The 103,837-nt window shown below is 43.0% G+C and overlaps 5 protein-coding genes, 1 non-coding gene and 1 pseudogene across 10 annotated transcripts; 6 read left to right on the forward strand and 1 right to left on the reverse strand.

The window, feature by feature from the left end:
- The first annotated feature begins 8,168 nt into the window (after positions 1 to 8,168).
- On the forward strand, positions 8,169 to 11,745 carry LOC112231557 (zinc finger protein 69 homolog). Of its 4 annotated transcripts, none has more exons than XM_042311914.1 (4): positions 8,169 to 8,698; positions 9,063 to 9,199; positions 9,406 to 10,401; positions 10,570 to 11,745. In XM_042311914.1, exons 1-4 carry the CDS (start codon positions 8,416 to 8,418, stop codon positions 10,714 to 10,716), a joined length of 1,563 nt encoding a protein of 520 aa, XP_042167848.1. In that variant the 5' UTR covers positions 8,169 to 8,415; the 3' UTR covers positions 10,717 to 11,745. The 4 variants fall into 4 exon arrangements, with proteins under 4 accessions (XP_042167848.1, XP_024254024.2, XP_042167846.1 ...); XM_024398256.2 differs by having other exon boundaries at positions 9,406 to 10,369; positions 10,538 to 11,745; XM_042311912.1 differs by having other exon boundaries at positions 9,406 to 11,744.
- Positions 11,746 to 34,459: 22,714 nt separating this feature from the next.
- LOC112231945 lies at positions 34,460 to 38,212 on the forward strand. Its single transcript, XM_024398743.2, has 3 exons — positions 34,460 to 34,969; positions 35,399 to 35,529; positions 35,723 to 38,212. The coding sequence occupies exons 1-3, from the start codon at positions 34,729 to 34,731 to the stop codon at positions 36,929 to 36,931; spliced, it is 1,581 nt and encodes a 526-aa protein (XP_024254511.2). The 5' UTR covers positions 34,460 to 34,728; the 3' UTR covers positions 36,932 to 38,212.
- Positions 38,213 to 47,329: 9,117 nt separating this feature from the next.
- LOC121841795 (zinc finger protein 233-like) lies at positions 47,330 to 53,883 on the forward strand. Its single transcript, XM_042311954.1, has 6 exons — positions 47,330 to 47,384; positions 47,584 to 47,730; positions 49,624 to 49,785; positions 50,110 to 50,221; positions 50,445 to 50,566; positions 51,787 to 53,883. Exons 3-6 carry the CDS (start codon positions 49,696 to 49,698, stop codon positions 52,717 to 52,719), a joined length of 1,257 nt encoding a protein of 418 aa, XP_042167888.1. The 5' UTR covers positions 47,330 to 47,384; positions 47,584 to 47,730; positions 49,624 to 49,695; the 3' UTR covers positions 52,720 to 53,883.
- A 1,300-nt stretch (positions 53,884 to 55,183) lies between these two features.
- LOC112231603 lies at positions 55,184 to 61,946 on the forward strand. The gene is made up of 6 exons (XM_042311790.1): positions 55,184 to 56,937; positions 57,396 to 57,526; positions 57,723 to 57,896; positions 60,715 to 60,876; positions 61,244 to 61,290; positions 61,916 to 61,946. The coding sequence occupies exons 1-6, from the start codon at positions 56,655 to 56,657 to the stop codon at positions 61,944 to 61,946; spliced, it is 828 nt and encodes a 275-aa protein (XP_042167724.1). The 5' UTR covers positions 55,184 to 56,654.
- Positions 60,559 to 60,632, reverse strand: trnaa-ugc. The gene has a single exon. It is a non-coding gene; the product is annotated as a tRNA-Ala (tRNA).
- On the forward strand, positions 61,601 to 97,856 carry LOC121841780 (annotated as a pseudogene).
- Positions 74,248 to 82,068, forward strand: LOC121841801 (zinc finger protein 775-like). 2 transcript variants are annotated; one of them, XM_042311961.1, is made up of 4 exons: positions 74,248 to 74,416; positions 74,534 to 74,823; positions 79,239 to 79,350; positions 79,574 to 82,068. In XM_042311961.1, the coding sequence occupies exons 3-4, from the start codon at positions 79,248 to 79,250 to the stop codon at positions 80,530 to 80,532; spliced, it is 1,062 nt and encodes a 353-aa protein (XP_042167895.1). In that variant the 5' UTR covers positions 74,248 to 74,416; positions 74,534 to 74,823; positions 79,239 to 79,247; the 3' UTR covers positions 80,533 to 82,068. The 2 variants fall into 2 exon arrangements, with proteins under 2 accessions (XP_042167895.1, XP_042167896.1); XM_042311962.1 differs by having other exon boundaries at positions 74,248 to 74,823.
- Positions 97,857 to 103,837: the final 5,981 nt, after the last annotated feature.

Below are 103,837 nucleotides of genomic sequence, written 5' to 3' on the forward strand. Positions count from 1 at the left end.
AGACCTCAAAAGTGGTCTCATGTGGTTTAAGCATTGTTATGGACTTAGAACATCCAATGTTGTTTTTCTATTAAAGTGTGATGTCCACTTTCCCTGTCCTCTCCTCACTGCCTCTCCTCGATTACCTTTGACCTTTTTCAAAAGGAGGCCAGAGAGGACTGAGGAAAGAGGATGCAGGAGTTGATCAAATCTAATAGAGAAAAGACAAAGCTCAAGCCTCCGTCTTCTGTGTATATACAAAGTAATGGTGAGTGTGAGAGCCCATCTCCTCTTACAACAAGTAATGGATAACTGTATGGTTTTTAACACTCAAATAGCCTCCATTATGGAATTGCTAGCGAATGCAGCCATGACAGATCTGTAAACTCGTAGACGATGACAATGGAGTGTTTCGTTTGGAAATAATCAATGCCAGAAAGAAAACGGGGCATCGCGGAGGAAACTATAGCTACAAGAACTAAAGGTCGCAAGGGGAGCGTGCAGAGAGGACAATGCGAGAGTGTCCTAGCCAGTCGTCCCAGGCCCAGATCCTCGACTGATACAGAGGAACGGCAAGAAGTACATTTTGCAGAAGGCCGAGGCTGTGCGGCCTGACGCCGTTATTATATTGCGCAATCCCTGTCGCACATTCCTATAAGAGAATGAGATAATACTTACAGAACCCTGTGATTTTCTATTTTAAATGTCGTTGTCGCAGGAAATTCATAATTGCAAGTACATTCAGAAATATGTCATTTAATTTCTAAAGCTTGTATCATAATGCATGAAATGTCAATGTAACTTGAATACATTCAATAAGATTTGCAAGCATAATTTATTTTCAGAATTATTACAAGTCCATTTACTACGACTATGAATATTCTGTGTGAATCAAAAATACACTTGCAGATTGTTTATCTGCACGCATGCAGAGTTCTGTCACTGTTGTCACATTACCAAGAGAGTCTTAAGCTTGTAGAAAGTTTAGTAAATTTGTAGAGAGAGATTCATAATAAAAATAAAACTGGTTTGAGCAGCTTTGGGGGCAGGACCTTTTACTCCTGACCAATCAACCAAAACCATAGCTGCCTATTGCTGCAACCATTGGCTGAATTGTTCTATCAATCAAATCTCAGGAAGTAGTTAAAATAATTTATTTCTGCAAAGTAACTTTACTCTGCCTGAAGTACTACAATAAAACTACTTGAAGGAGGTCATGTATTTTATTCGTGTAGATAGATTTTGTTTTGTGAAAAGGCATGACCGTTTAACAATGGTACATTTCAGACGAATTTGACAGCAGCAAGCTGGCCTCTGTCATTCATACCAATTTATCAACTGGCTAGCTTCATAAGACAGCTTTAGATGCGAGGGGAAAACAAATATATTCGATAGTTAACCATCTGATGAAGTTAATATAAATGCCATTAGCTAGCTGTCAACATGTAGCTAGCTAACGTTAGCTGAATTGAAACTACTGGGAGAAAATATCCCACCATCATCACTGTAGCAAGTAATGTTACGATTCTAGAAAATAAAACGATATATACAGTACCAGTCAAAAGTTTGGACACACCTACTCATTCCAGGGTTTTTCTTTACTTGTACTATTTTCTACATTGAAGAAAAATAGTTTAGACAAACTATTAAATAACACACATGGAATCATGGAGTAACCAAATGTGTTAAACAAATCAAAATATATTTAAGATTCTTCAAAGTAGCCACCCTTTGCCTTTGACAGCTTTGGACACTATTGGCATTCGCTCAACCAGCTTCACCTGGAATGCTGTTCCAACAGTCTTGAAGGAGTTCCCACATACGCTGAGCACTTGTTGGCTGCTTTTCCTTCACTCTGCGGTCCAACTCATCCCAAACCATCTCAATTGGGTTGAGGTCAGGTGATTGTGGAGGCCAGATTGAGGAGGTGTGTCCACACTTTTGACTGGTACTGCATATATTTTTTTTTACCTTTATTTATCCAGGTTAGTCTCATTGAGGTAAAAATCTATGTTTTAAGAGAGACTTGGTCCAACCAAGACAGCAGCAGGGGGGAACAGTGTTTGAAACAAATATCAGATAAGAATTTAGACATTGTTTAAAAAAATCATTTAAAATCACAAACATACATTTCAATTTCAGAAACATACAAGCGTCATATTTAAAAAAAAAAAAAAATCAATCATATGTACCACCGTATCAAGTCCTAACGACAATCGCATTCCTCAGTAACATGTGAGTCAACCAAACGTTTAAACTCCAAGGAAACAAGATTGTGTAGTTTCAAGCTGGTCTGGAGAGAATTCCAAGACCACGGAGTCGAGAAGCTAAAACATTTTTTGCCATGATCTGTTCTGATTTTAGGAATCATTTAAAGTAAATTGGAGTGAGACCGCAACTGGTATTTATTTTCTGACATCAAAGAAGAACAGAGAAAGGCCGTTTTGAGAAAATATTCAGACCCCTTGACTTGTTCCACATTTTGTTACATTACAGCTTTATCCTAAAATGTATTAAATTGTTTTTTCCCTCAATCTACACACAATACCTCATAATCACAAAGCAAAACCAGGTTTAGACATTTTTGCTACTTTAAATAAAATAAAAAACTGAAATATCACATTTACAAAAGTATTCAGACCCTTTACTCAGTACTTTGTTGAAGCACCTTTTGGCAGCGATTACAGCATCAAGTATGACACTACAAACTTGGCACACCTGTATTTGGGGAGTTTCTTCTTCTCTGCAGATCCTCTCAAGCTCTGTCCGGTTGGATGGGGCGCGTTGCTCCACAGCTATTTTCAGGTCTCTCCAGAGATGTTCGATTTGATTCAAGTCTGGGCTCTGGCTGTTCCACTCAAGGACATTCAGAGACTTGTCCCGAACCCACTCCAGAGTTGTCTTGGCTGTGTGCTTAGGTTCGTTGTCCTGTTGGAAGGTGAACCTTCGACCCAGTCTGAGGTCCTGAGCGCTCTGGAGCAGGTTATCATCAAGGATCTTTCTGTGCTTTGCTCTGTTCATCTTTTCCTCGATCCTGACTAGTCTCCCAGTCCCTGCCGCTGAAAAGCATCCCCACAGCATGATGCTGCCGCAACCATGCTTCACCGTAGGGATGGTGCCAGGTTTCCCCCAGACGTGACGCTTGGCATTCAGGCCAAAGAGTTCAATCTTAGTTTCATCAGACCAGAGAATCTTGTTTCTCATCGTCTGAGTCTTTAGGTGCCTTTTGGCAAATTCCAAGCGGGGTGTCATGTGTCTTTTACTGAGGAGTGGCTTCCGTCTGGCTACTCTACCATAAAGGCCTGAGTGGTGGAGTGCTGCAGAGATGGTTGTCCTTCTGGAATGTTTTCCCATCTTCACAGGAGGAACTCTAGAGCTGTCAGAGTGACCATCGGGTTCTTGGTCACCTCCCTGACCAAGGCCCTTCTCCCCCGTTTGCTTAGATTGTCTGTGCAGCCAGCTCTAGTTAGTGTCTTGGTGGTTCCAAACTTGCTTTCCAAACTTTTTTTTGGTACCCTTTCCTAGATCTGTGTTTTGACACAATCCTGACTCAAAGCTTTACAGACAATTCCTACGACCTCATGTCTTGGTTTTTGCTCTGACATGCCCTGTCAACTGTGGGACCTTATATAGACAGGTGTGTGCTATTCCAAATCATGTCCAATCAGTTGAATTCGCCACAGGTAAACTCCAATCAAGTTGTAGAAACATCTCTAGGATGATCAATGGGAAACAGGATGCACCAGAGCTCAATTTCAAGTCTCATAGCAAAGGGTCTGAATACTTATGGAAATAAGGAGTCTGGTTTTTGCTAACATTAATAAAAACCTGTTCTCGCTTTGTCATTATGGGTTATTGTGTGTAGATTGCTGAGGATTTTTTTAAATTTAATGCAGTTTAGAATACAGCTGTAACGTAACAAAATGTGGAAAAAGTCAAGGGGTCTGAGTACTTTCCAAAGGCACTGTATGTAAGTCTTCCCCTGCCAGTACATAGCCTCTCCACCACCAAGAGTCCTGTAGTGCCTCCACCGTGGCAACACATGCCAACTGTAAAATGTAAAACCTGTTTCCGCTTTCTCATTGTGGGGTATTGTGTGTCGATTGATAAGGGGAAACAACTATTTAAATCAATTTTAGAAAAAGGCTGTAACGTATCAAAATGTGGAAAAGTCAAGGGGTCTGAATACTTTCCGAATGCACTGTATACAGTGCCTTGCAAATGTATTCAGACCCCTTGGATTTCTTCACATTTTATTGTGTTACAAAGTGGGATTAAAATGTATACAATTATAATTTGTGTCAACAATCTACTCAAAATACTCTGTCAAAGACTTTTACAAGATCAATAAAAATATCAAAAATATAGTCGTTGCATAAGTATTCAGACCCTTTTTTCAGGCAAGCCTAAATTAGTTCAGGAGTAAAAATTTGGCTTAACAAATCACATAATAAGACGCATTGACTCACTCTGTGTGAAATATTAGGGGTTGACATGATTTATGAATGACAAACCTTTCCTCTGTCTCCCAGGCAAATATTGAATTTCAAGCACAGATTTGACTACAAAGACCACAGAGCTTTTCGAAAGGCTCGTAAGGAAGGGCAGTGATTGGTAGATAATATCAAATCAGACATTGAATATCATGGTTAAATTAGTCATGATGCTGTGGATTATGTATTAAACCACCCAGACACAGCCGTCCTGTTGAAGATACAGCCGTCCTGCTGAACTGAGGACTGGGGGACAGAGGTAACTGTAGGACATGAAACTGCTCAGGGATTTCACCATTAGGCCATTGGTCATTTTAAAACAGAGTTCAATGAATGTGATGGGAGAAAACTGAGGATGGTTCAACAACATTGTAATGACTCCACAATCAATTAAATGATAGTGTGAAAAGAGGAACACAAATATACAGAATATGATTATTCCAAAACATGCATCTTGTATGCAACAAGGCTGCAAAAAAGGAATATACTTTTTGGCATGAACGCAAAGCCTTATGTTTGGGGCAAATCCACACAACCCATCACTGAGTAACTGCCTCCTTATTTTCAAAAAGGTGGTGGCTGCATCATGGTATGGGAATGCTTGACATTGGCAAAAAGTTTTTCAGGATAAAAAGAAATGGATACAGTTAAGCACTGGTAAAATACTGCTTCAGTCTTTACACCAGAGACTGGGGAAGGATTTTATTGCTGATTGTTGACAAAAAATGACAATTAAATCCATTTTAATCACACTTTGTAACACAAAACAATGTGAAGAAATCCTTGTGGTATGAATACTTTTGCAAGGCATTGTATAAGCCTAAAAAAGCCTGTTACATATTGTGTTTGTACCGTGTAGGCCACAGGTTTTGCCAAATCCAAATCGAACCAGTTTGTGTCAGTCGTGACCAAATATTCACATTGTGAAAAATAATTGCCAAAATACAATCTGGAAAATGATATTTAATGCTATATTGATAGTAAATGTAGCAATTATATGACAAAGGAACAACATTCCTACCTCTTTCATTGTCAATAATTGCAATGGGCCTATATTTGTCCATAATGTTAATAAGCTGACTGGTTTGAGACCACTAAATCAACCAACATAGCGCTGCTATTAATACATACCCCAGTCCTTATTCCCAGTCCCTTCATCACTAACTGCAATGACTGCCTTTCCTCCTCCCTGGATTCCCTCGCTCCCCTCAAAACCTGCTCAGTCTCCTTCACCCACTGCTCCCTGGTACGCCGCCAAGCTACGCCAGTTAAAAGCCAGTGGACGGCTGCAAGAGGACTGGTCTGGTACGTCCTTCTCAAGCATACACAGATCACCTGTTAAAATATAAAAGAACGCCCTCTCAGCTGCAAGAACATCTTACTACTCTGACATCATCAACTCTGGTAAAAACAAAAAATGTATCTTCTCCACAGTGAACCGCCTACTTCAGCCTCCTGAAAACTTCCCTGCAGACCCCTCCCCCGAACAGCGGCATAAGTTCAGTACTTCCCTCCCGTCCTCACTGGCATAATAAACTCCTCCTTCACCACTGGCATCATACCCTCCATCCTCAAAAAGCTGACCGCTGACCCCGATGTCCTGAACAACTTCGTTCCCATCTCAAACCTTACCTTCCTCTCCAAAATACTGGAGCAGGTTGTGGCCACTCCACTTCAATAACCTTCACAAACCATTCCATTACGGTTTCCGCTCCAAACACAGCACTGAAACAGCCCTGGTCAAAAATCACCAATGACCTCCTTCGTGCAGCTGACTCAGGACTGCTATCCATCCTGATTCTCATCCACCAGAGTACAGCCTTCGATACCCTCTCCCGTCCACTCCTCATGGAATGTCTGGCTGGTCTTGGTGTCATGGGTGTTGCATTCTCCTGGTTATTCTCCTACCTCACTGACCGCCAACAGTTTGTGCAACTGAAATATCACAGATCAAGTTCACTTCTGCTATGCTGATGACACCCAACTCTACCTCTCCACCAAACCCCCCACTCCCTTCCCTCCTACATCAGCTGCCTTCAAGACATTGGGAGCTGGATGATCATGAACCTAAAACTTACTAGTAACAAGACAGAGGTCAAGCTCATCCGCTACAAATCCACTCTCTCCAAAACAGCACAACTTCCGCAATAGATGGTTTCCCGGGGCTCTGCCAACACAAGTCAAACGCCTCCTGGACAGTTCCCTCTCATTCAACCCCAAATAAAAACCATCGCCAGGACAGCATTCTTTCACCTCCGCAATATCTCCAGGCTCCTCTCCTCACTGTCACACTCTAGCACCAAAACCCTCATCACTATTGCAACACCCTCCCACCCAAACTCACCAACAGACTTCCACTGGTCCAGAACTCTACTGCACCAGATCAACAGAACACATCACACCAATCCACACTGACTCCCTGTGTAATTCCATATGAACTTTAAACACTCCTCCCCACCCACAACCTGGCACCCACCTACCTCTCTGACCTTCTCCTAGCCTATGCCCCCGCTCACCCCCCCAATTTACCTCTCCACTATGGGTGCCCGGGCTGCTGTGCACCCAGCCTCTAGAATGCACTCCCCCCACATATAGAACATCCAGACATATACAACATTCTCATTCAAAATCCTCTTCAAGGATGCCTATAACCTATAGCCTGTAATTCTATAGTTGACTCTGACGCCCCCCAAATACTTGTGAAACGCTAACTTTCCCTGTCTACTAGCTCTCGAAAACTCAAGGCCGCATTCAATCTTCTCCCTACAGTTTTCAGCCATGGACTGCCTCATGTGAACTACAATCCTGCTGACGCTGTTTCAACATCATCACTTGTGATATGGCTTTCGAAAAACATGGTCCTTACCTTTCACAAGCAAGAAAGGTTCACTTACTCTAGCACAGATCCATACAGCTATGGGGGCCTCCATCAGACCAAACTACACTTCCCGAGTTAGATTACACACAGGTGTTCAGAGCATGCTAGATAGCTAATTAGCACAGGTGGTCTCCGCTTGTCTTCTGGCTGTTTTCCATAAAACAAGCGCTGTAACATGGGAGATATGGCCGTGTGGGAACACTATCAATGTGTGTATCAATTGAACTTTTAGTTTTAATACAATTATTCTCGCTGATATGAAAGATAAGGTCCTTATGCTTCCAAAAGCAGTGGCGCATGTTAATGTTCAAATTGGGCATCAGGGCTCTTAATTAACAAAACTTCCCCATACAGAAGATGCCTTAGTACAATGACTTGTGTAATGTCATGGAACTGAGAGTTGTGATAAATGGCTAACTGCCTGCCAGACAAGTCAAAACGACTATGCTGGCTTGCATAGCAATTAAAACTGATTTTTAAATATATATTTTGCATCCATTTGGGTGCGATACCATTTGGGTCCGATACAGACCAGACCCACTCTGATTCACCCTCATCTCTGACATAGTTTGGGTCGACCCACCTCGGATTCGAATTGGAATTGATTTTCAAAAAATGACTGGGTCCTGTAGGTGTTGGATGGGAATTTCACAGATCCAATTCGGTTCAGATCTCAATTTCGGGATATGAGAAGATCTCTAATGTGTAAGGTTAGATGGTGGTGAAATCTATTTTTCCATTTCCCTTTTCACATTTTTATTTGTTTTTATAACAAAATGTGCAATTCACACTCCGACCTGTGGAATGCAGCAAACCCCAATACAGTGTCTAGTCTGTGGGAAACACACACGAAGAAGTTAATGGACACGAACAGTGACCAAGAATAATTAACACGTTAGCCTTTTTATTGTTGTTATTTAAACATTTATTAACACCCTGGAACTCAAAGTCTGACTAATTTAACTACAAAGTATCACATGCTTACCGCATGTTGTGTTTAATTTGCGTTGGTTACAGGACTTGGTTGATAGATGTTATCTAGGTAACGCTAGTTAACTGCTAACAATGGCTAACTCTAACTGTATGGTTTTTCACACTCAAATAGCCTCCATTATGGAGGTTCTAGCGAATTCAGCCGTGGCAGAGATCTGTAAAATCGTAGACGACGACTATGCAGTGTTTCGTTTAGAAATAACTCAAGGCCAGAAAGAAAACAGGGCATTGCGGAGGAAACTACTGGAAGTTAAGGTGGCACGGGAGCGCGCAGAGAAGACATTACGAGAGCGCGTCCTCACCAGTCGTCCCAGTAGTGTCAAGATCCTCGACCGATACAGAGGAATGGCAAGAGGTACATTTTGCAGAAGGCCGAGGCTGCCCTTCATTTGTAGCGCATTGCCTTTCGCCCCGTTCCGCTATGCACCTGTGTAGATGTACTACCCAGAATTGGGTCTTGGTCAGTTTTTAGATAGATAAGAGGAATTGTTGCATACTATCATGTTCTAACAAGATTCTTGATTTACTATTATTTACTCAATGAAAACAATGTGATGCATCGAACATAATACAGCGATCAATAAATAGTATATCAACAAGTTACGAGTGTTACCTTACATCCTTGCCAATGGTAGACAGTATTAATAGTGTTACAATATAGTGTTGAGCATTGACAGTAGCTAACCTAACCACCTCTTTTCCTCCAATCACTCTCTCAGGTGAAGGGCATCTCACTGGAGGCCACAGGAGCTTTGTGAAGCCAGCACAAGACAACACATGGAGAGATGACCAACCAATCACTGTTGATGATGGGAGCGGAACCTCAACCCAGCACGCTATCTTGATAGAGGTTAATGTAATTGTGCTGCATTACAAATAATTACAGTTACTTTGTAAATCAAATGTGGCCAGTTTATTTCAGGAAGGCTCCCCTCAGCTATTCACTGTCTTACATGTACATCCTCATTTATCTGCCATAGGGGAGCTTGTGAGACTTCTCTTCAACATTGTTATCCAATTCAACTCATGTGCCGGTAATAACCTCATCTCTTCGTGTGTCAGTCTGCAGATGTAGAGGCTGCAGCTCCTGGAGGATCATCTCTGGTCAAGCAGGAGAGGATTGAAGGAGAGGAGGACCCACAACACAGCAGAGACATCCAGACTGGCACAGCGGCTGTACTAGTGCCCCCTGTAGCCACGGATCACTTATCCACCACCGTGCCCCAGCCCAGGATGCGATGCAGCATCACGGAGGTCAGTGGAACGCCGAACGCCACCCTCAAGTCAGAGACAGACACCAAGACTTTAACTGTAACACAAAGGCTTTTACACACAAGATCTGACCACAGGCTAGACCCAGAGAGACAGGAGCTGGGGAGACTGGGCTGTTCACTTGCTCCTGGATCAGAGTATTTACTTTACGGTAACCCGAGACCGAGGACGGTTCATTCCCATCGGGACTCTGGTAACACGTTAGAGACTGGCAATGATCCGTCTTGTTCTTACTCTACAGACATGGACCCTGGCAACATGCCCTTGGGTTTAGAGACACAGACTGATCTGTCTAGAGGAGACTGGAACCAGTACAGTAGTAGTGTATACTCTAAAGGGTGCCAAGATGAGAAAGGGGAGGGTCTGGTCGTAGATGAGGTGACTGTGAAAGTGGAGGGGGATGCTCCTCTGGCATGGAATGTAGACGAGACTCACTTAGGAGAAGGAAACTCACAGGGCAGAGATTTCTTAGATTACAGTGGAAGCTTAAAGACAAATCTAAATGTCGCCACCCACTCCCCTTTACACACGTTCAGGGATCGCGACCCAGTGTCCACTTCGATGGGGCCTTCCGATTCACACGGCCGCGTCTTTTTCGATCAGGTTTTGAACTCAAACGACACGGCTAGAGCCCAGGCTCAGGGAGGGGGAACAACATCAAGCAATAGTAAAGAGAAACGGTTCCGTTGCATGTTCTGTAACAAAGGCTTCAGCTGCCCTCAGAAGGTGGAAATTCACCAGAGGGTCCACACTGGGGAGAAACCCTTCAGCTGTACCCAGTGTCACATGCGCTTCGCCCTGGCTGGCAACCTGAAGAGACATCAGAGGGTCCACACAGGGGAGAAACCCTTCAGCTGCCCCCAGTGTGAGAAGAGGTTCTCCCAGGCTGGTGACCTGAAGAGGCACCAGAGGGTCCACACAGGGGAGAAACCCTTCAGCTGTACCCAGTGTGACATGCGCTTCGCCCTGGCTGGCAACCTGAAGATGCACCTGAAGGTCCACACGGGAGAAAAGCAGTTTGCCTGTACACACTGCGGGAAGAGCTTCTCAGAGAGGAGCTACCTCAGTATACACCAGCAGAAAAACCATTCCACTCTATAACATAGAAAGTAACTATTCCACTCGATATCCTCTGAAGTTTAGATGAAACCCTGCGCAAAGAGAAATTGGTATTGTTGTCAGTGGAAAAGATCCACAGATTCTTTTGGAATGACGAGTGTAACAGATTTCAGTGTTGAATATTGCATCCAGGCATTGTGTGATATACACTGAGTGTATGAAACTTTAAGAACACCTTCCTAATAATGAGTTGTACCACCCCCTTTTGCCCTCAGCACAGACGCAATTCGTCGGGACATGGACTTTACAAGATGTCGAAAGCATTTCACAGGGACGCTGGCCCACATTTGTGTCAAGTTCCTTTGTAGTGGACCATTTTGATACATATAGACAAACCCATCAGCGTTGCCGTTCTTGACACAAACCAGTGCACCTACATACCCCATTTAAAGGCACTTAAATCTTTTGTCTTGCCCATTCACCCTCTGAATGGCACACATACACAATCCCTGTCTCAATTGCCTCGAGGCTTAAAATTCCTTCTTTAACTGTTCTCCTCCCCTTCATCTACACTGATTGAAGTAGATTTAACAAGTTACATCAATAAGGGATCATAGCTTTCAGCTGGATTCACCTGGTCAGTCGATCAGAGCTTAATGTTCATAATGTTTTTTACATTCAGTGTATAAGCCTAATGAGTCTCTTACATATTGTTTTTGTACTGTGTAGGATATATAATGTTCACAAATGCCTATTTCATTACTTCCATTCAACTACTTTATTTTCCACCCAAAAAACTCCCTAGTCCTTGCCAATGACAAGCATACCCATAACATGATGCAGCCACCACTATGCATGAAAATAGTGGTACTCAGTAATATGTTGTGTTTGATTTGCCCCAAACAAAACGCTTTGTATTCAGGACAAAGTTTATTACTGAAGTGCCATGTTGCAAACAGGGTGCATGTTTTGGAATATATATATTTTTCTGTACAAGCTTTCTTTTCATTCTGTCATTTAGGTTAATATTATGGAGTAACTACAATGTTGTTGATCCATCCTCTGTTTTCTCCTATCACAACCATTAAACTCTTAACTGTTTTAAAATCACCATTGGCCTCATGGTTAAATCCCAGAGCAGTTTCCTTCCTCTCCGGCACCTGAGTTAGGAAGGACGCCTGTTTCTTTGTCGTGACTGGGTGTATTGATGCACCATCCAAAGTGTAGTTAATAACTTCATCATGCTCAAAGAGATATTCAGCGTCTGCTTTTTTATTTTACAATTCTACCAATAGGTGCCCTTCTTTGCAAGGCATTGAAAAAACCTCCCTGGTCTTCATGGTTGAATCTGTGCTTGAAATTCACTACTCGATTGAGGGACCTTACAGATCAATCAATCAAATGTATTTATAAAGCACTTTTAACATCAGCCGATGTCACAAAGTGCTATACAGAAACCCAGCCTAAAACCCCAAACAGCAAGCAATGCAGATGTAGAAGCACGGTGGCTAGGAAAAACTCTAGAAAGGCAGGAACCTAGGAAGAAACCAGGCTTTGAGAGGTCCAAGATGTTCAAATATTCATAGATGACCAGCAGGGTCAAATAATAATAATAATCACAGTGGTTGTAGAGGGTGCAACAGGTCAGCACCTCAGGAGTAAATGTTAGTTGGCTTTTCATAGCCGATTAGTCAGCGCTAGAGACAGCAGGTACGGTAGAGAGAGAGTCGAAAACAGCAGGTGTGGGACAGGTAGCACGTCCAGTGAACGAACGGGTCAAGGTTCCATAGCCGCAGGCAGAACAGTTGAAACTGGAGCAGCAGCACGACCAGGTGGACTCGGGACAGCAAAGAGTCATCGGGCCAGGTAGTCCTAAGGCATGGTACTGGGGCTCAGGTCCTCAGGGAGAAAAGAGAAAGAGAGAGAGAATTCGAATTAGAGGGAGCATACTTAAATTCACACAGGACACCAGATAAGACAGGAGAAATACTCCAGATATAACAGACTGACCCTAGACCCCCGACACAAACTACTGCAGCATAAATACTGGAGGCTGAGACTGGAGGGGTCGGGAGACACTGTGGCCCCGCACCGTCCGACGATACCCCTGGACGGGGCCAAACAGGCAGGATACAACCCCACCCACTTTGCCAAAGAACAGCCCCCACACCACTAGAGGGATATCTTCAAACCACCAACTTACAACCCTGAGACAAGGCCGGGTATAGCCCACGAAGATCTCACCAACGGCACGAACCCGAGGGGGGCGCCAACCCAGACAGGAAGATCACGTCAATGACTCAACCCACTCAAGTGACGCACCCCTCCTAGGGACAACATGGAAGAGCACCAGTAAGCCAGTGACTCAGCCCTTGTAATAGGGTTAGAGGCAGAGAATCCCAGTGGAGAGAGGGGAACCAGCCAGGCAGAGACAGCAAGGGCGGTTCGATGCTCCAGAGCCTTTCCGTTCACCTTCACACTCCTGGGCCAGACTACACTCAATCATATGACCCACTGAAGAGATGAGTCTTCAGTAAAGACTTAAAGGTTGAGACCGAGTCTGCGTCCCTCACAAGGGTAGGCAGACCATTCCATAAAAATGGAGCTCTCGGAGAAAGCCCTGCCTCCAGCTGTTTGCTTAGAAATTCTAGGGTCAATTGGGAGGCCTGCGTCTTGTGACCGTAGCGTACGTGTAGGTATGTACGGCAGGACCAAATCAGAAAGATAGGAGCAAGCCCATGTAATGCTTTGTAGGTTAGCAGTAAAACCTTGAAATCCACCCTTGCCTTAACAGGAAGCCCGTGTTGGGAAGCTAGCACTGGAGTAATATGATCAAATTCTTTGGTTCTAGTCAGGATTCTAGCAGCCGTATTTAGCACTAACTGAAGTTTATTTATTGCTTTATCCGGGCAGCCAGAAAGTAGAGCATTGCAGTAGTCTAACCTAGAAGTAACAAAAGCATGGATTCATTTTTCTGCATAATTTTTGGACAGAAAGTTTCTGATTTTTGCAATGTTACATAGATGGAAAAAAGCTGTCCTTGAAACAGTCTTGATATGTTCGTCAAAAGAGAGATCAGGGTCCAGAGTAACGCCAAGGTCCTTCACAGTTTTATTTGAGACGACTGTACAACCATCAAGATTAATTGTCAGATTCAACAGATCTCTTTGTTTCTTGGGACCTAGAACAAGCATTTCTGTTTTGTCCGAGTTTAAAAGTAGAAAGTTTGCAGCCATCCACTTCCTTATGTCTGAAACACAGGTCCTCCGAGAGAGAGAAAGAATGAGAGAATTAGAGAGAGCATACTTAAATTCACACAGGACACTGGATAAGACTGGAGAAGTACTCCAGATATAACAAACTGACCCTAGCCCCCCGACACATAAACTACTGCAGCATAAATACTGGAGGCTGAGACAGGAGGGGTCAGGAGACACTGTGGCCCCATCCGATGATACCGCCGGAAAGGGCCAAACAGGAAGGATATAACCCCACCCACTTTGCCAAAGCACAGCCCCCACACCACTAGAGGGATATCTTCAACATAATATCAGAGCCCTTTCAATGCAACAAAACAAATATAACTTTGCAAGATTGAGTCTGTGATTGTATTGTTGGCAGAGCACATAGGAGTAGAATTCTATTGATTGGTAGCCCACAAGCATAGGACCAGACTATGCATTTGGGGCCCAGGGACACAAACCTTGGGGAGAATCAGTTAACTTACTCCATTTTAACACATTTTGTCATGGTGCAGAGAGAAAAATGTGCAGTTTTATAATGCTATTCTACACATTTTGTCATGAGGCATAGATACAAAAAAATGTTGTTGCTGTTTTATAGCTCATCTCATGCTTTTGTTCACATTTTGCCATGAGGCTGAGATAAATAAGTCTAATGTGTGGTTAGGCCACAGAGTAGACGAATACCGGACTGCACTCTGGTCAAAGAGTGATGAGACACAGAAGCCTAGTCAAGGTGTTTTAATGATGAAACCGTGTATACATGTGGTCTGTGGGGGGGAAACAGGATAAAAGATAAAATTACTACAATGTAAATTCAATAAACAATATTACAATGCAATATGTAGAAATCGCACTGCCATTTACTGGTTGCTAAAATTCTAATAGTTCTCCTAATTTCAGTTTCGGTGACAAAACAAGCAATGTATAGTGTAGAGAATCATTGTACCATCTAAACCGCTTTGAAATACCTTTTCAATAACCAAACATATTGTGTATTCAGTAGTGTCAGCAATCTCTAGACACAATTTACAATAAGAGAAAAATAACACACCATAATCCCTCACAGGAGAATTAACATTAGCTAAACCAACTGGAATAGGCTAATCACATAATAGTACAAAATGGCAAGAGAACTGGTGAAGAAAGTTCCCCCTCTACACACAAATGACTTGTTTTTACATATAACAACAGGAATATTATAAAAGTGAAATAAGTATTTGTTCTGACTTACATTTGGTCAAAAACGTACAAATATCCCTGCAAAGGAAAAACAGTCTGGTCTCCACGAAAGCTGACTGAAAACCGAGAAATAACTGCTAATTCTGTTTTTATACTATCTGGTTACCATGGTGAATAATCCAATAATAATTGGTAGGAAACAAAGATTTTTTACCGGAATCTCTACATTAAAAATACTGTCGGATCAATAAAATGTCCTTGTAGGTCTAGTAAAAAAAAAAAACACCACATAGGCTAATGTAGGCTATATTTGCTCAGAACAGGGCAGCAGGGCGGGCCCTTGCATATACACAGAGAGCTAACATTAATAATATGCATGTCAATCTCTCCTGGCTCAAAGTGGAGGAGAGATTGACTTCATCACTACTTGTATTTGTGAGAGGTATTGACATGTTGTCACACCCTGACCATAGTTTGCTTTGTATGTTTCTATGTTTTGTTTGGTCAGGGTGTGATCTGAGTGGGCATTCTATGTTACATGTCTAGTTTGTCTATTTCTATGTTTGGCCTGATATGGTTCTCAATCAGATGCAGGTGTTAGTCATTGTCTCTGATTGGGAACCATATTTAGGTAGCCTGTTTGGTGTTGGGTTTTTTGGGGTGATTGTTCCTGTCTCTGTGTTTGTACCAGATAGGGCTGTTTTGGTTTTTCACATTTCTTGGTTTTGTTAGTCTATTCATGTATAGTTTCTTTATTAAAGAACCATGAATAATAACCACGCTGCGTTTTGGTCTGCCTCTCCTTCGACACAAGAAAACCGTTACACATGTTGAATGCATCGAGCTGTCTGTTTGAACTACTGGCACACAGCTCGGACACCCATGCCTACCTCACAAGACATGCCACCAGAGATTTCTTCACAATCCCCAAGTCCAGAACAGACTATGGGGGGCACACAGTACTACATAGAGCCATGACTACGTGGAACTCTGTCAACATCAAGGAACTGATGCGAAAAGTAAAATTTGATTTAAAAAAACAGATAGGAATACACCTTATGGGACAGCGAAGAGACATGGGCACACATTTTTTGGGGGGGGGGACTAGGAACAGTGTGTTAATAACTGCCTTGTTCAAAGGCAGAACAACAGATCCTTGTCAGCTCTGGGACTTGATCTTGCAACCTTTCGGTTACAAGTCCAACGCGCTAACCACTAGGCTACCTGCCACCATAAACACATACACACATGATAACATACGCACTACACACACACGTACACATTGATTTTGTGTTGTAGATCTGTGGTAGTGGAGTAGAAGCCTGAGGGCACACACTTAGTGTGTTGTGAAATCTGTTATGAATGTATTATAAAGTTTTTTGAATTGTATAACTGCCTTAATTTTGCTGGACCCTAGGAAGAGGCAGCAGCTAATTGGGATCCATAATAAATTCAAATATCATAAAAATCAAAAGCTATTTCCGTGTGAAAATGTTATTGCAACATTGGTTTTGTTGGAAGGCCACTGATAGGAGCACATTATGTTCAAATAGCCACAACAGCCGATTGAATAGTCTAAAACTGCAACTTAAAGCGGGTACGGCATTGATGTTCACTGTAAATGCACTAAATTCTCACAACATTCAAGTTTCCATCCCCACGAACTGAAATTTCTTCAGTGCCCCCCAGAAATTAAGGGAACAGTGGTCCCAGCTCATGTTGGGGTTGGGGGAAATGAGGCAGCAGATAAGGTAGCGAAGGCAGCTCTGAAGAGGGAGGAGGTAGAAGTGGTGGTCCCATTAGGGGGGGAATGTAGGAGCATCACAGCAGAGGGATTGACCCAGGAGTGGCAAGGTGAGTGGGAGAGAGAGGAAGGCAGTTTTTCTCTATCCAGAATTCTGTGAGGAAGGTCAATAGGTATCTGGGGAGTGAAAGGAGGGATGCGGTTTTGTTGACAAGGCTGAGGTTGGGTCATTGTGGATTGGGAAATGGGTTATTGTTAGTGAGGAAACACCCAGATGGGAATATGGCAAGGTAGAGATTGAAGTATGTCCTGTTATATTGTTGGTGGTATGCTGAGGATAGGAGGACATTTTTCTGTGAGCTGACTGAGTTGGGTAACCGCATTTTCGCTTATAACAATTTTGAGCTCAAATGATAGGCACAGCGAAATAACGGAGGAAGCTGTTGTCATTTCTCTATTCCACCGGCCTGCACCTACTGGTGTGAGGCTATTATTAATTCGCATTACGACCTGAGAAACAGCAATTCGCAGTAGAGCGTCTAGTCTGCTGGAAACTCACATGAAGAAAAATAAGTAAACGGAAGTGAAGTGACCAAGAACAATTTCTATTTGTTATATAAATAATCAAATATCAAGTATTACTAGCTGGCCAACGCTCTGGTTAAACCGGATGTCCTCAGATAACTCTGGGCCCAGTGTCCTCAGTCAAGTTTAGAGCCTACGTGCAATAACATGATTATCCTTGCACAAAACAGCTCAAGGGAAGGACACATGGCTGCCATCACTCAAAATATACTCCCCTGCAAACCACAAAGAACATCCTGCAACACTAACGAGCTTAGAGTGCCAAACTATTTCACTGACATTGGTCTTTGCATGCACTCCTGCAAAAACAGGAAACACCTGAGCCTAAAGCAGACACTGCCAGTTCCCCTTATCTCACGCTTCCTTGACATACAGACATTTCATAAGCACATACACTCACACTCCACCCCCCTCTACTGGTCGGGTGCCAAGAGCAGAGGACTCTGCTGTGCACCAATGGGGCTCCTGCTCTGGGTAGAGCAAGCCCGCCTCCAACTCTTCAGGACCAGTCAGAAGACGACACGACGAGACTCCACCTACATTATTCTGTGTATACATTCTGCTGCAAACTCTGTCTAAGCAGCCTAATTAGCTGACTCCTCACAGAGTCATATGCTTAGGTCCGTGCACGCTTAACTGCAGGACAAGATATCTCTGACTTTAAATAAACTGCCTTTTTGCTACACTTGATTCCACTCTGTCCAGCGTCGTTGTTTTGCGCTCCCTCTCCAGTATGTGAACACCAACATACGTTAGCGTTTTTATTGTTATTTAGACGTTTATTTAAACCCTGAAACTTAAAATGACTAATTTAACTGCACAGCGTCACATACTTAACACATATAGTGTCTAATTCGGGTTAAGGACTTGGTTGATGATGTTTTCTATGTAACTCTAGCTAACTGCTAACGTTAGCTAACAATGGCTGACTGTATGGTTTTTCCACACTCAAATAGCCTCCATCATGAAGGTGCTAGCAAATGCTGCAGTGGAAGAGATCTGTAAACTCGTAGACGACGACTATGCAGTGTTTCGTTTCGAAATAACTCAAAGCCAGAAAGAAAACAGGGTATTGCGGAGGAAACACCTGGAACTGAAGGTGGCACGAGAGCGCGTCCTCGCCAGTAGTGTCAAGATCCTCGACCGATACAGAGGAATGGCAAGAGGTACATTTTTTTTTTTGCAGAAGGCCGAGGCTGCACGGCCTGTCGCCCCGTTCAACTTAGCATGTGATCAGATGTGTTAACCAGAATTGAGTCTTGGTCAGTTTTAGGAATATATGCAATAATTCGCCTGATTAATATCTTGCACAAAGACACTAGCATATTTGAATCAGATTCTTGATTTATGGAATTTCCTATTATTTACTGAATGAAAACAAAGTGATGCAATGGAACATAATACATCAATCAATAAATAGTATATCAATAAGTTATAAGAAGTGTTACCTTACATCCTTGCAATTTCTTGACAGTGTCAAAACTGTAAACAGTGTAAAATGTACCATTGAGCATTGACGGTAGCTGACCTAACCACCTCTTTTCCCCCAATAATTTTCTCAGGTGAAGGGCATCTCACTGGAGGCCACAGGAGCTTTGTGAAGCCAGTGGAACACAATACATGATGAGGGGAGTGGAACCTCAACCCAGCACATTATCGTGATAGAGGTTAGTGGAATAGTGTTACATTAAAATGTGTTTCTTTGTAAATCAAATGTGGCCAGTTTATTTCAGGAAGGCTCCCCTCAGCTATTCACTGTCTTACATGTACATCCTCTTATCTGCCATAGGGGAGCTTGTGAGACTTCCCTACGACATTGTTATCCAATTCAACTCATGTACTGGTAATAACCTCCTCTCTTCTTATGTCAGTATGCATATGCAGAGGCTGCAGGTCCTGGGGTCAAGCAGAAGAGGTCTGAAGGAGAAGAGGACCCACGGCACAGCAGAGACATCCAGACTGGAGAGGATGGACTACCCCCTCTAGAGACAGACACAAAAACTTTAACTGTAACACGAAGGTATTTACTCACCGACTGGGGCTGTCCTGCTCCCAGCTCAGAGTATTTACTTTACAATAGCACAAGCCTGAGGAAAGTTCATTCCCATCGAGATTTCGGTGACGAGACTGGCAATGATCCGTCTTGTTCTTATACCACAGAGATGGACCCTGGCATGCCCTTGGGTTTAGAGACACAAACTGATCCATCTAGAGGTGACTTGAACCGGTACAGTAGTAGTGTATACTCTGAAGGGTACCTAGATAAGAAAGGGGAGGGTCTGATCGTAGATGATGTGACTGTGAAAGTGGAGGGTGACGTTCCTTCCACATGGAATGCGCATAGACAAATCTAAATATCTTTTACACACGTCCAGGGATCGCGACCCAGTGTCTACGTCAATGGAGCCTTCTGATTCACATGGCCACGTCCTTTTCGATCAGGTATTGAACTCAAATTACAGGGCTAGAGCACAGGCTCAGGGAGGGGGAGCAACATCAGGCAATATTAAAGAGAAATCGATGCTCTGCATGTTCTGTAACAAAGGCTTCAGTTGCTCGCAGAAGGTGGAGATCCACCAAGGAGTTCACACAGGGGAGAAATCCTTCAGCTGTACCCAGTGTCACATGGACTTTGCCATGGCTGGCAACCTGAAGAGGCACCAGAGGGTCCACACAGGGGTGAAAGCCTTTAGCTGTATCCAGTGTCACATGCACTTTGCCCAGGCTGGCAGCCTGAAGAGGCACCAGAGGGTCCACACAGGGGAGAAATAATTTAGCTGTGCAAAGAGGTTCTCACGCCAGCACCAGCTTAAGATGGACCTGAAGGTCTACACAGGAGAGAGACCCTTTACCTGTACGCACTGCGGGAAGAGGTTCTCAGAGAGGAGCTGCCTCACGATACACCAGCAGGAAAACCATTCCACTGTATAACAAAGAAAGTAACCATTCCACTCGATAGTTTAGATCAAACCCTGATTTAAAGACACACTTGAATTTTCATTGCTGTCAACAAAAAAGACCCACAGATGCATTGAGAATCACGAGAGTAACAGATTTCAGCGTTTAATATTCCTGGGTAGAAATATATATATATATATATAAGCATACCCATATATATATATATATACAGTGCCATAAATACAGTATACACAACCCTTGGCTTTTTACACATTTTGTTGTTACAAAGTGGGATTAAAATTAATTTAATTGTGATTTTTTTTTGTCAATGATCTACACAAAAAAAAACATGTTAATTTTTTTTAAACTAAAATTTGTTTAAAAAAAATAAAAATAACACTATCTTTATTAGATTAGTATTCAACCTCCTGAGTCAATACATGTTAGAATCACCTTTGGCAGCAATTATAGTTATGGGTAAGTCTCTAAGCGTATGCCACACCTGGATTGTGCAACATTTGCCCATTTATTCTTCTCAAAATTCTTCAAGCTCTGTCAAGTTGGTTGTTGATCATAGCTAGGCAACATTCTGTTATTTTTTCTCCTGATAAACTCCCCAGTCCTTGACAATTACAAGCATACCCATAAGCCTAGGAAGAGAGTTCTGTGAATATTGTACGTATTTTTTTTCTTCATTTTTATATTTATTTTTATTTTGGCTGTTCTAGGGTTTGATCACTATATCATATGGTCTTGACTCTCAGAGTTGCAGGATCGCGATGAAAAGTATTTTGGCTTGATAGCTAGCTAGCTGGCTGTTTGGATTCAAATAATGTGACTTTTTGTTTAATCTGTTAGGAAATATTACAACAAGGACTGCATGCTGTGTCCAGAAGTAACAGAGGAAGTTCAGGGAATGCTCCTAACCACTGCCAAGATGCGGTGGCTTTTTGTGTGCTTTTCAGCAGCCGTGGCATCAACCAGGTGGGTGCTACATTCCTGGCAATGGAGTACCAGAGAAGCCGCTCCAATGGAATGATTGACCAGAGGTGAGGTGAGGTGCGGTGTGGTAGACTGTTGAAGAGCTCTGGGCCTGTTTCTTCAGATTGTCTTTGTTTCACCGTGTCTGTCCCATCGATGCCCCCTCCACTGCCTTTCCACTGACACTAAAGCCCAAACTGCCTCAACTTCATCCCATGCTGCCTGAGGCTTTTAATCTCCATCATTTACATTTTTTGTTTGTTTTACTTTTTATACGCTTTGAGAGTCTTTGAAAAGCACTGCAAAAGTTTAAAAAATGTATTCATTATTAAATCTGTAACCCAAGTATTCCTAGTAGGCTAGGTCTACTGTGTATGCCATGTTATGTTAGTAAAATGGTTTGAGCCATTTATTTAAGAGGACGACAATGGAAATACGTTTTCAAACTTTTTTGTGTCATCCTCAATGATTTTAAATGCATTATCCACATGTGGTTGTATTGTGTTTTAAATGATCAAATAAATATATCTAGAACATGATGCAGCCTGTACTTAACTCTTAACTTCCGTTTCTCTTTTATCCTGAAAAACCCCACAGTCCTTATCGATTACAAGCATACCCATAACATGATGCAGCCACCACTATGCTTGAAAATATGGACAGTGGTACCCAGTAATGTATTGTATTGGATTTTCCCCAAACATATCTGTTTTAAGGAAAAAAGTTAATTGGTTTGCCATATCTTTTGCAGTATTACTTTAGTGCCTTGTTGCAAACAGGATGCATGTTTTTTTTATTCTGTACAGGCATCCTTCTTTTCACTGTGCCAATTAGGTTAGTAAAAAATAAATAGAAAATAACATTTGAGCGCACTCAATTATCTCAGTTCAGTTCCTACCACGATGTACCAGTCAATTCTCCCTCTATAGAAATGTGGCAACGATGATGATTGTGGAGGCTGTAGATCAGGGGTATTCAACTCTTACCTTACGAGGTCAGGAGTCTGCTGGTTTTGTTCTACCGGATACTTAATTGGACCCACTTGGTGTGCTAAATCAGTCTCTGATTAGAGGGGAACAATAAAAACAAGCATATGGTAGGAGACTATAACACAGTGTTAAGTACCTCAATGGACCGTAAAGGTGATCACTCTACAAAACTATCACCGCCATGCCCTTAAGGAAATCCCACATACCATGGACACATTAGAAATAGTGGATATTTGGAGACTAAAAAACCCAGATGGAGGAGACTTAATCAAGCCAGTCATCTTGACTACATTCTTGTATCTTTCTCTCTTGCATCAAAAGTTTAAAAAGTGTTAATAGGAGATAGCTGATGATCCGATCGCATTCTAATTGGCATTCACATAACTCTAATATATTTTCCACTTGGACGGGGATATTGGAAATTTAATCAAAGTTTACTGGAGGACAACTTATTTTTTAACTAAGACAAAATAATTTATAACTGTAACGGTTTTCTAGTGGTGATGAAGGAGAGTCGGACCAAACTGCAGCGTGTCGATTGCGATCCATGTTTAATACAACAAAGAAACACGAACTTACAAAAAACAATAAACGAAACCGAAACAGCCTATCTGGTGCAAACTAACGGAGAGTACACATAGGACACTAAGGACAATCACCCACGACAAACTCAAAGAATATGGCTGCCTAAATATGGTTCCCAATCAGAGACAACGATAAGCACCTGCCTCTGATTGAGAACCACTCCAGACAGCCATAGACCTTGCTAGACAACCCACTAAGCTACAATCCCAATACCACCACCAAAACCCCAAGACAAACACACCACAATTACAAAAACCCCATGCCACACCCTGGCCTGACCAAATACATAAAGATAAACACAAAATACTTTGACCAGGGCGTGACAGAACCCCCCCTAAGGTGCGGACTCCCGAACGCACCTCAAAACAATAGGGAGGGTCCGGGTGGGCGTCTGTCCATGGTGGCGGCTCCGGCGCGGGGACGTGGACCCCACTCCTTTAATGTCTTAGTCCCCTCTCCCTTCGTCCCTGGATAGTCCACCCTCGCCGCCGACCATGGCCTAGTAGTCCTCACCCAGAACCCCACTGGACTGAGGAGCAGATCGGGACTGAAGGACAGCTCGGGACCGAGGCAGCTCGGGACTGAGGGGAAGCTCGGGAGTGAGAGAAAGCTCGGGAGTGAGAGGAAGCTCAGGAGTGAGAGGAAGCTCAGGAGTGAGAGGAAGCTCAGGAGTGAGAGGAAGCTCAGGCAGGTAGATAGATCTACCAGCTCCTGGCTGGCTGGTGGTTTCAGCAGATCCTGGCTGACTGGCAGATCCTGGCTGACTGGCAGATCTGGACAAGTCTGGTTGACTGGCAGATCTGGAAGAGTCTGGTTGACTGGCAGATCTGGAAGAGTCTGGTTGACTGGCAGATCTGGAAGAGTCTGGTTGACTGGCAGATCTGGAAGAGTCTGGTTGACTGGCAGATCTGGAAGAGTCTGGCAGATCTGGAAGAGTCTGGCTGACTGGCAGATCTGGAAGAGTCTGGCTGACTGGCAGATCTGGCGGCGCTGGGCAGACTGGCGGCGCTGGGCAGACTGGCGGCGCTGGGCAGACTGGCGGCGCTGGGCAGACTGGCGACGCTGGGCAGACTGGCGACGCTGGGCAGACTGGCGACGCTGGGCAGACTGGCGGTGCTGGGCAGACTGGCGGTGCTGGGCCGACTGGCGATGCTGGGCAGACTGACGGCGCTGGGCAGACTGGCGACGCTGGGCAGACTGGGGGCACTGGCGGCGCTGGGCAGACTGGCGGCACTAGCTGCTCCATATAGGCTGACAGCTCTGGCGGCTCCGTGCTGACTGGCAGCTCCTTGCAGACTGGCAGCTCCTTACAGACTGACAGCTCCGTGCAGACTGACAGCTCCGTGCAGACTGACAGCTCCGTTCAGACTGGCAGCTCCGTGCAGACTGGCAGCTCCATGCAGACTGGCAGCTCCATGCAGACTGGCAGCTCCATGCAGACTGGCTGCTCTATGCAGACTGACAGCTCTGGCTGCTTCATGCAGACTGACAGCTCTGGCTGCTCCATGTAGACTGGCTGCTTCATGCAGACTGGCAGCTCGGGCTGCTTCATGTAGACTGACAGCTCTGGCTGCTCCATGCGGACTGACAGCTCTGGCTGCTCCATGTAGACTGGCTGCTTCATGCAGACTGGCAGCTCGGGCTGCTTCATGTAGACTGACAGCTCTGGCTGCTCCATGCAGACTGACAGCTCTGACTGCTCCATGCAGACTGACAGCTCTGGCTGCTTCATGCAGACTGGCAGCTCTGGCTGCGCTGAACAGGCGGGAGACTCCTGCAGCGCTGTGTCGGAGGAAGGCTCTGGCTGCGCTGAACAGGCGGGAGACTCCGGCAGCGCTGGAGATGAGGAAAGCTCTAACAGCGCTAGATAGGCGGGAGACTCCGGCAGCGCAGGAGAGGAGAAAGGCTCCGACAGCGCTGGAGAAGCGAGGCGCACTGTAGGCCTGATGCGTGGTGCTGGTACTGGTGGTACTGGACCGAGGACACGCACAGGAAGCCTGGTGCGGGGAGCTGCTACCGGAGGGCTGGGGTGTGGAGGTGGTACTGGATAGACCGGACCGTGCAGGCGCACTGGAGCTCTTGAGCACCGAGCCTGCCCAACCTTACCTGGCTCGATGCCCACTCTAGCCCGGCTGATACGAGGAGCTGGAATATATCGAACCGGGCTGTGCACCCGCACTGGAGACACCGTGCGCTCCACAGCATAACACGGTGCCTGCCCGGTCTCTTCAGCCCCCCGGTAAGCACAGGGAGTTTGCGCAGGTCTCCTACCTGGCATAGCCATACTCCCTGTAAGCCCCCCCCCCAATAAATTTTTGGGGCTGACTCCCGGGCTTTCTTGCCAACCGTGTTCCCTCGTATCGCCGGCTCCTCTCTCCGGCTGCCTCAGCCATAGACCTTGCTAGACAACCCACTAAACTACAATCCCAATACCACCACCAAAACCCCAAGACAAACACACCACAATTACAAAAACCCCATGCCACACCCTGGCCTGACCAAATACATAAAGATAAACACAAAATACTTTGACCAGGGCGTGACAATAACAGAATTTTTCCAGTATAATATAGGTTCAGCAAATCCCCTTATTGTTTGGGATACCTTTAAATGTACCTTCAGGAGTCATTCAAATCAATATTCATAAATAATAAAAAAATAAGTTTCTGGACTAACAAGACAAGACTAACAAGGGAAATACATGAACTAATAGTTCAGGTTGATAGCAATAAAAACAATACTACAGAGATACAAACTAAGTTGGAGGAAAAACAAAAAGAACTCGAGGAACTTATTCAAGAATGATCTAATGTGATCTATTACAAAAATAAAGCAAACTGGATGGAATATGGAGAAAAATGCACACATTTCTTCTTGAATCTCCAATACAGGAATGCTAACAAAAATAATTTGCAGAAACTCGTTACTGAAGACGGAGTCATTTTGATTCTCCAAATGATATTTTAAAAGAGGAAGCTAATTATTTTAGGCAGATGTTCTCTTTTCCGTCCCACCCTATCCCACTGAATGAAGATTATGGTAAGGAAATCTTTCCAAATAATATAAAAAATGGAAAATTAACAAATGTACAGAAAGATCAGTGCGAAGGCCAAATTACAGAGGGAGAACTTTTTGAGGCTATTAAATCCTTTCAGTCTGGAAATACCCCATGGCTTGATGGCATACCGGTAGAGGTATAATCAAGCCTTTTTTGATATACTAAAAAGCCCCATTGTTAGATTGTTTTAACTACTCCTATAGAAATGGTAGTCTGTCAGGTACTCAGCAGGAAGGTCTGATTTCTCTATTTCTCTATTACTTAAACAAGACCCAGATGGCAAATATAAAACTGGAGGCCCCTTACACTTCAATGTTGTGATGCAAAAATACTAGTGAAATGCATAGCACTCGGAATTAAAGGGGTTTTTACCAGGTATTGTTCATCCTGATCAGACAGGTTTTTTACATTGAGGATACATTGGAGATAATATACGACAACTACTAGAAATAATAGAGCATCATGAAACATCTAAGAAACCAGGCCTGGTATTTATAGCAGATTTTGAAAAGGCATTTGATAAAGACTGGATTTTATTTATAAATGCCTGGATATTTTTCAATTTGGTGATTCTCTTATAAAATGTGTAAAAATTATGTATAGCACCCCAGGTGTAAAATAGTAAATATCTGCTACTTCTCAGAGTTTTGAATTGTCAAGAGGAGTTAAACAATAGTGTCTGCTTGTCACCATATCTACTCGTCATGGCCATCGAAATGCTAGCTAGTAAAATCAGATCCAATAACAACATTAGAGGATTAGAAATCCAAGGTTTAAAAAAAAAGATGACTCAAGTTTTATATTAAGTCTGCAAGCTAGATCCCTGCAATGTCTCATTGAAGAGCTAGATAACTTTTCTGTACTCTCTGGACTAAAACCTAATTATGATAAGTGTACAATATTACGTATTGGATCTTTAAAAAATACAACTTTTACATTACCCTGCAGTTTACCTATAAAATGGGCTGATGGTGAAGTAGACATACTTGGTAGTCATATCACAAAATATATAAATAAGCTCTCCACAATGAAAAAAATATTCAAACAAGCATTGCAGAGCTGGCTACAATGTAATTTTCATCCCCCTGAAAAGATAGAACAAATATTACAACAAATATTATGGCTGAACTCAAATATGCTGGTTGATAAAATACCTGCATTTATGGGAAAGATGTTTTAAACGGGTATTTTGTTCTTAAGTGATATTGTAAATTGGAATGGTAGAGTTATGTTATAAAGCGTGTCCAGAGTAAACTGCCTGCTACTCAGGCCCAGAAGCTAATATATGCATATTATTAGTAGATTTGGATAGAAAACACTCTTAAGTTTCTAAAACTGTTTGAATGATGTCTGTGAGTATAACAGAACCCATATGGCAGGTGAAAACCTGAGAAAAATCCAACCAGGAAGAGGGAAATCTGAGGTTTGTCGTTTTTCAACTCATTGCCTATCGGATATACAGTGTCTATGGGGTCATAATCCACTTCCTAAGGCTTCCACTAGATGTCAACAGTCTTTAAAACGTTGTTTGAGGCTTCCACTGTGAAGTGGGGGAGAATGAGAGCTGTTTCAACCAGAGGTCTGGCAGAAGGCCATGAGCTGATCACGTGTGAGAGCGACCTGCGTTCCATTGCATTTCTAAAGACAAAGGAATTCTCCAGTTGGAACATTATTGAAGATTTATGTTAAAAACATCCCAAAGATTGATTCTGTACATCGTTTGACATGTTTCTACGAACTGTAAAATAACTTTTTGAACTTTTCGCCTGAACTTTTGCCTGGACTTGCCCGCGCCTCGTGAGTTTGGATTTGTTTACTAAACGCGCTAACAAATTATGGACTTTATCGAACAAAACAAACATTTATTGTGGAACTGGGATTCCTGGGAGTGCATTCTTATGAAGCTCATTAAAGGTAAGTGAATATTTATAACGCTATTTCTGACTTTTACTGACTCCACAACATGGCGGGTATCTGTATGGGCTTGTTTTTGTGTCTGAGCGCCGTTCTCAGATTATTGCATGGTTTTCTTTTTCCGTAAAGCTTTTTTGAAATCTGACACAGCGGTTGCGTTAAGGAGAAGTATATCTATAATTCTGCTCATAATACTTGTATCTTTTATCAAAGTTTAGGATGAGTATGTCTGTAAATTGATGTGGCTCTCTGCAAATTCGCTGGATGTTTTCGAGGCACAACATTACTAAACATAACGCGCCAATGTAAACTGAGATTTTTGGATATAAATATGAACTTTATCGAACAAAACATACATGTATTGTGTAACATGAAGTCCTATGAGTATCATCTGATGAAGATCATCAAAGGTTAGTGATTAATTTTATCTATATTTCTGCTTTTTGTGACTCCTCTCTTTGGCTGGAAAATGGCTGTACAGTGCCTTGCGAAAGTTTTCGGCCCCCTTGACCTTTGCGACCTTTTGCCACATTTCAGGCTTCAAACATAAAGATATAAAACTGTATTTTTTTGTGAAGAATCAACAACAAGTGGGACACAATCATGAAGTGGAACGACATTTATTGGATATTTCAAACTTTTTTAACAAATCAAAAACTGAAAAATTGGGCGTGCAAAATTATTCAGCCCCTTTACTTTCAGAGCAGCAAACTCTCTCCAGAAGTTCAATGAGGATCTCTGAATGATCCAATGTTGACCTAAATGACTAATGATGATAAATACAATCCACCTGTGTGTAATCAAGTCTCCGTATAAATGCACCTGCACTGTGATAGTCTCAGAGGTCTGTTAAAAGTGCAGAGAGCATCATGAAGAACAAGGAACACACCAGGCAGGTCCGAGATACTGCTGTGAAGAAGTTTAAAGCCGGATTTGGATACAAAAAGATTTACCAAGCTTTAAACATCCCAAGGAGCACTGTGCAAGCGATAATATTGAAATGGAAGGAGTATCAGACCACTGCAAATCTACCAAGACCTGGCCGTCCCTCTAAACTTTCAGCTCATACAAGGAGAAGACTGATCAGAGATGCAGCCAAGAGGCCCATGATCACTCTGGATGAACTGCAGAGATCTACAGCTGAGGTGGGAGACTCTGTCCATAGGACAACAATCAGTCGTATATTGCACAAATCTGGCCTTTATGGAAGAGTGGCAAGAAGAAAGCCATTTCTTAAAGATATCCATAAAAAGTGTTGTTTAAAGTTTGCCACAAGCCACCTGGGAGACACACCAAACATGTGGAAGAAGGTGCTCTGGTCAGATGAAACCAAAATTGAATTTTTTGGCAACAATGCAAAAAGTTATGTTTGGCGTAAAAGCAATTCAGCCATCACCCTGAAAACACCATCCCCACTGTCAAACATGGTGGTGGCAGCATCATGGTTTGGGCCTGCTTTTCTTCAGCAGGGACAGGGAAGATGGTTAAAATTGATGGGAAGATGGATGGAGCCAAATACAGGACCATTCTGGAAGAAAACCTGATGGAGTCTGCAAAAGACCTGAGACTGGGACGGAGATTTGTATTCCAACAAGACAATGATCCAAAACATAAAGCAAAATCTACAATGGAATGGTTCAAAAATAAACATATCCAAGTGTTAGAATGGCCAAGTCAAAGTCCAGACCTGAATCCAATCGAGAATCTGTGGAAAGAACTGAAAATTGCTGTTCACAAATGCTCTCCATCCAACCTCACTGAGCTCAAGCTGTTTTGCAACGAGGAATGGGAAAAAATGTCAGTCTCTCTATGTGCAAAACTGATAGAGACATACCCCAAGCGACTTACAGCTGTAATCGCAGCAAATGGTGGCGCTACGTATTAACTTAAGGGGGCTGAATCATTTTGCACGCCCAATTTTTCAGTTTTTGATTTGTTAAAAAAGTTTGAAATATCCAATAAATGTCGTTCCACTTCATGATTGTGTCCCACTTATTGTTGATTCTTCACAAAAAAATACAGTTTTATATCTTTATGTTTGAAGCCTGAAATGTGGCAAAAGGTTGCGAAGTTCAAGGGGGCCGAATACTTTCGCAAGGCACTGTATGTGTTTTTGTGACTAGGCTCTGACCTAACATAATCATATGGTGTGCTTTCGCTGTAAAGCCTTTTTGAAATCGGACACGATGGGTAGATTAACAGGAAGTTAAGATTTAATTTGGTGTATTGCACTTGTGAATGTATGAAAGTTAAATATTTCTAAAAAATATCTAGCAGAACCCCTAGCCCTAACAAGTTTTAACAAGAAATTTGTGGTGGTTGAAAAACGAGTTTTAATCACTCCAACCTGTCACGAATCCCGCTTCCTGAGTCTGTGTTTGCCTGTGTTTCTGTCCTGGAGTGTGTTTCCGGTGTCCTGGAACGCACCCTGTCTGGTTGCCGGGCGAATTAGCTTGTTGGGAGATCATGTTCACTCGCACCTGTATCCCATCAGTAATCTGCACACCTGTCCTGATCAAAAGCTCCCCTTCAAAAGCTCTGACCTGACATCCATTCCCTGCCGGATCGTTAGCCATGAACAGTATGTTGTGCCCACGAACCAGCCTCCAGTTTATAGAGTTTGTTTTGTTTTATTGTTTTGTACGTCTTGCTTGCCTTTAACTTACCGCCGTTTGTTTTGTCTACAGCCATTCACCCGGAACCCATACCCCATCCATGTCTGCTCGTCGCCAGTGTGTTGTTATCCATTGGATCTGCCTATCCACTCCCATCAACCCACCTCCGCTGCCCGCTCCTCCACCCGGAACTATCTACCTCCACGTTCTCATTAATTAATAAATACTCACCATCTTTATACTCACCTTGTCCTGGTCTGCTTCTGGGTCCAATTCTGGTAAACCCTGACACAACCTAAGTGTATGTAAACTTCCAACCTCAACTGTATGTAGATAATCCATTAAAAATCAGCCATTTCCAGCTACAATAGTGATTTACAACATTAGCAATGCCTACACAGTATTTCTGATCAATTTGATGTTCTTTTAATAGACCAAAAATGTGCTTTTCTTAAAAAACAAGGACATTTTTAAGTGACTCCAAACTTTTGAACGGCAGTGTAAGTCCAGTAAAACATGATGCTGCCAATTGTACATGACTCATCGAGTGGCAGAAAGGTTTGGAAGCCCATTCCCGCCACCCCAAAAAAATAACAAATGTATACTGTCTCAAAATGTCAAGATATTAACTCTACATCTCGAGATAGTATAGAACATATATATAGAATATGTTTCTTAATTTGTAGCATTTATCCGTGTTGCAGAAATAGGCATAGTCGGCAAACGTGTGGTGAGCTGGCATATGCCCCAACACTTTTGATTCAGTGTGATAAAAAATATTGATAGAAAAGCATTGAAAATAGGGACAAAGTACTGTTGTTTACACTGATTTGCTTCATGATTTGACAACTTGTGCACAATTAATCTGTGTTTCAGTCTGATCAACTGTAGCCTACTGATAACAACCACAGCTTCAGGTAGCCTAGAGAAGCCTATAGGCGCTGATCCCCTCCTGCCAGGGGAAACGAAGCGATAACGTGTATTTATATCTTTAGCTATGAATTTATAGCCTAAAATAGGCCTATTTATTTGTGTTAAGAAACATGTGAATGTGATCAAATGTAGTTTATATTCAAAATTCGGGTGGATCGTCTAGACCTTATCAATCAAAAGTTATTGCCTGGAATCAATCAATCAATCAACACAATAGTGATGACATACTGTGTGAGTAACTTTTTAACTACAGATGCAAATGCCGACACAATGCCACACTGCTTAAAGCAAACTCAGCCCTGTTACTTCTATTGTTCAATCGCAGATGCCTATTTTTTTAAAACCATATGACCTGATTAGAAACAATCGGGTCCCATCCATAGCTCATATAAAACCATTTTACAGCTGATTTATTACTACCCTCCAACTAGGGTCTGAAGTTTTACCTGGTTAGGTTAGCCCAGTGGTTCTCAAACCTCTTCTCAGGGACCCCCAGATTAGAGGTTGACCGATTATGATTTTTCAACGCAGATACCGATTATTGGAGGACAAAAAAGAGCCGATACCGATTAATCGGCCGTTTACATTTTTATTTATATATATATACACACACACACATTTTTGTAACAATGACAATTGCAACAATACTGAATGAACAATAAACACTTATTTTAACTTAATATAATACATATTATGGGCTTTTGGATGGGTGTTCTTAAGGTGATTCCACAGGTTGGTGTTATTTTTTGATTTAGCCGTTGCTGACCCCATGCTTACATCTTTATCACAAATAAGACACCTTGCTTTCCCAGGTGCCAATTCCATGTAATAGTCCCACACTGGTGCTCTGCTTTTCTCTGCCATCTGTAAAACACACACAGCTCTGAAGTGACAATGATACTGAAGAGTCTGCTTAGGAGACAAATACTCTCAACTGTTTGAATAAAAATAGAGTTTAAGTTACCTGTGATGAATGTTGAAAACAAAAACTGTAATTTCTATATGCAGGAAATCCTATTTTAATAATGGGCATGGTAAGAATTGACTACCAAAGTGCAAGTCATAATTCCCATGACACCTTCTAGCAAAATCTGAAAAGCGGTTCCTTCATTCATTTATTCCATAGGATATTTTTAATTCCCTTAAAATAAGGTCTGTGTTTCGTGTAGGTTTACACCACCTTGCCAATTTTATAACTGTGTAGATATCCATAGGACAAGGTAACTCTGATCAATATTGGCTAAATATAAGCGAAGATCATTTTTTGTAGAGTGGATTAAAATGAAAATATGTTGACAAAATGTACCTTATCCTAGTGAGATTTACACGGGTATCAAAACGCCGAGGCGGTTTAAGCCTGCACTAAACACAGACCTTATTTGAAGTAGATCAAGACATTCTCTATGGAAGACATGAACGGTAAAATAACGAAGGAACCCCTTTCAAGTTCAGCCGCAAGTTATTACAGGAATTATAACGCGTCTACTATTTCTCTCTAAACCATATAAGATAAGTTTAATGCTAGCTAGCAACTTACCTTGGCTTACTGCATTCGCGTAACAGGCAGGCTCCTCGTGGAGTGCAATGTAATCAGGTGGTTAGAGCGTTGGACTAGTTAACTGTAAGGTTGCAAGATTGGATCCCCGAGCTGACGAGGTAAAAATCTGTCGTTCTGCCCCGTTCCTAGGCCGTTATTGAAAATAAGAATGTGTTCTTAACTGACTTGCCTAGTTAAATAAAGGTGTAAAATAAAAAACATTAAAAAAAAAAAAATTGCCGCCCAAAAATACAGATTTCCAATTGTTATGAAAACTTGAAATCGGCCCTAATTAATCGGACCATTCCGATTAATCGGTCGACCTCTACCCCAGATGTTTCAATGTTTTAGCCATGAACTAGTTCAAATGATTCACCTAGTCAAGGGCTTGATGATTAGTTGACAAGTTGAATTAGATGCGCTAGCTCTGGGATGGAAACTGACTATCCTACCCATCCTCGACTTCAGCGATGTCATTTACAAAATAGCCTTCAACACTCTACTCAGCAAACTGGATGCAGTCTATCACAGTGCCATCCGTTGTCACCAAAGCCCTATATACCACCCACCACTGTGACCTGTATGCGCTAATCGGCTGGCCCTCGCTACATATTAGTCGCCAGACCCATTGGCAGGTCATCTATAAGTCTTTGTTAGGTGCTTTATCTTATTTATTTTGCAACGCGTGCGTGAGCGATGTAGTCAGGGTATTACATGCTGACCAGACCGGACACGTTGCGTTGCAAAATACATTTAGAAATCCATGTTATTCAATTATTGCACCCCCACTGCTTGCGCGTGCCAACGAGCCACTGCATTGCTAAGGGCTAAAATTACATTTCTGACACAGATCGCACTGCAAGTCCTGCCTCTCCCATCTCCTCATTGGTTCATAGAAGCAGGTACCCACATGCCATCTCCTCATTGGTTATACCCACGTGGGTGATTGAAAGACTAACTGTTTTGCCGGTCATCGTGGTAATACTATGAAAGTTTAGATGCCAATCACCATATAAGTTCAAAGATGAAAAAGCCTGGAAGGAGGAGAGATGACTAGAAACGATTTGGATGACCGTTTTATGTGTGGATTAATTGTCAGAGTAGAGGACCTTGTGCATTTCAGGTAAAATAACAACTCAATGTTTATATCCCAGGACAAATGAGCTAGCAACAGCAAGCTAGCTAAATAGGACAAATTAGCTAGCATGTGCAAGCTAGCTAGCTAAATGCCATACATGTTTAAAGCTTTGATACCTGTCCCCAAATTAATGTAATTGGTTCCGAGTTCGTTTTGATATTTGAACCTGCATGTCGTGATTGCGTTTGGTGTGGGGGGACAAAATACATTTATGCACGATGGTGCACGCGCGCAGCCGGTTTGAGTTCCGTGTTAGGCTGGTGCTTGACCGTCTGCCGTTCAGCTCTGTGGACAACGAATCCCACTGTTAGGACGGGGATACAAGCATCTCGACATTATATCCAGTATCTCTGGTACCGTATTGCAAAGAACATAGCGCATACCTTTTTATTTAGCCACACCATTTGCACTATGACCCTAACCAATAACATCCTTTCTCTACAGGAAACAATGACCAAGAACAATTTCCACGTTAGCGTTTTTATTGATGCTATTTTTAAGTTTATTAACACCAAGTTAATTAAAAGTACTACTAATTTAACTGCACAGCATCACATATTTACCCCATGTAGTCTTTAATTCGCGTTGGAGACAGGACTTGGTTGGTTGACGTTATCTAGGCAACGCTAGTTAGCTGCTAACGGTAACTAACAATGGCTGACTGTATGGTTTTTCACACTCAAATAGCCTCCATCATGGAGGTTCTAGCGAATTCAGCCGTGGCAGAGATCAGTAAACTCGTAGACGACGACTATGCAGTGTTTCGTTTGGAAATAACGCAAAGCCAGAAAGAAAACAGGACATTGAGGAGGAAACTACAGCTACTGGAACTGAAGGTAGCACGGGAGCGCGCAGAGAGGACAATGCGAGAGCGATACAGAGGAATTGCAAGAGGTACATTTTGCAGAAGGCCAAGGCTGCGGGGGCTCTCGAACCCGGTTCGCATGCGTTTATAAGTGTTACCCGGAATTGTGTCTTGCTCAGTTTTTGATAGTATGCAATACTTCCCCTGATTACTTGGCTATCTTGCGCATTTGTTGTATTTTACTTTTATTTCACGAGGCAGGCAAATTAAGAACAAATTCTTATTGCACAAAGACACTCATATTATAACCAGATTCTTGATTTACTGAATGTACTATTATCATACTTTTAAAAATAATGTGACGGATGGAACATAATCAATAAATAGTATGTCAACAAGTTATGAGAAGTGTTCCTTACATTCCTGCCAATTGTAGACTGTGTAAATAGTGTATAATATAGCTTTGAGCATTCACATGATCTAATTTAACCACCCCTTTCCCCCAATCACTCTCTTAGGTGAAGGACATCTCACTGGAGGCCACAGGAATGTTGTAAAGCCAGCGGGACACAATGGGTGGAGAAATGACCAACCCATATCTATAGATGAGGGGAGTGGAACCTCAACCCAGCATGTTATCGTGATAGAGGTTAGTGTCGTAGTGTAACAAAAAATTACAGTACATCAAATGTGACTTGTTCATTTCAGAAATGCTCCCCTCAGCTATTCACTGGCTCACAACAATATGTATCTGCCCTAGGGAAGTTTGTGAGACTTCCCTACGACATTGTTATCCAATTCAACCATTGTACCGATTATAACCTCCTCTGTTCTTGTGTCAGTCTGTAGATGCAGAGGCTGCAGGTCCTGGGGTCAAGCAGGAGAGGTCTGAAGGAGAGGACCCACGGCACAGCAGAGACATCCAGATTGAAGCAGCGGCTGGAGTGGCACCCCCTGTATCCACAGAGGACCTGACTGCCGCGCCCCAGGCTAGGACCCGTTGCAGCATCCCGGAGGTCAGTGGAATGCTGAACGCCGCCCTCAAGTCAGAGAAGGACGCCGAGACTTTAACTGTAACACACCGGCTCTTACACACAGGATCTGACCACAGATCAGACCCAGAGAGACTGGTGCTGGGGCCTCTTGTCTGTCCTCCTGCTCCTGGCTCAGATTACTTACCAGTATTTCATCAGAGCCAGAGGACGGTTCATTCCCGTGGAGATGGTGACGTGTTAGACACTGGGGTTGATGATCTGTCTTGTTCTTATGATACAGAGATGGTCCCTGGCAACATATCCTTAGGTTTAGAGACCCAGACTGATCTCTCTAGAGGGGACTGGAACCGGTACAGTAGTAGTATATACCCCGAAGGGTGCCTAGATAAGAAAGGGGAGGTTATAGTGGTAGATGAGGTGACTGTGAAAGTAGAGGGCGATGCTCCTCCCACATGGAATGCAGATAGTCACCTTGGAGACGGACACTCACAGGGCAGAGATTTCTTAGATTACAGGGGAAGCTTAGAGACGAATCTAAATGTCACAACCAATTCTCCTTTACACGCGTTCAGGGATCGCAATCCAGTGTCCACGTCGATGGGGCCTTCAGATTCACACGGCCGTGTCCATTTCGATCAGGTATTGAACTCAAACAACAGGGCTAGAGCCCAGGCTCAGGGAGGAGGAGTCACATCAGGCAGTAGTAAAGAGAAACGATTCTTCTGCATGTTCTGTAACAAAGGCTTCAGGTGCCTGCAGAAGGTGGAGATCCACCAGAGGGTCCACACAGGGGAGAACCCCTTCAGTTGTACCCAGTGTGAGAAGAGGTTCTCCCGCCAGGACCACCTGAAAAGGCACCAGATGGTCCATACAGGGGAGAAGCCGTTCAGCTGCCCCCAGTGCGAGAAGAGGTTCTCCCGCCAGGACCAGCTGAAGATGCACCTGAAGGTCCACACGGGAGAAAGGCCGTTTGTCTGTACACACTGCGGTAAGAGGTTCTCAGAGAGGAGCTACCTCAGGATACACCAGCAGAAAATGCACGCTGCCCTTGTATAGTGACTTGTAATCAGGATTGAAAGTAAGGCAGTCCTGACAGCGTCCCAGCAAAATAAATAGTGCGGTTACGCCGTACCGGTAAAACATGGGCCTATCACAATAATTAAAACAAAATGTAAAAAAAACTTTAGACTATTATACCTTTATTTTTCATTAGGCTACCACATATTAGAGGCATGAAAAATTTGCGAAAGGACTTGAAAACAAGTGGTATAACAAAATGCAATGTGGTTCGACGAGAGCACTGACATTTTTCCAAGGCAGAGATAAATGGCTGACACAGAGACTTGTGTGGACAGTAGTATAAATTCTTGCCTAATGAAAATTGTCAAAATGTTATTACACTGTGTGACAGATGTCTCTTTCCATTTCCATGTTTGGAGGCTGGAAATAGTGTCTTCAGAAATGATTCATACCCCTTGACTTGTTCCACATTTTGTTGTGTTACAGCCTGAATTCAAACTTGATTTAAAAAAAATGTCTCTCACCCATCGCAACATGTTTTTAGAAATTTAATTTACGAACAATTCACAATCCTGAGTCAATACATGTTATAATCACTTTTGGCAGTGTTTACATCTGTGAGTCTTTCTGGGTAATTCTCTAAGAGCTTTGTATACATGGATTGTACAATATTTGCACATTATTATTTTAAAAATTCTTCAAGCTCTGTCAAGTTGGTTGTTGATTATTGCTAGACAGCCATTTTCATCTCTTGCCATAGATTTTCAAGCTGATTTATGTCAAGACATTTGTTGTCTTGGTAAGTGTATATTTTGCCTTATGATTTAGGTTATTGTCCTGCTGAAAGGTTAATTAATTTCCCGGTGTCTGGAGGAAAGCATACTGTACCAGGTTTTCCTCTAGGATTTTGACTGTACTTAACTCTTAACTTCCATTTCTCTTTTATCCTGAAAAACACCACAGTCCTTAACCATTACAAGCATACCCATAACATGATGCAGCCACCACTATGCTTGAAAATATGGTGAGTGGTACTCAGTAATGTGTTGTATTGGATTTGCCCCAAACATAACACTTTGTATTCAGGGCAAAAAGTTAATTTCTTTACCACATTTTTACAGTGTTACTTTAGTGCCTTGTTGCAAACAGGATGCATGTATTGGAATTGTGTTATTCTGTGGAGGCTTCCTTATTTTCACTCTGTCAATTAGGTTAGTATTGTGGAGTATCTACAACTTTCTTGAGCCATCCTCAATTTTCTCCTGTCACAGCCTTTAAACTCTAACTATTAAAGCCACGACTGGCCTCATTATTGAATCCCTGAGCGGTTTCCTTCCTCTCTGGCAACTGAGTTAGGAAGGACGCCTGTATCTTTGTAGTGACTGTGTATTGATACACCATCCAAAATGTAATGAATAACTTAATACTCAAAGGGATATTCAGTGTCTGCTTTAAAAAACAACAACAATTGAAACGGCTATAGGTGACTTTCTTTGCGAGGCATTGGAAAACCTCCCTGGTCTTTGTGGTTGAATCTGTGTTTGAAATTCACTGATGGACCTTTATAGATAATTGCATGTGTGTGGTACAGAGTCATTAAAAAATCATGTTAAACTCTATTGCTGAACTTATTTAGACTTGCCATAACAAAGGGGTAGAATACTTAATAACTAATTAATTAGTAAAAATGTCAAACATAATTCCACTGATCCAACTTTGATGTAATGATCCAACTTTGATGTAATGTCCTTAAAACAAGTCAAAATGAGGCTCAGTAGTGTGTGTGGCCTCCACGTGCCTGTATGACCTCCCTACAACGCCTGGGCATGCTCCTGATGAGGTGGCGGATGGTCTCCTGAGGGATCTCCTCCCAGACCTGGACTAAAGCATCCGCCAACTCCTGGACAGCCTGTGGTGCAACGTGGCATTGGTGGATGGAGCAAGACATGATGTCCCAGATGTGCTCAATTGGATTCAGGTCTGAGGAACGGGCGGGCCAGTCCATAGCATCAATGCCTTCCTCTTGCAGGAACTGCTGACACACTCCAGCCACATGAGGTCTAGCATTGTCTTGCATTTGGAGGAACCCAGGGCCAACCGCACCAGCATATGGTCTCACAAGGGGTCTGAGGATCTCATCTCGGTACCTAATGGCAGTCAGGCTACCTCTGGCAAGCACATGGAGGGCTGTGCGGCCCCCCAAAGAAATGCCACCCCACACCATGACTGACCCACCGCCAAACCGGTCATGCTGGAGGATGTTGCAGGCAGCAGAACGTTCTCCACGGCGTCTCCAGACTTTGTCACGTCTGTTACATGTGCTCAGTGTGAACCTGCTTTCATCTGTGAAGAGCACAGGGCGCCAGTGGCGAATTTGAGAACAATGGTGTTCTCTGGCAAATGCCAAACGTCCTGCACGGTGTTGTGCTGTAAGCACAACCCCCACCTGTGGACGTCGGGCCCTCATACCACCCTCATGGAGGCTGTTTCTGACCATTTGAGCAGACACATGCACATTTGTGGCCTGCTGGAGGTAATTTTGCAGGGCTCTGGCAGTGCTCCTCCTTGCACAAAGGCGGAGGTAGCGGTCCTGCTGCTGGGTTGTTGCCCTCCTACGGCCTCCTCCACGTCTCCTGATGTACTGGCCTGTCTCCTGGTAGCACCTCCATGCTCTGGACAGTACACTGACAGACACAGCAAACCTTCTTGCCACATCTCGCATTGATGTGCCATCCTGGATGAGCTGCACTACCTGAGCCACTTGTGTGGGTTGTAGACTCCGTCTCATGCTACCACTAGAGTGAAAGCACCGCCAGCATTCAAAAGTGACCAAAACATCAGCCAGGAAGCATAGGAACTGAGAAGTGGTCTGTGGTCACCACCTGCAGAACCACTCCTTTATTGGGGGTGTCTTGCTAATTGCCTATAATTTCCACCTGTTGTCTATTCCATTTGCACAACAGCATGTGAAATTTATTGTCAATCAGTGTTGCTTCCTAAGTGGACAGTTTGATTTCACAGAAGTGTGATTGACTTGGAGTCACATTGTGTTGTTTAAGTGTCCCTTTGATTTTTTTGAGCAGTGTATATTTTTTAAAGCAGACATTTAATATCCCTTTGACCATGGTGAAGTTATTCATTACACTTTGGTGTATCAGGAGCAGATAGCGTCAAAGTATTGGAATGTGGTAGTGGGTTTTTAATGAATGTAGGGTTAGTTGGGTGTTTCATTTTATGTATATTTATTGTTTGTCTTTTTTCCCCAATTTATTTTATATCACAAAGTATAATGGATTTATATTATAGTCCAGTTGGGGGAGGTAATGCAACATACTGGATGCCAACCGACGTTAAACTCCAAAGAAGAAGAAGTAAACAGGAATCAAGAACACGTTAGCGTTTTTATTTATACAACAATGGAACTCGAAATATGACTCTTAACTGTACAGCATAACATACTTATCCCATGTAGTCATTAATTCGATTTGGAGATAGCATCTATCTGTCAAGTCCTATCTAGGTAACGTTCATGTTAGCCTGCTGCTAACAATGGCTAACTCGAACTGTGTGGTTTTTCACACTCAAATAGCCTCCATCATGGAGGTTCTAGCGAATGCAGCAGTGGCGGAGATCTGTAAAGTCGTAGACGACGATTATGAAGTGTTTCGTTTGGAAATAACTCAAAGCCAGAAAGAAAACAGGGCATTGAGGAGGAAACTACAGCTACTGGAAATGAAGGTGTCACGGGAACGCGTCCTCGCCAGCCCGAGAAGTGTCAAGATACTCGAACGATACAGAGTAACGGCAAGAGGTACATTTGTGCAGAATAGCCCTGGCAATATGTGGAAATTGTTACTTTTTCATGAGAACGTTACACTTACAAGGGTGCGTTCGTAAATTCACTCTGCCTATCTACTCCGATTTCAGAGCACTTTCGTCTGTGCCAGAGAGCGCAGAATAACTGTTTAATTTACGAACGCGCAACACCCGTTAAATATGACCGGTGTCAGTAAACGTCGGCAAAAAAAAACGTAATTAAATTGTTGCGAGCGCAGTTTGTCACCAACGCTATACATAACATGAAAACAGCCTAACCAGCTCTGATAAGGGCGAGTAAAATGGGCAGAGTGAGGTGTTCTCTCGTGTCTGGAAGTAACTAGCCAACTTTAGACAGTTAGATTAGGTGCTTGGCTGCAGTTGTGAGGTCAGAACGCTCGGATGAACCCAGCTCCTCGGTCAGAGCTTTACAAACACACCGTTAGCACACCAGTACAATTTGTGGCCCTGAACACATATGGAACCATCGTAAAAAAAAAAAAACTCAACATGGAGGCTTTTTTTTCCATTCCGCCATAAGCAAATAATGTGTTTTGTGTCATCTACAAAATCAAACATGATACTACAGAAAAGTTTATGTATACCCACCCTTATGTTTTGATGGTCAATGACTACAAGGATGCCATGCACAACCTCAAACCTCATTTTGCTATTCCATCTGTAAACTGTCAGTGTCTTAACGACCGTTCCGCAGGTGCATGGTCATTAATTGTTTATGGTTCATTGAACAAGCATGGGAAAAAGTGTTAAAACCCTTTACAGTGAAGATCTGTGAAGTTTTTTAGATTTTTACGAATTATCTTTGAAAGACAGGGTCCTGAAAAAGGGATGTGTATTTTTTTGCCGAGTTTATACACACACACACACACAGTACCAGCCAAAAGTTTGAACACCTGTTCATTCAAGGGTTTTTATTTTGACTATTTTCTAGAATAATAGTGAAGACATCAAAACTATGAAACAACACATATGGAATCATGTAGTAACCAAAAAAGTGTTAAACAAATTATATTTTATATTTTTCAAAGTAGCCACCCTTTGATGAGTACTTTTGCACATTCTTGGCTTTCTCTCAACCAGCTTCATGAGAAATACTTTTCCAATGGTCTTGAAGGCATTCCCACATATGCTGAGCACTTGTTGGATGCTTTTCCTTCACTCAACTGTCCAACTCATCCCAAACCATCTTAATTGGGTTGAGGTTGGGTGATTGTGGAGGCCAGATCATCTGATGCAGCACTCCATCACTCTCCTCCTTGGGCAAATAGCTCTTACACAGCCTGGAGGTGTGTTTTGGGTCATTGTCCTGTTGAAAAACAAATGATAGTCCCACTAAGCGTATCGCTGCAGAATGCTGTGGTAGCCATGCTGGTTAAGTGTGCATTGAATTCTAAATAAATCAGACAGTGTCACCAGCAAAGCACCATCACATCTCCATGCTTCACAGTGGGGACCACACATGCAGATATCATCCGTTCACGTACTTTGCGTCTCACAAAGACAGGACGGTTGGAACCAATAATCTAATTTGGACTCATCAGAAAAAAGGACTAATTTCCACTGGTTTAATGTCCATTGCTGTTTCTTGGCCCAAGCAAGTATCTTCTTCTTATTGGTGTCATTTTAGTAGTGGTTTCTTTGCAGCAATTTGACCATGAAGGTCTGATTCACTCAGTCTCCTCTGAACAGTTGATGTTGAGATGTCTGTTCCTTGAACTCTGAAGCATTTATTTGGGCTGCAATTTCTGAGGCTGGTAACTCTAATGAACTTATCCTCTGCAGCAGAGGTAACTCTGCATCTTCCTTTCCTGTGGCTGTCCTCATGAGAGCCAGTTTCATCATAGTGCTTGATGGTTTTTTCAACTGTACTTGAAGAAATTTAAAAGTTCTTGAAAATGTCCGGTTTGACTGACCTTCATGTCTTAAAGTAATAATGGACTGTCCTTTCTCTTTGTTTATTTGAGCTGTTCTTGGCATAATATGGACCTATTTGGTAAAAGACCATCTTCTGTATACCACCCCTACCTTATCACAGAAAAACTAATTGGCTCAAACTTAAGGTGTAAAGAAACTCCACAAATTAACAAGGCACACCTGTTAATTGAAATGCATTCCAGGTGACTACCTGATGCTGGTTGAGAGAATGCCAAGAGTGTGCAAAGCTGTGAAAGGCAAAGTCGGGCAACTTCGAAGAATATAAAATATATTTTGATTTGTTTAACACCTTTTTGGTTACTACACGATTCCATGTGTTATTTCATAGTTTTGATGTCTTCACTGTTATTCTACAATGTAGAAAATAGTACAAATAAACATACAACATATGTAAGGTCCCTCAGTCAAGCATTGACTTTCAAGCACAGATTCAACTACAAAGACCAGGTAGCTTTTCGAAAGCCTCGTAAAGGAGGGCAGGGATTGGTAGATGGGTAACAATGACAAATCAGACATTGAATATGTCCTTAATTAAGCATGGTCAAGTTAATAATGTAGGCTGTGGATTATATGTTAAATCCTCCAGACAAAGGTGCAGTCATCCTTCTGACCTGAGCTGCAGGACAGAAAGAAAACTGCTTAGAGATGTCACCATGAAGCCATTGGTGATTTTAAAAAACAGCTACAGAGTTAAATGGCTATGATTGGAGAACAGGATGGATCAACATTGTAGTGACCACAATAATGAGTGAAAAGAATAGAAATATACAGAATAAAAATATTCATAAACATGCAACAAGGCACTAAAGTAATACGGCAAAGGAATGCACTTTTAGGCCTAATTGCATAGCGTTATGTTTGGGGCAAATCCAACAACACATCACTGAGTAATTGCCTCCTTATTTTCAAGCATTGTGGTGGCTGCATCATAGTATGGGTATGCTTGACATTGGCAAAGACCAGACACTGGGAGAGGAATTCACCTTTCTGCAGGACAATGACCAAAAACAGAATTCCAAATCTACACGGGAGTTGCTTACCGAGAATACAGTGAATGACTTAAATCTGCTTGAAAATCTATGGCAAGACTGAGCTTGATTAAAAAAGATATATGAAAGTAAGAAGAATGAACAAATATTATACAATACTGGTGTGCAAACCAAAGAAGACCCACAGCTGACTCGGGAGGAATAATGATCTAATCAAGGTATATTAGTGTTTATTTTTCATTCATTTAAAAAAAAGTATTGTGTAGATTGTTGACCCCAAAAAAAGACAAATCAATTTGAATCCCACTTTGTAACACAAAATGTGAAGAAATCCATGAGGTGTAAACTTTCTACAGCCATTTCCTGTGCAGTTTGGAGTGAGACAGAGCTCACTCTAATCTCCTATTCTATTCCTTATTACCCTTGACTGGATCATGACCAAAACCACATCATACAAATCCAGAAATATGGAGTGGACCCTCTTCTCCCAGCTGGAAAATCTCTAGCAGTGTTTTCCACAAGCACACAAGCACATCCACAAGTAGCCAGCCAAAATAGAAAAAGTAGTCAGCCAATGAAGTAAATAGCCCAAATTATCTTAAATTAAAGGTTACATTTAAAATCAAACAAATTGTGTGATGGGCACTTTTTTTCAAATTACAAAATGGGTCCCTAAAATAAACAGAACAGATGCTCAATTAAATTCTGGCTTGTCAGTAGTTTACCGAATCGTATCGGTCAGAGCCGTTCATATGGCTCCCTAATTTGCATACTGGTTGCATACCGATTATTTGCAGATAAATTATGAAAACATTCAATGAAGAATCCTCCTCACTACAGGAACAATCGGAGAGAGAGCCTCACTCTGGTCAAAAATATTATAAATGTAAACATTTAAATTGTTTAACGTCACTGTCTGGCATGTCCTGATGGACTTCATATCGACAATACGAACACGATCTTTAGTTTATTTGTCCAGATGCGATATCATGGACAAAAAGACGTTGTGTGAGTTATAAAAAAAAACAAAATAAATGTGCCAGAAAACAATAGGTTAAGAGGATCTCGACTCATCGTTACCACGTATGGGACGTGCAAATTCACTCACAGCGACGAGGAAGGAGCATCACGCTCTCTCCCTCCGTGTAAAGAAATTGGACTACGTCAAAGATTATCTATTATATTGACAAGATATTTGAGTGGCCGCTCTAATAATGGAAATACATGTCCTCAATGATGGAAGGTAGGCGAGGTCAGGTGGGACCATTCTAGCCAATGAGAGGGAAGATACGTGTGACCAACAGGCATAATTAAGTTGTTTTTCGTCAAAGTTGCCGGAATGCCATGAGTAATCCACTTATCAGTACATTTTGTAACAGCCTAAACATTACGAAACTTCTAATCGATCAAATAAGCCTCATATAATTCTACACTCATCGATCGCCATACAAAAAAAGGGCTCATCTCAAGCGGAAAGATTTTGGAAGGAGTAAATCCTCTCACTTCGGCTCTGACTGCAACAACAGCGCACGCAACCCACACACTCAGGAACCGGAAGGAGGGACAGACAGCAGACTGTCAAACCAGCAGTGTTTTCTTGTCATTGCTTACTTTGACTGACAGGTGCCTGTCCAATCAATAGAAAGCTAGAAGTTGCATATCGTTCATTTTAGCGGGAGAGGGCTCGGCAACTTTTTTTCTGACTAGCAAAGTGAAAAGTAGCCAGTTAATTTAAGTGAAAAAAGAAGCCATTTGAAAATTAGTACTATAATCTGTTTAACTTTTAGTTGTAGTTGCCCTGGACAAACACACATTCAGCTCATTTTAGGGCTTGATGATTAGTTGACAACTTGAATCAGGTGGCTTGTCCAGGGTTACAAAACAAATGTGTACTGTTGGGGTACTCAAGGAATAGGGTTGGGAAACACTGGTCTAGACAATAACCTCTCATTGTGCATTTGTCCAACTCATCACATTTGGAGGTCTGAGCAGAACTGCCTCAAAACAAATGTCCACCTATAATACAACAGCAATGTCAAATCTGTTCTGTTGTATGGTTTGGAATGTTCCCATGTTGTCAAGAACCACTTGAAAACGGATGTAGTCTTTCAGCAGTGGTTGTCTCGAGAATCTGCTGCATCTTCTGGCCCCGAATAAAATACAATAAAGTACGTTATACAAGAAGACCAGTTGCCAAAATGTCACACAACACTTCAAGAGACATTCTCAGAATGCCCAGTTTTGACTCATTATGGGCTTATGTCCCAGTGAGGAGGAAGTGGATTGAGTAAGTGCGTCATCCATGCCATGAATCTTGCCTAAATTAACAACTGTATAAATGGACATATACTGTATACTCATCTAAATTGACAACTGGTTTGACCTAGATGGACACTTGCACTCCAACCTTCAACCCGGTACATCTAAAGGAAGTTCCTTCCATCTTAACTTTTTTCTCCTCTTGCCACATTGTGCCAGGCTGTTGTGAAGCACTCTGACAGTAGTTGTTGTGAAAAGGGCTATATAAATGAGTCTGGGGCTGGACGTCAATCAACAAATACAAAGCAGAATTTGTTGGGAGATTTTCACATTTTCTGTTTCGTTCTTCTTGAACATCTCAATATGAACTTGATTGATATCTTTAATGTTAATGCGATCTTTAAGGAGAATTGTGAAGTGCTCCTAAATGGAAATGTTATTTGAAATAATAATTTGAGTGGTGGGTGGCATTTGGAACCGCCAAGCAATTGAGATGCATACGTGCCCATGAAATCCCTGGGCCCAGACAAATCAAAGGATCTTCTTGTGTTCCGTGAATTCACAGGGGTCACACAGTATCCACATTCACAACCAGGGGCAAGAACACTGCAGCAGACAACTATGGCTCTGTATGCCACGGAAATATTATATTGTGTATGTTGTCAGAATCTGCGATTTTCAGTGGATTTCTTCCCATGGCTTACCATGGCAATCCTCCATTAGATAATAAACTGAACTATTTATGATGTTGTACTGGGCGTCATTGTAATCGTTGACCATCAAAACATAGGTGCAGACGTCACCTTTTCTGTGTTTATCATGTTTGATTCAGAAGATATGACGCAAAATACATTTAGTTACGGCTGAATGAAAAATTGTAGTTTTTGCGATGGCTCCATATCTGAACATATTCAGGGCCCCAAAGTGTACCAAGTTACATGCTTTTATGAAAAAGTGAACATATCACCTAAAGTTTGGCACATATCGATTGGACTATATGACAGAGGCTGTGGGGCCTATAGCCCTGTTCTCCTCAGCATGTGTAACTTTAGATGTGTTAACCAGAATTGGGTCTTGGTCAGTTTCTGGATAGTATGAAATAATTCCCCTGATTATTTAGCTGTCAAAGACGCACTATCATATTCTAACCAGATTATTGATTTACTCAAGGAAAACAATGTGATGCATGAAACATATCAATCTATAAATAGTATATCATGAAGTTATGAGAAGTGTTACTTTACATCCTTACCAATTGTAGACAATGTCAAAAGTGTACAATATAGGGTTGACCGTACCTAACCAGTACGTACCTCTTTCCCTCAATCACTCTCTCAGGTGAAGGACATCTCACTGGAGGCCACAGGAGCTTTGTGAAGCCAGCGGGACGCAATACATGGAGAGATGACCAAATAATCACTGTTGATGAGGGGAGTGGAACCTCAACCGAGCACATTATTGTGATAGAGGTTAGTGTAATAGTATTACATCAAAATTACAGTACCTCAAATGTGGCCAGTTTATTTCAAAAAGGCTCCCCTCAGCTATTCACTTGCTTACATGTACATCCGTATTTATCTGCCATAAGGGAGCTTGTGAGACTTCCCTATGACATTGTTATACAATTCAACTGGACACCGGTAATAATAACCTCACTTCTTGTGTCAGGCTGCAGATATAGAGGCTGCAGGTCCTGGGGTCAAGCAGGAGAGGTCTGTAGGAGAGGAGGACCTCCAGACTGCAGCACCGCCTGAAGCCACGGAGGACCTCACTGCCGCCGCACCGCAGCCCAGGACCCGACGCAGCATCACGGAGGTCAGTGGAACGCCGAACGCCGTCCTCAAGTCCGAGACAGACACTGAGACTTTAACTGTAACACACAGCCTCTTACACACAGGATCTGACAACAGATCAGACCCAGAGAGACTTTGTCTGAGGAGACTGGGCTGTCCTCCTGCTCCTGGCTCAGAGTATTTACCGGTATTTAACCAGAGGACTGTTCATTCCGTTGGTGATGATGACTCGTTAGACACTGGAGGCAATGATCCGTCTTGTTCTTACGCTACAGAGATAGACCCTGGCAACATGCCCTTGAGTTTAGAGAGACAGACTGATCTGTCTAGAGGGGACTGGAACCGGTACAGTAGTAATCTATACTCTGAAGGGTGCCTAGATAAGAAAGGAGAGTGTCTGGTTGTAAATGAGGTCACTGTGAAAGTGGAGGGCGACGCTCCTCTGACATGGAATGTAGATAAGACTCACTTAGAAGGACACTCTCAGGGCAGCACCAGTGACTTCTTAGACTACAGGGAAAGCTTAGAGACAAATCTAAATGTCCCAACCCACTCCTCTTTACCCGCGTTCAGGGATCGTGACCCAGTGTCCACGTCAATGGGGCCTTCCGAGTCACACGGCCGCGTCCTTTTCGATCAGGTATTGAACTCAAACGACAGGGCTACAGCCCAGACTCAGGGAGGGGGAGCCACATCAGGATATAGTAAAGAGAAACGGTTCCTCTGCATGTTTTGTAACAAAGGATTCAGCTGCTCCCAGAATGTGGAGATCCACCAGAGGGTCCACACAGGGGTGAAACCCTTCAGCTGTACCCAGTGTCACATGTGCTTCACCCAGGCTGGCACCCTGAAGAGGCATCAGAGAGTCCACACAGGGGAGAAACCTTTCAGCTGTACCCAGTGTCACATGCGCTTCACCCAGGCTGGTCACCTGAAGAGGCACCAGAGGGTCCACACGGGAGAGAAACCGTTCGCCTGTACGCACTGCAGGAAGAGGTTCTCAGAGAGGAGATGCCTCAGGATACACCAGCAGAAAAACCATTCCACTCTATAACAAAGTAACCATTTCACTCGATAGCTTCTGAGGCTTAGATAGACTCAGCGAGATCATGTAGATGCAAAAAGTAAACAGCGGGTCAATTTCCATAACAACTAAGAGCGTTGAAGTGCAAGGCCCAGACATTGTAGGATATATAAGCCTAAAGTCAATTACATATAGTGTTTGTACTGTATAGGCCAGTGTTTACCAACTCCAGTCCTCAAGTCTCCCAAAAGTACACATTTTCGTTGTAGCCGCGGACGAACACACCTCATTGTCCAGTGCTACAATAAAAATGGGTTCTGTTGGGGGACTTGAGTTGGGAAACACCGTTGTAGGATATGATGTTCATAAATGCCTATTTTATTACTTCCATTCAACTACTATATTCTTTCCCCCAAGATATTTTTAATGAGAAAATGCAGTTTTTCCAGTTGAGACGTGTGGTTTTCATATGGTGTGTTTAAAACTTGTTTATGTTCAATAAACACCTAAATGGGACTTTTCATTCTAAGACTTTCATTGAGACTCTCTTTAGTATACATCACATCTAATATCACGCTATTCTGCATATTCTGATAGCGCTTTATAACCATTATACACTTACTAAATATACCTACCTACACACAAACACCTACTGTACATGTCAAAATAGTCAGGTTTGTCTTGACTTATCATAGGGGACTTATTTTTACCCACAACATATTTCTATGTATGTCCACCATGATGGGTTTAACAACAGTGAAATCATTCTGTAACTACAGTATACGACTCAAATGTAGTGGGGATGGGTAAACACTCCATGTTGAAAGTGTTTTCATTACCTGTGTTTACGTACCTGAGGGAGTGTATGTCTGTATCACCCGTCTCTTCCAGGAGGAGGGTCCAGAGGTGCTGCTGGTGAAGGAGGAGGGGTGTGAGGAGGGTCTGGGAAACCCTGAGGGGACCATGGTCATGGAGGACAACCAGACGACACCTCCTCCTGAACCCACAGAGGAACCAGCTGAACAGCACAGGACCACACACAGTCTCACTGAGGTGAGCCCACTGTGAACTACTGTCTGAATGGTATTAGGTCAGGGCCCGTATCCACAAAGCCTCTCAGAGTAGGAGTGCTGAACTAGGATCAGTTTAGCCTTTTAGATCAATGACTCTTTGTGGCTACGGGCTCAGGTCTTGATTAAATTTGTCGTAAGTGTGGGACCATGCCTTTTGAATGATCAAACCATTAGAGTGTCAAGTAATCAAATCAACTATCATGTTTGCATAGTGCTCATATCAATACATCAGAAGATGCTCCATAGCAGGGTCCTCATATCAGATTTCTTGATCCAACATCCTCTCACTCTGTATCTCTTACAGTCAGTAGACATGGAGGATGGGAAGCCTGATCTGCTGTTGGTCAAAGAGGAGACAATAGAAGATGTACCAGAGAGCATTGATCTGCTGAGTGGACTAAAGATGGGGGAGCAAGGTAAGAGAGAAATACATATAGCCTACATACAGTAATAGATCTTCAATGGGAATAGTGATGCACCTGGCTATTATTTCTTAATTCATAAAATCAATACAACTTATGTTTACATACAAAACCACACGTTATAATGTATGAACTTGACCTGGTAATTGACAAAAACATCATATGTAGATTTTTCTCTGCCATGTTAAAAATTATATTTTGTAACCTCTTCCTGTAGGTGATTGGCTGGAGGCTAACAGAGGAGACTGGGGAGCCGTCTTGGATTCCCAGACTGGTGCAGCCAAGGGCCCAGGGGACGACATCACTGAGCAGGACAGGACCAGAGGCGACATAGTGGAGGTCAGTGGATGGTACAGCGTCCTCAACTATGGGTTGGGGAACAACACTGTTAACCAGAAACAGACAGTCGAACACAAAACAACCAAACTTAGTCTCCATGACAACAGACTGGCTGAGACCAGGGCGAGGCGTAGATTTGGTCTGCGGGGATGGGGAGGTGTCCGTATGAGAACAGGAGAGAACAGACACAGACTGCTAGCGATGCTCCGTCCTGCTCCTATAGTTGTGATTCAGAGAGACTGATGGCGCCTCAGGTTAACCACCTAACAGGTTCTACCTTCAGCCTGCCTTCTATAGGATCTATCAACTGGAACATGGACCCTGTGACAACTCAGACACTACCTGGCCTTCATCCTACTCACACTCTCCTAATGTTAAACCAGACCTCAGACAATGCCAGAGCCTCAACACTAAAAGGCTACACAAGCCTATTGACAAATGACAGTAGTAGTAATGCTATCAGTAGATCTGGTGGCAAAGAGAAGCTCTTCCAGTGTTCGTTCTGGGGAAAGCCTGCAGATCCACCAGAGGATGCACACAAGGGAGAATACCCTTCAACTGCCCCCAGTGTGAGAAGAGGTTCTCCCGTCAGGACCAGCTGAAGATGCACCTGAAGGTCCTCATGGGAGAAATGCTGTTCACCTGTACTCACTGGAGGTAGAGGTTCTCAGAGAGGAGCTACCTCATGATACACCAGAAGAAAATGCACACAGCCCATGTATAGAGTATAGTGAGATGTAATGTAGTACTAGCTAGTTTGCAGTTAATTATGTTGGTTATGGATGCATAGGGAACTGGATGAGATGAATTGAGTTAAGAATGATGAGAGAGAGTAGATGATATGTTGATGGCTGGTGTCCTAAAAAGTGTCATGTTTACATAATGTAATTTTGAACCTTTTCCAGAGTTTTCTAAAATACATTTTATCAAAGGGAGGATACCAAATTTAAAGAAAATGTAAAGTGTTACCATAGTGAGAAAAGTTATTCTACTTGTCATGTGTCCTTTTGTGGAATAGATGTGACTAATGCCATTTTGTTGAATTTGGTTATTTTTTGTATCATTCCAATGGCTCCATATTGTTAGGTACTTGAATCACAGTGTTTTAGAGAGGCTTGACTGTGTTTAACATTTTATAATATTGTATCATGTTTCTGTGTGTACAGTAAAGTTTCTTATATAAACCTTCACATGCTCTTCTGTACAATTTATATTTGCAGTCTGCAGTCCATGAAGACCTGCTGATATCCAGTGTTACTGGTGGGAGAGACTGGACCTCCGAAGCGGCTGGTCACAAACCCTGGCCCCGGATGAGAACCATGGATCAGGAGCCGTCACTATTCCTTCCTGAATCGGAACCAGGACCCAACTGCAAGAGACAGAGACTCCACCACCACACAGAACACAACCAGTGGACAGATGGACTGAACAACCTCAGTCCTGGTGGTCATCAGAGAGACAGAGGCTCCAGTCAGGGATCCAGTCTGCAGCCCAGACCCTTCTCTTCACAGTCTCAGTGCAGGGATGAAGCAGGGCCTGGGGCTGATAGAGATAGACCCTCCTGTTCCTATGATACAAACGCCACAGTATCCATGATGAACAGAGCAGGTCACCCTGGGCTTCAGCCTTCACAGAGAGTGGTGGGAGACCCCCCTGGTGGTAGTCTATCAGCAAGTCTGTCTTCTCCTTCAGGATCTCATTTAATGTCTGGTGACTGGGTTCATAGAAAGCCTGGGTCTAGCTTTCCTCAGTTACCTCAAGGTTACCCCACCAATGCAGACAGGTTCAGGATGGGCGTTTACCACAAGAAGCACCTAGCCTATAGCACAGCACACAATCCCAGCAACACCCAAACAATGACTAGAGGTCAAGGAGGGAGCTCAAAGACTAACCACCTGACGGCGGTGGCGCCTACTTCTACCTCCTCTGTCATTGGGTCACAATGTGGAAGGCCGGGCATTAGGACGGATGCCGACAAGCCGTACGCCTGCCCCACGTGTGGGAAGCGCTTTGCTAAGACTAAATATATGAAACAGCACCAGAACATTCACACCAAAGAGAGGCCTTTCAAGTGCAAACTATGTTCCAAGAGCTTCTCCTTCCTGAGTTACCTAATCAGACATAGCTGTGCCCACAATGGGGAGAAATTGTAGCTATTCTTTAGCTGAAATATTTTATTTATCATGTGAAGTGTACTGGGGGTAAGACTTTTGGGGATTACTAGGTCCCTTAGTTGAGCATCTGGGTACACTCACATGATACAGACTTGTTGTTTTGGTGTGCTAGCCGAAACACTGACATTGAAGTGTATCACTATTTCACCTCTGAACTTGGTTTTGCCTATGTTCTATTCATAACAATATGTTTTATAACCCCTTTTTAAAACACATTATTTGGCATAGTCAGGTGGGATCTGTTCATTTATGTACAACAACAGAAAAATAGGTGATCAAATATTTGAATAAATTAGATATCATGTTGTACTTTTGATTAAAAAAAGCAAGTAAAATTAACTTATCATTAAGAATTAAACATGACCTTAGTTTCGTTGGCTTCCTACGAACCTATAGGGCAAGGACCGAGCTTTAAAGGGTTTCCACTAGGTTCCACAGTTAAAGTAAAAAGAAAGTGCTGTATTGTAAAAATTCCTGAAAATAAATTTATTTTCTAATTTAACTTTAGGGTTAGGCAGAAAGTTAGCATTGGGGTTAAGATAAATTGTAGAAATAGGGGTTTAGCCATAATTATGACTGTGGAAACTGGTGACGACCGCTTGAAAGATAGTGATCATGAATAGGAGGTTTGATGTGTGGGGATTGTGATGGGAGGAAGAAATGGGGCCTAAATGGGTAATTGTGTGTTCAGACTCTACTACTAGCCTGGTTGCCGCTGAGAGAAGGGAAGGAAGTAAGTCAAAGGAACACCCAGACCTGATAATCGAGCTGTTGCCACTTTATAGGGTGGGGCAGAAAGGGATTAAGGTTGGTTTTCTGTGGTTCCAGGTCATGTTGGAGTAGGGAGAAATGAGGCAGCGGATAAGGTAACGAAAGCAGCTCTGAAGAGGGAGGAGGTAGATATGGTGGTACCATTCATCTAGAATTCTGTGAGGAAGGTCAGTGGGTATCTGGGGAGTGAAATGAGGGGTGGGGTGCTGTTGACAAGGCTGAGGTTGGGTCATTGTGGATAGGAAAATGGGTTATTGTTAGTGAGGAAACACCCAGATGGGAAGTGTGAGGTAGAGACTGAAGTACACTATCAGTCAAAAGTTTGGACACCTACTCATTCATGGATTCTTTTTCTTAGTAATAGTGAAGACATCAAAATAACACCTATGGAATCATGTAGTAACCAAAAAAAGTTTAACAAATCAAAATATATTTTAGATTCTTCAAAGTAGCCACCCTTTGCCTTGACAGCTTTGCACACTCTTGGCATTCTCTCAACCAGATTAATCTGGAATGCTTTTCCAACAGTCTGGATGGAGTTCCCACATATGCTGAGCACTTGTTGGCTGCTTCTCCTTCACTCTGCGGTCCAACTCATCCCAGACCATCTCAATTGGGTTGAGGTCGGGTGATTGTGGAGGCCAAATCATCAGATGCAGCACTCCATCACTCTCCTTCTTGGTCAAATAGCTCTTACACAGCCCGGAGGTGTGTTTTGGGTCATTGTCCTGTTGAAAAACAAATGATAGCCCCACTAAGCCCAAACCAGATGGGATGGTGTATTTATGCAGAATGCTATGGTAGCCATGCTGGTTAAGTGTGCCTTGAATTCTAAATAAATCACTGACAGTGTCACCAGCAAAGCACCCCCATGCCATTACACCACCTCCTCAATGCTTTACGGTGGGAAATACACATGCAGAGATCATCCGTTCACCCACACCGCTTCTCAGAAAGACATGGCGGTTGGGTCCAAAAATCTCAAATTTGGACTCCAGACCAAAGGAAATATTTCCACTTGTCTAATGTCCATTGCTCGTGTTTCTTGGCCCAAGCAAGTCTCTTCTTCTTATTGGTGTCCTTTAGCAGTGGTTACTTTGCAGCAATTTGACCATGAAGGCCTGATTCACACAGTCTCCTCTGAACAGTTGATATTGAGATGTGTCTGTTACTTGAACTCTGTGAAGCATTTATTTGGACTACAATTTCTGAGGCTGGTAACTAATGAACTTATCCTCTGCAGCAGAGGTAACTCTGGGTCTTCCATTCCTGTGGTGGTCCTCATGAGAGCCAGTTTCATCTTAGTGCTTGGTTTTTGCGACTGTACTTGAAGAAACCTTTGAAGTTCTTACATTTTCTGTATTGACTGACCTTCGTGTCTTAGAGTAATGATGATTCTCTTTGCTTATTTGAGCTGTTCTTGCCATAATATGGACTTACCCCTATTTGGTAAAAGACCATCTTCTGTATACCACCCATACCTTGTCACAACACAACTGATTGGCTCAAAAGCATTAGAAAGGAAAGAACATCCAAAAATTCACTTTTAAGAAGGCAAACCTGTTAATTGAAATGCATTCCAGGTGACTACCTCATGAAGCTTATTGAGAGAATGCCAAGAGTGTGCAAAGCTGTCAAAGGCAAAAGGTGGCTAGTTGAAGAATCTCAAATATATTTTGATTTGGTTAACCCTTTTGGTAACTATATGATTCCATAACTGTTGTTTCATAGTTGTAATGTCTTCACTATTATTCTACAATGTGGAAAATAGTACAAATAAATAAAAACCCTTGAAGGAGTAGGTGTTCTAAAACGTTTGCCCTGTAGTGTAGGTAGACGGGATGAGCATCATATAAAAAAAGTTAAAATTTATTTTTATTTTTTAAAATATGCCAGATGGTTAAATGCTGCTATAGTGGTGGTGAACATGCGACCGAATTCCCGAATTGCCCCATTGGGGTGAAGGAGACAGAGGTGGCAAAGATAAGGTAGTAACGTTGAAGAAACAATTGTAGTTCGATTAGAGACACCAGTGAATGTTCCTCGCCAACAGAGAGATCCTTACATGATGCATGTTAAAAACGGTGACTTGCAATGGTTATAAACTGCACAGCGCAGCAAACAAAGAAAATCTGAGAAAATAGGGATCATTGAGTGCTGCTTAACGTTTTTTGGGACTCCGGTATTTTACAGCAGAGACATTACAAATAATCCTGTCGGTGAATGTTCTGCTTTCAAACCCCGGAGCCTGTGTAAAGATGTGATTTGGACTAGGATTGAAGGAGTCGGATGGGTTTTTGATTTATTTATCTTGTTGTATGATGTCGCCCCCTCCCTCCCTCCCATTTGGTGGATGCCAGATGCAGCGAGAGGCTAGAGAGGCTCAGAATCAGTCATGATGGTTCGTATGCAGAGGATGTAAAACAGATTGGTGGGACTTCAGTGCGGAATGATGGAGCTTCCAAGGCTGCTCCTGTACTACAGTAAGTGGACTTGATGTCGGGGCTGGTCCTGGCATGATTTCGAGACCTGTTCAGAAATCTTGCGCTCATGAATGTTCTCTGTCAACGGACGTTTTGGCATTGGAAAAAAAACAATTAACCAATTAAAGCTATGAATTTAAAACACGACTCCGGTTGTGGAAAGCAGAAATGACAGGCTGAATATTATTGTGGATACGGCAAAATAGTTGTGGTTAACAGATGTTACTGTTGAAATGGTTGTAGACATGCTGAATTATTCTACGGGTGGATTGTTTCAGCATGATATAGATATAGTTTAATGGCTTGGGAGGGTTAGTAGGCCATTTTCCCCCCGTTATTTTTTCTTAGTAGGGCAGAATTAGGTTGACCATGATTGATCGCACACTCCAGCACAGTAGGTGGCGGCATGTACCTTAAACGTTTGTTTGCGGACCGCCATGATATCATAGACTAAGACGGACGGAAGTGAACAATGACCAAGAACAATTTCCACGTTAGCGTTTTTATTGTTAATATTTAGATGTGTATTACCACCCTGGAACTCAAAATATGACTTAACTGCACAGCCTCACATACTTAACCCATGTAGTTTTTAATTCGCGTTAGAACCCGGACTTGGTTGATAGATGTTGTCTAGATAACGCTAGCTAGCTGCTAACAATGGCTAACTCTAACGGTATGGTTTTTCACACTCAAATTGCCTCCATCATGGAGGTGCTAGCGAATGCAGCCGTGGCAGAGATCTGTAAACTCGTAGACGACGACTATGCAGTGTTTCGTTTGGAAATAACTCAAAGCCAGAAAGAAAACAGGTCATTACGGAAGAAACTACTGGAACTGAAGGTGGCACGGGAGCGCGCAGAGAGGACAGCACGAGAGCGCGTCCTCGCCAGTCGTCCCAGTAGTGTCAAGATCCTCGACCGATACAGAGGAATGGCAAGAGGTACATTTTGCAGAAGGCTGCGGAGCTCCGTTGCCCTATGCAAATTTATTCAGATGTGTTACCCAGAATTGGGTCTTGGTCAGTTTTTGGATTGTATGCAATAATTCCCCTGATTACTTAGCTATCTTGTGCAAACACACTATCATATTCTACCAATTATTGACTTACTGAATTGCCTATTATTTAGTCAATGAAAACATGGATGCATCCTTACATCCTTACCAATTGTAGACTGTCAATGGTGTATAATATACCATTGCGCATTAACTGTAGCTAACCCAGGGTTTCCCAAACTCAGTCCTCGGGGTGTACGTTTTGGGTTTTGCCCTAATACTACACAATGATCAAAGCTTGATGATTAGTTGATTATTTGAATTTACTGTGTAGTGTTAGGGCAAAACCCAAAACGTGCACCCCTTGGGGTCTTGAGGACTGAGTTAACCTGCAATCACTCTCAGGTGAAGGACATCTCACTGGAGGCCACAGGAGCTTTGTGAAGCCAGCAGGACACAATACATGGAGAGATGACCAACCAATCACTATTGATGACGGGAGTGGAACCTCAACCCAGCAAGTTATTGTGATAGAGGTTAGTGTAATAGTGTTGCATAAAAATGTGTTACTTTGTAGATAAAATATGTCAATTTATTTCAGAAAGGCTCCCCTCCGCTTTCACTTGCTTAAATCCTAATTTATCTGCCATAGGGGAGCTTGTGAGACTTCCTTACAACATATTTATCAAATTCTACTCATGTACTGGTAATAACCCCCTCTTCTTGTGTCAGTCTGCAGTTGCAGAGGCTGCAGGTCCTGGGGTCAAGCGGGAGAGCTCTGAAGGAGAGGAGGACCCATGGCACAGTAAAGACATCCAGACTAGAGTAGCTGGAGCGCCCCCTGTAGCCACAGATGACCCCACCACTGCCCCAGCACAGCCCAGGACCCGATGCAGCATCACGGAGGTCAGTGGAATGCCGAACGCTGTCAAGTCAGAGACCAAGACTTTAACTGTACACACAGGATCTGACCACAGGTCAGACCCAGAGACACTGGGGCTGAGGAGAATGGGCTGTCCTCCTGTTCCCGGCTCAGAGTATTTACCGGTATTTCACCAAATCCAGAAGATGGTTAATTCCCGTGGAGATGGTGACACATTAGACACTGAAGTTGATGATCCGTCTTGTTCTTATGCTACAGAGATGGACCCTGGCAACATACCCTTGGGTTTAAAGAGACCGACTGATCAGTCGAAATGGGACTGGAACCAGTACAGTAGTAGTGCATGCTCTGAAGGGTGCCTAGATAAGAAAGGGGAGGTTATAGTGGTAGATGAAGTGACTGTGAAAGTCGAGGGAGATGTTCCACCCACATGGAATGCAGTTAGTCACCAAGGAGACGGACACTCACAGGGCAGAGATTTCTTAGATTACAGGGAAAGCTTAGAGACTAATCCAAATGTCACGACCCACTCCCCTTTACACGCACTCATGGATTGCAACCTAGTGTCCACGTCGATGGGACCTTCCGATTCACACGGCCACATCCTTTTCGATCAGGTATTGAACTCAAACAACAGGGCTGGAGCCCAGGCTCAGGGAGGGGGAGCCACATCAGGCAATATTAAAGAGAAACGGTTCCTCTGCATGTTCTGTCACAAAGGATTCAGTTGCCTCCAAAAGGTGGAGATCCACCAGAGGGTCCACACAGGGGAGAAACCCTTCAGCTGTACCCAGTGTGAGAAGAGGTTCTCCCGCCAGGACCACCTGAAAAGGCACCAGAGGGTCCACACAGGGGAGAAACCATTCAGCTGTACCCAGTGTCACATGCGCTTTGCCCAGGCTGGTCACCTGAAGATGCACCTGAAGGTCCACACGGGAGAAAGGCAGTTTGCCTGTACGCACTGCGGGAAGAGGTTCACAGAGAGGAGCTACCTCAGGATACACCAGCAGAAGAAACATTCCACTCTATAAATAGAAAGTTACCCTGTATTAAAGACAGATTAATTTTCATTGTTGTCAGCAGAAATTTGGGATAATAAGAGTAACACATTTCAGTGTTGAATATTCCTGGGTAGAATATTGCATCCAGATGTGTTATTTATTTATATATATATATATATATAAGCCTAAAACGTATTTCATTTGGTTGGTGCGATATGGTGTTCACAAATTTTCCCAAGAAATATGTATTCAGTTCATCAAGTTCATGCTGTGTTTTAGTTGAGACATGTGTATGTGTGGTTTTCATATGGTGTATTTAACACTTGATTGTTTAATAAACACAAAATGGGACTTTTCATTCTAAGACTTTCATTGAGACTCTTTAGTGCAAGAGGCGTCACTGCAGTACCTGGTTTGAATCCAGGCTGGATCACATCCGGCTGTGATTGGGAGTCCCATAGGGCAGCGCACAATTGGCCCAGTGTCGTCCGGGTTTGGCCGGGGTAGGTCGTCATTGTAAATAATAATTTGTTCTTAACGGACTTGCCTAGTTAAATAATAAACGTTTTTTATTTATTTTTATTTTTAACGACCCACACATTAAAAAGCAGCTACTGTACACATCAAAATACCTTAGGTCAGATGATTTGACTTATCATTGCTGACTTGTTTTTACCCACAACGTTTTTGTCCACCATGATGGGTTTAACAACAATTTAAGTAATTCTGTAACTACAGTATAGGACTCAAAAGGGAGGAGGTCAGAGACCTGGCAGTGATTGTGGACATGATCTTGGACTACAGGAAAAGGAGGGCCGAGCATGCCCCCATTCTCATCGACGGGGCTGTCATGGAGAGAGCTTCAAGTTCCTTGGTGTCCACATCAACAAACTATCATGGTCCAAACATTCCAAGACAGTCGTGAAGAGGGCACAACAAAACCTATTCCTCCTCAGGAGACTGAAAATATTTGTCATGGGTCCTCAGATCCTCAAAAATGTCTACAGCTGCACCATCGAGAGCGTCCTAACTGGTTGCATCACCGCCTGGTATGGCAACTGCAAGGATCTACAGAGGGGATTGCGTATGGCCCAGTACATCACTGGGGCCAGGACCTCTATACCAGGCGGTGTCAGATGAAGGCCCTAAAAAATTAAAAGTACTCCAGCCACCCTAGTCATAGACTGTTCTCTATGCTAACACACAGCAAGCGGTACCGGAGTGCCAAGTCTCGGTCCAAAAGGCTTCTTAGCAGCTTCTACCCCCAAGCCATAAGCCTGCTGAACAGCTAATCAAAATGGCTACTCGGACTATTTGCATTGACCCCGCCCCCCTTTTTACGATTCTGCTGATACTCAGTGGTTATTATTTATGCAGTCAATATACACCTACCTACAAGTACATATTTACCTCAATTACCGTGACAAACCTGTACCCATGCACATTGACTTGGTACCAGTACCACTTGTATATAGCCTCTCTTGTTTTTGCTCTTTTCTTTGGAAAATATATTTCTTAACTTTTCATTGTTGGTTAAGGACTTGTAAAATGAGCATCAAATACAACTTGATTTGACACAAGGTGGGGATGGGTAAACAGTGTTTTTTGTAGCCATTTGGCAGACACTCTTATCCAGAGCGACTTACAGTAGTGAGTACATACATTTTCATACCTTTTTTGTACTGGTCCCCCGTGGGAATCGAACCCACAACCCTGGCGTTGCAAGCACCATGCTCTACCAACTGAGCCACACGGGACACCATGTTGAAAGTGTGTTCTCTGTACACGTGTGTACGTACCTGAGGGAGTGTGTGTAATCAGTATCACCTGTCTCTTCCAGGAGGAGCAGGGTCCAGAGGTGCATCTGGTGAAGGATGAGGGTTGTGAGGAGGGTCTGGGGAACACTGAGGGGACCATGGTCATGGAGGACAACCAGACTTCACCTCCTGAATCCACAGAGGAACCAGCTGAGCAGCACAGGACCACACACAGTCTCACTGAGGTGAGCCCACTGTGAACTACTGTCTGATGGTATTAGGTCTGGGTAGGAGAGCTGATCTAGGATGAGTTTAGCCTTTTAGATCATAATGAATAAGGCTATGTAGACACGCGTGGACTTGATCCTCAATCAGAACATCTACTCTGAGACTCTTTGTGGATACGGCCCAGGTCTTGATGAATTTTGTCTTAAGTGTGGGACCATGCCTTTCAATTATCAAACCATTAAAGACTGTCAACTAATAAAATCAACTAACATGTTTGCATAATACTCATAGCAATCCCTCTTGTCCAATCAGAAGATGCTCCATAGCAGGGTGCTCATATCAGATTTCTTGATCCAACATCCTCTCACTCTGTATCTCTTACAGTCAGTAGACATGGAGGATGGAAAGCCTGATCTGCTGCTGGTCAAAGAGGAGACAATAGAAGATGGACCAGAGAGCATTGATCTGCTGAGTGGACTAAAAATGGGGGAGCAAGGTAAGAGAGACATAGATATAGCCTACATACAGTAATAGATCTTCAATCGGAATAGTGATGCACCTTGCTATTATTTTTTCTTCATTCATAAAATGAAATCAATACAATGTATGTTCACATACTAAAACACACAGTATAATTTATGAACTTGACCAGGTAATTGACTCCAACTCCATTGGGCCAATGGTGATGACATCACTGAGCAGGCCAGGACCAGAGACGACATAGTGGAGGTCAGTGGATGGAACAACTAGAAACAGACAGTCAAAAACAAAACAACCAAGCTTAGTCTCCTTGACAACAAGGTGAAGAATATATTTGGTCTGTGGGGACGGGGAGGTGTCGGTATGTGGCGGGAGAGAACAGATTTGGCTAGAGATGTTCCGTCCTGCTCCTATAATTTTGATTCAGAGAGACTGATGGCACCTCAGGTTAACCCCCTAACAGGTGCTGCCTTCAGCCTGCCTTCTATAGGATCTATCAACTGGAACATGGACCCTGCGACAACACAAAACCTCCCTGGCCTTCATCCTCCTCACACTCCCCTAATGTTAAACCAGACCTCAGACAATGCCTGTGGCTCAACACTAAAAGGCTACACAAATCAAATCAAATCAAATCTTATTTGTCACATACACATGGTTAGCAGATGTTAATGCGAGTGTAGCGAAATGCTTGTGCTTCTAGTTCCGACAATGCAGTAATAACCAACAAGTAATCTAACTAACAATTCCAAAACTACTCCATGAAATAACACCATATATAGACTCTACAGACTTTAGTGAGTAATCCCAACCCCACTTTTACTTCAACACCTAGAAGTTGTCTCTTTATGCCAATATGTAATTGAAGGCCTATAGTGTATTGCATTGGGACCAATTGTGTGGGTGGAGTAGAAAGTGTTGCTGGACATGAAATAACACCATATAGCTTCTACAGACCATGGTGAGTAATCTCAACCCCACTTTTACTTCAGCACCTAGAATAGTTCTCTCTAAAAGCCAATATGTATTTAATGTATATTGTATTGCATTGGGGGGACTTATTTGACCTTGGAACATGTTTAAAACCCCAATAAAAAATGAAAATATGAATATAATATGATCAAATATGAATCATTGTTAATGTTTAGACAATTACGTTTCACATATCATGAATAAATATAGGTTATTGATACTTTTCTATTACATGGGGACATTTTATTTGGAAAATTTATTTGGGAAATTTGCCGAAAACCTGTGACCCGGAAGTACTTTTTGGTGTTGCGACAAGGTGCTGGTGTAAACAGTTACCAATATCAATTTCATCGTTAGTTTTACTTTAGACGTTTATTGACATCCTGGAATTCAAAATATGAATAATTTAACTGTATAACAATATATACATACCCCATGTAGTGTTTAATTCGCGTTTGAGACAGGACTTGCTTGATATGTTATCAAGGTAACGCTAGCTAGCTGCTTAGCTAACAATGGCTAACTGTATGGTTTTTCACACTCAAATAGCCTCCATTATGGAGGTGCTAGCGAATGCAGCCGTGTCAGAGATCTGTAAACTCGTAGACGACGACTATACAGTGTTTCGTTTGGAAATAACTCAAAGCCAGAAAGAAACCCGGGCTCTGCGGAGGAAACTACAGCTACTGGAACTAAAGGGGTCACGGGAGCGCATCCTCGCAAGTCGTCCCAGAAGTGTCAAGATCCTCGACCGATACAGAGGAATGGGAAGAGGTACATTTTGCAGAATGCCGAAGCTGCGAGGTCGCCCGGTTCCGCTCTACGCATGTGTGACTTTAGATTTGTTAACCACATACTGTATATGGTTAACCAGAATTGGGTGTTGGATAGTATATAATAATTCCCCAGATTACTTAACTAGATATCTTGCGCAAAGACACAATATCATATCCTAACCAGATTCTTAATGTACTACATTTCCTGTTATATACTAATTGAAAACAATGTGATGCATGGAACATAATCAATACATAAGAAGTATTACCGTATATCCTTGCCAATTGTTGACAGCATCAATAGTGTACAATATACCACTAACCTAACCACCTCTTTTCCTCCAATCACTCTCTCAGGTGAAGGACATCTCACTGGAGGCCACAGGAGCTTTGTTAAACCAGCGGGACACAATACATGGAGAGATGACCAATCAATCACTGTTGATGAGGGGAGTGGAATCTCAACCCAGCACCCTATCATGATAGAGGTTAGTGTAATAGTGTTGCAAATGTGTCCCGTTTATTTCAGAAAGGCTCCCCTCAGCTATTCACTTGCATGTACATCCTTATTTATCTGCCAATGCAGAGTTTGTGAGACTTCCCTATGACATTGTTATCCAATTCTTACATGCTGACTACACCGGCCACACGTGTGCACCTTCGCGCGCATATTGATTTTGTCCATCCACACCAGACGTGATCAGGACATGCAGTTTGAAATATCAAAGTGAACCAACTATATTAATTTTGGGACAGGTCATTACACTGTTGAGGGAAGTGTTATGTTTATGTATCAAATCAATGCTACAAAGTATCGATTCAAGGCTACTTTCTACTAACTAATTGGAAAGGTTCATGCAGATGACTGGCTGATCATGTATGGAGGAATCATCACTATCACTGTTCCTCAACTTGGCAATACGCCCAGAATATGGGAACCACCGAGGTATCTCAGTTTCAAGGTCTCAATTTGGAGAGAGAGAAAGCCTTGTGAGGTGGGGATACTTTGCTGCCTCAGGACCTGGACGACTTGCCTTAATAGAAGGAACCATGAATTCTGCTCTGTATCAGAGAATTCTACAGGGCAATAACTGTTTCACATAGGGGAATTGGGTGTTGCATAACTTTTTAAAAGCAATAAAATAAGTTAAAAAAATATATATTTATTTATAAACTCAGGTTCCCTTTATCTAATATTAGGTTTTGGTTGAAGATCTGATAATTCGGTATCAAAAATATGCAAAAATTGAGTATCACAAAGGGGCAAATCATTTTTCAAAGGCACTGTAGATACACGCTCTGTTATGATACAGGAAAGATATGTTTTTGAGCTGGGACGGAAAAAAATTCCATGACAAAAATGAAAACACGAATTAGGCAAATAAATTGTCCTTTAAAAACCTGTTTTATATAACATTTTATGTGCTATAACTTGGCAAATCAATACATGTGACTCTGGATGACAACATAATGAGGTTCGTTTCCAACATTAGGTCTGTCTTCCTAAAGAAGTTAAATCCGCTGCATGTCTTGTTTCCTTGCCATGATACTAACGAGTATCACGATTCTGGTATTGTCCCGGCCCTAGTTTTAGCTTAAAAATAATCGATGCGAATCGGTTTGATTAGAGAACAATTCGATGTGATTCGGTTCGATGCACAAACATTTGTTGCATAAACACATTCATTTTCCATTCTAAATTAAAATCTGCTGCTGATGGAGCTCATGAACTGGGCCTCGCCTCGAGCTGGAGCTGACTGTGTGTGTGTCTACATTATGTATGTCTATGGTGTGTGTGTGTTAGTGGTTCACCCATCCACAATTGCTAATAACCCATCTGCAACCGCCCAACTATATGTGATAAAGTTCAATTCTGAGACCCGACCCTAACCCGCTAATATAGAAAGTGCACTGTAGGCTACAGTCAAAGATGGAAGATTTTTGGACAGGGGCCTCCCGGGTGGCGCAGTGGTTAAGGGCGCTGTACTGCAGCGCCAGCTGTGCCACCAGAGACTCTGGGTTCGCGCCCAGGCTCTGTCGTAACCGCCCGTGACCGGGAGGTCCGTGGGGCGATGCACAATTGGCCTAGCGTCGTCCGGGTTAGGGAGGGTTTGGCCGGTAGGGATGTCCTTGTCTCATCGCGCACCAGCGACTCCTGTGGCTCGCTAACCGGGGTAGCCAGGTGCACGGTGTTTCCTCCGACACATTGGTGCGGCTGGCTTCCAGGTTGGATGTGCGCTGTGTTAAGAAGCAGTGCGGGTAGGTTGGGTTAAGTATTGGAGGACGCATGACTTTCAACCTTCGTTTCTCCCGAGCCCGTACGGGAGTTGTAGCGATGAGTCAAGATAGTAGCTTCTAACAATTGGATACTACGAAATTGGGGAGAAAGAGGTCAAAAAAACTATTTAAAAAGATTTTTGCACAGGTGGTGCAGGAATCTTTTGACTCATTTAAATATGTTTCTGCTTATAATTTCCGACATTTTGGCTATTTTGTTAATCAACTTGTCTATAATTAGATACATGCAGCTTCTCTTCTGTCATCGTATGCTACCCTAGAAGACTGAATAAACCCTTGCTCACCAGCATAATGTCAATAAATAATAGAATGTGGAATGCTTTCTGTCATCTCTGCTGCTTTCTGGGAGAAAGTGCAATGTATAAAATAAAATAAAAATGGAAATTTTGCACAAAATCTTTCATATGACAGTTTGTAAGGAAATAGAAAGCTGTGAAAACGATCCAACATGTTTCTGATAAGATTTCAGTTCGGCTTGGATGCATATTTTATGTGGTTGAAATACTATCAGCTTTTATGATGCTGATAAAGATGGCACCTCTGCTGACGGTCCCTAACTGTGCATTTGCATTCTCTCATGTAACCATACCAATCGTAACATACCATTCTAATTTGAGTGTCCCGGATTTACGTTTACTATGTTTCGTCTAGTCTGTGAGACCAGGCTGATGCAGCCTACAGATATAAAAGTATTTAACCCGACCGCCACCCACCCTCCCTTCATCCACACGGATACACCCGTGGGGACTGTGGGTAATGAGCCAACCCCTGCATCACTAGTGTATGTAAAGGATCTATGTCTATTATCCTAGGCACCTGATCTGAGCCATAAGGGAGACTAGGTATTTACCACTATCAGATTGGGGGGGGTGTCAATGTAGCCTGTTTTTGTCTCCCCACTTTGGTTCTGAAATTACTATCACCCACTAATTAACTTGTCATGTTTGCAGATTAAGTGTTTGAGCTCATAATGTATCAATATTGATCGTTTACAAATTAGCTATGACATATCCAAAGTTGTGCTATAAATGAATTGGCTTTCACCCCCCATCTCAAAAACAAATGCAGTGCGCCAGATTGCTGTCCTTGTTCTGAAATGGTTAACTTTACCCAGTATATCTAAAAATGACCATATACACTGATTGTTTGAAGCAAAACTACTAAAACTATTGCTGATGGTGAACCTGAACAATCGAAACTCAGATCTATTGTAAGCCCCCGTTCAGCAGTTTAACTAGGCTACTGATATTTCCTGGGGTTGTTCGGCATGCAAGCTGACTTGTAGACCAATGACTGCCAACACGGGTACATTCTTAGTTCGACACTGAAGAGAGGACGCATCGGTTGTGACAAAAGAGGAGGTATGGTAAGGTAGAAAGACAGTAACATGTTAGTAAATCTGCGATTTGTAATGTTTGAATGGACTTTCTGACCGACGCGTTGACCGACCAATGGGTGCGGACCAATGCAATTGTATCTGAAACATTTTAATTGGGACCGATGCGTTTTGGTTGAATAGTTACATCCCTACCGATTCTAGTCATGAATTATAACCTCTCTTCTTGTATCAGTCTGCAGGTCCTGGGGTCAAGCATGAGAGGTCTGAACGAGAGCCACAACACATTAGAGACATCCAGACTGTAGCAGCGGTTGGAGTGACGCCCCCTGAAGACACTGAGGGCCTTGCTACCGCCGTGCCCCAGCCCAGGACCCGATGCAGCATCACGGAGGTCAGTGGAACGCCGAACGCCGTCCTCAAGTCAGAGACCGACACAGAGACTTTAACTGTAACGCAAAGGCTCTTACACACAGGATCTGACCACAGATCAGACCCAGAGAGACTGGGGCCACTGGGCTGTCCTGCTCCCGGCTCAGAGTATTTACTTTACGGTAACTCGAGCGTGAGGATGGTTCATTCCCATCCAGACTCAGGTGACGTGTTAGAGACTGGTAATGATCCGTCTTGTTCTTACACTACAGAGATGGACCCTGGCAACATATCCTTGGGTTTAGAGACACAGACTGATCTGTCTACAGGGGACTGGAACCAGTACAGTAGTAGTGTATACTCTGAAGGGTGCCTAGCTAAAAAAGGGGAGGGTTTAGTTTTAGATGAGGTGACTGTGAAAGTGGAGGGCGACATTCCTCCCACATGGAATGCAGATAGTCACCTAGGAGACAAAAACTCACAGGGCAGAGGTTTCATAGATTACAGAGGAAGCTTAGAGACAAATCCAAATGTCTCGACCCACTCCTCTTTACCCGCGCTCAGGGATCACAACCCAGTGTCCACGTCGATGGGGCATTCCGATTCACACAGCCTCATCCTTTTCGATCAGGTATTGAACTCAAACGACAAGACTAGAGCTCAGGCTCAGGGAGGGGAAGCCACATCAGGCAGTAGTAAAGAGAAACGGTTCCTCTGCATGTTCTGTAAGAAAGGCTTCAGCTGCCCCCAGACAGTGGAGATCCACCAGAGGGTCCACACAGGGGAGAAACCCTTCAGCTGTACCCAGTGTCCTATGCGCTTCACACAGGCTGGTGACCTGAAGAGGCACCACAGGGTCCACACAGGAGAGAAACCCTACAGCTGCCCGCAGTGTCACATCCACTTCACCCAGGCTAGCAGCCTGAAGAGGCACCTGAAGGTCCACACAGGAGAAAGGCTGTTCACCTGTACACACTGCGGGAAGAGGTTCTCAGAGAGGAGCATCCTCAGGATACACCAGCAGAAAAACCATTCCACAAAATAAACCATTCCAATGTATAGTTTAAGTTTAGATCAAACCCTGCATTAAAGGCAAAGATGTATTGTCAGTGTTGTCTGCAGAAAATATCCACTGATGTAATTGGAAGAATGAGAGTAACAGATTTCAGTGTTGAATATTCCTGAATAGAATATTGCATCCAGACATTGTGTGATATATGAGCCTAAAAAGTCTAACATATTGTGTTTGTACTTTGTAGGCTATATGATGTTCACAAATGCCCATTTCATTACTTCCATTCAACTACTTTTTAAAAAAGTAATTAATTAGAAAAATGTATGCAGTTTATCAACTTCATGCAGATCATTTGTTGAGGCGTGTGGTTTTCATATGGTATATTTAAACCTTGTGTATATTTAGTAAACACAAAATGGGACTTTTCATTCTAAGACTTTCATTGATACTCTCTTTAATATACATCACATCTGACCTCACCCTATTCTGCATATACCCAACAATGCTTTATAACCATTATACACTTACTAAATATACCTACACTAACAAACACCCTGTAGTCTATTAGACCAACAAACACCCCGTAGTCTATTAGAAAGGACAATGCCTACTTCAAAAACAAGGTAGATCAGATGGAGAACCAGAGTAGACGTAGTAATATCCGTGTGGTGGGATTGAAAGAGGACAGCGAGGGCTGTGACCCGGTCCGTTCCTTTTACTCAATGGATCCCGGAGGTCCTAGGCATAATCCACTTCACCAAGCCGCTGGAAATCGAACGCGCCCACAGAACATCAGCGCCGAAACCCCGGCCAGATGAGCCCCCACGAGCCATCCTGATCAGGTTCCTCCGTTTCCAAGACAGAAAAGATACTGCAACTCGCAAGAGCCAAAGGGGACATCACCATTGATGGAAAGAGGGTCCGCCTTTTCCCAGATATGAGCGCGGATCTCGCCAGACGTCGCAAGCAGTTCAGACCTGCCGCCAAAGCACTGAAGGAGAAGAACATCACCGGCTACCTCATCCACACTGCACGGATGAAAGTTCAGTACAAAGGCCGAAGCCATCTCTTCAACACACAGGGAGAAGTGCACACTTTTCTCAAAAAACTGAGCAACGTCTGAGCCAGGACGGTCTCTCTGGGGGATAAAATGCAGTTAGTTTGTTTTCTCTTATCCGGACTGAACTGCTGGTATCTTCCGGTCACTATAATTGATTTGTACATTTTCAACTAACCGTATCTTTCCGGGGTGAGTTCTATTACATTTACAGGAGAGTACATTTTGGTTTAGTCCATATCCTCTGGGCGAAGCAATAAGTGGGCTTAGGCCCACTGCTTTCCCCCTCATTTATGTTAATCTTTCGAAAAGAGACTCAAGCAGCCCTTACCGTGGGCAGTAAATATTCAGCCATAAATATCTATTCACAACGTTTGTTTTCAACTTAGAGAGCTCGCAGGTTTTAGTTTATGCCAAGGTTTAGCTAGTAAGAGCAAGATGGAAAGCAAGCAGCAACGTATCTCTACAAGTGTATTCATGTTTGATTGTTGGGATTGTTGTTTTAGTCTGACAATCGGGGTGGGTGGGATTTTTATTTATTTTCTTCTTCCTTTTTTCTATGTTTGTTTCCTTCCTAAAGAGAGACACAGGTCACTTTTGTGCTCAAACCAAAGTTGAAACATTTCCTAATTATCTGCATATGATAGATTTCTATTCAATGACATATTTGAAACCCAACCTATGCTTAATCCACTAAAATATGTCACATTCAACGTAAAAGGTCTTAAGAAATTAAAGGCTGACATTGTGTTTTTACAAGAAACACATCTTACAGCCAGTGAACAAAAGAAATTGAAGAGGGAATGGGTAGGACAAGTTTTTGGATCCTCTTAACTCCAAAGCAAGAGGAACTGCAATTTTGATAAGTAGACACATCCCCTTCTGCGTCAACAACACCATCTCTGATCCCTCTGGCAGGTTTGTTTTGGTGCAGGGGCATATGTTTTCAGAGTCTTGGACCCTAGGAGCATAAATATTCAATAACTTCGATGACCATATGTTTATTCAGAATGTCTTCCTTCAGGTCGCTCAAGCACCACCAGGATGGCTACTGGTTGGAGGAGATTTTAATTTTTGCTTAGATACAGTTCTTGATAGGTCTTCTGATAAACCCTCACTTCTTACCAAAGCCGGCAAGCTCACCATGTCATTCATGAAAGATCTCAATTTACTAGACATCTGGAGACAGTTGCACCCACAGGATAGGAACTACTCTTTTTATTCACACCCACACAAGACACACACATGCATAGATAACTTTTTACTTTCGACACAACTGTTTCATAGTGTTAGATGTCAAGTATCTCCCCAGATTGCTTAGTGACCATTCTCCTCTGGTATTATCAATCTCCATTCCTACCAAGGTAAATGGAGCATCTAGATGGAGACTAAATTCTACACTCCTAAAGCAACCTGAATTGTGTGCATTCATCAAAGAGCAGATCAATATTTTTACTTTGACAAACAAACCCTCCGCTCCTGACAGCTTCATTATTTGGGACACATTGAAGGCCTACCTGAGGGGACAGATTATTTCCTATACTAAAGGGCTGAAGAGAAAACATGGTGCGGAACTGAGTGCCCTTGAATCTGAAATCTCAGAGCTAGAGAGAACCTACCAAAGAGGCCCGACTAAAGATCTATACAGGCTTTTGGGAAATAAAAAACTTAAATATAATATTCTGAACACATATCAAGCTGAGAGGGCCATCACTAAATCAAAACAGCGTTATTACGAGCTTGGAGAGAAAGCTCACAAAGTATTGGCATGGCAACTGAAAGCAGAGGAAAGTAAGAGGACAATTAATGCCATAGAAACTCTTACTAATGAGATATCTTTCGACCCTGCTGAAATTAATAATAGTTTTAAGAAATACTATGAAGACCTCTACACTTCCCAATCAAGCGACGATCTATCAGAGATCGACTCCTTTCTCTCCTCTCTCAACCTCCCATGCCTGTCAGGTCTATTAGACCAACAAACACCCTGTAGTCTATTAGACCAACAAACACCCTGTAGTCTATTAGACCAACAAACACCCTGTAGTCTATTAGACCAACAAACACCATGTAGTCTGTTAGTGTAATAGACTTCAGGGTGTGTTGGTCTAACAAACAATCTGTAGTCTATTACACTAACAAACAATCTGTAGTCTATTAGACAACAAACACCCTGTAGTCTATTACACTAACAAACACCTACTGATGCTGACTTAACTAATCATAGCTGACTTATTATTTTACCCACATTATCCTATTTATGTCCACCATGATGGGTTTAACAACAATGAAGCCATTCTGTAACAACATTGAAGTCATTCTGTAACTACAGTATAGGACTCAAACGTAGTTGGGATGGGTAACTCTCCGGGCCATACTTGCAAAAATGAGAAAAAGTTCAAGTTTAAGCGACCACCTGATGAGGTTAGTAGGTTATCATAGGGCTAAATCTGCAAGCTTATGTACAATGGGGCAAAAAATTATTTAGTCAGCCACCAATTGTGCAAGTTCTCCCACTTAAAAAGATGAGAGAGGCCTGTGATTTTCATCATAGGTACACTTCAACTATGACAGACAAAATTAGAAAAAAAATCCAGAAAATCACATTGTAGGATTTTTAATGAATTTATTTGCAAATTATGGTGGAAAATAAGTATTTGGTCACCTACAAACAAGCAAGATTTCTAGCTCTCACAGACCGGTAACTTCTTCTTTAAGAGGCTCCTCTGTCCTCCACTCGTTACCTGTATTAATGGCACCTGTTTGAACTTGTTATCAGTATAAAAGACACCTGTCCACAACCTCAAACAGACACACTCCAAACTCCACTATGGCCAAGACCAAAGAGCTGTCAAAGGACACCAGAAACAAAAATTGTAGACCTGCACCAGGCTGGGAAGACGGAATCTGCAATAGGTAAGCAGCTTGGTTTGAAGAAATCAACTGTGGGAGCAATTATTAGGAAATGGAAGACATACAAGACCACTGATAATCTCCCTCGATCTGGCGCTCCACGCAAGATCTCACCCCGTGGGGTCAAAATGATCACAAGAATGGTGAGCAAAATTCCCAGAACCACACGGGGGGACCTAGTGAATGACCTGCAGAGAGCTGGGACCAAAGTAATAAAGCCTACCGTCAGTAACACACTATGCAGCCAGGGACTCAAATCCTGCAGTGCCAGACATGTCCCCCTGCTTAAGCCAGTACATGTCCAGGCCCCTCTGAAGTTTGCTAGAGAGCATTTGGATGACCCAGAAGAAGATTGGGAGAATGTCAGATGAAAGCAAAATATAACTTTTTGGTAAAAACTCAACTCGTCGTGTTTAGAGGACAAAGAATGCTGAGTTGCATCCAAAGAACACCATGCCTACTGTGAAGCATGGGGGTGGAAACATCATGCTTTGGGGCTGTTTTTCTGCAAAGGGACCAGGACGACTGATCTGTGTAAAGGAAAGAATGAATGGGGCCATGTATTGTGAGATTTTGAGTGAAAACCTCCTTCCATCAGCAAGGGCATTGAAGATGAAACGTGGCTGGGTCTTTCAGCATGACACTGATCCCAAACACACTGCACGGGCAGCGAAGGAGTGGCTTCATAAGAAGCATTTCAAGGTCCTGGAGTGGCCTAGCCAGTCTCCAGATCTCAACCCCATAGAAAATCTTTGGAGGGAGTTGAAAGTCCGGGTTGCCCAGCAACAGCCCCAAAACATCACTGCTCTAGAGGAGATCTGCATGGAGGAATTGGCCAAAATACCAGCAACAGTGTGTGAAAACCTTGTGAAGACTTACAGAAAATGTTTGACCTCTGTCATTGCCAACAAAGGGTATATAACAAAGTATTGAGATAAACCTTTGTTATTGACCAAATACTTTTTTTCCACCATAATTTGCAAATAAATTCATAAAAAAATCCTACAATGTGATTTTCTGGATTTTTCTTCTCATTTTGTCTGTCATAGTTGAAGTGTACCTATGATGAAAATTACAGGCCTCTCATCTTTTTAAGTTGGAGAACTTGCACAATTGGTGGCTGACTAAATCATTTTTTGCCCCACTGTAATGGGAACAGCTAACATGTAGCCTTTGCTCACGTGCCACTACGTCAACGTCTTTAATTGGCTGTTGCTTAAACTTAACCTTGAACTTAAACCTTTTCTAATGTTCGTAAGTATGGCCCCAACATGTTGAAAGTGTGTTTATTATGCGTGTGTGCGACTGTGTGTGTATACGTACCTGAGGGAGACTATGTCGGTGTAATCTGTATCACCTGTCACTTCCAGGAGGAGGAGGGTCCAGAGGTGCTGCTGGTGAAGGAGGAGGGGTGTGAGGAGAGTCTGGGGAACCCTGAGGGGACCATGGTCATGGAGGACAACCAGACTACACCTCCTCCTGAAACAACAGAGGAACCAACTGAGCAACACAGGACCACATACAGTCTCACTGAGGTGAGCCAACTGTAAACTACTGTCTGAATGGTATTAGGTCAGGGCCCGTATCCACAAAGCCTCTGAGAATGAGTGCCGATCTAGGATCAGTTTTGCCTTTGAGATCATAATAACACTATGTAGACAGGTGGGGACAAGGGCCCGTAGTTATCTAACTGCCTGAAAATTCTCAGTGACACATATTTGGTCCTACTTTTACGCGTAGGAGTAAGAGCATGTTATCAACATTCCAATGACTTAAAAGTACTCATATCTCAGGGTGTATTTAAGAGAGCTCAATAGGTGTCTTAACCGGTTAGGAGTTGCCAGAAGTTGCCACTTTACCCTTCTTGGTAACAGTGATGATTTGGGTCCATCACAGACCGTCAAACCCAGATGGCACTTAAAGCACCTCAAGTCAAAGGTTCATTTTCCCACCACTCTACGCCAGATTATTTTAAAAAAACATGCTGCCGTCATCCAATTCGCTGGTTTTCCGGGAGTTGTTGCCGTCATTGTTTATGCCCACATCAAAACCATTGCCCTCCATGGATGAGAACACATTCATCAATCGAAAGCGGTACCACAGTATTAACACAAGTGTTTTTTTTAATGCAGACTATAAGATTCTTGATGTTGTAGCCAACTGGCCTGGGTCTTCACGACTCCAGAGTGCTCAGTGAGAGCGGCCTCAACATGCTGTTTGAGCGAAATGTTGTTCCCTTGGATGTCACTTTCTTGGTGACAAGGGGTACCCCCAGATAAGGTGGCTGCTAAACCCCTTTTCTACGACCTCTCCCCAGGGCTCAGCTCAATTATAACAGGTGAGGCAATAGGCCAAACATTTAATTTACTGGGCTACAGAATACAGTGGGCTTTATCTCAGTGTAATTAAAATTTGAATCCACATAAAATGACATGTAAATATTGTTTTATCTGAGGGATCACACGGAGCCTGGTAGAAAGGGGAATAGGCCAGTGGAAGAGGAGATTTCATGTTCTCCATGGAGAGGTGCATCACAGCCCAAGCAAGGATGGTCTGTCGCATAATAATGGCTTCTTCAATATTGAACGACATCTGCAAACTACGGCTCATCCGTCTACCTCCCGACGATGGACAATCTGAAACTGACGATGACAACAGTGACTATGGCGATGATGATGCAAGCCCCAGTGACATAGGTGGACAGGGAACGCTTTTCCACCAGCACTTTACCAACCTTCACTTTAGGTAGGCTCGCATAACAATCTCCACACTTCGTTTTGCCGCTTTGTCAGCGCAGGAGAATGGTCTCGTAGAACCCAATATCTAGCTACAGAACATTAAGCTATTGGAATGGGAGAGCATCATACAGATATGCAGGGTTGGGTAGGTTACTTTCTAAATGTAATCCGTTAGTTACTAATCAGTAATCGTAATCAGTAACGTAATTTTTGGATTACCTAAACTCAGTAACGTAATCTGATTACAGCGTTACTTTTAGATTACTTTCCACTTAAGCGTTAATAGATGAAGACAATGTATGTTAGCAATTGAACCACATCTATTGCAGGATAAATCAATGTTAATGTTTACATATCTGGCCATATATGGATGTGAAATTTTACTTTACGGATTGGTTATGGAGGCTTCTTCTAACCCACCGCTTTCTACTACATATAATAATACGATTAAATTATATCTTTACATTAAAAACCAAAGTCTATCAGAATTACAGTCATTCCAATAAATGTTATACACCTTAATCTTCAAGAATAGGACTTGAAATATGGAAGTATAGATTTGCCAAATTGTTTTACCTGAGCATAACCCCAAAAATAAGGACTTATTAGCCAGCCCTACTATGTTTGATTTTGTTGTCATGGAGGACTGATTGGGCTCATTGATTCGAGTTGAAAAATTAAAAGCTGTGCTCATGGAATGTTATGCTTTAAGCCTACTGAAAAGTTATATTTACATGTGAAAAATTAATGCCTTATGCTGCATTTGCCTATTGTTTAAATTTTTGTTGGTGACACTTTGATTCCTTGATAATATGCAGCTGTTTAAAGGGCAAATCCACAGAACAATGACAAAATGGTTGCCCCGCCTCTGTTTTGGTATAAAAAAAAAGGCTGCGGGATGGGCCTGGAGAAATATAACCACTGTCAGAATAATAGACAGAGCTACGGATGCAAGGACTGACCATCGATGATATCAAAATTGTTTTAACCATGTTATGAGGCTCTGGTGTTTGTTTACATTTACAATGTTTGCAAACATTGGAGAAAAACAAGCTTATATTTGGGCTTTTCATGGAGTGTGACAGTTGAACTAAGCTCATGAGGCATTTATAAGTGATATTCTTTAAGAATAAATGGATATATCCATTGAAAGTTCAAAAATTGACGTAGCAACTACAGATTGCCCCTTTAAGTCTATCAAAAGTGTGCAAGTTTGAGCATATGTCCATTAGGCCTATGGATTTATTTATTTTATCAGCATGAATTAGATTAAGCAATATAAGCTCCAATTGTATTCCATAGGCTGGGATCCACACTATGCAGCTGTTGCAAGAGCGCATTTTCTCACTGGCTGTCTACTCGTTTCAAAAACAATGATTGATAGGCAGCTTAAACGTCTTGAATTCAACCAATATTGGGTTCAAATACACATTTAGATCTGTGAACAGCCATCCACAACAACCACAATCCATAAGTCGCAAATAGCTAAATGAGATTCACATCAATGCGCAAGCGTTTATTCAAATTGGATAATCTTTGGGTGGCGACAGCAGTCGCACCATTACAAGCTATAGCTTGGACTGTAGCCTACAAAAGGCCTATTCCTGCTTGTCACATATACTCCCTCTCCAGCCTCTAGGTCATCAGGCTGCTGATTATTCCGCACACCTGTCACAATCGTCTCGCGCACCTGCGGCTCATGACACTCACCTGGACTCCATCACCTCCTTGATTATCTTCCCTATATCTATCACCTCCCTTGGTTCTTTCTTCGGGTGTTATTGACTCTGTTTTCATGTCGGTGCTTGTTTTATTTATTAAAACACTCACTCCCTGAACTTGCTTCCCGATTCTCAGCGCACTCGTTACACTGCGCTTTTCCTGCGATCCATCAAACACATTTAGTGTGTGATAAGTTTTTCCGCAAACAATTTGTTCAAAATATAAATGTGAATAAAGTGTTTTGAAATTCAACAGTAAGCTTAAATCCTATTGTGCTGATCGGTGACCCTCAACAGCGCAGCGTCTTGCTAATCGCCAATGCTCGAGATGTTCACTTTTGAGCCCTTCAGGTAGTTAAACACATTCCGCTATGGCACTGAGGTGTTTACGTGGAATACCCATTAGACAACAAAATAGTATACTTTACAGCGTGCATAACATAGCAACTGAATTTAGGTGTACCTGTTTTTGCCAACTTCTGAAGGGAAATGGAAATCTCCAAACTACATTTTGATAGGATGGTATACCAGCGTTGTTCACATTCGTCAGGAGTTCTTATAGAAAAATGAAATGTGCTGTTTGTTTCAGATATGGCCCTTGATAATAATTTTGTATTTCTCATCTTGCTCTGCAAGTAAAATACTTTCCTCATCCCGCCAGTTTTATTTCCATGATCGCATGCCGCATAATGACATGTTTTTCCGGCTAGAAAATTTAAAAGGGATTGGTAGTTCTATGTAAAGAGGGTAATGTGAGACAGATGTTAATCATTTTCTATCAAACTAATTGGATGAGCCTCTTTCACCACAGTGGTCATGCGCCGGTGTGCCTGTGCGTAATATTTAACCAAAATAGGACTAATAGCCAATGTTACAATTAGCCGACACCATTATGATTATATTTTGAGGATTACGTTTGACAATAAGAAAAACAAGATATCTAATAGCCTACAAAACAAACAATGTTGCTAGCCCTGCAATTGGTTTGATATTAATGTTGCTTAATTGTATCAATCTTATTTTTGGAAATGTGGAATATCCTCAGTGTGTCCTTTTTCGACCCCCAAAAATACAAAACGTCATCCCACTTTCACTTAACGGCTCTTCAAGGCGTAAAAACGTGCTGAGATCAACTCATAAAATTAACCCCTACTCATCGCTGAGAGTAGGGGAGAGACGCTAATAACTACCTTTTTTAGGTCCTATTCTGAGCAGTGTGTAAATTAGGTCACATTCGATTCCTATGAGTAATTTTGAGACGGCCCCTGATCAGCACTTCCACTCTGAGACTCTGGACCCTTATCCACAAAGTGTCTCAGAAAGGGTCTTAGGATTCTTCTGTCAACCTGTTTTCAGACAATAAAAAGCTCCCAGCTCAGAGAAGGTTTTAGGATGACACTGCTCAGACAAACTCTGGGCCAGGAGTAAAATCAACTCATAAAAGTTTCTCAGGTGGAAATCACGAAAATTTGAGTTACCGCAAAGGAATAGGCATCAAGTTACTTGCCGATGTTGCATAAAACGTTGAAAGGTTTAATCTTTACACAATTAAAAACTTAACATAGCCCCTAGATGCTTTCAATTGCTCAATTTATAGGCATGCCCAATTTAGGCATTTTAACAACAATGTGTTATTCCGTTTAAATAACATGAAGTCGATTCATGAAATAATCGAATGTAAAAATACACTGAGTGTGCAAAACATTAAGAACAACTCCCTAATATTGAGTTTGTTAGGGCCTGGACTACAAGGTATCAAAAGTGTTCCATAGGGATGCTGGCCCATGTTGACTCCAATGCTTCCCTGTTGTGTCAAGTTGGCTGGATGTCCTTTTGGTGGTGGACCATTCTTGATACAGACAGGAAACGGTATTTATCAAATTATACCCCTTCAAAAGGCACTTCAATATTTTGTCTTGCCCATTCACCCTCTGAATGGCACACATACACAATCCATGTCTCAAGGCTTAATTTGTGTTTTACCTGTCTCCTCCCTTTCAACTACAATGATTGAAGTGGATTTAACAAGTGACATCAATAACGGTCATATCTTTCACTTGGTCAGTCTGTCATGGAAAGAGCAAGTGTTAGTATTTAGACATATTTAGACATATGTGATTTAGACCTTGTGAAATCATTGTCAAACGCGTAAGAAATACTGTTGCATGTAGGTCTAGATTATTTCTGGATTGATCCTTTAGAAATATCAAAACATTAGTTCAACAAGTCTAAAGTGATTTCTTGTCTATGGCACCAGAACCACTGACTCGCTGCCTTTTTCTATAATCAAGACACCTGCTGGTAACTCTTAACTGGTTAGGACAGCTCAAGAGGTTTCCTAAATATCGGTCATCTAGATGACTAAAGAGGCTTCAAGCATAGCTTTTATTTTTACCCATAAGAGTAAAATGTATCTATTCTCAGCACTTATGACCAATTTTCTACTCTGAGACTTTGTTGATATGGCCCCTGGTCTTTATTCATTTTGTCTTAAGTGAGGGATCATGCCTTTGAAGTATCAAACCATTAAAGAGTGTCAGGTAGTCAAATCAACTAACACATTTGCATAGTATCACATCAACTAACATGCTTGCATAGTACTCATAGCAATCCCTCATTGCCCAATCAGAAGATGCTTCATAGCAGGGTGCTCATATCAGATTTCTTGATCCAACATCCTCTCACTCTGTATCTCTTACAGTCAGTAGACATGGAGGATGGGAAGCCTGACCTGCTGCTGGTCAAAGAGGAGACAATAGAAGAAGGACCAGAGATCATTGATTTGCTGAGTGGACTAAAGATGGGGGCACAAGGTAAGGGAGAAATACACAGCCTACATACAGTAATAGATCTTAAATGGGAATAGTTATGCACTTGCCTATTTTATATTATTCTTCATTCATAAAATGAAATCAATACAACTTATGTTCACATACAAAAACACACATTATAATGTATGAATTTCACCAGGGAATTGACAAAATGTAGAGTTCTCTGCCATGTTTGTAAAGTCTATTTTGTAACCTCTTCCTGCAGGTGGTTGGCTGGAGGCTAACAGAGGAGACTGGGCTGCCATCTTGGATTCCCAGACCCAGACTGGTGCACCCAAGGGCTCAGGGGACAACATCACTGAGCAGGCCAGGACCAGAGGCGACATAGTGGAGATCAGTGGATGGGACAGTGTCCTCAACTCTGGAGTGGGGAACAACACCTTGAACCAAAACCAGAAACAGACAGTCGAACACAAAACAACAACCAAACTCAGTCTCCATGACAACAGACTGGCTGAGACCAGGGCAAGGTGTAGATTTGGTCTGCAGGGACCGGGAGGTGTCCTTATGCGGCGGGACAGAACAGACACAGACTCGGCTAGCGATGCTCCGTCCTGCTCCTATAGTTGTGATTCAGAGAGACTAATGGTGCCTCAGGTTAACCCCCTAACAGGTGCAGCCTTTAGTCTGCCTTCTGTAGGGTCTATCAACTGGAACATGGACCCTGCGACAACACAGACACTCCCTGGCATTTGTCCTCCTCACAATCTCCTAATGTTAAACCAGACCTCAGACAATGCCAGTGGCTCAACACTAAATGGCTACACAAGCCCATTGACAAATGACAGTAGTAGTAACGCTATCACCAGATCTGGTGGCAAAGAGAAGCGCTTCCCGTGTTCGTTCTGTGGGAAAGCCTTCAGTTTCCCCAAACAGGTGGAGATCCACCAGAGGATGCACACGGGGGAGAAACCATTCAGCTGTCATCTTTGCCGGGCTAGTTTCTCCCAGTTGTCCAACCTGAAGAGGCACCAGAGGGTTCACACTGGGGAGAAGCCTTACAGCTGCCCCCAGTGTGAGAAGAGGTTCTCCCACCAGCACCATCTGAAGATACACCTGAAGGTCCACATGGGGGAAAGGTCTGTACGCACTGGGGAAAGAGTGTTCTCGGAGAGGAGTTATCTCAGGATACACCAGCAGAAAATGCACACGGACAACGTATAGTGAGTGTTAAAGGAATAATTATTTTATTTAGCGCTTTTCATACAGTATCTCACTTTTAAAAAACAGACAAAAACAAAAAGTGTGTCTTCTCCTTCAGGGTCCTGTCTAATGCCTGGGCTCATAGAAAGCCTGGACCTGGGTCTAGCCTTCCTCAGTTACCTCATGGTTACCCCACTAATACAGACAGGGTCAGGATTGGTGTTCACGAGAGGTACCTAGCCTGTAACACAGCACACAATCCCAACAACACCCAAACAATGGCTAGAGGTCAAGGAGGGAGCTCAAAGACTAACCATCTGAGGGTGGTGGCTCCTGCCTCCTCTGGTGTCATTGGATTACAACACGCGAGGCCGAGCATGAGGACGGATGCTGACAAGACATACGCCTGCCCCAGGTGTGGGAAGCACTTCGCTAAGACTAAATATATGAAGCAGCACCAGAACGTTCACACTAAGGAGGCCTTTCAAGTGCAAGCTATATTACAAGAGCTTCTCATTCCTGAGTAGCCTTATTAGACATAGGAGTGTCCACAATGGGGAGAAATTGTAGCAGTGTGGCTTGAGATATATACAAGGGATATCTTGGAACTATTCTTTAGCTGTTATATTATAGTCATCATGTGAAGTGTCTTGGGCTAAGAGGGTAATTAACCATATAACATTCATTAAACCTTTGTTAACTTGTCATTTAAAATAGGCTTATGTACCTGTTTTTAGAGAGACTAGGTTAGAATAAGGACAGTTTCATTTTTACCTTACTGAGGTGATGTAGATGGAATAAAGTGATATTATTATATATTCTAACACACTTTTTTCTAAACTAGTCTGCTCTCTGCTTGAAAGATACTGATCATAGGAGATTTGATGTGTAGTGTAATAAGCAGTACCGCATTTCAAAGAACAGCATACATCACTTTCATTTAACCACACCCTTTGAGCTATGACGTCAACCAATAAGATACTTTCTCTTCGGTGTAACGGAAGTGGGTGTGGCTAGGCGACATGGCGGAAGCAGATGTGGAACTGAAATCGAATGGCGGTGGAGAAAAGGATGAGTGGACTTTTGTCCAAAAGAATGGGATAAGGAGAACAACTGTTGTGGAAAATATGTCTAGTTTTGAACATATCCCCATTGTATCCGGTAAGACTGCGGTTTTTGGAAAAACAATGTATGCCAGACTTGGTGAATCTGTTTCCATTTAGTGTGTTTCTGCTGATCAGAAAATATGAATATAGTCTATCTTGCATTGATGTGTCACCTGTCAAAGGAGTCTTGGAAGAAGTCGACATTGCTCTACTGAAGAATGAATCTTGTGGTAAATGGCATGAAAGAGAAGATTTTGTCTGTTCTTAGGATTTTTATGTGGAGTGTCTCCCTACCTGAGTGCAGCTGGGATGTGTACTATTCTGTGAGAGCCTTTATATACTTCTTAATAAACTCAAATGGATAAGTTAAGTCAAAGTTAAATGTTTTTTCAAACAATCCAGGGGGGGGGGAAGCCATATTACAACCTGTGTGATGATTGCGTTGTCTGCTCTATAACCTGTTAGTTCATAGGCCTATATATCACAGTGTCAAGGCATAAGGCCGAGACAATAAGACAGTGGCAGAATAAATTCAACCACACCTTTGTTTCATCACAAAACTGGAGAGTAACATCTATCAGGTGAAGTTAACAAAACACATGACCATGCTGGTCAAGTTTCCGACATTGTCGGACTTCTAAACAACTATTGATTTAGAATCACGGAAAATTACCGCAAATCGCAAAGGAAACAGGTACTGCCTCCACTATTCCAGCACCATTTAAACTCCAATCAACGTGGTACTGATTTCTGTGCGTGCGTGCGTTGACTCACCCTACTTGAAAAGAATCACCAATGCCGCCATCTTCTTTCATGTTGCCTAACCGGTCTATGATTGTTATACAGTACACACTTTACGTTTCTGTTGTCCTAGGCTACCTGGCTAAAATACTTGCTAACTAGCCTAACTTCCTTTCATGGGAGACGATGCACTAGGCCAGCTAGTTAACATTACCCTACTTATTGAACTTCCATCCAAACGTAGTTTTTAAGAGAGCAGAGTTGGAGAGACTTGCAATTTCTCTTGAGATACGTTTTATAGCATACTTTTTAGGAGTGGGACGGATTTCAGTCGGAGACAAATATGGGTAATCAATATTGAAAAGTACATTTGCTTGTAAAGAACTGCCCCGTGCTTCTCCGCCCATAGGCAATAGCCTACTCTATTGTATTACACGTGTACCTGATCTCGCACGTATGGCTACTGAACTTGAAGCAGCAGCAAGAATGATGGCAGCGGACACTTGCACTTTCTCTTGAGCTAGGTTTTGCATATAGCCTACATTTTAGGACGACGATGTGCAGGCAGACAAATACATTGGTAGCCTAATCAATATTTATTGAAAACTAAAAGGTACAACGCTCACTCCCCATGGTAGCCTGTGCGCGCCTTTTCAATTGTGATCACATTTTTTGATTGCACCTCGACTCACGTTGGTTGAGGGCTTTCCATTATCAATATTTATTTAGACACTGTAGTAAACTATAGTCTAATCATATTTCAGTAAATTTCCTTGGAAATATAAATACCACGTGATTCCCCCTCTATGCATAGGCAGCCTACTCTATGTCAATGAGACCACACAAAAATATAAACGCAACATGCAACAATTTCAAATATTTTATTGAGTTACAGTTCATAGAAGAAAATCAGTCGATTGAAATAAATGAATTATGCCTTAATCTATGGATTTTACATTGGGGCGCAGCCGTGGGCGGGCTTTGGCCCACCCACTGTGGAGCCTCGATACACGTGGTCTGAGGTTGTGAGGCCGGTTGGGCATACGGCCGAATGATGTTGGAGGCGGCTTATGCTCGAGAAATTAACATTAAATTCTCTGGCAACAGCTCTGTTGGACATTCCTGCAGTCAGCATACCAATTGCACACTCCCTCAAAACTTGATAAATCAGTGGCATTGTGTGGAGTGACAACTGCACATTTTAGGGTAGACTTATTTTCCCCAGCACAAGTTGCACCTGTGTAATGATCACGCTGTTTAATCAGTTTATTGATATGCCACAGTCAGGTGCGTGGATTATATTGGCAAAGGAGAAATGCTTCCAAATAATCTGCAAAACCAAAAAATATTTTCATCCCAAAGTTGTTTTATGACCACCGGCTCCCACCCGCAGTATGAAAAATGGAAAAAAAGTTAACCTAACGATGGCTGTGGTTTTTCACACTCAAATAGCCTCCATTATGGAGGTGCTAGCGAATGCAGCCGTGGCAGAGATTTGTAAACTCGTAGACGACGACTATGCAGTGTTTCGTTTGGAAATAACTCAAAGCCAGAAAGAAAACGGGGCATTAAGGAGGAAACTACAGTTACTGGAACTGAAGAAGGTGGCGCGAGAGCGCGTCCTCGCCAGTCGTGCCAGTAGTGTCAAGATCCTCGACCGATACAGAGGATTGACAAGAGGTACATTTTGCTTGAGGCTGCGTGGCCTGTTGCCCCGTTACCCTCTGCACATGTGCCTTTTGTGTTAGCCAGAATTGGGTCTTGGTTAGTTTTTGGATAGCCTAATTCGCCTGATTACTTATCTGTCTTGCAATATAACGTTGAGCATTGACAGTAGCTAACCTAACCACTTCTTTTCCACCAATAACTCTCTCGGGTCACTCGAGGCCACGTGAGCTTTGTGAAGCCAGCAGGACACAATACATGGAGAGATGACCAACCAATCACTGTTGATGAGGGGAGTGGAACCTCAACCCAGCATGTTATTGTGATAGAGGTTAGTGTAATAGTCAGAATAACACTACATTTCAGAAAGGCTCCACTCAGCTATTCACTTGCTTACATGTACATCATTTATCTGCCATAGCGGAGCTTGTGTGACTTCTCTACGGCATTGTCACCCAATTATACTCAATACTGTCAATAACCTCCCCTCTTCTTGTGTTAGTCTGCAGATGCTGCAGGTCCTGGTGTCAAGCAGGAGAGTTCTGAAGGAGAGGATGACCCACGGCACATCCAAACTGGAGTGCCTCCTGTAGCCATGGAGGACCCCACCACTGCCCCAGCAGCACCCAGGACCCGACGCAGCATCACAGAGGTTGGTGGAACACTGAATGCCACCCTCAAGTCAGAGACAGACACCAAGAATTTAACAGGTCTGGGGCGATTGGGCTGTCCTGCTCTCCGCTCAGAATATTTACTTGATGGTAACCCAAGCCCGAGGATGGATCTGTCCCATCAGGACCATCAGGACTTAGGTGACACATTGCAGACTGGCAATGATCCGTCCTGTTCATACAGAGAGATGATACCTGGTGACATGCCAGTCATCTTAGATACACGGACTAATCCAATGAGAGGGGACTGGAACCAAATCAAATCAAAATCAAATCAAATCAAATCAAATTTTATTTGTCACATACACATGGTTAGCAGATGTTAATGCGAGTGTAGCGAAATGCTTGTGCTTCTAGTTCCGACAATGCAGTAATAACGAGCAAGTAATCTAACTAACAATTCCAAAAAAAAAAAAAAAACTACTGTCTTATACACAGTGTAAGGGGATAAAGAATATGTACATAAGGATATATGAATGAGTGATGGTACAGAGCAGCATAGGCAAGATACAGTAGATGATATCGAGTACAGTATATACATATGAGATAAGTATGTAAACCAAGTGGCATAGTTAAAGTGGCTAGTGATACATGTATTACATAAGGATGCAGTCGATGATATAGAGTACAGTATCAACGTATGCATATGAGATGAACAATGTAGGGTAAGTAACATTATATAAGGTAGCATTGTTTAAAGTGGCTAGTGATATATTTACATCATTTCCCATCAATTCCCATGATTAAAGTGGCTGGAGTAGAGTCAGTGTCATTGACAGTGTGTTGGCAGTAGCCACTCAATGTTAGTGGTGGCTGTTTAACAGTCTGATGGCCTTGAGATAGAAGCTGTTTTTCAGTCTCTCGGTCCCAGCTTTGATGCACCTGTACTGACCTCGCCTTCTGGATGACAGCGGGGTGAACAGGCAGTGGCTCGGGTGGTTGATGTCCTTGATGATCTTTATGGCCTTCCTGTAGCATCGGGTGGTGTAGGTGTCCTGGAGGGCAGGTAGTTTGCCCCCGGTGATGCGTTGTGCAGACCTCACTACCCTCTGGAGAGCCTTACGGTTGAGGGCGGTGCAGTTGCCATACCAGGCGGTGATACAGCCCGCCAGGATGCTCTCGATTGTGCATCTGTAGAAGTTTGTGAGTGCTTTTGGTGACAAGCCGAATTTCTTCAGCCTTCTGAGGTTGAAGAGGCGCTGCTGCGCCTTCCTCACGATGCTGTCTGTGTGAGTGGACCAATTCAGTTTGTCTGTGATGTGTATGCCGAGGAACTTAAAACTTGCTACCCTCTCCACTACTGTTCCATCGATGTGGATGGGGGTGTTCCCTCTGCTGTTTCCTGAAGTCCACAATCATCTCCTTAGTTTTGTTGACGTTGAGTGTGAGGTTATTTTCCTGACACCACACTCCGAGGGCCCTCACCTCCTCCCTGTAGGCCGTCTCGTCGTTGTTGGTAATCAAGCCTACCACTGTTGTGTCGTCCGCAAACTTGATGATTGAGTTGGAGGCGTGCATGGCCACGCAGTCGTGGGTGAACAGGGAGTACAGGAGGGGGCTCAGAACGCACCCTTGTGGGGCCCCAGTGTTGAGGATCAGCGGGGAGGAGATGTTGTTGCCTACCCTCACCACCTGGGGGCGGCCCGTCAGGAAGTCCAGTACCCAGTTGCACAGGGCGGGGTCGAGACCCAGGGTCTCGAGCTTGATGACGAGCTTGGAGGGTACTATGGTGTTGAATGCCGAGCTGTAGTCGATGAACAGCATTCTCACATAGGTATTCCTCTTGTCCAGATGGGTTAGGGCAGTGTGCAGTGTGGTTGAGATTGCATCGTCTGTGGACCTATTTGGGCGGTAAGCAAATTGGAGTGGGTCAAGGGTGTCAGGTAGGGTGGAGGTGATATGGTCCTTGACTAGTCTCTCAAAGCACTTCATGATGACGGATGTGAGTGCTACGGGCGGTAGTCGTTTAGCTCAGTTACCTTAGCTTTCTTGGGAACAGGAACAATGGTGGCCCTCTTGAAGCATGTGGGAACAGCAGACTGGTATAGGGATTGGTTGAATATGTCCGTAAACACACCGGCCAGCTGGTCTGCGCATGCTCTGAGGGCGCGGCTGGGGATGCCGTCTGGGCCTGCAGCCTTGCGAGGGTTAACACGTTTAAATGTCTTACTCACTTCGGCTGCAGTGAAGGAGAGACCGCATGATTCCGTTGCAGGCCGTGTCAGTGGCACTGTATTGTCCTCAAAGCGGGCAAAAAGAACCAGTACAGTAGTAGTGTATACCCTGAAGGGTGCCTAGATAAGAAAGGGGAGGTTATAGTGATAGATGAGGTGACTGTGAAAGTGGAGGGTGCTGCTCCTCTGACATGGAATGCAGACAAGACTCACTTAGGAGAAGGCCATTCACAGGCAACACCAGTGACTTCTTAGACTGCAGGGAAAGCTTAGAGACAAATCTAACTGTTGCAACCCACTCCCCTTTACACACGCTCATCAGGGATCACGACCCATTGTCCACGCCGATCTCACCTTCCGATTCACAATACCTTTTCGATCAGGTATTGAACTCAAACGACAGGGCTAGAGTCCAGGCTCGGGGAGGGGGAGCCACATCAGGCAATAGCAAAGAGAAACGGTTCCTCTGCATGTTCTGTAACAAAGGCTTCAGCAGCTCCCAGAAGGTGGAGATCCACCAGAGGGTCCACACAGGGGAGAAACCATACAGCTGTACCCAGTGTCATATGCGCTTCACCCAGGCTGTTGACCTGAAGAGGCACCAGAGGGTCCACACAGGGGAGAAACCCTACAGCAACCCTCAAGTGTGAGAAGAGGTTCTCCCACCAGCACCAACTGAACATGCACTTAAGTTCACACGGGGGAAAGACCATTTGCCTGTATGCACTACGGGAAGAGGTACTCCGAGGATACACCAGCAGAAAAAACATTCCACGGATTGACCTAGAAATGAACCATTCCACTCGATAGCTTCTGACGTTTAGATCAAACCCTGCATTAAAGACAAAGATAAATGTTAATTGGTGTCAGCAGAAAAGCTCCACATATGCATTTGGAATAACAGATTTCAGTGTTGAATACTCCCGGGTAGAACATTGCATCCAGACATGATATAAGCCTAAAAAGTCGGTTTCATGGTGTTTGTACTGTGTAGGATATGATGTTCAACTACCTAATGTTTTTCCCAAGACACTTTTAATGAGAAAATGAATGCAGTTTATCAAGTTCATTCTGATTTTTAGTTGAGACGTATGTGTGGTTTTATATGGCGTATTTAAAATGTATGTTTAATAATCCCAAAATGGGGCTTTTCATTAATTGAGACTCTCTTTAGTATATATCACATCTGCTCTCACCCTAGTCTTAAAACACCAGGCAGCGCTTTATAACCAATATACATGTTTAAAAAAAAAAAAAAAATGTTAAATTAAAAAGCCATTCGGCATGCTTGAATGGACGCGTTTTTGAATAGCCGTTTTTACATGGTCCTTCATATCGCCAGATTCTGACTCAGCTACAGTTAAGATGTTCCATTACCCAAAAGAGGCTTAAATGCTGCTCAGATGAGTTACCCTGCCCTCCTAAGCCATATGAGGCTGTTGTCACCACCCACAACACACGGACGAAGCTGTCGAGTCCCAGAAAATGAGCAGCGAGGCCTTACACACCTCTCTCATCACACAGTCAACCATTGGTCAAGTAGTGACCACCCTCCCCAGCTGGGACCTGCCCCGTAAGAGAGACGAGATCAGGAGGAAAGAGCTGTCAAACATATGGCACGCAGCTATACATTTGTTATATCACTTTCTTCTATATATTTTTTGGGGGGTGGAGGGGAAACAAATTCATAATACATTAAAATGACTCAAACCAAATCGAAACTGTAAAAATTATAATTGACTTACATTTACAGTGCATTCAGAAAGTATTCAGACCCCTTGACTTTACACATTTTGTTGAATTACAGCTTTATTATAAAATTGATTAAATTGTTTTTTTCCCTCTCAATCTACACACAATACCCCATAATGACAAAGCAAAAACAGGTTTAGACAATGTTGCACATTTATTAAGAATAAAAAACGGATATGTAAATGTGATAAGTATTCAGACCCTTTACTCAGTACTTTGTTGAAGCATCTTTGGCAGCGATTACAGCCTCGAGTCTTCTTGGGTATGACGCTGCAAGCTTGGTACATCTGTATTTGGGGAGTCTCTCCCATTCTTCTCTGTAGATCCTCTCAAGCGCTGTCAGGTTGGATGGGGAGCGTCGCGGCACAGCTATTTTCAGGTCTCACCAGAGATGTTCGATCGGGTTCAAATCTGGGCTCTGGCTGGGCCACAAGGACATTCAGAAACTTGTCCCGAAGCCACTCCTGCGTTGTCTTGGCTGTGTGCTTAGGATCGTTGTCCTGCTGGAAGGTGAACCTTCGCCCCAGTCGGATGTCCTGAGCGCTCTGGAGCAGGTTTTCATCAAGGATCTCTGTACTTTGCTCCGTTCATCTTTCCCTCTCCTGACTAGTCTCCCAGTCCCTGAAAAACATTCCCACAGCATGATGCTGCCGCCACCATGCTTCACAGTGGGGATGGTGCCAGGTTTCGCCCAGACGTGACGCTTGGCATTCAGGTCAAAGAGTTCAATCTTGGTTTCATCTGACCAGAGAATCTTGTTTCTCATGGTCTTAGGTGCCTTTTGGTAAACTCCAAGCGGGCTGTTCTGTGACTTTTACTGAGGAGTGGCTTCCGTCTGGCCACTCTACCATAAAGGCCTGATTGGTGGAGTGCTGCAGAGATGGTTGTCCTTCTGGAAGTTTCTCCCATCTCCACAGAGGAACTCTGGAGCTCTGTCAGAGTGACCATTGGGTTCTTGGTCACCTCAGGTTCTCCACTGATTACTCTGTTTGGCCGGGTGGCCAGCTCTAGGAAGAGTCTTGGTGGTTCCAAACTTCTCCCATTTAAGAATGATGGAGGCCACTGTTCTTGGGGACCTTCAATGCTGCAGACATTTTTTGGTACCCTTCCCAGATCTGTGCCTCGACACAATCCTGTCTCGGAGCACTACGGACAATTCCTGTTGGCTCTCCACAACCGACTGGCCGGTGCTCAGCGGGGTTCCATCCCGAAGGGGTCTCCCCCTTCCCTGGAGAACGGAGCTGTTCTCGACCCAACCAACCAGCCATGGAGATACGTTACTCGCCGTGGAAGTCAAATACAACATCCTCTAGAAATGGGTCTCCTTGGAGATGTTGATCCCGGACCCGACACAGCTTTGCCGCCCTGGATCCAGAGGTTCCAGCGCCACCTTCTTTGGGGATTTGCCATTCAAGATCGGATCCGGAGGTACCTATGTCTTTGTCCTCTGTTCTGTCTGGGGCTCCCACCCTCGTCAAACCGTGAGGCTGCCTGAGAGACCTGCCCATTTGACATCGCCAGCTGTCATCATAAGCAGCTCTATGGTGGGAAACATCTCGGTTCCCAAGGCAAAAACCCTGTGCAACCCAGGAGCACGAGTACAGAACATCACAAGGCTGCTTCTGACTGTTCTACAACAGATGCCGGTAGCTGACACTGTCGTAGTCCATGTGGGGTCAAACGACATTAGGAGGGCTCTCTTGGAACATCTGAAAATTGATTTTAAAGAACTGATTTTAGCATTTAAAAGACTCCAAAAAACAGCCAATCAGGTGCCACAGAATGACTTTTGCAGTTGGCTCAGAACAGGGCAGCACGGCTGGCCCTTAAAAGTACACGGAGAGCTAACATTAATGACATGCATGTCAATCTCTCATGGCTCAAAGTGAAAGAGATTGACTTCCTCATTACTTGTTTTTGTCTATTTTAAAATACAAGCGCACATCTCGGACACCCATGCATACCCCACAAGACATGCCACCAGAGGTCTCTTCACAGTCCCCAAGTCCAGAACAGACTGGGAGGCGCACAGTACTACATAGAGTAATAGCTACACGGGCCCGAGGACACACAGTGTATTGTGAATTCTGTAATGAATGTATTGTAATGTAAAATTATATAACTGCCTTAATTTTGCCAGACCCCAGGAAGAGTAGCTGCTGTTTTGGCAGGAACTAATGGGGATCCATAATAAATGGAAATGGGATATACCTGAGCTAAGGGTCTGAATACTGTGAATACTTTTAGAGAGATGGTAAACATAGGCTATAACAAGTAAGTAGCCTTTCACAAACCTTGGCTCATCTCCTGTTTCTGATGTACAAGTACACCCCCTATTGCAGGGCCCTAGCCCAAATCTAGCTCCTTAATGCTGAGTGCCAAGCGGAGATGCATCAGGGCCCGTTTTTACAGTCTTTGTTATGACTCGGCCAGGGATTGAACTCACAACCTTCCAATCTCAGGGCAGACACTAACCATAAGGCCACTGAGTTGATCAGACTATAACAAGGACAGTCCCTATATGTCGCACACCTACGGCAGTGGTAGAAACAGTTAACCTTGTTCAGTCGTTCGTTATTTATTTTTTTTAAATTGGGGGGGGGGCTAAGTGTCAGCCCGAACAATGAAGTCCCTGATAGTCCCTGCCCTGCAGTGAGAAGAGAGCTAGGTCAGAGGAAATCTTTTGGCAAACAGGATCAGACATGAGGACATTCCAATGTTACCTAATGGCTCCCTTGATGTGATATGTAGTGTAAAGATGCATTTTTAAACATCTTTATCTTTTATCCCTTCTGGTTGAGGTCTCATCAAGGATATGTACTCTACTGAGAGCATCATCAAGCCATTCTTTAGGGTATGGACGGGCCTCAAGCTGTCTACATTTTCATAGCCTAATTTTCAACATGTGTTTTTCAACATATGTTTTACTTATTTTCTACTCTATTCTTGCTAACACAATAATGTTATTTATAAACACGTCTGCTCACAGCTTTTTTTTTAAATGATCATAGGAGATTTGATGTAATGTAATAAGCAATACCGTATTTCAAAGAACAGCACGCATACCTTTTTCATTTAACTACACCCTTCTAGCTATGACGCCAACCAATAAGATCATTTCTCTTAAGTAAACGGAAGGGAACAAGGACCTAGAACGATTTCGATGTTATCGTTGTTATTGTGATCTAGACGTTTATTAACACCCTGGAACACAAAATATGATTAATTAACTTCACAGCATCACACACTTACCCCAGGTAGTCTTTAATTCGCGCTGGAGACAGGAATTGGTTCATATATGTTGTTATCTAGCTAACTGCTAACAATGGCTGACTATATGGTTTTTCACACTCAAATAGCCTCCATCATGGAGGAGCTAGCCAATGCAGCCGTGGCAGATATCTGTAAACTCGTAGACGACGACTATGCAGTGTTTCGTTTGGAAATAACTCAAAGCCAGAAAGAAAACAGGGCATTGCGGAGGAAACTAGAGCTACTGGATCTGAAGGTGGCACGGGAGCGGGAAGAGATGACAACGAGAGAGCGCGTCCTCGCCAGTCGTCCCAGTAGTGTCAAGATCCTCGACCGATACAGAGGAATGACAAGAGGTACATTCTGCAGAAGGCTGCGGGCCCTGTCGCCCCATTCCCCTCTGCGCATGTGTTCAGATGTGTTACAGAATTGGGTCTTTATCAGTTTTTGGATAGTATACCATACTTCCCCTGATTACAAGGCTATCTTTCACATATATTTGTATTTAACCAGCCAGGTCAATTAAGAACAAATTCTTCTTGCACAAAGATTCTTTATTGAATTTCCTATCATACTCGATTTTTAAAAAGTGATGCATGGAACATAATCAATCAATAAATAGTGTATTAACAAGTTATGAGAAGTGTTACCTTATATCCAGGGCCAGATTACCGAATAGGCATTAATAGGCTCTATTTTAATTTCACCTGACCAAAGCACTGGTTCCATTCCAAGTGCCAATGCCATGTAGCAAACTCCAGGCATTTACATTTGTTGCTTGTCATATTAATCAGGCTGTTAATACACAATGAATTGATATATACAGCCTGAAACTAAATGGGATGGGCATTGACATTTTTTGACTGTTGGAGTACTCGCATGCTTTTTTTCAGAGTAGTCCAATGGGGGGGGATATATTTTTAGAACACAAGGCCCGCACTGGAAAAAATGTGTGCATTTATCTATATGCCAACAGATCGCAACAATGCCTAATTTATCATAACCATTAGAGATAAAGTCTGAATTGCTAAATTGCCCCGTATATATTCAGTCATTTAAAAAGCAAGCTCCTTTTAAGATTCATTTATTGAAACTGTAATATCAACTGGTAGTAACTGGATTGTTCTTAATCCTCCCCTGATTCAGAATATACCATTTTCATTGTCCTGGCATGCTTGGTTCAATAGCTATTGACGATGAAAAACAAATATCCCGTATAAAACTACTTTTACCTCAGTGCCAAACTGAACCATATACCTACCAGCTCTCTGAAAAGTTGGGTAAACGATACTTTCCAGTCTATATTTTGTCTCAAATTTCACAGCTGCTAGAGTAAGTTTAAATGTATAGTAGGTACATTTACACAATTTTGCAAGAATTTGTTTCAGGCTGTAAAGACCAATTAATTGTGTATTACAGGCTTATTAATCAGAATCATTTGTTGAATAACATGAAATAGAGTTCTATGGCCACGCACACCAGTGGTGGGTTTGTCATCGAAATGAGAATGTGGTGGGTTTGTCATTGAAATGAGAATGCATGAGCAGAAAATAACCCCATGCCCTACTGTAAAGTATGGTGGTGGATCTTTGGTCCTGGAGCCCTTTAAGGTCAACGGCATCATGAACTTTATACAGTTGTAGACAATGTCAATAGTGTACAATATAGCGTTGAGCATTGACAGCAACTAACCTAACCAACTCTTTTCCTCCAATCACTCTCTCAGGTGAAGGACATCTCACTAGAGGCCACAGGAGCTTTGTGAAGCCAGCTATAGATGAGGGGAGTGGAACCTCCACCCAGCACGTTATCATGATAGAGGTTAGTGTCATAGTGTAACATGAAAAATTACAGTACGTCAAATGTGGCCCATTAATTAATTTCAGAAAGGCTCCCCTCAGCTATTCAGTCATGTACATCCTCATTTATCTGCCATGGGGGAGTTTGTGAGACTTCCCTATGACATTGTTATCCAATTCACCTCATGTAACGATATTAACCTCCTCTCTTGTCTCAGTCTGCAGATGGAGAAGCTGCAGGTCCTGGGGTCAAGCAGGAGAGGTCTGAAGGAGAGGTCCCACAACACAGAAGAGACATCGAGATTGGAGTGCCCCCTCTTGCCACGGAGAACCGCGCCGCCACGCCCCAACCCAGGCCCTGCCGCAGCATCACAGAGGTCAGTAAGAATTCAGAACACCGTCTTCAAGTCAGAGACAGACACAGAGACTTTAAACACAAAGGCTCTTGCACACAGGGTCTGACCACAGAGACTGGGCTTTCCTGCTCCTGGCTCAGAGTATTTACTTTACGGTAACCCGAGCATGAGGACGATTCAATCCCATTGGGACCCTGACAACATGCCCTTGGGTTTAGAGACACAGACTGACCTGTCAAGAGAGGACTGGTAGTGTATAGGAACCAAACAGTGGTGAAATCCTTCATCTGTACCCAGTGTCATATGCGCTTTACCCAAGCTGGCCATCTGAAGAGGCACCAGATGGTCCACATAGGAGAAATCCTACAGCTGGCCCCAGTGTGAGAAGAGGTTCTCCCACCAGCACCACCTGAAGACGCACCAGATGGTCCACACAGGAGAAAGGCCATTCGGTGGTACGCACTGCGGGAAGAGGTTCTCAGAGAGGTGTTACCTCAGGATACACCAGCAGAAAAAACATTCCACTCTATAGCATAAACCACGTTTCCATCCACAGATGAAAATCATGGCAGCTGTGATGGACAAATATAAATATTCTTGTTCATTGCCATAATAATCTCATAATGTGGATAGCCTACCTCCACTGTATCTGCGAGCTGTTGGCTAGAGCGCAGGTACCAAGACCAGAGTAGGTACATTTGCTATTTAACGCAATAGTTTGTGACAAAACGGTAGAGTTGAAAAGGTGATGGAAACATTGAATGGAAATATTGAACTTTTGATGTTTATTCTGTACATGAAAACTTAAGCGAAAAAGTATGTTTTGTGTGCACTACGTCATCAAGCACTGAATTTTATCTACAACAAGTCTGTTTGGTGGGAACATCCACATATTTTCTTGAAAATCTGTCATCAATTGAATGGATACCTAGCTATAGAAAGTAACCATTCCACCCGATAGCTTCTGACGTTTAGATCAAACCCTGCATTAAAGACAAAGATTCATTTTCATTGTTGTCAGCAGAAAAAAATTGACATTCATTTGTAATAAAGACAGTAACAGAATCAGTGTTGAATATTCCTGGGTAGAATATTGCATCCAGACATTGTGTGATATATAAGCCTAAAAAGTCTGTTACATATTGAGTTTGTACTGTGTATGATGTGTTTCATTACTTCCATTCAACTACTTCATTATATATACTGTATATAAGGCATATAGAATGGGTCCTAAATTATTGACACTCTTGATAAACTATAGTATTTTCCCTGATATTTATCAAGGGTGCCAATAATTTTGCAGTTACATTTGCATGTACAGGAATTTGACTTTGTGAAATTGTATAGGACTCAAACATAGTGGGGATGGGTAAACACTCCATGTTGAAAGTGTGTTTATTATCTGTGTGTACGTACCTGAGGGAGTGTATGTCTGTGTAATCTGTATCACCTGTCTCTTCCAGGAGGAGGAGGGTCTAGAGGTGCTGCTGGTGAAGGAGGAGGGTCTGGGGAACCCTGAGGGGACCATGGTCATGGAGGACAACCAGACTACACCTCCTCCTGAACCCACAGAGGAACCAGCTGAGCAGCACAGGACCACACAGAGTCTCAATGAGGTGAGTCCACTGTGAACTACTGTCCGAATGGTATTAGGTCAGGGCCAGTATCCACAAAGTGTCTCGGAGCAGGACTGCTGATCTAAGATATAATTTTATTCATAATGATCTAAAAGGCTAAACTGATCCTAGATCAGCACTTCTACTCAGACTCTTTGTGGATACTGGCCCAGGTCTTGATTTGTTGTCTTAAGTGCGGGACCATGCCTCTTGAATGATCAAATCATTAGTGTCAAGTAATAAAATCAACTAACATGTTTGCATAATACTCATAGCAATCCATCATTGCCCAATCAGAAGATGCTCCATAGCAGGGTTCTCCTATCAGATTTCTTGATCCAACATCCTCTCACTCTGTATCTCTTACAGTCAGTAGACATGGAGGATGGGAAGCCTGATCTGCTGCTGGTCAAAGAGGAGACAATAGAAGACGGACCAGTGAGTATTGATCTGCTGAGTGGACTAAAGATGGGGGAGCAAGGTAAGAGAGAAATACATATAGCCTACATACAGTAATAGAGCTTCAATGGGAATAGTGATGCACCTGGTTACTATTCTTTTTTTTCTTCATTCATAAAATTAAATCAATAATGTATGTTTAGTTACCAAAACACACACATTATAATGTATGAACTTCACCAGGTAATTGACTCAAAACTCTAGATATGGAGAATGGTAGAATTCTCTGCCATGTTTGTGAAGTCTATTTTGTAACCTCTTCCTGCAGGTGGTTGGCTGGAGGCTAACAGAGGAGACTGGGCAACCATCTTAGATTTCCAGACCCAGACTGGTGCAGCCAAAGGCCCAGGGGACGACATCACTGAGCAGGCCAGGACCAGAGGCGACATAGTGGAGGTCAGTGGATGGGACAGCGTCTTCAACTCTGGGCTGGGGAACAACGCTGTTAACCACAACCAGAAACAGACAGTTGAACACAAAACAACAAACAAACTTAATCTCCATGACAACAGACTGGTTGAGACAAGGGCGAGGCGTAGATTTGGTCCGCGGGGACGGGGAGGTGTCAGTATGCGGCGGGAGAGAACAGACTCGGCTAGCGATGCTCCGTCCTGCTCCTATAGTTGTGATTCAGAGATACTGATGGCGCCAGGTGCTACCTTCAGCCTGCCTTCTATAGGATCTATCAACTGGAACATGGACCCTCCAACAACAGAGACACTTCCTGGCCTTCATCCTCCTCACACTCTCCTAATGTTAAACCAGACCTCAGACAATGCCAGTGCCTCAACACTAAATGGATACACAAGCCCATTGACAAATGACAGTAGTAGTAACTCTATCAGTAGATCCGGTGGAAAAGAGAAGCGCTTTCCGTGTGCATTCTGTGGGAAAGCCTTCAGTTTCCCCAAACAGGTGGAGATCCACCAGAGGATGCACACGGGGGAGAAACCATTCAGCTGCCACCTGTGCCGGGCTAGTTTCTCCGACTCTTCCAACCTGAAGAGGCACCAGAGGATGCACACGGGGGAGAAACCGTTCAGCTGCCATGTGTGCCAGGCTAGTTTCTCACACTCATTCAACCTGAAAAGGCACCAGAGGGTCCACACAGGGGAGAAATCCTACAGCTTCCCCAGTGTGAGAAGAGGTTCTCCCACCAGCACCAGCTGAAGATGTATGTACCTGAAGGTCCACATGGGAGAAAGACCATTCGCCTGTACGCACTGTGGGAAGAGGTTCTCAGAGAGAAGCTACCTCAGGATACACCAACAGGAAATGCACACGGCCTATGAATAGTTTATAGTAACATGTAGTAGTACTAGCTAGTTTGTAGTTAATTCTGTTGGTTTTAGATGTATAGGGAACTGGATGAGGTGAACTGAGGAAAGAATGAGTGTGATGAGGCAGAGTAGATGATATGGTGATGGTTGGTGTTTTGGTGTCTGTAAAATTGCTTAATTGATGGGTCCAACCCAGACTGCATGTCCCATTAGGTTGATACTTGTGTTTTATAGCGAGATAATGAGTGCCTTAATTCACATTTACTTGACATAAAGTAGTGAAGATGTGTGTAATGTTGAACCTTTTCCAAAGTATTCAAACATGTATTTTATTAAAGTGAGGGTACCAGATTTACATTAAGGTCAAGTGTTAGTGAAAAGTATCATGTATCGTTTTGTGCAATACAAGTACTGAACGTCACGTTATGTGAGTGTATGACCATCTTGTTGACATTAAATACAAAATTGACTCTGTGCTGACTGACTTAGTTATTTTTGTATCATTGCAGGGACTGAGTTTCCCTTGTCTCAGTCGAACAAAAAACGTAATACGTAATTATTGAATCAACACATATGCTAATTTTTTAAATAATAAACTCAGATGGTGCTATAATGTTAGGTACTTGATTCAGTGTTAGAGATGGCCTGACCGTTGTTAACATTTTTTTAAATATCATGTCATGTTTCTGTGTGTACAGCAAAGAGTTAACATACCAAAAACCAGGGATAGATGGCAGTATTTGCGCAAAACTGAAACCGCGAACCACCACATTCAACCCCAGTAAGGTGACCCGGAACATGGATGAGTACAAACAGACCAGCTTCAAACTCCGTATGGCAATCAAAGAAGCAAAAAGTCAGAACAGGGACAAAGTGTAGTTGCAATTCATCGGCTAGGACACAAGACGCACGTGGCAGGGACAGTTAACTCTTAAATGGCTGACAGCCGGACGGCATCCCAAGCCGCGTCCTCAGAGCATGTGCAGACCAGCTGGCTGGAGTTTTTACGGACATATTCAATCTGTCTCTATCCTTGTCTGCCGTCCCCACATGCTTCAATTATTCCACCATTATTCTTGTATCCAAGCAAGCCAAGGTAACTGAACTAAATGACTATCGCCCCATAGCATTCACTTCTGTCACCATGAAGTGCTTAGAGAGGCTAGTCAAGGGCCATATCACTGACCTTACTGCCCCAACAGATTCACAGATGACGCAATCGCCATCACACTAGAAAAACTGCCCTATCCCACTTGAACAAGAGGAATACTGACTACAGCTCAGCTTTCAACACTGTAGTGCCCTCAAAGCTCGTCACCTTGAACTCATCCCTGTGTAACTTGGTCCTGGACTTCCTGACAGGCTGACCGCAGTTGGTGAGGACCACCTGGTACAGTAACTGCACCACCCTCAACCACATGGCTCTTCAGAGAGTGGTGTGGTCAGCCCAACGCATGCCTCTGGCCCTCCAGGTCATTTATACCACTCTGTGTCGATGGAAGGCCAAGAAGATCATTAGGGACCTCAGCCAACCGAGCCATGGACTGTTCACTCTACTACCGTCTGGCAGATGGTACAGGGGCATCAGAGCCAGAACCAATAGGCTCCGTGATGGCTTCTAACACCAAGCTGTTGAACAGCCGTCACTAGCTGTCTGCCTGTCCAGTACTCTGTCCTGCACCGAATAAACTTTTTTTTGCACACATACTCCCAATCACTCACATAAAATACACACACACACAAGCTCTTTCTCTCTCTCTCTCTCTCACACACACACACACACACAGACTCTGCACACATTCATACACCCATACTCACAAACACAGTCAACGCTGTTGTCCCATGTACAGTTGAAGTCGGAGGTTTACATACACCTTAGCCAAATACATTTAAACTCAGTTTTTCACAATTCCTGACATTTAATCCTTGTAAACATTCCCTGTCTTAGGTCAGTTAGGATCACCACTTTATTTTAAGAATGTGAAATGTCAGAATAATAGTGGAGAGAATGATTTATTTACAGCTTTTATTTCTTTCATCACATTCCCAGTGGGTTAGTAGTTTACATACACTCAATTAGCATTTGGTAGCATTGCCTTTAAATTGTTTCACTTGGGTCAAATGTTTTGGGTAGCCTTCCAGAAGCTTTCCACAATAATTTGGGTGAATTTTGGCCCATTCCTCCTGACAGAGCTGGTGTAACTGAGTCAGGTTTGTAGGCCTCCTTGCTCGCACACACATTTTCAGTTCTGCCCATACATTTTCTAGAGGATTGAGGTCAGGGCTTTGTGATGGCCACTCCAATACCTTGACTTTGTTGGCCTTAAGCCATTTTGCCACAACTTTGGAAGTATGCTTGGGGTCATTGTCCATTTGGAAAACCCATTTCGACCAAGCTTTAACTTCCTGACTGATGCCTTGAGATGTTGCTTCAATATATCCACATTACTTTACCTCCTCGTGATGCCATCTATTTTGTGAAGTGCACCAGTCCCTCCTGCAGCAAAGTGCCCCACAACATGATGCTGCCACCCCCGTGATTCACGGTTGGGATGGTGTTCTTCGGCTTGCAAGCCGACCCCTTTTTCCTCCAAACATAACGATGGTCATTATGGCCAAACAGTTCCATTTTTATTTCATCAGACCAGAGGACATTTCTCCAAAAAGTATGATATTTGTCCCCATGTGCAGTTGCAAACCATAGTATGGCTTTTTTTATGGCGGTTTTGGAGCAGTGGCTTCTTCCTTGCTGAGCGGCCTTTCAGGTTATGTCGATATAGGACTCGTTTTACTGTGGATATAGATACTTTTGTACCTGTTTCCTCCAGCATCTTCACAAGGTCCTTTGTTGTTGTTCTGAGATTGATTTGCACTTTTCGATCCAAAGTATTTTCATCTCTAGGAGACAGAACGCGTCTCCTTCCTGAGCGGTATGACGGCTGCATGGTCCCATGGTGTTTATACTTGCGTACTATTGTTTGTAATGATGAACATGGTACCTTCAGGCGTTTGGAAATTGCTCCCAAGGATGAACCAGAGTTGTGGAGGTCTACAATTCTTTTTCTGAGGTCTTGGCTGATTTCATTTGATTTTCCCATGATGTCAAGCAAAGAGGCACTGAGTTTGAAGGTAGGCCTTGAAATACATCCACAGGTACACCTCCAATTGACTAAAATGATGTCAATTAGCCTATGAGAAGCTTCTAAAGCCATGACAATTTTCTGGAATTTTCCAAGCTTTTTAAAAGGCACAGTTAACTTAGTGTATGTAAACTTCTGACCCACTGGAATTGTGACACAGTGAAATAATCTGTCTGTAAACAATTGTGGGAAAAATTACTTGTGTCATGCACAAAGTAGATGTCCTAACAAACTTGCCAAAACTGTAGTTTGTTTACAAGAAATTTGTGGAATGGTTGAAAAACAAATTTTAATGACTCCAACCTAAGTGTATGTTAACTTCCGACTTCAACTGTATATGGAGACATTGAACACTGGACACTTCCCTTTTTTTGTATACTGTTTATACACACTATTTATATACTGTATTCTTGACATAGATCACTAATACATCTACTGCTGTACATATCATTCATCCTGTGTATAGACGCACAGATTGTTATTTGGATTATTGATATAAACTCAGCAAAAAAAGAAACGTCTTCTCACTGTCAACTGCATATATTTTCAGCAAACTTAACATGTGTAAATATTTGTATGAACATAACAAGATTCAACAACTGAGACATAAACTGAACAGGTTCCACAGACAAGTGACGGACAGAAATTGAATAATGTGTCCCTGAACAAAGGGGTGGTCACAAATAAAAAGTACATCTCCTCCTCATGGACTGCACGTGGTTTGCCAGTTCTTGCTGTGAGATGTACCCCACTCTTCCACCAAGGACATTTCTGAGGGGGATGGCCCTAGCCCTCACCCTCCAATACAACAGGTCCCAGATTTTCTCAATGGGATTGAAATCCAGGCTCTTTGCTGGCCATGGCAGAACACTGACATTCCACTCTTGCAGGAAATCAGCAAAAAATGACGCACAGAGTGAGCAGTATGGCTGGGGGTATTGTCATGCTGGAGGGTCATGTCGGATGAGCCTGCAGGAAGGGTACCACATGAGGGAGGAGGATTTCTTCCCTGTAACACACATCGTTGAGATTGCCTGCAATGACAACAAGCTCAGTCGGATGATGCTGTGACATACCGCCCCAGACCATGACCTGACCCTCCACCTCCAAAACGATCCGGCTCCAGAGTACAGGCCTCCGTTTCACGCTCATTCCTTCGACAATAAACGCGAATCCGACCATAACCCCTGGTGTGACAAAACCGTGACTCGTCAGTGAAGAACACTTTTGCCAGTCCTGTCTGGTTCAGCAACGGTGGGTTTGTGCCCATAGGCGATGTTGTTGCCGGTGATGTCTTGTGAGGACCTGCCTTACAACAGGTCTACAAGCCCTCAGTCCAGTCTCTCTCAGCCTACTGCGGACAGTCTGAGCACTGATGGAGATTTGTGCGTTCCTGGTGTAACTCGGGCAGTTGTTGTTGCCATCCTGTACCTGACCTGCAGGTGTGATGTTGGGATGTACCGATCCTGTGCAGGTGTTGTTACACGTGGTCTGCCACTGTGAGGATGATTAGCTGTTCGTCCTGTCTCCCTGTGGCTCTGTCTTAGGCGTCTTACGGACATTGCAATTTATTGCTCTGGCCACATCTGCAATCCTCCTGCCTCCTTTCAGCATGCCTAAGGCACGTTCATACAGATGAGCAGGGACCCTGGGTATCTTTCTTTTGATGTTTTTCAGATTCATTAGAAAGGCCTCTTTAGTGTCGGAAGTTTTCATAACTTTGACCTTAATTGTTAGTGTCTTAACGACTGTTCCACAGGTGCATGTTCATTAATTGTTTATGGTTCATTGAACAAGCATGGGAAACAATGTTTAAAACCTTTACAATGAGGATCTGTGAAGTTATTTGGATTTTTACGAATGATCTTTGAAAGACAGGGACGTTTCTTCTTTTGCTGAGTTTAGTATTATTTGGATTGATTCGTTCTGTTATTTCTTCATTAGAATTTTTAATGATCTGTTTGACATTGTACCGAGCTGTTAGGAGCTGGTAACAAGCATTTAGCTAGTAACTATAACATCCAATAAACTGTGTCAGCCACCATTAAACTTTGATTTGATTAAATAAACCTTTATATGCTCTTCTTTAAATTTGTGTTCACGGACTGCAGTTGATGAGGAACTGCTGATATCCAGTGTTGCTGGGACTGAACACCTCTCAAGGCACTTCATGATGACGGAAGTCGGGCGGTAGTCGTTTAGCTCAGTTACCTTAGCTTGTTTCGGTCATGTTTCTGGTCACCTTGCCCTGGTTAAAAGCAGTGGTTTGCACTTTCAGTTTCGAGCGAATGCTGCCATCAATCCACGGTTTCTGGTTTGGGAATGTTTTAATCGTTGCTGTGGGTATAACATCTTCAATGCACTTTCTAATGAACTCGCTCACCGAATCAGCGTTTTCGTCAATGTTGTTGTTGGACGCAATGCGGAACATATCAAAATCCACGTGATCGAAGCAGTCTTGAAGCGTGGAATCAGATTGGTCGGACCAGCGTTGAACAGACCTGAGCGCGGGAACTTCTTGTTTTAGTCTCTGTCTGTAGGCTGGAGGCAACAAAATGGAGTCGTGGTCAGCTTTTCTGAAAGGAGGGCGGGGGAGGGCCTTTTTTGCATCGCGGAAGTTAAAATAACAATGATCCAGGGTTTTACCAGCCCTGGTTGCGCAATCGATATGCTGATAGAATTTAGGGAGTCTTGTTTTCAGATTAGCCTTGTTAAAATCCCCAGCTACAATGAATGCAGCCTCAGGATATGTGGTTTCCAGTTTACATACAGTCAAATAAAGTTCATTCATCAATGTGTCTGCTTGGGGGGGAATATAAACGGCTGTGATTATAATCGAAGAGAATTCCCTTGGTAGATAATGCGGTCAACATTTGATTGTGAGGAATTCTAAGTCAGGTGAACAGAAGGACTTGAGGTTCTGTATGTTGTTATGATCACACCACGTCTCGTTAATCATAAGGCATACTCCTCTTCTTACCAGAAAGATGCTTGTTTCTGTCGGCACGATGCATGAAGAAACCAGCTGGCTGCACCGTCATGTTTACACATGGTCTGCGGTTGTGAGGTGGGGTTGGACGTACTGCCAAATTCTCTAAAACTCCATTGGAGGTGGCTAATGGTAGAGAAATTAACATGACATTTTCTGGCAACAGCTCTGGTGGACCTTCCTGCAGTCAGCATGCCAATTGCATGCTCCTTCAAAACTTGAGACATCTGTGGCATTGTGTTGTGTGACAAAATTGTACAATTTTGAGTGGTCCTTTATTGTCCCCAGCACAAGGTGCAACTGTGTAATGATCATGCTGTTTAATC

The sequence above is a fragment of the Oncorhynchus tshawytscha genome, linkage group LG34, assembly GCF_018296145.1.
Source record: "Oncorhynchus tshawytscha isolate Ot180627B linkage group LG34, Otsh_v2.0, whole genome shotgun sequence".
Classification (NCBI taxonomy): Eukaryota; Metazoa; Chordata; class Actinopteri; order Salmoniformes; family Salmonidae; genus Oncorhynchus; species Oncorhynchus tshawytscha.

Coding starts and splice junctions, on each gene's coding strand:
- LOC112231557 (XM_042311912.1), top strand. CDS start 8,416: ATGGCTAACTCTAACTGTATGGTTTTTCACACTCAAATAGCCTCCATT. Junction 8,699..9,062: donor ATACAGAGGAATGGCAAGAG/GTACATTTTGCA, acceptor TCACTCTCTCAG/GTGAAGGGCATCTCACTGGA. Junction 9,200..9,405: donor CTATCTTGATAGAGGTTAAT/GTAATTGTGCTG, acceptor TTCGTGTGTCAG/TCTGCAGATGTAGAGGCTGC.
- LOC112231945 (XM_024398743.2), top strand. CDS start 34,729: ATGGCTGACTGTATGGTTTTTCACACTCAAATAGCCTCCATCATGGAG. Junction 34,970..35,398: donor ATACAGAGGAATTGCAAGAG/GTACATTTTGCA, acceptor TCACTCTCTTAG/GTGAAGGACATCTCACTGGA. Junction 35,530..35,722: donor AGCATGTTATCGTGATAGAG/GTTAGTGTCGTA, acceptor TTCTTGTGTCAG/TCTGTAGATGCAGAGGCTGC.
- LOC121841795 (XM_042311954.1), top strand. CDS start 49,696: ATGGTCATGGAGGACAACCAGACGACACCTCCTCCTGAACCCACAGAG. Junction 50,222..50,444: donor ACTAAAGATGGGGGAGCAAG/GTAAGAGAGAAA, acceptor CTCTTCCTGTAG/GTGATTGGCTGGAGGCTAAC. Junction 50,567..51,786: donor CCAGAGGCGACATAGTGGAG/GTCAGTGGATGG, acceptor TTATATTTGCAG/TCTGCAGTCCATGAAGACCT.
- LOC112231603 (XM_042311790.1), top strand. CDS start 56,655: ATGGCTAACTCTAACGGTATGGTTTTTCACACTCAAATTGCCTCCATC. Junction 56,938..57,395: donor ATACAGAGGAATGGCAAGAG/GTACATTTTGCA, acceptor AATCACTCTCAG/GTGAAGGACATCTCACTGGA. Junction 60,877..61,243: donor CCACACACAGTCTCACTGAG/GTGAGCCCACTG, acceptor TATCTCTTACAG/TCAGTAGACATGGAGGATGG.
- LOC121841801 (XM_042311962.1), top strand. CDS start 79,248: ATGGAGGATGGGAAGCCTGACCTGCTGCTGGTCAAAGAGGAGACAATA. Junction 79,351..79,573: donor ACTAAAGATGGGGGCACAAG/GTAAGGGAGAAA, acceptor CTCTTCCTGCAG/GTGGTTGGCTGGAGGCTAAC.